At 44.7% G+C, this 105,960-nt stretch overlaps 3 protein-coding genes across 5 annotated transcripts; 2 read left to right on the top strand and 1 right to left on the bottom strand.

The window, feature by feature from the left end:
• The first annotated feature begins 38,944 nt into the window (after positions 1-38,944).
• Skil (SKI like proto-oncogene) lies at positions 38,945-67,923 on the top strand. Of its 3 annotated transcripts, none has more exons than XM_021631984.2 (7): positions 38,957-39,168; positions 40,751-42,522; positions 55,589-55,686; positions 57,099-57,331; positions 60,576-60,805; positions 61,180-61,404; positions 62,370-67,923. In XM_021631984.2, exons 2-7 carry the CDS (start codon positions 41,440-41,442, stop codon positions 62,526-62,528), a joined length of 2,028 nt encoding a protein of 675 aa, XP_021487659.1. In that variant the 5' UTR covers positions 38,957-39,168; positions 40,751-41,439; the 3' UTR covers positions 62,529-67,923. The 3 variants fall into 3 exon arrangements, with proteins under 3 accessions (XP_021487661.1, XP_021487659.1, XP_021487660.1); XM_021631985.2 differs by having other exon boundaries at positions 38,959-39,168; positions 57,099-57,193; XM_021631986.2 differs by lacking the exon at positions 61,180-61,404 and having other exon boundaries at positions 38,945-39,168.
• On the bottom strand, positions 65,037-92,931 carry LOC110545694 (syntaxin-12-like). Its single transcript, XM_021631997.2, has 3 exons — positions 92,804-92,931; positions 92,588-92,710; positions 65,037-65,571 (listed from the first exon to the last, which is right to left on the bottom strand). The coding sequence occupies exons 1-3, from the start codon at positions 92,929-92,931 to the stop codon at positions 65,037-65,039; spliced, it is 786 nt and encodes a 261-aa protein (XP_021487672.1).
• Cldn11 (claudin 11) lies at positions 92,720-105,722 on the top strand. The gene is made up of 3 exons (XM_021632000.2): positions 92,720-93,155; positions 96,618-96,782; positions 104,477-105,722. Exons 1-3 carry the CDS (start codon positions 92,930-92,932, stop codon positions 104,707-104,709), a joined length of 624 nt encoding a protein of 207 aa, XP_021487675.1. The 5' UTR covers positions 92,720-92,929; the 3' UTR covers positions 104,710-105,722.
• Positions 105,723-105,960: the final 238 nt, after the last annotated feature.

The following is a 105,960-nucleotide window of genomic DNA, read 5'->3' as shown; positions in this document are numbered from 1 at the left end:
GTACCTGTACTGACAGAAAGCAGAGAACCATGCATGGAAATGCCTTCCCGTGTCTACCCTGATTGCAGCCTTTGTTAGAATAGTTACGGGCAGCACCAGTGAGCTGCCATCCAGGCACTTCCCTCTATCTCTTCATCAGTTTAGCTCTCTGAGCATTAGTGAGATTTCCAGTCAGTCTGAGAGGACCTTGGAGTTCTAGGGGGAATTTAACATAAAACATTGAATCTCTGGACAGCCAGCTTCCCCCTGAAAGGTGAAACAGGTATCCAGCCCTTGAAACATTGACAGCTTGTTTCTGAACAACTCCAAGTGTGAGGCATGTGGTAGAGCTGGGATCTTCCCTAGACTTAACCTAGGAAAGAGGGGAATCTAAGTCCTGTGGAACCGGGTAGTCCCAGTAGGCATAGTCACGGATCTCCTGCGGTGTGCTGTGTGCCGTGTAACTAAGGCTAATGAAGCTGGACCGCCACCATTGGCAGTTGGACTAGAGAGACAAACTTGCAGCGTTCTGTTTCTAGCCCAGTGAGAAAGGCCAAGGAAATGCAGTCAATGCCCATGGTGTGGCCGTGATTACCATGATGTGACCTATTGAAGCTGGTGAGTTTTTATTTCTAGATGATCCATGGCGCACTCTCAGTCTCCACAGAGCTCCCCAGGCTTTGGATGCCCACACAAAGAAACTCAGGGCGTGGGTGCTCTCTCCCACACTAAGATGGGTTTTGCCTTTGCATTCTAAGAAATGGCAACTGGCTTTCCCCAGTGGGATGGGAGAGCAAGCTGCCATATGCTTCTGCTCGGGTCGGGATCTTTTTGCAGCTCAGAAGGAGAGATGTGGGTATATGAAGTGTGACAGAGGGGCATCCTCACCTGGCAACTCGGGTCCTGCTAACACCAGCATATATTTACTCCAATTGCGATGTGTAGTATTGGAGAAACTGAGTTTATACTTATCCTAGGGATGTTTGGTATGATGTTTTCTACAGTATAGGAAATTAAAAACTACCAGATGCATCTACTGAACCTGAGAGTTTGCTAGCTCATTTACACACACCATTTAGCTGATCAGTAGAAATGTGAGTGCAAGAAGGAGCCTATAGAAGGTTTTCATTTAGCAACATCCTTGAAAAAAATGGATGCCATGTTTTTTGTTTTCCCTGTGAAAAGAGAATAAAGTTGCCAATCAATAAATGGGCTAATGAGCTGACTAGGTAGTCTTTCAAAAAAGAAACAAATGCCGATAACTATTTTAAGAAGGGTTCACTATCCCTAGCTCTCAGGAAAAATTGCAAATTAAAAACTACTTTGATATACCACCTGAACCCAGTCAGAATGGCTGTTCTGTCTGACAACAAATGTTGGAGAGGAAGTTGAGAAAAAGGAATCCTTATTCACTGTTGATGGGGATGCAAAGTGATACAGCCATTATGAACATCAGTTTTGAGATTCCCGAAATAATTAAAAAGAATTACTGTAGGACCCCACTGTTTCACTTCTGGGCATATACCAGCGAACACATACCTAACTGCAGAGATAATTGCACCCCCGTGTTTACTGTTGCTTTATTCACTGTAGGAAAGAATTGGAATCAACCTATTTGTCCATCAAGAGGCGAATGGATAATGAAAATTTGGGGTGGTGAATTCTGATCAGCTCTAAAGAAAAATGCAAGAAGCTAGGGCTAGTAGCGCATGTCTTTAATCCCAGTGCTCTGAAAAACTAAAAAGGAAAAAAATGCAATCACAAAATTTATAGGAGAATGGATACACTAATTAGATTGAAATCTCAGAAAACAACTCCATCTTCTTTCTCATAGGTGGAATCCAGCCAGTATGACATAATATATATATTTTTAAATCTAATGTTTAGCATTATAGAGTATAGCATGTAGCAAAAATGAGAGGCTAAATATTAGGGGTTGAAGGAGGTAATGAAGATGAGTATGTAAGGATATAAGTCTTGTTTTTCTAGTTCTTACTCTTTGGTTTTTCAAGATAGGGTTCCTCTGTGTAGCCTTGGGTGCACTGTAGACCAGGCTGGCCTAGATCTCAGAGATCACCTGCTTAATCCCCAAGCTCTGGGATTAAAAGTGTGCGCCACCACCGCCCAGCTTCAAGTTCTTTCTCTTGTCATAGGTTGTTTTGTTTGTTTGTTTGTTTTTGGTGGTAGATAAGTGCATAAAAACATACTTGGTAGTGAAACAAAATTCAGCTTGAAGCACCACTGTTTCTATTCCAAATGGCTATTCTAAATATAGAAGCTTATTTGAGTTGCATGGTCTGGGTCTGGTTAATTTGGGTATGTAATATATTTCATTTACAGTGTTTTCTATAATATAGTTGGGGGGGAGGGAAGTTCTATGCTGGGTGGTGGTGGTGCACACCTTTAATCCCAGCACCTGGGAGGCAGAGGCAGGTGGATCTCAGAGATCCACAAAGCCAGATTTAAAACGTAACAAAAGCTGGGCATGGTGGCAAACACCTGTAATCCCAGTGCTGGGGAGTTGGGGGTAAGAGGGTCAAGAGTTCAAGATCCTCCTTGGCTGTATTGAGAGTGCCGGGTCTACCTATGATAGAAGACTTGTTGGGTGAAAAGTTCAGTAGTGCAGGCCCTTGCCAACAAGCCTGACAGTGGGTCAGTAAGTGGGTCCCGGGGATCCACAGGATGAAAGTAGAGAACACATTCATGACCATTGTCCTTTGACCTCCATACAAGTGCTGGGCATCCTCGTCCCCTCCTGATAAATAGAAATGTAAAAATATTTTGTAAGAACATTTTGCTTGCTAGTAGTTTTGTGACTTTGTATTAACATTTAGGAATAAAATGTGTATCACAGAAATCAGACTTTGAAATACTGGGTGTGATTGTAGGTACACAGGCTGTCAGACAGCCTCAAGTGGTCCTCAGCTCCATCTTTTGTTTGTGTTTGTTTTTTGAGACAGGGTTTCTCTCTGTAGCCCTGACCTAGAACTCACTCTGTAGACCAGGCTGGCCTCCAAGTCACAACCATCTGCCTGCTTCTGCCTCTGCCTTCCAGAGTGCTGGCTTTAAAGGCCCAGCTCAGGGTTATCTTTTTGTTTGTTGGTTTTTGTTGTTATGCTAGAGTTTCTCATTGGCCTGCAGCTTGCCTCTGTGGGCTGGTCTAGATGGCCAGTGGTCCCCATGGATTCTCCATCTCCCTGGGCTGGGATTACCAACACCACCTCGCTTGTATTTTTATGTGGTTCCGGGTGTCACACTCAGGAATTCCTGTTTATAGGCAATCACTTTGTGGCCATTTCCCCAGCTCCCTAACCTACCTGATTTACATTTTTATGGTTGTGCTGGGGGCTCAAACCCAGGACTTTGACCATGTTAGACAAGCACTCTGAACTCAGAGGTGGTATCCTAGCCTGAAGAAAATTTAAACGGTTTTCTTTCTCGTCAACTGGAGTTTTGCTTAAAAGACGTGTCAGTGTATAGAAGGATGTGTATTTGTGAGTAATTTGACTCAGTTTTACTGTTTTTGATTTTTTATTATATTGTTGAGGATTGGACCCTCAGCTCCATAGATGCAAGGCAAGCGCTGAACTAACTCACTGAAATTGGAGTGAGCCTTGAAGTTTTTCTAAACTTTCCTTATTTTAAGATTAGAGTATTATGTGTGCATTGGTGGGGAGATTTTTTAATATATTTTTATTTGAGACTTTCATGCCTGTATACACGTATTTTGATCACCCGCGCCCTGCACTCGCCATTCCAACTCTGCCTAGACCCCTTCCCCGCAGCAGGCCCAGCTCCCGGCTGCTTTCTTCCTTCACAACCCACAGCGCAGCTCGTGCAGTCCGCAGGCCTGTGGAGCAGCGGGAGCACAGAGCAACCTCCCAGAAGCCACAGCCCGACGAAACCCGGCCCCCTTTCCTCAGCCGGCCACCAACAGCTCCTCAGCTCGGGGTGGGACCTTGTGAGCGCCCCTCCCCCCTTCAGTTTGGAATGTGATTGGCTTGGTCGCGTGCAAGTCTTAACAGGCAGGTGACCACCACAGCGGATTCCTGAGTACGATTGCCACGTCCTGTTCAAAAGAGCATTTCTCAGCTCTCCTCCGCATCCTCTGTCTACCGTCTAAGGTGTCTGCTCATCCTTGGGATAGGGTATTGACTTACGATGTCCAGTTTTTATGGCTAAGCACCCCAAAGTTGATTCTAGCACGCTGAATTTTGAGTTCACATTCACTGCTGCCGATTGCAAAAAAAAAAAAAAAAAAAAGCTTCTCAGTCAAGGTGGAGAGCATAAATGTATGGAGAATTGCCTGCACGGTTGCACAGGGTTGAAAGGTGAAAACTACCTCTCCCCCTCCCTCCACTCCCAGCGCGCAGCCGCAGGGTTCCTGAGGTCCTGGTGGGGGCGGGGTAATCTTTACCTGGAAGTTTCCTCCTGTCTGGCATTCCTCTATGGTCCTCCAAGTCTGGTTGGAGGCACCTAACAGGAGTTGGAAAAGTGCTGTCTTAAGGAATTTATTAGTATTATTATAAACAGCTGTGTTGCAGAAAAGTTGGCTTAAAGCGGTTGTGTGTGTGTGTGTGTGTGTGTGTGTGTGTGTGTTTTAAGCATACGTATGTGTTTATGTAGGAGGGTTTTCCTGGATTAAAATGGTCTTTAGCAGTGTGGTTTGGCCTGCGGGAGCTCGGAACTGAGGGCTGACAGCACCGGGCCTGTTTAGCCGAATGACGCTGCTCCGATTCACCACTAGGGGTCAGTCTCTTGCTTAGTGATGGTCAGAGTTATCCTGCGGAAGCGTTCCTGTACCGAGAAGTTGAGGATTTTATTGGCGTTCATCTGTGTCTCGATTTTATTGAAAGTCAATATACTATTCAAATTGCTCTTGAGAGTGAAGTCTGCGTTATTTTGAGTTTGTTTTAAATAGGATTCTTGGCTCTCTTTAATCTAGATTTTGTAACTTCTATGTTATTGACTGTGAATGAGAACCTTGTATGTGTCAGGCAATGAGGAAATATACATGAGGGTTTAATTAGGCCGTTTTCTCCAATGAAGAATACTTCTAGTTGACAATAAAACCAGGGTGGGCTGAGGGAGCCATGGCAGACGCCTGTAATTCCAGTCTAGGTCACACGAGATCCTATATCAAATGAAAATTAATTGATTTTTAAAAATACAAATAAAGTTAGAACTGACTTTGGTTATTGGTGTGCACAGGAATTTAGTTAAAACAGTTCAAGAAATTATATTGTGACGTTTCCTGTCATGTTACGTGACATTAAAGTGCTGTCTTTTGCTGAGTTAGCCCATAAAACTCAGACACGCAGATTATCAGTTATAAACATGATTTTAGCTGGAAATATAGCTTGCATGAGGCGCTAGCTTTAATCCCTGGGCTGATGGGAAAACAAACAAGCAAATGAAAACAACGAGTTGGCGAGATGACAGTGGTTAAGAGCACCCACTGCCCTTATGGAGGACTTGGGTTCAGTTTCCAGGACCTACCTGGGGAGGCAGAGGCAGGTGGATGGCTGTGAGTTCCAGGCAGGTCTCCAGAGAAACCCTGTCCAAGAAACAAAAACAAACAAACGAACGAAAAATCTTACCAAAAATGCCCACCTGATTTCAGAATCGCCGACTGGGGTTTTACGACTTTATTTTATCGTTATAACGTGTGGGCGTGAGCCGGCGGCAGCAGAGAGCAGCCTCCAGGAGACAGTTCTGTTTCAGGGCTGGAACTCCTGGCTGCCAGGCACGCGTGGCGGGTGACCTGCTGACCGGGCTGCCGTGCTGGTGAGGGCCCGTGTTAACAGTCTGTAAGTGTTAGGTGCCCGTATGTTGGGTGGAAGCGCATCATCGCATGGTTGGAAACAGCTGCCAAGAAGTGACAGTTCTCTTTCTAGCCCGGCTCTCGCTCCTTCCTGCTGCTCCTCCGTTCAAAGCAGTTATTGACTTCACTGCCCGAAACAACTGATTATAAGTGTGTGCCGTTGCTTTCAACAGCTTCACACCTCCTTCATGGGTTTTTCATCAACAAATTTTTAGGTTTGTTGTGTTGCTGGCACCCCTTTAAGATCTGCACTTTGTGAAAAGAGAGAGTGGGAAATATGATGTATGACCACTCACAGAGGGTTCTTGAAAGTAAAAAGAAAAAAATAGGTTTGTCTTCCAACAGAGAGTAGCACCTGTATTTTATTAACGAGGCCTGCTGTTTTTTTGACTTGTCTTTGATTTTCAGAGATGCTAAAGGTGCATGACCTTCCCAAAGGACGTCGACATCATTCCTTACGCTGGGGCCACCCAAGTAGAAACAGTACTGTAGATGGTTGCAACTGACCTGGGTCCCCCAGGTGTTAAATATTTGTAAACATTCTACAGAACTGTTCAAACCCAGTGTGAGCCAGGCGCAGGAAAAAACGGCCTCGTGTAACCCAGTATAATGAGAATTTTTATCCCACTCCCACCTAAACATCCCTCCCCATTATCCCGTTTCCCTTTGTATCCCCTGTGTTCTGCTACTACCCTGACCCGGTGGTTTTCCTTCTCCCCCATCACCAACAGTCCCTTTCTGGACTCTACGACTACTCTGAGTTAAAGACACAGATCTGAAGATTCGACACTAAGATTCCCACAGGAGCGATGACAGGTGGGTAGAAGAAAAGGCAGGGGAGGGTAACTGGAAGGGTAGAGTCACATGAGGGAGCTGAACTAGAGTTACCTTACATGGGATTATGTTCAATCCAGAAGTCACCGGTTGCCAAACGAAAAGCCAGGTGTGGAAAAACCTCTCCTTGAGTTTTTTGGTTCCCAGTGTCCTGGACACCCCCAAAATAATACAAACTTTTGCCACTGGTACTGGTTGTTCACCAGAACGTAAGACCCTGTTGCTGAAGACACCGTCCTTGGGTCACAGGACATGAAAAAAATCAACTTGGTGCTGATCAGGAAGCTCCCTTCCTGGGGCTAGCCCTCACAGTAACGGACGGTGTTTTGTAGGCTGCTGGGGTGGGGGGGGGGAGGGCATCAGCAGTCTTACTCAGCTGTGAACCCTGTGAGCTACAGTAATGACAAGGATGATGAATCTAATGATTCATATTTTAAAATGAATATTTTAGGTCAAGATGCCATTTGAAATGCTCTTCTGAAGGAAATCTTTTATCTTTGGGGAGGGCGGAGGGTTAGAGATGCTTTTTCTGTGTCTCTTTGACTGTCCTGGATTAACTTTGTATACCAGGCTGGCCTCAAACTCACAGTGACCTGCCTGCCTCTGTCTCCTAGAGTGCTGGGGTTCCAGGCTTGCACCATCATGCCTGGCCTTTTCTCCACCTTGTCAGGAAGTCTGCTTTCAATAGAATCACTTTGCCCTCATCGCTACAACACTGTAGTTAGTTACATTCCATTCTATTGCATTCTGTGTAAGTTCTCCCTCCCATCCAGGTACTAACCAGGCCACACCCTGCTTACCTTCTGAGAGCAGACTAGACCAGGCAGGTTAGCCGTGCCGCGTGACTTCTTAAACATCATCTTAAACACACATCTCCTTTATTTTATTTTTAAAGATTTAGTTGTTAGTTATACAGCATTCTGCCTACACACCAGAAGAGGGCACCAGATCTCACTGTAGATGGTTGATGAACCACCATGTGGCTGCTGGCAGGTGAACTCAGGACCTTTGGAGGAACAGCCAGTGTTCTTAACCTCTAAGCCATCTCTCCAGCCCGCACACTGCACACTTCCCATTTAATTGCAAAGATCTGACAAGTATCTTTCACCCCAGGACTGCTGGATCTGTGGGTGGGCACTGGGCCCGGCATCGCAGGCATTTGGATAGATGCTGTTATCCCCCTTATACACTGGAGCCGCAGAGAGCTGTGACTGTCTCAGGGCCAATGTGGCTCCAGTTAAGCTCATTAACTATCAACGGGGAATCTAAAACGTGCTCTACGCTTTTGTCTTTCTCTTCGAGAGTGCAGCACGCAGCTGGTCCGCAGTCTAAAACCCTACCCCGTTTACTCCTTGATGCCCCATTCCCATGGGTCCGCTCAAACCACCCTCACTCTGCCCTCTGGAGCTGCCTTGCCTCAGTCCTGCCACTTTTGTCCCATACTAGATCTTGAAGTAGTCTGAGCCTGCTGTGTCCTATTTCCACAAAATACATCTTGGATAGCCCATGGCTTTCATGTCCCACACCAGCCATGAGCAAAACCAACAAAACAGCGCTGTTTTTGGCTGCCTCACCTGACGCTGACTTCCTCGGCTGGAGGAATTGAGATGGCTGCTGGCCTCTGAGAAATCGGGGTGCTAGCTTCTCTGAGAGAGCACGTAAAAGTCATGCTCCCATTGCAGATAATCTGTGTTGACCATCCGTCCATTCGAGGTGTTTCCGTATCGGCCTACCCTCCCTGAGGCCTCACTTTCCTGCCCCCAGCCTTCCCAAGCTTAAGCCTCCTCTATCTAGCAGGTCCCTCTTTTGGGGCAAATGGAGGCCTGTACTCCCAGCTTACCTATTGCCTTTTCCTGGTCTCTGACGTTGTTCTGAGAAGGCCCTTTTCTTGTCACCCTCTCCCTGGGAGAGGCTATGTATCTTTAGAATGTTCCTAGGGTTCAACCCGCTTCCCACAGCATACTCTTACCCGTGTGGGAGAGCTGTCCCTCAACTCTTGCTACCTGGTTCTGCTCTTTCCTTAGCCCCTTTCCTGCCTGTTTCGTCTCATTTGAGGAAGAGTTGGTACCTAATTCGCACTGCTCTTCCCCAAGGCCTACGGCCTCTGAAAACATCAGTGCCTGCACAGGACAAACACAAACCCTCTAAACACCAAACTGCATCCCTTCTGACCACATTAATATACACCCAAGAATCTTAACCCATGCTGTCCCCATGCTTGTCGCCATTCCCTCTTTGCCCTTCCTCAGGAACACATCTTCTAGCCTTCAAGGGAGTCACATCCCGGCCATATTCCTTAGAGGTTCCTCCATTATTCTCCATCATTGCACTGTCAGCATCTTTCCTTCATGGTGCCTCTTGAAGTGTATTTCTGTCCTGTCTGGGTTGTTCCTTAGCTGTCACCTTACCACAGGCCAGCAGCTGTGCCATCTTCTTCACTCTTTGAAAATTACACTTAAAAACATTGTGTGTGTGTGTGTGTGTGTGTGTGTGTAGTCTGAGGACAATTGTGTTTGTTTTTTTTTTTATTTCCTTCTACCCTGTGGGATTCCAGGGATCAAATTCAGGTCATCAGGCTTGGCTGCAAGCACCTTGAGCTGCTGAACCATCTCACTGGCCCTATCTATCTTATTTTCTGTTGCCATCCCAGAACCTAGAATAGTGCTTGGCACAGAGACACTCCAGAAATACCTATACATGAATGAACAGATGAGCAGATGACAAATGTCTCTGCTGGGCTTGGAAAGAGATCCCACCGTCTCACACTTCAACCAGAGCATGGAGGGAGCCGTCCACTACTCCAGCTCGCTGAAGCTGAGGAAACAGCAGTGTGACAGACCACCCAGATGGCTTAGCTACTTTGATAATGATTGGGGGGGGAGTTGCACAAAGGAAAGGCCTTCACCCACTCATTAAACGCTGACCTGGGCTAGCCCTGCCTCTGCCAGGAAAATGAGTCATTGTGGGTTTCTGTGGCATTCCACAGTGCTAGGGGAAAGGCATGCCTCAGCCACGACCCTGGTGTCCCCGGTGAAATCATGGAAACCAGAGGGAGAACTTGCAGCCTGATTTCCAATCACTGTCAGTTTCCTGTTTTGTGCTGTGACGTTAGGGGCTGTTAGTTTTTGTTTTACAGTATGAATCTTGGTGCCGAGCTATTTCAGGACCTAGATTACCTTTGGTGCATTTACCAGATAAGTGCCCTTGAAACCCCTCAGTGGCAGAGGTTTCCTCTGTCAGTCAGAGATGCGGTTCTCAGGATGCTGCAAGGCCACTTGACTGGAAGCTGACGTTGGCAGAACATCTCGGGAACACTGGCCGTTGGGATTTTTCACATCAGTCCTCCTTCCTCCGGGCACACCCTCCTGTGTGGCTTCTTTTGAAGATACATCTTTATTATTTTTTTTAATTTTTAAATCTTGTTTTACTTTATGGGAGTTTGCCTGCGTGTCTTTCTGTGTACACATTGTGTGCAGGGCCTGTAGATGGCAGAAAAGCGTGCTGGACCCTCCTGGGACTGGAGTTACAGACAAGGGTGATTGAGCCAGGTCCGTTAGGAGAGCAGCCAGTGCGCTTAACCACCGAGCTCTGTCTCCAGCCTCTACCCACCAGTGATTTCTTAGGATGACTTCTGGAGGCAAACAAGATCTCATGCGCTTTGGCTTTGGCCCTTGGACTTCTTTTCGGCGCAGAGAGATGTTGGCCCAGAAGACAGTTGCTCTGGAAAGCCGTGCGGTTGTCTCTACCATCAGCCCACTGGAGAGACCTTGACTGAGGAGGGAGGGAGGGAGGGGTCTAGTTCTTCCAGGCCAGTACTCATGGAGCCCAGAAAAGTATCCACCTGATCTCTCCTCCAGAGTCAGGGTCATGGTGTTGGAAATGGAAGCTTTGCACCTTGGTTTCTAAAATTAAAGTGAACAGCAGGGTTTCCTTCCAGGCCTTAGTGGTCTCACATGGATGCTAAGATAGCCTAGACCAGCGGGTCTGTCTCAACCTGTGGGTTGTAATCCCTTTTGGCGGGTGGTGTTGGGCGACCCTTTCACAAGGGTCACCTAAGACTATCAAAAAAAAAAAACAAACCACTGATATTTACACTATGATTCATAACAGCAAAATTACAGCTATGGAGTAACAACAGAAATAGATTTCTGGCTGGAGTTTACCATCACATGGGGAACTGTGTTAAAGGGTCATGTTAGGAAGGTTGAGACCACTGGCCTAGACCATCCAACCCAGGGCCTGCCCCCTCCACACCCTGCCTCCTTACTCATTGCCTGCCTTTATTGTTCTTTCTCTACACATGCTCTTCTTTGTTTTCAGGGTCTCCCTAGAATCCCAGTCTGGCACTGAGTTTGTGATTACCCTACCTCAGTCTATTAGAGTTCTGGCATTACAGACATGTCCAAACCATATCTTTGCTTCCAGGACAAGTAGGGTGAACTGTCAGGTTGAGAAGGGGACTCGGGTGGGGGACAGAGGTTAGGGGCAGGGTCGAAGGAGCCTCTTCAAGGGCACACTCCCAAGTCTGGACCTTGGGAACCGTTAGGAACAAGTTTCTGTTCATTGTGGATGACCCCTTCTGCAACATGTCATTGCACAGACCACTGGATGGTTGGTCTTGCCCTCAGCCTTGATTTGATCACCAGTGTCCAAGAGGAAATCAGTCCTGCTTAAGAAAATGAAGCCTCCAAGGAAACCCAATGGTTCAAAGAGTGTCTAAGGAGCTGGCTGTGGGAGGTTCCTGGGAGGTTATCAGCAACGTGCCCCTTAGCTTACAAGAGAGGCCCCAGGCACCAACTCTCACCTGGCTATTTATGTGCTGTCCTTGTAGTAGGTATTCTTTTTATTTATTTACTTGTTTTTCGATGTAATTATTGAGTTGAGACATGGTTTCATATATCCCAAGCCTGCTTCATTCTTGTACGTAGCCATAAAGAACTTTGGACTTCCTATCTTCCTGCCTCTGCTCCTGGTGTGCCAAGATTACTGTCCAGCTTTGCCAGGTTTTATGAAGTGCTGGGCATGAAACAGCTAAGCAGGCATTCTACCAATCACGCCACAGCCACATCCGTGGCACCTACAATGTCCCTTCTGATAAATAAGGAAGCACAAGTGTTAGCCTGAGTTTTGAATGATAACGTATGATTAATCCTAGCAAATTACTGGGAACGCCCAGTTTATATCCAGTCTATCGGAGGCCTGGGCCACAACCTGGGGTTTGCTACTGGAGTCTGAAGTGGGAGCAGACTTAGTAGACTGAGCCCTAATCCTGTGGGACCTGACACCCCCAGGAGACAGATCAGGGTTGAGATAAAGTGCAGGGTGGCCGGTAGCTGTGCGGAGCATGGGCTGGTTACTCCCCGGCAGGGAACACGCTGCTGCCGCCCAGAGGGGGCCTGTCTGTGTTGAGTACTGTATTAACTGTGTGTAAGAACACAGCAAACATTTTGCGTTTTTTTCTTCTTTTTCTTTCTTTTAATTTATTTGTTTATCTTGAAAAGGGGTCTCACAGTGTATGTACCCTGGGCTGCCCTGGACCTTACAATGTAAACCAGGCTGACCTTGAACTCACAAAGACCTTTCTGCCTCTACCTCCTGTGTGCTGGGATCGAAGGCCTGCATCATCAAGGCTGAGTTGGTTTTTCTTCTTTTAAATATGACATCAAATACTTTAAGACAATGTAAGCACTAGGCGTAGAAGAAAAGAGAAAGCTAACTCTACTATCCTGCTCCGAAGATCCTTCAGGCTGGTTGTGGAACTCAGGACCTTACGTGTGTGAGGTAAGCTCTCACTGCCAGCTCCAGCCCTTACTGTACTGATGATTTTGCTGTGTTTTTAGCAGCATTATAACTACATTTTGTTGTAGGGCCTTAACTATATTATAAAATGAGACTCTGTCTGGCTTAAAACACAGGCCTTGAAGGCAACATGTCAAACACACATCCTACCTACATAAACACATGCTAAACATTGGTCTGAAGAAATTCTTCAAAGCCTTATTTTGCCTTATGTTGTCTGGAAAAAGGGACCTGGAGAAGAAATTCTAAGTTAGTAAGGAGAGTGAAAACTTGGGGGAAAAAAATCTGTTAAGAAAGAAAAAAAAAATTCTTCTTCACCGAACCTGACTCATTTGAAATGAGAGGAAAAACTGATAGAATGTTTTAAAAGGAAATGTTTGACTGGAGCTTGCCTGCTGTACCCATAGCTACCTGCCCACAAGACTGTGGCTCCCTGGTGACAGCTGTACTAATTATAGAAAAGCAAGTGGAAGATGAATTATGTAAATTTACGGTGACTGAGGAGCCTGCTGGAACGCTCAAGAATCATGATTATCAAAATAAAATGAGAATTTTTCTTACACTAAAAAGCAGTTAAAAGATGAAGTATAATTTGCGATATGGTCTTAGAATGAGATCTGGATCCATCAAAGTAACACTGGCACCATAAATTATTTGCAGGTAACAGCCGTTTTGTAAAAATTTACAGAAAATATCAAATGGATTTTTGGCCTCAATTTAACAGACTTTCACTTGTAAAAAAACAAATGTACAACAAATTCACATTTTTCATCAATCCTCATTGGTAAGGAAAATAAAAATCTGCATGTTTTCTGCTTCATTTCAACCAGTTTTCTCATTTTTTTACATGTCAACCTAGTTTAGAAATTTTATTAGAAAACAGGAAAATAAGAAAGAATAAAAAGCCAGGCTTAATGAGTACGTTTATAAAGGTAGGCTACTGAAATCAGATCCCTTATTAAGGGTACGTAACACAATTTTTCACACATTAAAGAATGTAATAAGCCTGGTTTTGGTGAGCATGCTAGCAGAAGCAAATGAAACTGGTATTTAAAACGTTTCTTGGTGAAACATTATTCAACAGCTAATCGAGCATGCTATAATTTAAAAGAAATCTTTTTGTTTCCTTCTCAGACGAATTGGAAATGTAGCCACACTGTACCCACCCTCCATTCGCTATACAGAAACACAAACTGTAACATTTAGACCAGCTAGATGCTATTTGCTGTGTCTCGGGAAGGCTGAGGACCAGCCTTGGAAGCAGCATCCTCCCAGGGGATGCCCCCTTCTCTCTCCTGGCCTCATCTGACTTAGAAAACCAGGGTAACTCTGCTCTCAATCCTCGCTGAGGACGAATGTGTCTGCAGCCTACAGCCCAGTGGGGGAACGCCAAAGCCTTTTTCCAAATCCGAATCTCTAAGGACCTGTGTAGTACCGGTGCAGACAGAGACAGTGTGAGGATTCCCACTTGATCACACTTACCCCTGACACAGTGCCCTGATCTACGTGGTGCCTTAGAGACATGAACTAACAGGAACAATACCGCTTCAAGGTATTGAGCAGGTTGCAAAAACGAAAATCTACAAGCAAGACAGCCACGGAGCATAAACAGTGCATTGTTAAAGCAACACGACCGAAGGCCGGAGGGCTCCCTTTTCTCTTCTTACGCTGAGGTCTTTGGGGAAAGTCAGGAAGTTATAGTTTATGTCAAGGTGTGTCTGTGTGTCCGATGGCGGGGGGTTGTGGCCTACGTGGAGATCACCTGAGAGAACTGTGATGATTCCGGGTATCACATTGGCAAGGGGGAAATGTGCTAGCTCACAATTAGAGGCCTCCAGGATACAGCCCTCTTAGAGGTGCCCCAGAGGATGCAAAATCAATACATGCTTTAATTAATCGACTACAGATGGACTTCGCACAGACAAGGCCAAGAAGGGAAGTGTCATGCTGGGAAACAGACAGGTGGGAAGTATGAGAAAGCTAAGGAGTGTGGGATCGTATTTGTTTGTTTGGTTAGTTAGTTAGTTAGTTAGTTAGTTAGTTAGTTCTCGTAAGAGGCCAGGAGACAGAGGAGGACACCGTGACCCCCCACCTCCCATATCTGACTGCACAGACTTCTTTGGCCTTTTCTTTAAAAGTGTTCTTAATGGGAGCAGCACAACACAGTAGTCGGTGAACTGAGTGTTCACTTTTAGAGGAGGCAGTAGAATGTCGCTCAGAAGACTCTGCCCTGAGGGGCGTGGCCAGCCAGTGAGCACAATGTTCATATTTTCATATTGCAAGTTCAGCGATGTTTAGGATGTTCTGTTAGCAAAGAAAGCACTGGCCATGCTTGTCTGATGCTGGTTTTCATGGGGAATCAAACCACAGTTGCTAAGAGGAAACAGAAGAGGAGGGCAAGGGGATAGTTTCCTCAGTAAAGTGCTTCCATGCAAGCTCAAAAAACAGTTCAATCCCCAGGGCATTGTCACCTATATTTGTAAAAACCAGCACTGGGGAGACAGAGACAGGCAAGTCCCTGGGGCTAGCCAGCCAGGTTAGCCCAACAGGCAGGCTCCAGGACAAGCAGAGATCCTATCTCAGAGCCCAAGGTGGATTTCTGCTCGGGGATGACAACTGAGGTTGCCTCCTGGCCGCAACCAGCATCGCACACATGCGCAGGTACACACAAGTGCACACACATCAAAACAAAAGTAAGCAAGCGAAAAGGATTATGGCTGGAATCAGTAAGGGGCTTGCTTGGCATGCACAGCACCATGCATGCGTGTCAGTGGAAGGCTTAAATTCACGTACGAAACCTAGTTGATAGCTCATGTTTTTGTTGTCAAGCATTGTCCTCGAATATCTCTGATTGTTACTTTAAAACGTCTGAAAACACCCCCCCAAATATATACTTTTATGCTTGCTTCCTTAGAAGTGACTCTTGAGGAGGCCAAGGCCCTATTTGTCACACTCTGCTGGGGAGAAGCGTTTACAATACAAACTGTAACTGACTGGTGAGTTCCATGATGGGCAGCCCCCTAGTGAAAGGAGAGAACTGGACGCCTGCGAGCTGTCCTCCGACTACCATTTGTGTGCATGCCATGCTCCCAACACATAAATAAATGCTAAAAAAATAAACTGTAGTGAGAATTGTTGGTTTCTTTAAAAACAGGAATGCTATGGGAATATGTTTTTGTTTTAATCCCAGATGTGGGATCTGGGGCTGCTTCAGATTGTCCACAGCAGTTAACTATGATTTGTCTCGTGCTCTGGCAGAGGAGTGATTTTGCCAACTGTAGCTAGTTTCTGTAAGAGTGAGACCTTTGCAATTCTGGGACTCTTGTGAGGCTATGAATGCTAGAGCCTAGCAAGGGGCTGCAGCTGCTGCTGGTTGCTGGTTGTTACAGTTTGTCAAGTGGTCTTTCGAAAAGAGATGAAAGGAAATTGAATATCCTGATGGAGAAGATCGAACTTGCCCCAAGGAACTCCATGCCTCTAATCATCGGGAAGTAGTCTAACATTAATGACACTCTCTTTCCCCTCTATCCTCCTTTCTCTTCTACCTTGTGTTGGGAGGTTGGAAGGGTGGAATAAGGGTGGAAGAGAGTAAGAACTCCACAAAGGGGGGCTGGAGAGATGGCTCAGAGGTTGAGAGCACTGTCTGCTTTCCCAGAGGTCCTGAGTTCAATTCCCAGCAACCACATGGTGACTCACAACCATCTATGATGAGATCTGGTGCCCTCTTCTAATGTGAAGGCATACATGCAGATATTGTATACATAATAAATAAATTTCAAAAAAAAAAGAAAGAAATCCACAAAGTAGCAAAAGCCGGCCACAGTAACAGTAACAGCATATAGATCAGTCAAGTACAACCAAGATAAATCATTCAGATGTAACAAGATAAGAGAGCTGGATTCCCCAGTTCCCTCTGCGGCACTTTGCTGTCACTGTGAGCAAGAACCACACAGGCAGGTTGCTCTGACGCAGAGGCTCTCTGCAAATACAGCCCTGCAAAGAATCAGGAATTGCCATATGGGGCGAGGACAATGATAGGCTCATGGTACTCTTCCTGCCTTCTTCTTTCCCCATTCTCTTGTAGTGAAAAGATGTGAGCTCGGAGTCTCTCCAGGGTGGAGATGGCCGAGGGGTTGCAAGATGGAGGAGGTGCTGGGGAGAAAGTGCCTGGAGCCTGGGGAGAAAAGCATGCACATGTTCTCAGGTCTGGAGAGTCCCACAGTGACAAGACTCCCTTCCTGCTTCCTTCCTTTCATGTTTCTTCCTCCCTTCTTTCCTTCCTCCCATCTCTCACACCCTTCCTCATCCCCCTACCTCCATCCCTCTCTCTCTCTCCCCTTCCCTCTGTGGACAGGGTCTCATTATGTAAGCCAGACAGACTGGCCTTGAGCTCAGGATCTGCTTGCCTTGAGTTCTGGAGCATCTGGGATCACCAGTGTGGACCACCAAACCCAGCAACACACAGAAAGCCTTCTGATGAGACATGTCAGGAGATGCTAGGATCTGAGCATGGATGTGACGGTTAGCGTTGACTGTCAATTTGACAGGACTAGAATTCCATAGGACACAAACTTCTGGGCGTGTAGGGGATGTTTCCAGAGGAGTTTAGCTGAGGAGCAAAGGCCACCCTGAATGTGGGTGCTGAGGTCCCAGCTAAAGTGGGATCTCTGAGATTGATACCCCAGAACTCATGTGATAGAAGTGCAAAACTAAGATGTTGGCACACACACACAACACACATGCACACACACTTAAAATAAAAACAAGAGCACAAAGCCAAACCAAAACAACAACAAAAACCTACATTTAAAAAATACTTTTGTCATTTTTGGAAACTTAGAGACTTCAAAAACCCCTTAAACAAACAAACAAAATAGTCAAAAGTTTGCCTTTCCTGAAATAAGAACAACAATTATATTTTATGGCAATCAATAGATGATAAGAAAGCATACTTGGAAAAAATTATTTCTAGCTAATCAGTAGAAACAAATAATCTAGCTAATCAGAAGAAACAAATGATGTTGCTGTACTAGGGAAATACTGAATCCAGGTTGCTCATCAGTGACTATTGAATCTGCAGTTTAAAACTGATAGGGGATTTTGTTGTTGTTGTTGTTTTGCTTTGTCTTTTGAGAGGGGTTTCTCTGTGTATCCCTAGCTGTCCTGGAACTTGCTCTTCAGACCAGGCTGCCCTCAGACTCACAGAGATCCTCTTGCCTCTGCCTTCTGAGTGCTGGGATGAAAAGCAGGCACCACCACCCAGCTCCAAAGGAGAATTTTACAATGGATTCAGCCTGACTACACCTGAGCACAGTGATCAATCTTAACAGAACAAAACAGAGCACAGGAGCCACTGTGTGTCTTTTGTAGCTATGGGAAGGTAAAAGTACTGAATTTAAATATTCCTGCTCCTCAAATTGCATGCAATCTAACAAAGTCTCTAATCTTTTCTGAAAACAGGGTCTTGTATATCCCAGGCTGGCACCAAAAATATATAGCCGAGGACGACCTTGCACTTCTGATCCCCCCTGCCTCCACGGTCCATTTGCTGGGATTGTTTGCATGTACCACCAAGGCCAGGATCTGCAGTGCTGGGGGTTGAACACAGAGCTCACGAATGTTAGGCAAGCACTTGGTCAGCTGACCTGAGTCCACAAGTGCAAGCCTCTCAGCTTTTATCGTCTCTGTCCCGGAAACAGAGGGAGCAGGACACTGTACCTGATACCACAGGATGCAGCTTATACAGCCATCCAGGCTCAGAGTGCAGGGGCTTCTGCATAGCACAGACAACTCCTTCAGACAGTGAAGTGTAAGGAAAAGAAGGGAGGCAGCCAGAGAAGGAGCCTCAAGAAACGAGTGCTTGAGTCAGACACACAGACCACACAAACAAGTCAGCAAATCTTCAGGAGACAGCTGGAACACTGGACACTGACAGGAAACACAAAGCTATCACTGAGTCCTCGTTAACCACTGACACTGGCAATGTGCGCATGTACGGAGATGCCTCTCTAGCTAGATACAGCAGAGTACGGAGAAGCTGCTGCGGCCTGGCACTCTGGCTCTACCAGGTGCTAGCACAGGGTGTTTTCACAACAAAACCGGAAAGCTGTGCTGGGTGCCCAGGTCCCTCTGACCTTTCAGGGAGTTTGTTCTGTCGGCCTGCAGAGTCAGAGGCTCAGCCTAGGTCTGTGGAGCCAAGAAGATCCAGGGTGGCTGTCTGCTATGGTTGCTACTAATTGCTGGCTATCAAAATGTCTGCCTGGGCCAGGGCCAGGGATCAGTGGGGCCAGGGCAAATCAAAGAACAACGCCCTGTGAACGCATTCAGGTTTAACAGAAGAAAGAGGAGGGAGGGAATGAAGACAAAGAGGTGAAAAGGAGGAGGAAGGAGACAGAGAGACAGAACTAGGCTGGAGAGAGCACAGCCCCAGGCTCTCTCTTCTAGCCAAATTCATGATCCCTACTTAGACATAAAGTTATACTCGAATTAAATCCATATTTTTTTTCTTGGAAGTATGGCTGTTGAGTGCATTCATCTCTTTGATAGTCACTGGAAAAGTCCAGTGCCTAGTCAAGGCGGCATAAAAAAAAAGAGGGGGGGGGCTGGAGAGATGGCTCAGCAGTTAGGAGCACTGACTCTTCTTCCAAGTTCAATTGAAACTCGAGTTCAATTCCCAGCACCCACATGACAGCTCACAACTGTCTGTAACTCCTGTTCCAGGGGACCTGACACCCTCACATGCAGGCAAACACCAATGTGCATAAAATAAAACTAAATAATTAAAAAAAATTAGCACACTTATCAAAAGGAATGGGTAGGAAATGCTTCTACTAGGAAAAAAGCTGTCCCTTGGGGAGCCTGACTATGTTGGTTTAATGATAAGAATCTGTACACTAAGGTTGTCAGCCAGCACAGGAAATTTCTCCTGGTGGAGGACAGGGCTTCCTAGGCGGGACTCATGGCCTCCGGCCACATCGATTGGCTCCAGAGGGCATCTCTTAGACACAGGCAAAGGGCAGCCTATCTAGATTTCTGGGTCACAGAAGGCATTCCTAGCTTCTGAACGGGAGCAAAGGGCAAAAGTGGAAGAAAGAGGCTGGAACCCTGCTTCTCCATGCCTGTGAGTGGTTAGTTTTCATTTCACTCAAAGACACTTCTGGGCCTGCAAGATGGCTCAGCTGAAGGTGCTTTCTGTCAAGCTTGACTAACCAAATTCGATCTCTCAAATCAACATGATGGAAGGAGGGAACTGATGGCAGCAAGTAAAAAGAAAAGAAAAAAAAAAAGCGCAAAACCAGAAAGCATTCTCAAGAGTCTTTAAAACTCATAGACAAATATCAGAATGTAGGCTGAGACCATTGCAAACAAATTAGGATTTTTGCTGTGTTACGGGATAGGAATTGTTATTTATGTTTTGGATTTGCAGAGAGACTTGCTGTATTAAATTTTCCATTTACGTTCTTGAGAGTAGCCTGTAAGGGAACAAGGTCATGTCCATGGAGGGCATGGTTGTGGAGGAGATGCAGTCTTTGCTCTGGAAGACTTTTATACCACAGAAGCCTGTAGAATTACATAAAATAATTTCAAATATCCCAACACACAAACTTTAACCCCGGTCTTGAGATGCTCAAGGTGAGCTAGGTGAGGTGGCACACACATGTAATCCCAGCACTTGGGGAGGCAGAGGCAGGCAGATCTTTGTGAGTTTGAGGCCAGCCTGGTCTAGAAAGTGAGTTCAGGACAGCCAAGACTACACAAAGAAACTGTCTCAAAAAAACAAACGGGGGAGAGAGAGAGAGAGAGAGAATGAGAGAGAGATGCTCATGGTGATCAGGTTGAGATTGAGAAGATCTGAGAAGGAATACTAGCCTTGCAAGTAGCCTGAAAGTTTAAACTGGGGAATCACTTGTTTCCTTCACAGTAACCTGATGTGTCCAGGGTCCTACTCACCTGCATTTCTTCCAGAGAAACTCCTTTAAAAACTGTTTTCTTGCCATGTTGGGGGTCAAACCCAGGACTTTTCACAAGCTCAGCAAACTGCTCTTCCTTGCTTTTCCTGCCCACACCCTAGTATTTCACTAGGTTGGGCAAGAGGCGACCCAGACGGGTAGACACCCGTCTCTGACATAGCAATGGTCTGACAGAGGAAGTTAGATTTGGATCCAATCAGAGTCTCTTTGACAGTTTGAATGTAGGGACACAGACAGAATTCAGGTCCAAAGAGAGCACATATAAACGAAGAACAGAAGGTTGTGCTCGGCCACTGAGAGCCTGCAGACTTTCTGGTTCCAGCTACAAGTCTCTTTATGATCCTCCTCCCTGAAGTGACTTTGACCAGATTATCTCATGACGTTATATGGAGATCATGAGTGGGAAAAGTAATACATGTTTTGTTTGTTTCTGAGACCCTTCTGCCACAAGAGTTCCTTCGGCGTTCTCAAGAGATATTCCTGCTCTGCAAATAGTTTAGCGTTTACAAAGTGGACATTGTCCTTCATTTACACCCAAGAGGGTCAAACAAATAATACATTAACGAGCATTTCCAGTCTTCCTTTCTTCTACTTTGGACTTTCCTCTTCTCCCCCACCCCCTTTACTCTTTGTGGATAAAATGAGCAATGGGAATTTAATTTGTAGGAAATACAGCCATCCCTGGGTAGAGCAAACACTTAAGTTTTTGTTGGTGAGAGATGGTCCATGAAGGGAACCATATAGCAAAGGAACTTGGGAGAAACACGCTTAGTCTCCATCCTTTGAGTCCAACAAATTATAGGCATCTTCTCCTTAGAGAGCCCCCTCTCTGAAAAGGGAATACAAAACTCAGATTCTCCTCAGGCAGAGAACTCACTCTGCTCTTGGATGTTCTGAGAAAAGACTCCAGCCAGGAAACTCTTATGCCTGGAGGAGTGGCTGGCCTTTCTTCAGGACATTCTTGATGAGTCAAACAGCGCTCTCCACAGATGTGTGTGGTAAGGTCTCACAAAAGCAAGGGCTGGGAAGATGCTTCAGCAGGTAAAGCTCTTGGCACAAAAGCCTGAGTTCCCCAAAGCAGAACCCTAGAGCACAGGTTAAAAAACTGGGTACCAAAGTGAGTGCCTGTAATCCCAATCCTGAGGAGACGAAGACAGGGGGATTCCTGGGACTTACTGGCCAGCCGTCAAACTGATGAGTGAGCTCCAGGCTCAGTGAAAAACTCAGTTTCTAAAGTAAGGTGGGATTCACGTGGTGGTCTAGGAGCGTATGTGTAACAACTTGGAGGGCAAAGTTTCCCCCAATACAAGTGTTACAGCTCTGAAGGAAAACCCCCAAGTACACAGTCCAGCTCTGAGGGGAAGGCTTCCCCTACGGAGGTGTCACAGTTCTTGAGTGGAGAGGTTTCTCCTGTGCACAACTCAGCGTTACAACTCCTATCAGCTGAGAGCCAAGGAATACCACGAAGTCACACTGCACGACAAATCTCACACAGGAGAGTGGCTGCCTGTCCTCGGGCAAGACGTGGCAGGGATCTGAGCAGGAGTCTTCCAGGGTGAGTGACGGGATTTCAAGCCAAGTCTAGGGACTGATGGGTTTTTCATGCTCAGGGACTGGTGAGTTTTAGGGCTCAGGGATTTGTGGCTTTTTGGAAGTGGGCTTAGGCCTTTTATCCTACAAGAAGGCAGAGGCAAGGGGATTTCCATGCATTGGAGGCTGGCCTGGTTGACACTAAGAGTTCTACCAGCAAACGCTACGTAATAAGACTGTGTCTGAGAAGCAAGAAAACAAAGTGACTTGTTTGTTGGAGAAGTGATTGAGGAAAATAATATTGATTTTGCCTCCTCACTGCCCCCAACACTTGCCTTAACACAACACACACACACATGTGCGCACACACACACACACACACACGACAATTCTGAAAGGACAGAAATTTGCCACAGCTGATGAGCAGGAGCTGCCTGTTTCTGGTCATTTGATATTTAGACACCCAGTGGCAGCAGGAGTTATGGCTGCTATTTTCTGGAAGAGAAAAAGGCAAATTTGGAGAGCTGACAGCAGAGGAGCTTCATGTTAGGGAAAAGATATCAATGGACACCGAGCTGGTGAGGTCACAGAGGCCTGCGGGGGACCGGACACTTTTATTTACTTTGGCTGGGTGTGATGTCTGCTGTGTGTATTTTACGGATGGGCCTGGGAGTGTTCTTCAGAGCAGACAACTGTTTACAGCAAATGTTGACATCTATTAGCAAGCGCTCCATGTTCTTAAAACTATGGCAGTGCAGTGTTTATTCTGCCTATTTTTGAACACGTTAGATATTTAAATATTGAATACTGAATGCCTGTGCCTTGTTCCTCCAAAAGAGGGTGGCCGAAACACAGGAGGAAAACATTATATAGAGCTTTATTTGACAGACTGATTTATTTTAAAACCAACAAAGTGGCTGAGGGAACTTCAGTATATTAATTTCCCATTTTTTATTAACTTTTAATAAGCCCATGTGGTTTCTTTAAAATCTCTATTACCTATGTAAAGAAGCCTATTCATTAGAAATTGAGTTCCTGATTTGAGTACTGAATCAACAGTCATTTTCTACAGAGGCCAGTTAGAGTGAGTGTAAAAATCCAGGACCTTTATGAGAAGAAGACCTCATTGTCCCACACATATTTCCCATACTCTCCATGAAAAACATATGCTGAGCACTCACCATTGCTAGTAAGGGATGGAGAGGGTGCTAAGCAAAACAATAGTGCTCTTAATATCTTCCTCAGTAAATTTTACACATATATTAGGCATATTTACAAATAGCTATTTTACCACCTAGGTAACTTTGTTTTTGTACATTAATAAACATGCAAGTTATTTATTTAAAAAGTCTACTTCAGGATGGGGAGAGAGCTCCGTGGGAGTCAGTGGGTCCTTTTGGGCTCCCTGGGCAGCCAGACCAGTCTAGTCCAGGGTCCAGTGAAAGATCTGGTGGACCTCTGGCCTTAACGTGCTCACACGTGTAACTGCAAAAGTACAGACTCATGTGAACACACACGCAGAGAGAGAGTGAGAGAGGGAGGGAGGGAGAGGTCAGTTCCCATTGACTAGGTCATGAAGAGAAAGTGTTGTTGGCTGACGGACCCAGTATCAACCCTTTAGTAGGCTTTCTGGGTCAGGCTAAGTCCAGGTTGTTGGCCAGCCTAGAGTTCAGTTCCCTTTTCCTGAGCCTTTCAGTGCCTATTCTTTACCCAGCAAGGGACTGTGGCCAGGCTTGTTCCTGCCAGAGGAGGAGTTGGCACACTCAGAGTGGCGTGTTCCGTGTAAGCAGGTCTCTGATTTTCTCAGTGGGACACAACAGCAGTGTTTCTGCTCACTCGAGAACTTTTTTATGATGAATGCTTAAAAGAGCAGCTACTGAATCAAAGGGTGTGGAAAAATGCTTACCATGATACCTATCCCGACAGAATTTTACCATTATGTTTTTCTTTCTTAATTGATTTCTGTGAGTGTGTGTGTGCCTCTGTGTGTGTCGTGTATACACACATATGTGTAGATATAGAAGTCATAGGAGGGTGCTGGTGTTCTGCTTGATCACTCTGCATTTTATTCCTTTGAGACAGGGTCTCTCACTGAATCTGGAGGGGGCCAACGAGCCCCATTGATCCTCCACTGCCCATCCCCCAGCACCAGGTTTGTCAGGATTTGAGTGGTCACATGTGACTTTGAGATGGTGCTGGCATCAGAATCCAGATCTTTGTGGGTACAGAAAGCCACGGTAGCCCCTGAACTGTCTGTCCAGCCCTATATTTTCTTGATTTTCTATTCACATCCCACTTAACAAATACCATGAATATGATTTTTCTTTCCTTTTATTTCCCCTGTGAGAAAACATGTAGGAAATGAAAGTTTTTCCTTTTCCTTTCCTCCTCCTCTTGCACTCCCCTTTTTCCTATGCTGGAAATCAACCCCAGGCTGTCTCAAATGCTAGACACTCTATGACTGCAATAACAGTCACAAAGCTTCACTTTGGAGATCAGCTTGCATATGTAGTTGAACCTTACAATCTTGTTCTGTTTTTGTTTGTTTTTGTTTTTTTGTTTTGTTTTGTTTTTTGAGTCAGATTTTCTCTGTGTAGCCTTGACTATTCTGGAACTCCATCTGTAGAACAGGCTGGCCTTGAACTCAGAGATTTGCCTGCCTCTCCTCTGCCTCTGCCTCCTGAGGGCTGGGATTAAAGGTACCACCCAGCTTGTTTTTCTATGGACTTGTTTAGGAAAGAATTTCAAATAAAACTTGGGGAAATATGATAGGAACTATCCTCAGAATGCTTTCACTCCAAGAAAAGCAGCTTGACAGCTGTGAGGGAGCTAAGAATCCGGGGCGACGGGAGAGAATGAATATCCCAGGTGTTCTTTTTATTTAACTTTCCAGTTCTGTGAACAAGTGTAGCAGACTGCTGTTGAGGCAACTTAACTTCAGACAAATGTGGGGAGAACGGAGCCCACTCCTTTCCCTCAGGTAAGCCTGTCTCTATACTACAGTTCTGCCAATCTGGGAGGCCTGTCTGAGGTAGATCCTGAGCTACAACATCTCTGTCAGACTTCAGGAAGAGAGCTTTCTCTGCTTTTTCTTTACTGTATATTTTCTATTATATTCTTGAGTCTCTATTTCTTCCCTTGGGGCTGTGTCTCTCAAGCTTAGAGGGCAGAAAATTAGCTAGAGCTAACAGAATATGCAGACTCCTGCATCCTAACTCCTGGAGGTTCTAATCTGAAAGTTCTACTGTCCTAGCAATTCCTATTTTTAAAGAGTTCCTTGGAGGATTCTATGGGAGTTCTTGGAAAAATCTCATTTTGAGAAACGTTGCTTTGAAAACTCTATAGGTGCTTTTTTAGGGGGTGGGGATGGGGGAGGGGCCATCCAGATGAAACTATCTGAAAACCTCGGTTTGTAGCTGGGTGTGGTGGTGCAACCTGTGCTCTCTGCTGCTCAGGAAGCTGAGGTCTGGGAGACTTGAGCTCAGGAGTTTGTGGGTTGCCTGGGGAACATGGTGAGACTTCATCTCAAAATATTTAAAATATTTAAAACAGTTTGTTCCGTCAGTAAATTCCTTGCAAGCATGAAGACTTGAGTTTTATCTCCAGACTCCAGGTTTAAAAAATAAATAACAAAGTAGGGCGTGGCAGCTGGAAATCCTGGCTGTGGGGAGGCTCAGGTGGTCCTTGCCTCTCACTGACATCACTGAGATCCATCTCAGCAATCCAAGGTGGATGGCTCCCGAGGCTGTCCTTCAGTTTCCACAAGTGCACACAAGTGCAAACGCACATAAATTTAAAAACACTGGCTGTAAGGCTTTATCAGTAAGTCAGCTCAGCAAACCCCTGCCTTACAAAGGTTGAATTCAGAGCCTTGTTTCCCCAACACTTTCCAGGAAGTTTCCTTCCTTCCTTGCTTGCTTGCTTCTTCCCTTCCTCTCTTCCTTCTTCTCTCCCTCCCTCCCTCTCTCTCGTTCTTTCTTCTCTTTTCCTCCTCTTCTTCCTCCTCCTCCACCTCTTCTAGCTCTGTTATCCCCAATTTCTGTGTTCAGCAACACGCCCCCCACCCCCCCACCTCCTCCTCCCTCCCCACCCCCCCATCCCCCCACCCCCTCCTACCCCCACCCCACCCCCCACCTTAGCCTTCTGAGTGGCTGGGATAACAGGCGCATGCACACTCTGCCTCCATTTTAATTAACTCTTGGATCTGGTAGTTTTCCACTTCTAGCCCCTCCCTCTCATGTCCTTATTAGGACCTTCCAGAATACACCCAGAATCTCCGGTTTCACCTTCTGCAACACTAGGAAGCACTGATTTGATGGTATGTCCCTGAGACAGGTCAGGGAGTTGGTGGGGAGGTCTTTGGCCATCTGCCAGCGGTTGACAAAGCCAGCGTTTTATGAGTTAATTAGAACCTGGCTCCTCGCCTCGTAGGTTCAGACACCTGATTTTGTCAACAAACAGGATTGGATCTAGTCTGTGACCAGGTTCACATTAACCAAACTCATAGCACCATGAACACACAAGCCTCACACCACAGGCTTGTTACGGAGAAGAAACTAGAACATTTCATTAATGTGGACTCTTCCCACACACAAGCGGTTTGGGAAGCCCCATTATACTCAGAAGGCTGCTTTGTGGGCAAGAAGGTAGAAAAGGGAAGTTAAAACACATAACTCACTCTCTGCAGAGACTGGGCCTAGTTCGTGAATTTCCACAGCTGAGATGCCATTCCTGATCTTGTGGACTGACTTAAGCCTTCTGAGTGGTACACTCATTTTGTGAATTTGTTAAAGTACTTGAGTTAAATTTCACTCAGAAGAAAATTAATTTTTTTTCATTAAAGTGATTTTGCAGGGCCCAGGAGAGAGCACCTGCTATGTAAGTATGAGGACCAGAGTTCAAACCCTAGAACTCATATAAGAAAGATGGTAACTCAAGTGACAACACATGCTGGAGAGGATGTGGAGAAAGGGGAACCCTCCTCCACTGCTGGTGGGAATGTAAACTTGTACAATCACTTTGGAAATCAATCTGGCGCCTTCTCAGACAATTAGGAATAGTGCTACCTCAAGAGCCAGCTATACCACTCCTAGGCATGTATCCAAAAGATGCTCAAGTATACAATAAGGACATTTGCTCAACCATGGTCATAGCAGCTTTATTTGTAATAGCCAGAACCTGGAAACAACCAGATGTCCCTCAGTTGAGAAATGGATACAGAAATTGTGATACTTCTACACAATGGAATACTACTCAGCAATTAAAAACAAGGAAATCATGAATTTTGCAGGCAAATGGTGGGAACTAGAAAATATCATCCTGAGTGAGGTATCCCAGAAGCAGAAAGACACATAGGGTATACACTCACTCATAAGTGGGTATTAGACATGTCATACTGGATAAACATACTAAAATCTGTACACCTAAAGAAGCTAATCAAGAGCAAGATGCTCAATCCTCATTCAGAAGCACAAAGAGGATGGACATCAGAAGAGGGGGAAACAGGGAACAGGACAGGAGCCTACCACAGAGGGCCTTTGAAAGACTCTACCCTGCAGGTTATCAAAGCAGATGCTGAGACTCAGAGCCAAACTTTGGGTAGAGTGCAAAGAAGGGGGAGATAGAAAGACTTGGAGAGGACAGGAGCTCTACAAGGAAAGCAACAGAACCAAATAATCTGGACACAGGGGTCTTTTCTGAGACTGATACTCCAACCAAGGACCATTTGTGGAGATAACCTAGAACTTCTGCATAGATGTAGCTCATGGCAGTTCAGTGTCCAAGTGTTCAGTTCCCTAGTAATGGGAACAGGGACTGTCCCTGTCCTCTGACCTGAACTGATTGGCCTGATCTTTGATCACCTCCCCCTCAGTGGGGTGCAGCCTTACCAGTCCACAGAGGAAGACAATGCCGCCAGTCCTGATAAGACATGATAGACTAGGGTCAGATGGAAGGGGAGGAGGACCTCCCTTATCAGTGGACTGGGGGAGGGGCATGTGGGGAGAAGAGGGAGGGAGGGAGAGATTGGGAGGGGAAGAAGGAGGGGACTATAGCTGGGATACAAAGTGAATAAACTGTAATTAATAAAAATAAAAATAAAAAAGAAAGATGGTAGTGCTTACTTGTAATTTCAGTGCTGGGAGAGGGAGAGGGGCAATCACTGGCCGGCCAGCCTAGCCTACTCAGCAAGTTTCAGATACGAATGGGCCCCTGTGTCAAAAAGCAAGATGCATGGCACTTGAGAAACCACGAACAAGGTTGCTCTCTGGCCTCCACACCTGTTCACGCTGGCACACACATAAGCAAAAATGTGACTTCCCCCCCCCGCCCCCGTGCCTTGCTTCTCTCTCTTCCCTGCCCTCTCCTTTTCCTTCTCCAGCTTTTTCTCCCTTTTTGTGAGAGAGCCATCTCTATTACTTCATTCCCTGTTACTAATAACACAACACCACAGGCTGGATACATCATAAGGAAAAGGGTTTTCCGCTGATCTTGATGGTGCACACCTAAATCCAGCACTCTGGAGCAAGAGATAGGACTACTGTAGTAGGTCTGAGACCAGCCTGGTCCCCAGAGCAAATTCTAGGCCAGGAAGAGAGGAAGTATGGGGGTAGTTTTATCTATTTTGGCTCATAGTTCCAGTCAAGGGCATCTGGTTGAGGAGATAGCCTTCTTAGGCAATTCGGAATACTACATGGGAAGAGACAAGAGGACACAATTTGTGTCCCCTAGTTTCTCACTCTCTTCTTATGAAGCCATCAGTATTCACACACAGGAGCCCACATCCCTCAAGACTTACATAAGCCTAATTAGCCCTCCAAAGGCCCCATAAACACTGTAGTGTTTTTAATGCCTTACAATGGGTGTAAAAACTCCACCATAGGTCTTACAGGGCATCATAAATAATATTCATTTTTTTTTCTAAGCTACTACATCATGAAGTAATAGCAAGTAATATAGTTTATAGTACTGGGGCAGTTAAAGGCACAGTTATCCATAATGTTTCTCCAATACCCACTTTTCAAAGAAGACCAAAAGGAGAGCAAGTAAAACAAAGCATCCCATTTCTTTTTTGCCTTTGATATAGAATATAAAATATCTTAGGATATTCATGTGTTTTTTTTTAATTTTTAAAAGGGTTTTGTGTGTGTGTGTGTGTGTGTGTGTGTGTGTGTGTGTATCTGTGTTTGTATGTGTGTGCACATGCATGCAGGTGACTGTGGCCACTGGAAATGCCGTCAGAGCTAGAGTTGGAGTTGCAGGCAGTTGTGGGCCACCCATCTTGGGTACGGGGAACAAAACTTAATCCTCTGCAAGAGCAGCAAGTGCCTTCAGCTGCAAGCTCTCTCTTCAACCCTCATGCTTCTTAGGGGAGGAATCTGAAGACCAAGGCTACCCAATGGAACTTCTGACCTAATGGTGTGTCCTGTGTCCTGTTCAGTGGAGCCACTTGCCCATGTGTGCTGTTGGATACTTGAAGTGTGTGGTGAAGAAACTGAATGTTTTTACTTTAGTTCATTTACATTAAGCACCTCGACGTGGGCAGCACATCTCTCTTGTTTACAGGTTTCTTCTGTGACAAGAAGCAAAGGGCACTGTTGAGGAGTAGCCGCGTGGTAGGCTTGCTTGTTGAACACACTGGAGACCATGAACTTGGTCCCAGTGCCCATTGGGGAAAGGAACAAACGTAGGCAGAGTTCTTTTGCAGAGTCATTACCCTGCCTTCTGGGTTCTTCTCGGATCCCGGATCCGGGCCTGTTCGTTAGTCAGGACTCTGCAGACTGCAGATAGCAGAAAGTCACTTCGGTTCAGTAAGAGGCAGAAGGAGCAGAATCCGAGGGCACAAGATCAGCTCCAGCTCTGGGGTAAACGATATTTTACACACTATGGGCACTGATTTTTACCTGTTTCTCCACTGAATCCACCTCATTTGGTCACATGCGGCAATAGCTTACTACTTTTCTACCTCATAGCAGCAGATACGATCACCTGAAGCTCCTGAGGTTTTATTTCCTCCATTCAGCACAGCAGCTAGACTGAGGCTCCATCTCTGTGTTCATTCCACACACTTCTGATGAGGAACCCATTGGCCTGGGGTGGCGGTGGCTTAAATGTACAGTCTGGCTCTGATTCCCTGTAATGGAGGACAAGGCCAACCTTAGCAGAATGAAGCTCTGTTGTTTATGGCTGTGTGGCTCAAGAGGGTGGGGAAAAGGACCAGATATAGGAGAAATAGGAGCTGGGGGTATGGTGGCACAAGCCTTTAATCCCAGCGCTGGGGAGGCAGAAGCAGGTGGATCTCTGAGAGTCTGAGGCCAGCCTAGTCTACAAAGGGGGTTCCAGAATAGCCAGGGCTGTTACGCAGAGAAACTCTGTCTTGAGAAACAAAAAACAGCCAAAAAACAAACAAAAATGGGGCCTGGGTAGGGAACCTCATGAGGGGAAACCACTGGTCTTACTCTGCCACTTTGTTACCTGGTTCTTCTCTGATTTGCATAGTCTGTCTCTAGAGCCTCCTTTGATGGAAGCTTCCTTATCTTGTGTTTCATTACAGCAGGGTTCTGCTGCTAGGTAACTAATTGGTCTGATACAGGCAACAAACTACATCGCAGAAGTTAGTTCAGGAGGAGAGAATATCAATTTCCTCACTGAACCAGAGAAGATAAAGTGGCCTACCTTGAAGTGAGGGGTTAGAGACTAGTAATAGAAATTAATACCGATAACACTTATTTCATTCTAATAAAACACATTTCAGTTTAATCTGTGTATCAACGAAACTGTCATCTGGGGATTATAAGCACGGCAAAATGCAGTGTGAGACAGGTTCTAATGATCCACTCATAGAATAGAGTTCCATACCCTTTAAAATGTTAATGTATTGCTGTGTGAATGTATACTGTGTGTGTGCGTGTATGTGTGCCATCAGGACATCAAGAGGAGAGACTTCTGGAGCTGTTCCTCCTTTGAGCTTCACATGGGTTTCAAGAGTAGAACTCAGGTCAGTGGGCCTGTATGGCAAGTGCTTTTATCCCCCAAGTCATCTCACCAGCCCTGTATCATTTCTTAAAAATATAAGCAAATTTGTCCTGCCTATAAGTCAGATCTGAAAAGCAAGGGTAAATCTTTCTCATGTTTCAAGGGTAAGAATGTATCAAACTGTGTGGTTTTTGAGTAACAACTCTGTGCCAATTTCCTGATCTGTAAAATGGGATAATAATAGCTTCTACTTCATAGGATCGTCATGGCAACTAAGGTTGTTACTCTATGTAAAGTGCTTGGGACAGAGCCTAGCAAAAGTAAACACCATATAAATGTTAACAATTAATTTTTTAAATTTATGGTTTCTTTAACTTTAAGTTGTAATATGTCAGTAATGGATGGAAATGCAAAGATGCAGAATGAAACAACAACAACAAAACTGCAAAGAATTTAATAAGACAGGCAGGGTGGCTTATACTTGTAATTCCAGTTCCTGGGAGTCAGAGGCAGGAGGATTATTGCCAAGTTCCAGGCCAGCCTGTTCTACATAGCAAGTTGCCTTCCAGCTGGGGCACCACGGTGAGACACTGTCTTCCATTTTAATATTTTAATACAAATCACTTCATTGTAAAAAAACAAAACAAAAAACAAAAACCTCCTGAATAAAATATCACAAAACTAGATTAACCTAGTCCTATACATAGCAGTGACCATCTACACAGGTAGAAAAAAAATGCAAAAAGAAACACAAACAAACAAGTACATTGTACGTGATAAGGGTACGTGTCGCTGCGGGCTACAAAACAGGAGCCCAACCCATGAGTTTCAATAGTTGTCTTTTTGCCTAATATGAATTGGTTTTTCTCATTTGAATACTCACCAAGAAGTTAGAGAATGAAAACCAGAAGCTGCGTGGGTGTTGGTCAAATGTATACGGTTCTAACTCCTGTTTGGCCACCAGTGAGTGAGGAGGTTCAACAGATGACCTCAACTCTCCCTCCACGGCCTCCTAGTCTGAGGGGTAAACTCCTAGCACCCATCTTAGAAGAGCGTGTGAAGCATTTTGAGCTGCTTATGGAGTTCAGTTCCATTAACTAGAAGACATTTCTCAGCCTGCTGGAGGCACATTATAATGTGGCCCTAACACAGGGCCAGTTATGACCTCCTTCTCTCCCAGATTTAAAGAAAGAAATAATCAAGGATAAATGTTTGTTTTATGGGGCTGGGAGACACTTAGGTTGGTAAAGTGTTTTCCTTACCATCGTGAGTGAGAGCTCAGAGCCCACCTAAAGACTAAAACATACAACAACAACAAAATGCTGATGCAGTGATGTGTGGGCCCCGGGACAATGAAGAGAACCTATTTGGAAAAACAAGGTGAATGGTGTCTGATGAACACCTGAGGTTGCTCTACACACGAACACATGCATGCACACAGGCAGGCACACAGGCACACACACTTTGCCAAGTTTCTTAATCACGGTTGCAGTCCCTGGAACTGACATATTTTTGTTGTTGTTTGTTTTGGTTTTTTTTTGAGAAAGAATTTCTCTGTGTAGCCTTGGCTGTCCTATACTCACTTTGTAGACCAGACTTGCCTTGGACTCCCAGCGATCTGCTTGCCTCTGCCTCCCAGAGTACTGAGATTAAAAGTATGTGCCACCACACCCAGCTTGACATATACTTAATGCAACTGTTACACACTAATTTTAGACTTTTTCTTTTTAATTTAAACATTGAGAAGTTGGACTAGAGGAACGGCTCAGTAGTCAAGAGCACTGCTGCTTTTTCTAGAGGACTTGGGTTTGATTACTAGTGCCAACGAAGCTGCTTACAACCAATTTTAAAATCAGTTCTAGGACACTGACGTTCTCTTCTTGCTATATATGTGATGCACAGATATACATTCAGGCAAAACACTTATAGACATAAAATAATAAAAATTTTAAAAAGTTGGAGAGTCTAACATCTAATGACTTTTTTTCTCTTTTTGGCTATTCCTTTTCTGTTTTCTCCTCCTTTCGTTCCAGTTTTATTAGGTTTAGTTAAAACCTGGAAAAAAAAAAAAGCATGTTGGGGCAGTATTCAGGGGAGGAGGTTAACTTTTCAATCATTTGCTTGTCTTTAAGGCATGAAAGTAAGAACTGGGACCTTGTTACTCTAGCACTGACTTGGCAGATAAGAGGGAGAGGCCATGCAGGGAAGGAAGCCTAGGCAGGCATGGGAAGGAATTTCTCACTGCTGACGACTGCAGCACTGAACAAATATGGGAGAGACAATTGTGCAAGGAAAAGGATGGGAAGGGGAGGGCTGCGAGGGAGGCAAAGCACATCATCCTTGTCCTAACGAAGCGATAAACGAGAAGCTACAGGAAAAATCAAGGAGATGGAAAAGGCCATGGCGGAGGACCGCCCAGGTCTGTCCTGTTGCTAACAAGTCTTCGAATGGATTATGCTATCCTTGGAGGGCAAAGAAGAAGGGAGCAGAGGAAGAGGCCGTGAGGCTACAACCAACTTCTTTTTGGAAAAGAGCAGGTTTATTTTTCACTATACGTTTGTCACTGGTTACTGTTGTTAACATTTACTTCTCTTCCCCCACCATTATAAAAAGAAAGATAATTTAAGTCACACTTTTGCTATTCTTTCTCACCTTCATATTCCTTGTAACTAATATTACTAGGTCATTATCAAGGCAGTGGGGGAATGGGGGGAGGAGACAGGCATGAAGAATTAGGATGATATGACAGAGGACTGGGAACCACAGACCTCTACTTACATGTCACAGGGTATTCAGGACCCTTGGCATCTAGAGAGGCAGGTGCTATGTAAATGACCTAAAAAGACCTTTCCTTCCTCTCCAGCCCACTTCAATTTTGGGGGGTGCTTTTCTCTCATTTAAAAATGTCTACCAATACCCTTGAGTGTCTCTGGCCCAAATTTTTGTTCTTGGACACCAGACCCAGGAAGTTTCAGTTGGTGTCCCTTCGGACTCAGATCCTCCTCTATTGCATCATTAGAGCGGCATGGTGGCTCTTAGCTAAATGGCCAAAGAAAGTGATAACAGATCAGTTAATGGGGTCAAAAGGGAAGCATTTGCCCCAAACCATCAGGACATAATGAACCAGGGAGAAGGTCTGTCCTTGTGTCATGGAGACTTTCCTACCTCAGGTGTGTATCCCACAGAACTTCCTTTGAGTCAGTGGCTTGAGTCCTTGTCTCCCGAGGTCAAAGAATGCAATCCACAGGCTAAGAGAAGGGAGTTTTGAAAAGCAGTCTTTATTAGAGAGAGAAGCTTAAAGAAGAAAGATTACAGAAAGAGCAGAGCTCTGGGTAGCAAGAACAGCTGGACAGGGGACACAGGAAAGGTTAGATTAGCTCTAGAGGGGGTTCACGGGAGGGAAAGCCCCCTGGGATCTTTATTTAAGGTTTTTCCCCCTCTCTTTAAAAGACTCATGGCAGAAAGTAATCAAAGGCTATTTCTATTCTGACTGGTTAAATCCTCTGAGCGCAGTGCACACTGAGGCAGCGGAGGGCTCCTACCCAACTCAACTGGGCGGTGGTCATGCAGTGTTCACTCCGTGTTCAGTTAGGGGAAGGGTCACAATCGGAAGCCGTCTTCTGTCCATCTCCGACTTGCTTTGTTAGCTGTTCCTGTGACTACTGGTCATTAGTTATGACTAATTGCTAGGCTGACAGCACAGGTATTGCCAGTCTTGGACCATCATGGGGTCTGTGAGCTGCTTGTTAGACTGTTCTGTCTCCTCTCTCACGGCCAGCTTGGCGTTGATCATGGGCCTTTCCCCACTACTGTCTATGCACAGTTAACACTTAACACAGTCACCAAGATGTGGCTGCAGTTTTCACTGGTCACCTCACACCAACGCCTTTGTCTATCCTGATGGCCTCTTCTGGTATGGGTGGCAGCTCCTTGTTAGAAGCCATCCTTCTTACAGTTGCGTCTGTACCATTGGTTGCAGTGGAAGCAAGAATATGTGAAAGGAGGACAGGGTCTTGTATATGTTCCTCAGGCAGACTTCAGCCAGGGGTGGCAAGAGCCAGCCAGCCAGCCAACACTGGCTCACAGCCCTGTCCTTCCTCTTATCTGTCCACTTGGTTATCTCCTCTCCAGCAGTAAATCTCTTGTTTACCTTCCTCAGTGTTTCCAACCTCACCCTTTTAACTCTAACCTTTGTTTTTGCCATGAGAACAGGACAGGATTTGCTTTTACATTTGCAGCTTCTGGATCCTTGGTTTCTGCTATTACCAGAGAGCTACAGCTACTAATGAAGGGACTCTAAGGTATCTAGTCCCAAGCCTTACTATCTAAGCAAACACTGGGCAAGGGCACACTCCACCACTTGGAATTCTTAGACCACTGGCATGCTCTCACAGTGGTCTTGCTTAATTCCAGCTGGTGGCCAAGAAGGTAAGTGTAATCCATCTGATGGTTATTTACTGACCAGTACTTAACTTTTCAACACTGATTAAGACTACTAATACATGTAATCATAACGTTTGTTACTTCATGGTGCTTATTTTTTTTCCTTTTGTGTGTGGACATGTTCCCATGTGTACATGTGTACAACTGCATATGCAGGCCAGAGACTGATAATGGGTGTCTTCTTCTGTAGTGGTTTGAATAAGAATGACCCTCATGGTCTCCTATATTTGAATGCTTAGTCATCAGAAACTGGAACTGTTTGAAAGGATTAGGAGGATTAGGAGGTGTGGCCTCGTTGGAGTAGGTGTAGCCTTCTTGGAGGAAGGGTACTGGGTGTGGGCTTTGATGTTTCAGAAACTCAAGCCAAACCTAGTATTTTTCTCTCTGCCTGCAGATCAGGATGTAGCCCTCAACTGCTTCTTCAGTGCCAGGCCTGGCATCATGCTTCCTGTTGTGATGATGATGGTCTAAGCCCCTAAAACTGTAAGCAAGCCCCCAATTAAATGCTTTTGAAGAGTTGACCTGGTCATGAGGTCTTTTCACTGCAGTAGAATAGGGCTTCAGACATCTTCCTGGATTATTTTCCACCTTATTTTAGGAGAGTTTTGCCTGCATGCAAATACGTGTATCCCATGTGTGCTAGGTGTTCCAGGAGGTCAGAAGAGGACATTTGATGCCTTGGTCCAGGAGTTACAGACCATTTTGAGCCACTGTGTGGTGCTAGGAACTATACTCAGGTCCCTTATAAGAACAAGGTGGCTCTGATGAGCCATGTCCTCAGCCCCTCCACCTTGCTTTTAACAGGATCTCCTATTAAGTATGGAGCTTGTGGATCCAGTCAGGCCAGATGGCCACTGAGCATCAGGAATCTTCCTTTCTCTGCTCTCCCTCAGCGCTGGCTCACAGATGAGCACCACTGTGTCTGGGTTTTATGTAGGCCGTGGGGAAAGCACACGCAGGACCTCACACTGTATAGTGGACACTTTACAAGTGAGCTATCTCCTCCACCCCCGTGAGTTTTCCCAAGGCCTGTATTTCTTGTGTCTGTTTAGATCTGCTTCTGGAATAAAGAACCATCGTCATTTGCTTTCAGTATCTTTAATTAAAAAAATTTTTTTTCCTTGAGATTGCATTTCTCGTAGTCCAGGCTAGCTTCTTATTATGTAGCAGAGGATGACTTTGAACTTCTGATCCTCTTGCCTCTACCTTCCAAATGCTAAGATTGCATGTTTATGCAGTTCTAGGGTTCAACCGAAGGCTTGATGTGTGCCAGGCAAGCCCTCTACTAACTAGCCTACATCCAAAGCCCTAATTTTACAGTACAGTTTACTGATAATTCTGAAAACCCTTAAGTAGTCTTCAGAGGTGTGGTTCAGAAAAAGCCCACCCATCTGCAGCAGAGCTATGCAGCCGGACCTTGCTTAGTTTCACTCGCAGTTCAACCTTTACTTTTAGGCTAAGACCTCGGGATTTCAAGGGCAAGGTGAGTTATTTTGTATTTAAAGAATAATGGTGAAAATGGGCCCCCACAGCTTGGTTTTGATTGGTGCTAGCCTCATGGCTATGACCAGTTTGTCAACTGTTACACATAAAATCCCAGAAACAAAAGATCCTTTTCTCAAAAAGAGATTCCCGGAGAGGACAAAAGAACAAAAGGATAATATATGTAATTTTTCTAAGAAGTCGACATATTGTCCAATTAATTTTGTTTCCAAGGCCTTTGGCCATGCAATCAAGTAACTGCTTTGATGGTTGGTAAAATGCCTACTAAAAACTTAGCATTAATTGCAGTTTCAGAATCACCTAAAACACACACACACACACACGTTATCTTGGTTTCTAAATTTGTTTCTTCTGGCCAGAACGAGAGCCAGGTGCAAGCCGCCCAGGTGCTTAGTCTCAGGACAGCCCTGGCTTTCGCTTCAGCTCTCCAGTCAGGCCTCTAAATATTCTGGCGGTTAAAACATCTATTCCCCGAGACTCGCAGATGCTGCTCTCCCCCAACCGGCTCTGCACAGAACATCATTATCTTTGCTGAGCTTCTGTCTCTATGGCAATAACAGATGGGAAGTGCTGTGGAATTATTCATGTTCACACAGGCAAGCAGTCAAGGAGCGGAGGGTAGGAGGTGGGAGAGGGGCATGACCTGGGAGCACGGAGACGGGGGCCGACAGGAGCTGGGGCGGGGGCGGTGACGAGAGGTGAACATTTGTTCGACCTATTGTGGGGAGAAGGGAGAAAAATGTTCGCGCGCAGAACTACTCCCAATTGGAAAACCGCAGACGTGGACCCAAACATGAGTAACCCCGAAGCGGTAAAATAAACTGGGCGAAAAAAAAAAAAAAAAAGAAAAAGAAAAAAAGGAGGGGGGATGGGAGCGCCGTCGCCGCCAAAGCTTGAGTTCCCTAAGTCTGCGCAGTGCTACTCGCTGCGCTATTTCAGTTCCTGATCCTGCGGTGGGGTGGAGAAGAGGGGATTTCTTGAGGTTTCGAAATATGACGGACTAGCCTCCCAGACTCGAACGTTTGAGTTGACTCTCCCGGGGACGCTGGCTAGGAACTCCCCCCACCCACCCGCCCGCCCCCGCGGGCGGCCCGAGGTGGCAGCCGAAAGTGGTTATCTTTCCCCCACCCCTCACCGTGTCTGGGAAAAAGAAAAAAAAGGAGAACCCTGAAAACCCCAACCAAAGGGCCCAGGGAATGAGGACGGGTCGCCCGGGGGCCGAGCGCGGCCGGGGCAGCAGGGTCTGTCCCGGCGGTGCGGAGAGCGCGGCCTCCCCGACGATGGCGGCCGGGCAGGCAGCGGGCGAGGCCACCCCAGCGCGGCCAGGCGGGGCCCAGCGCCGGCAGCTGGCAGGGCGGCCGCGGCGGGAGGCCCCGCGGGGCGGGAGGCCCCGAGACGGCTGCGCGTCGGCCGGGGCGAGCGCCCGGGCGGAGGGGGGCGGAGGGAGGGCAGGGTGGCTCGGGGGTCGCCGCCTCCGGCCGGGGGCGTCTGCGCGGCGGGCTCGGCCCCCCGGGGGTCGCGGCGGGGAGCCGCCCGCGGGCCACCTCCGGGGCGGGGCCGGGCGGCCAGCTGCGGCCGCGGGGAGGGGGGCGGGGGCGGCGGTGGCCGAGCCTGACCCCGGGCGCGGCCAGCTGCCGGGGTCGCGCGCAGTGCAGCCCGCCGCGCCCTGCCCCCTCCCCCCGCCCTCCGCCTCGCCCCGCGGAGGCCCAGCGGCTAGGGCGCCCCCGGGTCTGGCCCGTCACCACAGGCCAGCGGGCGTGGCGGGGGCGGCCCCAGACAGCCGGCTGGGCGACTCGAGGAAGGAAGGAGGGCGGCGGGGGTGGGGCCGAGGGAACATCCTGTCTGCGCCGGGCACCGCAGACAGCGCCGTGCGCCAGCCGCCCAGACGGCGCGCCGGGCCAGCCGCGCGGGGCGCGCGCGCGGGAGGGAGGGGGCGGGGAGCGCGGGCGCGGCCCGGGCGGCGGGCGGGCGCGCGCGCCCCCGGCGGGGCTGGAGACGCGGGAGCGCGCGGCCCGCCGGCAGCCACAATAGGCCAGACGGCGCGCGCGCCCGCGGGGCCGGCCGGCGCGGGGCCGCGCGGCGCCGCTGGCTGCGTTCCCTCCCCTCCCCTCCCCCGCCCGCCGCCCTCGCTGTCCCCCGGGCGGCCGGAGACGGCGGCGGCGTCTGCGGGAAGCCTTGTCTCCGCAGTGACGTGGGCGGGCCGCGGGCCGGGTGACGTCAGAGGCCGTGTGTAGCGATGTGTGTGGGGTTCGGAGCGGCGCCGGCACAGCGAAGGCGGCGGGCGAGCGGCGGCGGCGGCGACGGCGGGCACAGGTGCGGCCGCAGGTCGCGAGGGGACGCGAGGGGCGGGCGGCCCCCGGGGGCGCTGAGGCGGCGGTGGGGGGTGACGGGGAGGCCACGGACCCCGAGGAGCTCCGCGGGCGCCGAGGGCCCGAGCGGGGCGTCCGGGATGAGAGGGGTCCCCGGGCGGGGTCGCGGGCACAGGGCGCGCGGCGGGGGTCCCACGGGGGAGGGACAGGCCTCGCGGACCCCGGGACGGGTCGGCTGGGAGGGGGATGGCGCTGCACTTGACCCGAGCCGCCGGGACCCGGGAGACCCGGGAGACCCGGGCGCCGGTCATCGCCGCCATCCCCCGGCCGTCTGCGCTCGGCGGGGATGCCCCGGGCTGGCCCCGGCTCCGAGTGTCGGGCGACGCGGGCTTCCGGGCTTGGCGCCCAACCTGCCCGCGCCCCTCTCGAGTGCCGCGGCTCGGGGCGGCCAGCGGGGGGAGGCGCAGCCCCGGGGGCGCCGAGGTAGCCCCGGAGAACTTCCCGCGGACCGGGCGCCCGGGGGGTTTCCACCGGCGGCCCCCGCGGAGGGACGGCAGGGGAGGGCACTTGGGGTGATCCTAGGGATGGGGGTGGGGAGGACTCCTCCTCCTTCCCCTGCCCCCTCACCTCTCCAGACGTCCGGAGTCCCCTGCTCCCTGCCCTCCCTCCCGCGGGCTGGTGGGTGGGTGTCCCTGCGTGGGCGCAGCGCCGTGGGGCGCCCCCGGTCTAGGTCGTGCCTCCTGCCCTTTCCCTTGGCTCGCCTCGCCCGAGGTGTCCCTGGAGTGGCGAAAGTCACAGTGCAGTGGCTGAGGTGGCTTTCGTCCGGAATCCTTTGGGTTTGCGTTAACGTGAATTGCTGAGAGTTCAGAAGCAAAGGTTTTTCGCTGTCGGCTTTCATTTGGTTTTCTCTCGGGAGGGAAGTGGAGGACTACTCTTTTTTTTCCCCCCACTCTGCCTCCATTTGCATTCTTTGTGAGGTCTGTCTGCCTTGTGCTTTTTTGTCCCGGATTAGTCTTGCTCAAGGATGGAGATTTCCAGGCTTGGAGTCTTACAGCTTTTGGCTTTCATTAAGCAAATTCGCTAACCTTTTAAAGGAAAAGTTTTTTTCCTCCCTTCATTTCAGGAAGATAGTATATATTGACTAAATGAATTAATCCACTTGAGACTAACTTAGTTACATATGGTAGGTATATTAATGTGTTAGCTAGTTTTTTTTTTTTTTTGTTTTGAGAGCTGAAACTACAGGGTTTTTTTTTTTTTTTTGAGATGAAAAAAAGAGTTCTTTTAAAATGGCATAGTTGAAATAGCCTCTAGTACTGAGTTTAGGGTACTATTCTAAATTTGTGTACTCTCCCCCTCTATTTGGGGAATATTATTTAATGCTCCTGTTACCCACCTTCTGACTGCTTCATGTTAAAGTGAATTTTTTTTTTAAGATAATTTGTGTTAGATTGAAAGAGATCACCCAAGTGTTACCTTTGGTAAAGTGAACTGAGTTTAAGATTAAGAAACTGGTTTTAAACTGACCCTTTGGCCTCTGGAGCAAATTCAAATGTAACTCTCCCCACCCCTTTCTCTTCTTCCAGATCAATTAAAAGAAGAATGAACTGTAATTCTTGAAGATAACTGGGCAGCTTTTTCATTTAGTATATATATATGTGTGTGTTTTTTAATTAAAGACGTTCAGGTGGAGTCAGGCTCTTCTTACTGGTATGGAGATTTAGACAAGACTCCAGTTTGTCAGCTCAGAGCAACTGACCGTTTTCAGTGAAGATATCTGCCTCCTTTTTGGTGTTCTTGGCAAAAATTAAACTCGTTGGTTGCATCATTGTAACAAATGTTTGGGTGTAGTTTTAGGATACAGCAGTAGCATAAACTTTCCACATGCTTTGCTTAAAAAACAAGACAAAACCAAACCACCAAACTCAACCATTACACCAAACCTTGGACATCTTGAATTGAGAAATGAGCTTCATTTTAATGCAAATACACGAAGTACTCAAGAAGACAAGATTTTCCTCAAAAGTGTGCTTATGATTATATTCTTTATCAGTAGAAGCAAACTGGGAAGTTTTGTAGTGTTTTCGATTATATCCTAAGGTATAACTAACCCAAAACAAAGTTGTACGAATCTATTCAGAAAATTCATCCCTGGAAACTAAAAATTTCTAAGTGAGTCATAAGTATTTGTATATATTACCCCTTTCTCTTCAAATTAGCAACTGAGTACAGCATGCTAATTGCAGACTTAATTATTTAAAACACCAGTGTAGCCATGGAAAACCTACAGGCCAATTTCTCCTTGGTTCAGGGTTCGAATAAAAAACTGAACGGGATGGAGGATGATGGCAGTCCTCCTGTGAAAAAACTGATGACAGAAATTCATGCCAGTGGAAAAACGCTAGCCAAGGTGAAGAAGGAGCATTTGGATGACTATGGAGATGCATCAGTGGAGGCGGATGGCGAGCATGCTGAGCGGAACTGTACTTCCCTACCCGAAACTTTAAACCCCAGCCTGAAACACACGCTGGCACAATTCCATTTAAGTAGTCAGAGCTCTTTGGGTGGACCAGCCGCATTCTCCGCTCGCTACTCCCAAGAGAGCATGTCACCAACTGTGTTCCTGCCACTTCCATCTCCCCAGGTCCTTCCTGGTCCTCTTCTCATTCCCTCTGATAGCTCCACAGAGCTCACTCAGACTGTTTTGGAAGGGGAGTCCATTTCTTGTTTTCAAGTTGGAGGAGAAAAGAGGCTCTGTTTGCCCCAAGTCTTAAATTCTGTTCTCCGAGAATTTTCACTCCAGCAAATCAACACAGTGTGTGATGAGCTCTACATCTATTGTTCAAGGTGTACTTCAGACCAGCTTCATATCTTAAAGGTCCTAGGGATACTTCCGTTCAATGCCCCGTCCTGTGGCCTGATTACGTTGACTGATGCACAAAGACTCTGTAATGCTTTACTGCGGCCACGGACTTTTCCTCAAAATGGTAGCGTGCTTCCTGCTAAGAGCTCTTTGGCCCAGTTAAAGGAAACTGGCAGTGCCTTTGAAGTGGAACATGAATGCTTGGGCAAATGTCAGGGTCTCTTTGCCCCTCAGTTTTATGTTCAGCCCGATGCTCCCTGTATCCAGTGTCTGGAGTGCTGTGGAATGTTTGCACCCCAGACATTCGTCATGCATTCTCACAGATCACCTGACAAGAGAACTTGCCACTGGGGCTTTGAGTCAGCCAAGTGGCACTGTTACCTTCACGTGAACCAAAAATACCTGGGGACACCTGAAGAAAAGAAACTGAAGATAATTTTAGAAGAAATGAAGGAGAAATTCAGCATGAGAAATGGAAAGCGAGCCCAGTCAAAGGCAAGTTTCTTTGAGTAGTGATAATGGTATCCTAATTATGTGTCTGTAGCTTTGTTTTATGAAGCCAGTGCTTTAACATGTTCATGTAGCAACAAAACCAGTGTCATGTTTGCCTGTTTTTGGTCTTAATGCTTTATCCTGAATATATTTTCATCTGAGAGAAGTGGGAGCATTCCCATTTTACAGGTAAGAATGAGCCTCTGAGTCTCGAATGACTTTTCTAAAATTGGAGGCATTGTGGCTTCTTTTGGCCAATCTCTTACACATCCTGCTTCTTGACTGAATCGCTTTCCTAGGATTCAAGGTAGTTTACATTTTGTGTTGTGTTATCTCCATTTGTAAAGGATACAGTGACCAGCTAAAACTGGTCTGATGGTAGGCTCAGAACTGCTTTTTGAAGTTATACCAGTGGTCTTTGATGTTTTTGTGCTTGAAGATTGCAGATTGATCAGTATTCAAATCAACTTAAGACATTTTTTCTGAGTAGTTTGGTACTAGTAACCAAGATTTTGTTTTTAATACAAAAAGAAAGGAATGCTTTTGAAAAACTGTGATACAAAAGCAGAATAAAGGATATTTCAGATTAATGAAATATTTCTATAACAAGCTATCAGCAAAGAGATCTTAAACATTACTTTTCCCACAGCATTATCTGGTAGGCTAAGATAATGTCTTTATTCTAATTAAGATTTTGAATGGCTGGATGAAAGACAAAGTTGAAGTTTTAAACCTTGATGTGGTTATTTTATATCTTTTTTACTTGGTTTAAAATTAGTATGTAATATACCCAGCACAGTTTAAAATGTATTGAGTGTTACCCTGGAGCTGTTCTTCATGTATAATTTTACTTAATTAACTTTTATAACAGAAGATTGGCCACATTTTGACAACTTTTAAGTTTTCCATTATTAATTATTTTCCCCTTTGAAATACCATTTTCTGTTTCCTGGGAGAAGGTTTATTAAGGGTTGTTCACGGAGGGTTAGGTAGGTTTAACTTACAGTTTAATATTGGGTGTTCTGTGCTTACCATTGAAGGAACTTCAGTGTCTTCTAAGGCTGTGATTTGTGGCTGAAGCTCAACATGGAGAGAACTAGACTTTTCCTTAGGGTAGCTTGCTGCTTTCCCAAAAGTATCACTGAAATTCTTCGCCGGTGGCTACTAGATAAGGTTTATTCTTCAGGTGCAGCATTAACTGGTTTTAAAGCAGGCTTGGCTTGATGCCGTGACTTTCAAAGTGGGAAACTTGCCTATACCTCTATTTGTGGTTCTGGACTTCCTGCTCAGACATGGTCTATATTTGAAAATGAAGGCTGCCTCAGCTGATTAGGGCCCCTACCCTTAGGTGTCTGAGGTGGCCTTATTATTTGCCAGAGACTCTTGTTTTGGTCTTTTCTGTTGACAAGCATTCTTAGAACCACCTGTTCTGTGCTTGGCTGAAACCATTTACTGAAAAGGAATTGAAACTGTCCTTCACACTTGGGATACAATAGTACAGATACATTTTTTTATTCGATTTTGGGTAGGTATGAGAGCCTCCCTCCTTTAGTTTTTTGTTTTGCTTTCCTCAGAGATTGTTAGAGGTTTTGTGCCATGTTGTTTCCAATTTTATGTGAATTGAAGGAAGTTAAGAAAGTTTAAAGAAAATTTTAGTCAAACCTTTTAGGAAAAAAAATTGGAGTTTATATTTAACACATACTTAATCAATTTTAAAATGCTGCTCCTGCACATTTTAAAATTTCTTCCTCTAAACATGGAGAGGTAGTTTTTCAGGATCCATGAGGGAAATGATTTAGACTATTTCCTCCCGTCAGGTGTGCCTGGCGGGTAACTGGTAGGATGACCTGAAGGTGGGTTTTCTGACTTAGAGGCTAGACATTTTCCCTGAAGCGGCAGAAGCTGCATCTGAGGAGTAGTATTAGCACGTAGGTTAGCACAGTGACTCTTAAATTCTTTGCTGATGGCACAAAGCCGAAGTGCAAGGGAAAGCAGTCTTAGGTTGCAAAAGGTGTTTTCAGGGCATTCAGAGAGTAAGGAAATTTTAGCTGTTGGTTGTCAGACAAATCAAATTGACGGGGAAACTCATTTTAAAAAATCAGATCAGACTTTTGTATAATTCAAAGACTGTGCTGGATATTTTAACCTTCTAAATGAAGGAGTATATTTAGTGTGGCCAGTGTAATTTGATATGCTTTATGTAGTCAAAGTACTGGTTTTGGATTAAAATACGAAGAAACCTGAAGATATAGGCAAATGTGGCAGCTTATTTTTATTTATTAATGGTTTAGTCATATTTCATATGCATTGAGACTTTGCCTGCATGTGCGCCTGTGTGAGGGTGTTGGAGCTCTGGAACTGCAGTTACAGACAGTTGTGAGCTGCCATGTGGGTGCTAAGGAATTGAACTCGGGTCCTTTTGAAGAGCAGCCAGTGCTCTTAACAGTTGAGCCATCTCACCCGCCCCTGTAACAGCTTGTTTTAAAGAACAGAAGTTATATTAGTAATAATCAACAAGCTACTTATTTGCATAGCTAATATATTTAATTAGCATAGTCTGATATATTTAGATTCTAGGAATAAGTGTGGTAAGGTAAAATGTTCTTAGTGGGAAACTGAATTTGTTTGTAGAAACTGAAATATTTTGGACCCTTCCGTAGGTCATCAGAAGTATTCATGATGGGTTTGGGAATGTAGCTCAGTTAGTAGACCTTCCCTAGTGTGCACAAAGCCCGGATTTGATCCCTCACACTGGTAAGCCATAGGTGGTGTTGTGTATCTGCCATCCTGTGTTTAAGAAGTGGAAGTGGGAGGGTCATCCTTGGCTACATACAGAGATTGAGGGCAGCCTGGGCTATTTGAGACCTTATCTCGAAAAACTAACAAACCAAAACACCAAAACAACACAACCCCCATAATTTTAGGTATGCTAGGGTTGCTAGGCCCTTTGATAGGTTTCTTCCTTTTTTCTTCCCCCTTTTCTTTTTGCTATGCTTTTTATTTAGAAAAAATGGTTGTTGTGCTTTAGAATGCTTAAATAATATGCAAATATATTGTTTTCCTAATTTTTCACCTTACTAGTAGTATTTTTCACCTTACTTACTAGTAGTATTTTTCACCTTACTTACTAGTATTGGGCCAGATAAGAATCAGACCAACTGAACTTGTGCCTGTAGAAGTTCATCATTGGTAGATAAGCGTGAAGGGTGATGCTTAAGATCATTTTCAAGCATATTGGAAAAGGTCGTTTATAGTTAGCTGACAACAGAATCGTGGGCCATTCTTCACTGGAACACAGGACTGGTAATTTCTAATTCGTTAACTTAAGAATGGTGAATGCCAGGCTAGAGAGATGGCGCAGCACGTAAAACCACTGGCTGCTGGTTCAGAGGACCTGAGTTCAATCTTCAGCATCCATGTGGCAGTCCACAACCAGCTGCATCTCCAGTTCCAGGGGACCCAAAGCCCTCTTCTTCTGGTCTCTGAAGGCAACAGGCACATCAATATATTCAAATGAACACTTATACACATAAAATTCTTTTAAAAAAATTGGGTGGATTTCTAACATTCAGACTGTCTACTCAGTACAGTAATAATAGTTTTATGGTAAACAGCTAAGGGAATATTGTTTTTTAGGTGACTGATGCAGATGTCCTTAAGATAAACAACTTAGGAATACTTTGTCCTAGTTGATAGAGAACTTGGCTTAGTTTGGGTTAGCCCTGGTTTGGGCTTCAGTTCACATATGTGTGTCTGCCCCCTCCCAAACTAACTGTTTCACTCCCTTCAGTTTTGCCTTTTTGTTTTTGCAGTGGTCTCTGGAACAGTGGTGCACACATCTCTTTTCTCTGGCAAGGTGCTGTGTGTTTAGCACTGCTTTTAATCCTAATGATGAAGCAACTACTTTTAAAATATTTGATATTTATTAAAATCTTTTGTAGTTCTGAGGTCAAATCCAAAGCCTTGCCTTTGCTAGGCATGTGTTCTCTCCTTTGCCCAACGCTTTTTTTCCTTCGAGGCAGGATTTCTCAATGTAGCCCTGGCTGTCCTGGAACTCATTTTGTAGACCAGGCTGGCTTCAGAGATTTACTTGCCTCAGCAGTTTTTTTTTTTTTTAATTTAAATTAATTTTTTTTATAAATAATGGCTTAACTTTTTAAAATGTATGTAGTTTATAAATATAACTTAGTGTACTCATTAAATGAGAGAGTGTATGTGAGAGCATTTTGGAAGTTAAGCCTTTTGTATAGAAATGTCAGATGGTAATTAATGATCACTGAAATACTACTCTGTACATGGGAATTCCTCCCCACTTACATATGGAAGAACTTTGTCGTAAGAAACAAACATTTTAAAATTGTTTATACTATTAGACTGAGCTCAAATGATATGTGAATTGGATATGTGAGGTGTTTTCCAATTCCCACCCTGGTTGACATCACCTTGAGGAAACCACAGTGGAGCCCAGCACAAACCTGCTTGGATTGGGTTGCAGTTTGTTTGGTACACCGTTTTCTCTGAAGGTGGGTCTTGGTGGGGAGTGGATAGTGATTGAGTGTTTAGAGTATTTTTTTAATAGTAGAAGTTCCTTGATTTTATTGTAAATTTTTAGATTGCTTTAGGAATAACGTATTTTAATAAATATAGGACATATTACTCTTTTAATCTAAAATGGAATTGTTAGATATTGATTCTTTTTATTTGGAGTTCCTGTCAAACTACAACTTTTCATCTGTGTACTCCTTCTTCATGTGGGCTCCATGAGAGAAGCAAGCCCTACAGAAAATGCTTGGGGAGATGGCTTTGCTAGTTCCCCCAGGAACAGTGCAGAGCACACACGCTGAGTGTCTTGGCATTTTTAACTCTCTTCATAACCAGGATGAGAAAGGTCAGAAGGAACATGAAATCATTTTAGTGGGTCATTAGCATTTAAATAAAAGCCAACACAAAGTAGAATAAAGTAGAAAATTGAGGATAATATACACAGTAAGACCAATTTTCTTTCTTTCTTTTTTTTTTTTTTTTAATTGATAATGCACATTATTTGAAGGCCCAAATCAGGCCATGTTTTTAAAATGCATTTGTTTCCAGTAAGATAGAAAAATAAAGCTTTACATTTATTTTTAACTTGAAAAGAACAAGGGGACAAATAGAGTACTAATAAGAGGGTAGATGGAACATGATACTAATAACAGCAAATGTAAGTGGTCTAAACACCCCCAGTTAATGGCCAGATTTCTAGATTGGCCAAAAATAGCACAATTATATCCTGTCTAAAGAAAACCATTCCAGATAGAGTCGGTAAAGTTAAAAGTTGGAGCATGAAAAAAAGGTAGCACCTCTGAAATCTTAAACTACATATATTCTGGGTTGGAGAGCTGGCTCAGTGGTTAAGAGTATTTACTGCTCTTGCAGAGGACCCAGGTTTGGTTCCCTGCAGATGGTGATTTACAGCTAGTTCTAGGGGACCCATTACCCTTTGCCCCTCTGGTGCACATCTATACATGCAGAAAGTGTTAGATTTATACACATTAAACATTTTGACAGATATTTCAGTGAAAATACGCGTATGGCATTGAGATTGCTGGTTTTTCTAGTTGGCTTCAGCTGGCAGGGTTATCTAAAGGAGTCTGAATTGAGGGATTACCTCAATTAGATTGTCCTGTGGCTAGTCTTTGGGACATTTTCTTTATTGCTAATTGATGTGGGGGGGCCCCCGGGCAGATGTTCCTGATTTGTAGGCGCAGGCAAGCTAAGCAAACCAGCAGTCAGCTTTCTTCCATGGTGTCTGCTTCAGTTCCTGCTTGTGTTGCTCTCCTAACTCTAACTTCTTTTAGTGATGGGCTGTGACTGGGAAGTGAAAGTCACATAAACCTTTTTATTTCCTTTCCAAGCTGGTTTGGGTCAGTGTTCTGTCAATTGTCTGAGGATGTAGCTCAATGGTTGGCTGCTTGACTGGCAGGTACTAGGCTCTGGGCTTTGATCCCAAGCACCTGAGGGAAGCTGATGTGTGTAGTTTATTATGTAAAGTTCATACAGCAATTACAGTATAAAATGTATTAATTTTGTTGTTACTTTCTCATCGAGAGTTTATCAGTTCTTCAAGTTGCAGAGGAAGAGCTATACTACTTGAAGTTCACAAGAAGTTTAAGACAATGGCTAGGTATTTACTATAAGAAGAGCAGCCCTTGCTTTCCACTTAGGCCTTCTGAGCTATGTGGAGAGTTTGGTCTTCCAGTGTGAGCAGCAGGCACTGATGTCACGCTCAGTGATCCATGGGATCAGCCCTTGATATGTTAGTACAGGTGCTTAGATCATAGTTTTGTCTCAGTTTTGCATTAGGTTAATTAACTCTCAGTAAGTGCGGCATAACCCTAAGCCTGAAAAGCTCCTAAGTAGCTTTTTGCTCCTTGTAAGACTATTTCATTTCAGTTGTTGACACACTCATTCAGGACATACTGGGCACTCCAAGGAAATGGGATACCATCTGAGGGATTGGGTTTCTTTTAGTGAAAGTTGCTGGCAGCTACTGGGTGAGAAGTACTTGGTATACTTTTGCAGTCATTTATTGACCACTCGAATGTCTTAGTGTTATGTATGGTAGAAAGACCCAGAGCCCAGAGTATCTCTGAAGACTGAAAGGTATTTCTTAAGCAGTAACGACCAGGTTATCTAGTAGTGTCCTTGGTAAGGCTGCTGCTGATTTGTGTTGAACCTATTACATAATAATGTGTGTTATATTTCAGTTCTTCCGTAAGCATTCCATTAAGATTGTTAGACTTACCAACTGGTGTGCTGTACTGTCTTTAAACACAAGAATTTTAAAATGATTATTATTTCTAGAACTTTTAACCTTTGTTGTATGTGTGCGGGTTTTGTGTGAATGAATGTCTGTTTATCACTTGTGTGCCTGGTGCCTGCAGAGAGAACAGCAGAGGCCATGAGGGCCACGGAACCTGGAGTTTCAGATACTTGTGGGTTACCCTGTGGGTTTGGGAATCGAGCCTGGTTCCTCTACAAGAGAAGCCCGTTCTCTTACCCACTAAACCATCTTTCTACCCTCTCTTAGTAAAATTTCTGGTTTTAAAAGGTTCTTTTGTTGGGGGGGAATGTCAGTGAGATGACAGTGGGTAAGGGCATTTGCTATCAAACCTAAGTTCAGTCCCCAGGTTACTTAACACATGGTGGAAGAGGAGAACTCTCTCAGGAAAATTGTCTTTTTGAAAACACACACACACACACACACACACACACACACACACACAAACACACAAACTCATGTGAACCATACTCTTACACTCATCTTAAATACATTAAAAAAAAAAACTTTTAAAATGTCTTTATTTTTATTTTTATTGGGAATTTGGCAGTCCCGCCAGCGTTTTAAAACATTTAACTACAAATTAAAAAAACATTGTAACTACAAAATAAAGAACATAATGTTAATCTGAAATAATAATTCAAAACAAGCATACCACTTAAAAGCCAAGTTTATTCTTGAATGTAAGTCAGAGCTCATAAGGGCTTCGGTGTGGTTTGGAGTGTTTGAATACAAGTAGCTTTGAGCAGGTGGACATGCTTTTGTATTTAACGTAGTACCAAAAATCTTCTTAAAAAGTGATGTCAAGTTCCCTAAACTATGTCACTGTGAAACTGATAAGCATGGATCACCAAACCCAATAGTTACTTGCTAGGATATCTGATTCTGCTAGGCAGTGTGTATGAAGTACACAGTGTTCAGATGTAGAAATTTAGGAAACTGACATTTTTTTCCTAAGCTTTATTTATTAAAAATGAACTTACTGTACACTTTGGGACCCTTTAAATTTGGTGTTCATAGATGTTGTTTTGGTGTTAAGTAGAAAAAGTCTTTGAAGTAATGAATCTGAAACTTTGCTTGTGTGTGTGAAAGGGTGCCATCTATTCATTTGAGGTAGATGGTGGGGCAGTTGAGCAGTAGGAACATTTAAAAGAGTAAGACTCTGCCTTAAATGATGTCCTCCACTTGCCAAGTGACGGAATGCATATTGTTTTAATGTTTGAGTACACAAAGGAGTAAATTGTCCCACATTGAGTGGTAAAATAAAAGGCAGAAGATGCTCCCATTTTGATATTTATTTGTATTTCTGATCAGGAGCATTACTGCTGTACCATTTAATTATATTCTTTTTCTAAAAACCCAATTTGTATGTTGACACAAATGCAGGCGTAGAGAAAATCTGGCATGTCTGAATGTTTCGTTTTGTAATATGTGCTTAATTGTTTTGAAGATGTACTTAGGATAATTTGTTAGAAGTGTGTTTACGGCTTACTACAGCGTTTTAGGCCAAGTGAACTTGCAGTACTTCCCTGTTGGCATTGTACTTAGGATTTGTGTTATTTAATTTGTGCATCTGAGGAAATGTAGCCAAACAGTTCAGTTTCCCTTGTGCTGCACAGGCGAGAAAGATGCCTAATGTGGCAGTGTCTTGAGTTTCATGGTAGCTGGTAACCTTGTACTACTCTCCCTCCCTTCTTTGTCCTTTCCTCCTCTCTCTTTGCTGGGACTGATGATCGAATCCACAGTCTCACATATGCTAGGCAAATGCTCTGTCGTGGAACCATTGCCACTCTTTACCACCACAGTGACCTTATAGAGTGCTGTCCCGTGGATTACTTAGGTACCACATCATTCAAAATCACTCAACAAATGCTGCATGGTAGGCATGATGCTAGGTACCGAAAAGACACAATGAACATGTTCTCGACTTCAAGTTACTGTTCAGAGGCTGGATAGCCGCTTACTAGGACTGAATAGGGAATTTTGACACTGGCTAGAGACAGTAGTAGATACTTGTTAAAGGGGGCATTCTAGTTTGCTTCGGTTGTCTGCTTGACACAGTCCACAGTTATCTGAGGGAACCTCAGTTGGGTTGTTGCCCAGATTGAATTGGCCTGTGTGTTACTTATCTGTAGGGCATTTTCTTGATGGCTAGTTGATGTAGAAGGACTTACCCCATTATAGGCGGAATCAGCCATAGGCATGTTGGTCTGTATAAGCTAGCTGAGCAGACACTGGAGAAATGCACTAAGCAGTCTTACTCCATGGGTGGCCTCTTGGTTCCTGCCTCAAGTTCTTTACCTGACTTCCCATGGTGATGGAGTGCTACCTGGAAGTGTGAGCCAAATAAACTCTTTCCCCAAGTTGCTTTTGGTCATGGTATTTATCATAGCAACAGACAACAAACTAGAACATAAGGTTTGCTCAGAATCTGTGGTCTGTGACCCTGTTAGTTGACTGATGGGAAAATAGGAAATAAAAAATAGAAATTGAGAAGTATGAATACTTAAAAAAAATGAACAAATGCAGTTATTTAAGATGATGTTTAAAAGTTAGAGAAATTGCTGAAGTAGAGGTATAACCAGGTGTGGTGGCTGCAGCCTTTAATCCTAGTACTTGGGGGTGAAAGGCAAGTAGATCTCTGCATTCAAGGCCAGCCTGGACTATATAATGAGACACTTACGACACTGTTTCAGAAAAAAAAAAGGTGTACTGGACTTGAATTGTGAATAAAAGTCAAAGTAGTGTTTTGAGATGAATTTAGTAACTAAAGTTATATTCCAAGTCAAAGTTTTGAATAATTCTTGCAAGCTATTCTGAAGATTTCAGATTCCAATATCCATAGTAGGAAAACCTTTTAAATGTGTGGCTCATTTTAGTGAGTTTAAATTTAAAAAGTCTGAAAATGATTTATTGGGTAATATATCTAGAATTGTTTAAGATATGAGACCAATTCAAGAGTTGTTTTAAGTGAGTTTAACCAAAATATTTCACTATTTCACTTAACTCAGGGTAATCTTAGATTTTTCTTGGATTGTTAAAATAATTTACTGATGCTTATCAACATGCCCTCTAATCAATTGGAATTGGAGTACAAAGTATTTTTAAAGATTTATTTATATAATATTCTGCCTGCATTTGTGCATGTAGGCTAGAAGAGGGCACCATATTTCATTATAGATGGTTATGAGCCGCTATGTGGCTGCTGGGACTTGAACTCAGGACTTTTGGAAGAACAGCCAGTGTTCTTAACCTGAGCCATCTCTCCAGCCCCGTATTCTGCTTATTAATCCACTCTTTTGAGCATCACAATTTTAAAGTACGATTTTTTTTTGTGTGTGTGTCATTTGTGTCTTTTTAATTTTTAAGGTTTCTTTTCTGTGTATGAGTGCTTTGCTGGCTTGTATATATGTGTATATACTACATACGTGTTTTGTACCCTTGGAGATCAGAAGAGTGTGTTGGATCCCTTAGAACTGGAGTTAGACTGTTGTGAGCTTGCATATGGGTCCTGGGAATTAAACCTGGGTCCTCTTCAAGAGCAGCCAGTACTCCTAACCACTGAGCCACCCTTCAGATTTCTAAAAATGTAAACATTTATAATGAATTTGTTTCAAGTAAGTTTAGATCTAAGTAGTATACAGAATATAATTTGATGATGGATTTAAAACTTAAGTTACCATAGTAACTCAAAGTACTGTGTTAGTCATACAGAATTGAAATGTAGTAAATGACTTGCCCAAGTCAGTTCTCTCTAATCTGCTGTGGGCTGCCAGACTGTAAACAACTGATTGGTTTACTTGTACGTGGTTGAGCTTGCCCAGATTATGAGTAATACATCAGAATCGTGGTGCTTATTCAGTCTCACGAATATTTTATCAGCTTTGTGACGTTTTCGGAAAAAAAATTACTTACATAGAAGTCTTCAATGGATAACTTTTTTTTTTTTTGAGACAGGGTTTCTCTATATACCAGCCCTGGTTGTCCTGGAGCATTCTCTGTAGACTAGTAGACTAGGCTGGCTTTTGCCTTCCAGGTACTGGTACTAAACTCATGTACCACCACCTGGCTGCTTCTGCTGCTTCTTTCTTCTTTTTTCTTTTCTTTCTTCTTCTATTTTTCTTCTCTTCTCCTCCTCTTCTTCTTCTCCTCCTCCTCTTCTCTTCTTCTCCTTCTCCTCCTCTTTTCTTCTTCCTTTTGTTAACTAACTCTTAAACTGTTTTTTTTTTTTTTTTTTTTTTTTTTGTGGTGGCTCAGCAGTTAACTGGTTGCTCTTCTAGAAGACCTGGGTTTGATTCCCACCACCCAAAAGGTGGCTTACACCCATCTGTAACTCCAGCACCAGGGGGTCTTATGCCTTCTTCTGGCTTCCACTGTATGCACATGGTTCACAGATGTATATACCCGTAAAATAAAAATGAAGATTCATTTATAAAAAGATTTTTCTTCTATCATCTTGAAGTTTTATTTGTATTTCAAATTCCTCACTCCATAATTCTTAAAAAACATGCATGTCTCTCAGCAATACAAATAACCTTTTTATTTATTTATTTATTTATTTTTTTACTTTTCTAAATTTTAACAATAAACATTTTTTTGTTTGGAGGAGAGCATGTGTCACAACATATGTGTGGAGGTCAGAGGATAACGTACAGGCTCAGTTCTCTTCTTCCGTTGTGTGGCTCCAGAGACTGAACTCAGGACATCAAGCTTAGTGGCAAGTGGCTTTAACGTACTGAGCCATCCCACCCAGCCTTGCTTTTTGATTCTTTCTTTTTCTTTTTAAAATCTTTACTGGCGTTAAAGTCATTTTTGGATTGTAAAGTTGTGTAATGTTTATTTATTCTAGGAGTTGTTTCCTCTGTTTTGGGCTTTCTTTTTTGTTTGTTTTGTTTTGTTTTAGGCACTGGGCTGCTTGTCTGTTCTATCTAAGGCTTCTTCATTTACATTGTTGTCTCCATTAGCAACATGTCTCCCAGGCCATTGGGAATTGATTTTGGTTTTAATAAGGACTGCATGTCATCCTTTCCTTTATGTTCTTTCCCGACCTGAAATACTGGGACGTGTAAACCAGTTTCCCCAATTCTTAGTGTTTGGTGAGCATCCCTTGTGTGTGAGGAGCTCTTTAATGTGTGGTACTGGAAATTGAACTCAGGACTCTGCATATGCTAGGCAAGTACTTTACACTGAGCTACACCCACAGAACTGTATTTTCTTGATGAGGTTGTCATTCTCCCTGTACGTCCTAATTGCAGAGGGGATTGGAGCCTCAGAGGCAAGAGTTGAGAAGAATATCCCTCTATCTTTTTAGGTGATCCTTCCTTTAACTCACTCTCTTGGATCTGTCAACATCCTTTCTCTGCTGTTTGTCTTAATCAGCACCATTCAGCTCTTCTTTCATTTTTCTATCAGGGACCCTTGCTCCCTATTTTTCCATAAGATCAGGGTGGTGACAGTGATGGAAATATGTGGGAAGGACAAATATAAAGCAAGCCAAAATAAGGAAGATGTAAGAATCATAGATAATTCATTCTTTTTACATAATTTTTAAAATATAAGCAGAGGTAATGATCACTGCTTAATGGAGGGGAGCATTTATTAGAATTAATCAGTGTGTAAAATTCTCAGCCAGTAATACTTATCGAGTCACCAGTTATCATTCTCCTGTTGCTTTATTTATAGGTGCTTTAAAAAACGCTTTTAATATGAGGAATATGGTTTACTGAGTTTTCTCAGTAAGCACAGTAGTTTCCGATTTAGTTGGCTGCTATAGAATGGTGTCTCTTGAAGTTCTAGCAAGTGCTGTCTGTGGCTTTGGCTGCCGGCTAGGGGCAGGGTGATTGTATAGCAAGAGTAAGAGTCAGCTTCTCAATGCTATGTATTTTTAGGGTTCTTCTGTTAAAATTGATTCCGAAAGTATGCAATTGTTTCTGGTAAGCCGTGCCATTTGATTGTGTATTTTGAAACTTGAGACCAGATGGTGGCAGTCTCTAAGTTTGAAGGAATGAGACATAGCACTGAGGGAAGGTGCTTAGTAGAAGATGGGCCTTAAAAATGTGACGCTTCTGCAGCCCTGTCAAGTAGACATAGATTTGCCATCAGGGGCTGGCTGTGGAGCCCAGTGGTCCAAGTTTCTGCATAACAAAGGCAAGGCCCTGTGTTTACTACTTGGGTTCTGCCCTGTGGACCATACTAAGAAAGACTTCTGAAGTTCCCCTCAGTAATGTTCCTTTCCACATACTCCTACAGACAGACCCGCCGTCAGGAATGGAACTGCCTTCCTGGTATCCTGTTATCAAACAGGAAGGTGACCGTGTTTCTCAGCCACATTCATTCTTCCACCCCAGGTAAGTGCGCTGTCATTTGTTTGCTTGTCCAGTGGTGGTTTGCTTGTTTTTTTTCCTTGCTTGGTTGGTTTGCTCATTTACTAACAACTATCTTCTAGGCAGAGTTCTGGGAATTGAAATGTAAATTACTTACCTTTAGGTTTTCCTTTCAATTAATTACCTTTGAAGATTGAGAATTGTTTTAGATAATTTTTAGGCAGAATACCAAGTATTAAGAACTCTAGATAAAGAATGGTAACATAGGTATCCTGCAAGGAAAGTGAATGTCTGACTTTTTATCCCGCACGTGGGAACCTTCTCCTCCTCCTGGGTCGCCTGTCTAGCCTGGATGACAGTTTGTGGCTGTCCACGTTCAGTTGGTATCCCTGGGAGGCCTGCTGGGGTTTTGGTTTTTTCAATGGAGGAGGAGTATATCTGGGGGAAGAGAAGTGGGGAAGGGAGGGGTGGGGGAAGGGAGACTGGGAGGAATAGAGGAGAAACTGCAGTTGGGGCGGAGTGTATGAGAGAAGAATTAAAGAAATGGAGACATTAAAGGAGACTAAAGTGTGGGCAGTGTTAGATAAATGGCGTATCTTTTCATGGAAGGGTGCTTAGATTATATATTAAACTATGTTAAATAGCTCAAATTTGTTATGTAAGGCTTGTAAATAGCCTACTAAGCATTTTTATGTGAACTTTGAGAAAAATGAGTTGTCCTTTTAGTTTTAATTTTGTACAGTTTATTATTGCTGCTTTATTAAGAAATTTAAGAGATTGTGCTATGGGATTGGATGTATGCATTGTCTGGTAGCTGGGCAGTATTCCCAGAACCTGTTGTCTCTCTGAAGTGTATAAGGAGGTCCCTGGGAGCTCATCATTGACTCACCTCACTGTCTTACCTGTGGGTAAGAAAACAGTGGTGCAGAGTAGCCTACACCCTGCTTTCTCCCTGCAGCAAGCCTTGCCAGCAGAGCTCCTGAGAAGCACCAGAACTTCATGCCTGTAGCTACTTGTATTTTGAGACAGGGTCTCACTAGCTAGTCCAGGGAAACAGGCCTGGAAGTCACGATGTTGCCTAGGCTAACTTTAACCTGTGGCAGCATCCTAGGTCCTGGGATTGTAAGTGTGAAGTACCACACCTGCTGACCCATGCTTTTAGTTCTCCGGTGGCTTTGAGGGAAGAGGAAGACACTTTTGTTTTCCAGTGTCTTTTCAGTGTTTTGAAATTACTCTCAAGTAATGAAAATCCCTTAGTTTTGCTGTCCGTAAGCGCTGACTTTTTTTCTAAGAAATCTTTTCTGTAGCCTGTATTCTTTGTGTTTTTACATCAATTGTTCTAGTGGCTGAGAATTAAGTTTTTAGCAAGGTGCCACATTGTAATTTATACTTGAGCAGGCTATTTAATGCGTGTTTTGTTTCACCCCTGTTTCCAGCTACTACTTGTACATGTGTGATAAAGTGGTTGCACCGAATGTGTCACTCACATCTGCTGTCTGCCAGTCTAAAGAGACCACCAAGACAGAGACAAGTAAGTCCATCTCCAGACAGTCAGGACAGCCTCATGGTATTAGTAAAGATCAAAGCACAGTGTCTTACCCAGACGTCTCACTTGAGGAACAGGAGAGAATGGATTTAAAAACAAGTAGAGAACTATACAGTTGTGTAGGTAAGTATTCACAAGTTGTATTTTTAAAATCAGCTAGTTAAGAAACACATTTACTCAGTATTTTAAAAGCCTTTTCTATTTAAGGTGATTTTTCTCCCATATACCCACAGCTTCATGCAGATGCTGTCACTTGACTTCCCCCTTCCTCTTCCTTTTGGTAGAATTCCTCAGTGGTTCCTCATCATCTCTGGTTTTTGTTTTGTTTTGTTTTTAATGTAAACTGAGATGCTGTTTACCTGATGTTAAGTATATTTAAAATTAGGCTCAGAAGGTAGAGAATGGGTCCTCTTAAGCAGTAAACAAGGTTGAAACAGTCAGGTGGTATTAGTGCAGGTGCTGGCTGTATCTCAGAGAAACCCTACAAGTTTCCTGTGCCTTTAAAAATGCCATGGACCACAGGAGAGGGGTGCATATAGATGCCCCATTTTACTGTGCATTGCAGCTCAGCTTTGCTCAGTGCCATGCAGGTGAAGTCATTTAGCATTTTCGGAGTTGTCAGGCACTCCTGCTGCTTTGCTACTATCTTCATACAGTGTGACAGCTTCCTATATTTGAGTTATTGCTGTGGTTCAGGTTCCTGTGAATTGAACTGATAGTAATAACTCATACATCATCATAACATACTTGCTTTCTGTTTAACTGCCCAATTAATTCTAGTGATTTAAAAAAAAAAGTAAGCTGAAGAAATGGCTCAGCGGTTAAGAGCACTCGTTGCTCTTTGTGAGGACCTGGGTTTCATTCCTAGCATCCATATAGTGGCTCACAACCTTACCTGTAACTCTGTGCCCAAAGAATCTGATTTTTTCTTCTGATCACTGCAGACTCCATACATACATAACACATGACACACAAACATGTGTATGCAAAACACAGCTAACAAACTAAATCTAAACAACTAAGTGAGGAACATTTGACGTACCATATAACTTAAAAGTGCCCTACTTACCGTCTTTAATGTAATCACCGCGTTGTGAAGAGCCACAGCTGTTCACCCGGAGCATGTGCGTGGCTCCCTTCCGAATCCCTGCCACCCTCCAGCAGCCACCCCCATTCTCCCCTTAGCTCCCTCATGATGGTCTTGATGGAGGTGCCTATTCTAGACAATTCAGATAAAAGAAGGACAATACAGAGTTTTGTGTTCTGGCTCCTGTTGTAGGCATGTTTTTCTCAACTGTGTTTCTGGTAGGAACAGTTTCTTTTACGAAAAGAACTTAGTGTTTTACTGTGGATATGCCCTTTTCTGTTCCTCCCCTCTTCAGCTGGTAGATGCTTTGCATTGTGTTTTTTACGTAGTTGTGAAGAATACTGCCAACTTGTATTATGTTTTAGTGTGGACGTCGATTTTCAGTTCTTGTTAGTATATATTTAGTAGTAGAGTGTGTTGGTTCATATAACTGCCAGTGTTTTGAGAGACTGGTAGACTTTTCCGTAGTAGCTGCACTGTTCTGAATGTCTCAGCAGTCGATGAAAGTTTGTGTCTGCACATCTCTGTCAACACTTGTTACTGTCTGTTCTGAATACAGTCATTGCAGTGGTTATGGTACAGTGTCTTAAGTGATTTGGACTGTAACTTCCTGATGATTGAGGAAATTGAGTATCTTTTTATGCTTTTCTGGACATTGGATACTTTATTTGAAGAAAGAATCCAATTCAGAACCTTTACTTGTTTTTAACTTGGATCACCTCTTTCCTATTCCTATTGAGCTCTCTCTTTGTATTTTGGTCCTTATTAGATGTATGATTTGCCATTCTGACAATTCCCTTTATATTTTTAGTGAGGTTGTAATTTTTATGCAGTTTAGTTTGTTTAATTTGCTTTCTTACCTTAGATGTCATACCTAAGAAAGCCTTGTCTAGTCCAAGGCCAGGAAGATTTATACTTAATACTTTTAGCTTTTACAGTTTATTCTTTGATCTCCTATTTAAATCATTTTGAATTAATATTTATATATGTGGAGGAGCATGCCAATTATTTGGCTTGTTTGTTTGCATGTTATCATTGCTGCTCATTTGCTGAAAAGATTATTCTTTCCTGATTGGATTGCCTTGGTACCATAATAATAACAGCAGTTGATGAAAGTTTTGAGACATGATCCTTGCTGGTAGCCCAGGCTGGCCTTGTGCTTTGACCTACATCAGCTTCCTGTGTGTTAGGATCACAGGTGTATGTCACTATGTCACCTACCACTCCTGGCTTGGATTCTAAAAAAAAAAATTGTTACCTTTTTAAGTTAACATACAAAGGAGTGGTGTTATTATATTTTCTTTCTTTGTCCTTTTTTTTTTTTTTTTTTGAGACAGGGTTTCTCTGGGTAGCCTTGGCTCTCCTGGACTCGCTTTGGAGATCAGGCTGGCCTCGAGCTCACAGAGATCTGCCTGCCTCTGCCTCTGAGAACGCTGGGATTACAGGTGTGCACCACTGTGCCCAGCTAGTTTGAATGTCGTCCTTCCTCAGAGGCCATGTCTAATTTGAGTCATTCCACTTTTGGCATATGTGCTATTGAAGTGAGCACTTGGACTCTGAGTTCTTTTTTTGCTTGGTAAAATGTCTAGTCGGATGTCAGTACCACAGTTTGATTGTGTGTTTATGTGGGTATGATGTGTGTTGGTGTGTGTATTGTGTGAGTGCGTATGTTGGTTAGAGGATAACCTTGAGTGTTGCTCACCTCCCACCTGAGTCTTCCTGTCATTTGGCTCTTCAGCTTCTGGGGTCAGCTGTGCCACTTCCCCCAGCCCTCGGAAGGCTGGGCTACAAACGTGTGGGATGGCACACAGGCTTACAAGTGTTTCGGGGGCTCAGACGCAGGTGTTCATTCACACTGGCGTGGCACACACTACCGCCCCACACTGTGACTCCTCTAGCTTGTAAGAATATTTGAAGCTGATGGTGTCGAGTCCTCTTAAGTTTATGACTCTTTCTAGGTTTTCAGGGGTACTTTGAATTTCTCACATTTCAGTGTGAACCTTAGAGTGACCTAATGAGTTTCTACAGAAGGAGTTGGGGTTTTAATGTGGATTACATCGAGTAGGTTAAGTCTTTAGCCCATAGCATGGAATGCCATCATTTATCTTCGTGTTGTAGTTTATTTTGCAGGTGTCCCTCTACACATCTGGCACTACTTCTGTTAATTTTCCTCTCTAAGGATTTTATTACTTTTGATTGGATTTATAAATGGAATTGCTTTCTAAATTTCACTTGTAAATTGTTCCAGTGACTTTTTACCACTTTTTTTTTCCCCTAAAGATCCATCGATCTCAAATAGTTCTACGAGTAAAACGAAATCTGAGTCTGCTGTTTGCAGCTTAGTAAGAGACGTAAGCAAGCGGGATGCTGAAGCTGCTTCTCCACTTCTGGTCACAGATGTTAATTGTGAAGATGATAAGGGAAAAATTATGGAAGAAGTGATGAGAACCTACGTAAAAAAGCAGGAGAAGCTGAATTCAATTCTGCAAAAGAAGCAACAGCTTCAGATGGTAAATTGTTTTAACAAATAGTCATTGCCGTGCTTTTGTTTTCCGAGGCACGGTTTCCCTGTGTAGCTCTGGCTGTCCTAGAACTCACAGAGATCAACCTGCCTTTGCCTCCCAAGTGCTGGGAGTAAAAGTGTGCAGCATCACTGCTGGGCTAGAAATAGTCACTGTTTAGACACCTTTTCATAGTAAGAAAGTTAGAATGAGACACTGCAAATGGACTCAGAGCTGCTCAGTTTTACACTAAGAAGCTGTTGCTCATGACAGTCACTTCTGTATAGACCATATATAGATATATAGATACCATAGCTTAGATACCTTGTGACTTATTTTTTCCTAAGGGTATGGAAATAAAGAATTGTCACTTTCTGTTACAGGAAGTGGAGATGCTGAGCAGCTCAAAGGCGATGAAGGAGCTCACTGAAGAGCAGCAGAATCTGCAGAAAGAGCTTGAGTCTTTGCAGAGTGAGCATGCTCAGAGGATGGAGGAGTTTTATATCGAGCAGAGAGACTTAGAGAGAAAGTTGGAGCAGGTGATGCAGCAGCAGTGCACCTGTGACTCGAACATAGAGAAAGACAAAGAGGCTGAGTATGCTGCACAGGTGAGATGCGTCAGGCTTCCAGCGTGGCGTGGGCGCTTACTTCCAAGGAGTTAGTTACCTTTGTCAAGTTGTAAGTCAGGCTAGCTTTCGGAATGGGAAGTTGTTAAGCACAGTTTTTATTCACCAAGATAAGTGTTTTCTCTCTCTCCTCCCTCTTTCCCCCTCGATATTCCTCCCTCTCCCTTTCTCTCTTCCTACCTCTTTCCCCTCTTTCCCATTCTTCTTCCTTCTCTCCCTCCTTCCCTCCCTCTCCTTTTTATTTTTTATGGTTGGGGTGTGGGAGAGGGTGTCACTGCTTAGTCCTGGCTTGGCTTGAACTCCGAGATCTGCCCGCCTCCCAAGTGCTGGGAGTAAAGGTGTGTGCCACCACACCTGGCTCCAGTAAGATTTTTTTTTAACCTTTATTATTTTCTATTTTAATTGAGATTCTAGTACTCTTTATGTATAGAACTTTGTATCTTTTCAGGCTAGGGAAAATAGCTAAATAGCTAAAATAGCTAAACCTGCTTATTATGCATAGGACCCTGTGCTCAAACTCTAGCACCATATAAATGAATAAACAAGTAGACAGAACATAGTTTTTCATTACTTTGATATAGTAGGATGAGCTTTTGTTCCAAATTAGCAAGCATGAACTACTGCCTGCTATATTTGGAAGTCTGGAGGCAAACATAAGTAGTCCTGTGTTACTGTTACCACAAATACAGGAAGGTGAACACATTAAATATCAGGTGTGGAGTCAGAGTGCCGCCGTAGGCCTCAGTGAGAGTGCACTGCACACTCATTTCTCTTGCTCCAGTTCACTGCCATGTCAGTTGTCAGAACTAGGTGTTCTGAGAGATGCATGAAAATAGTTGATTGTGTAAAAAGCAAATGGCAGTTTGTTTTGTAACCATGGTAGGATGATTAAATGGGAAAGGAAATCAAAGTGGTGGAAAACTAACAAAGTCTATTCAATCACACAGTTGGCAGAGCTGAGACAAAGACTAGACCATGCTGAGGCAGACCGGCAAGAACTCCAAGATGAACTCAGACAGGAGCGGGAGGCAAGACAGAAGCTAGAGATGATGATAAAGGAGCTGAAATTGCAGATTGGGAAGTCATCAAAGACCAACAAGGAGTAGGAGCCGAAGAAGAGGTGCACCTGTATTTGGTTGACAGGCTTTATGTTCGTTGCTTGCTTTGAAAATTGAATTCTACCATCTTATCTGCATGAAGATTACTAGGCATTCTGTTCATTTCTAGGGCAGCAAAGTGAAGATGATGTATAGTACATAAAATTTTCCAAATGAATGAAAGTATATGCTTCTTTGTATTATTTTTTTCCAATCAGCTGGATAATAATAACCTATGTAATTTCGACCTGTAGACAGTCTACCTGTGTTTCTAAGACAAACCTAACAGTTACATACTTTCCAAAGCTGTATTATGTGGTGGAAAATAGCTGTGTCAATTTTGTTGTGCGTATTTCAGGCTTGATTTTAGATACAGAGGTGATGTTTATGATACAGAGCTACTCACCTTCCTTCTCATTACAGAATATGCCATTCTTCTCATTACACAGTCTCCTCATTTTTATGCACCCATCTCTATGTTGTTCGGGTTGTGGAAGGAGTTTCTTCTGGTTTCCTCCTAGAAGAATTTACTGATGAAATGATGATAGTACCGCCACCCCAACATAAAGTGGGGAGGGGGGAGAGCACGCTCTGCTGTGCCCTGATGCTGCCTGCACATTAGGAGCAGTTTGCAACTTGTTCTTTTTAGAGTGGGTTTATCTAAATATATGTGTGATTTCAGAAAATTCAATGATTTCTGAACTCTTATTGTTAATAGTGGTGTGAAAATACTCATGTTCACGAGGAAAATGGATTCCACTGATGTACATTGGTTCTTATGTAACTCACAATCCTCTTGTACAGTTTTTATATGTAGTATTATAAAGGTCTTACTAAAATTTATATAATTTTTTTCTTTTAAATTATAAAATATTAAATATCTTGAAGGTTATTTTGGACTTTTGTATGTTTAAATGTTATCTTAAATCTTGCACGAATGGACCATTATGATTAATCTTAAAATCAGGAATTTACAGTCAGTGAATAGTATCTGATAGACTAATAATCCACAGCTGAAGTATCTGCTACCAGCAGGAATTTTAGATGACAGATGAATTCCATGGTTTGGGAAGGGCAGCCTCTGCACTTTTCTTTTTTGTTTTTTGCACATAAAGTCTGACATTTTTACCAGCAAATTTCACATTAGTTGATGCTTGGCTTGATGTTTACTAGGGAAACATCTCAGTGAGCATTGTATGTTCTTTTTGTTGTGTTTGGCCCCCAGCTTGCAGGGATCCTCCTGCCTCTGCCTTCCAGGTGGCAGGATTACAGGCGTGAGCCCTCCACACCTGGCTATGGGTGGTTTCTTAGGGAGGTTCCTGAAAGCAGCACTGGCATCATCCAGTTTCATGTTTCTAGTGCTGTCTTGAGGCACTGAATGCAGTGATTTGAGACCTGTGCTTAGGAGTGACTCAGAGTTGACTGCCACGGTACTCCAGTGGTGCGGAACACAGGACCCTGGGTCATCACTTACCTTCTTATGGTCACATTTTGTTTCATGATACTCATATTTAAAAGCAACTTTTCCACTTTCCAAAAGTGAGTTTGTTTTCTAACTATATTGTGACCTAGGTGTGAATTTCCTCTACTATGTTAGCGCTACATTTAATGTGTTGGCTTTCATAACCTCCTTGAGGAAAAACAGATCTTAAATGGCACAGGGACCACATATGTCATTTTATTTAGATCTGGAGAGAAAAAAAACCGCACAGGCATTTGTAAAATAGCCTTAGCTTAGTTGTCCATTGATTGTATCACAGCTGGGTATGTGAGAGGCAAAATCAAGGATTTACATCATTTACTTTTCTGACTTACCCAAAACTGTTCTGCTTATGTGCTACTTAGTACATGTAATTCTTCAAGTCTTGATGAAATTTGCCTCATGATCGTTTAGTATAGTATTCACTATCCGGAAGATGAAAGAATGTGCCATATTTTTTGTCTGAACTTCCTTAAAAATAATTTTTAATCAACTGTAAATATATCTACTACTGTTAAAAGTAACTTTAATTTACATTACACCATATAGCTTGAAAACAAAATTGAAATTCTGTAGTACTCCAAAAGTGACCTCTGCTAAAATATCCACATGAAACTTATTTTATGCATGCTCATTTTGTGTGCTGGTTGCTATCCTAGAGTTTGTTTTGGTGTTAAGTCTCGTATGTTGTGCTAAATTCGCTAAGCAAGCGGATTTTTCCTCCGACTCCACATTCTGTTTAGCAAAAAATGAGACTGTTCACTCTGAACAGCTGTGTTGGGAGTGGCTGTGGAGTTGAGGAGAGTGGGGGAAAGATGGTGTCCGCTTTCAGGCTGGGCGATGAGCGATGCTTGCTGTGCGTGGTTTCCCTCTTTGGCCAAAGTCTGAGTGTCACTATATTTCGGCCCTCAACACCCTCTGGCACCCCGAATGCTTTGTGTGCAGGGAATGCTTCACACCGTTCGTCAATGGCAACTCCATCAAGCACTTGCCCTCGAAAACAACTCAGCAGGAGAAGGCTCTGAGGCAGCCACACTTCATTTAGAAGCAACCCAGATAACAACTACCAAGACTGTAATAATCACTGACAGGACAAGCACAAGGATACACATCTTCTTGCGAGATTTTTTCTGATAGTAAGCAGCTCTTTGTAGCTGATCAGTGGCTCTCTCCACATGCACCTCTGAGCTTTCCACATTGGCTTCTATGCTATCAATCAGATCACCTTGGTCATGGATCATCATAGCTAAATCTTTAAATATTTGATTGACATCCAATATGTCAGCCTCCAGCTGCCGAATCGCCGTTTCCCTCTCTTTAATAAGTTCCAGGTCTTGCTCAGTGATGGGCGCCTCATCCTCCTGTCTCTGCATCTGGTTCCATTCCTCATGGCTGTCAAATGAGACGAGCTGCTCTTCTCTTTGCCTGTCTTCTGCAGAAAGACGAGATCCAGCCCTTGCTCTGGCGATACTTTCTTTTTCCTTTTCAGATACCCTTCTCTGCACAACCTGGAAATTGTTTAAGGCTGACGAGAAGTCATTCATGAGGCGTTCCTTCTGAAGTTTCTGTGTCCTGGGGCATCAATGATAGTATTTGCTGGTACTCTGGCTCTTCTCCTCAAGCAGAGGCGCTGTCCTCATCTAATTCTGCTTGTTCATCAGGATCAAGCCCTGTTTCCTCCTCAGAGTCAGATGACTCTTGCTGATCCTCTCCTTCGGAGGACGTCTCCTCCTCGGAAGAGGACGATATTGTATAATTTTTAAACTCAGTGAGGAGAGGATACAATTTAGGGTCCTCCTCACCTTTACTTACCCCTTTCTCAGAGGCAGGCAACAGCTTTAAGTTTTTTGCTCGCTGTTCGAGCTCTTCTTCCTTCTTTGCAAGTTGCTTTGCCCTTTTTTCAAGTTCAGCTAGCTTATCTTTACCTTTTACTTTCTTTTTTATTGGCTTTCTTTCCTGCCTAGCCTTTTTTCCCTTCTCAGCTTCTGATAGACTATCCTGATGGTCTGACAATGCCCGTTGGCCTTCCTTGATTTTTTCCTTACATCTTTCATCCTTAATGCAAGATTTTAACAGTTTGTATAGTGGCCACACCCCTGGTTTCAGGGTCCCCTGTTCTTTCTCTCGTGTCAAATCTCCTCCTAACTTATCCTTTTGCCTAAGCAGCGCCTGCGCTGCTTCCAAGATCGGTTTAGTTAACCAGGAAACAGGAAGCCAGCGCCATCTTGTAATGGCGAATGCGGCTCCCGACATCTGAGGAACTCGCATCGTGTGTATACAGGTACTCAGTGTGGAAGCTCCTGCGGCCATCAGGGATGCTTTAAACCACCTGCTAATCAAAACCGAGGCTTTGAACATCACAAGGTTCAACCAGCAATTAGGTTTGGCTTGGGCTTTCTTGAAGTATATTCTTTTGCTTGAATTTCTTGTGTTTTTTGAGGATAAGGATGTTTTAGGCTTCTTGAGCTGATTTTATAACATATTTAATATATAACCTGTTTATATGTAAAATCTTTTGTACAGTGGTGGGAAGGAGTAATGAATAAACTCATTGTACATAGTGAAAAGCAGACAGAAGTAGGTGAAACAGAATGAGTGCCACAATGTTCACAGGCTCCCTGCATCCTTCCAAAGTCACATCAGAACAACCAGTTTCTTTGTGTCTATGGCTTCTGTTTGCAGAAAAGCAAAATGAAAAGGAAGCAGAAGTAATAAGAAATGTGCCCGAGGTATTTCCCTAGCAAGAGCTGCACGCTGGTCCTGAAGGGCTTTACCGGCTTCTGGAAGGTCTCCTCAACATGTTATGCTTTGAGTGAGTAAGGAAGAATGAGCTTTTATTTGTCCGCTATGCATTTACTCTTTAGGGCAGGACATTACAAACTGATGACAAACGGTGTTCACGCTGTACATCTGCTCCTGCACTTGGATCTACTTGCTAATGGTTTCATGGAAGCAATCAGCAATATGTGCTGTGAACTGCATTATATATTATACTTGTGGGACTGAGATATTTAAACAGAGCTTAATTTTTTTTCTAGTGTAAAATACTTAAGCATTTCCTCTATTGGAAGAAAAACATATATGGGTATTTTGTATTGTATCTTGTTTAAAAGGGCAGTCTTTTTTAATCTTCCCACTTAAATGGCTTTTAAAATACATAATACAATTTGAAGCTTGTTTAGAAATAGAATTAAATGTCTTATATAGTGCTACTGTTTTGGAATTAGAAAGTGATCAAATATAAAACATTTTAAAATTAAGCCCAGAAAACAAAGTAGTGTTTAAAGTTAGTTTAGTATCAAAGAAATTTATAAGCTTTTTTCTTCAATAGAGATACCTCACTTGAAAATAAAGAAAGCACAGCACATTTAAAGTAATTCTCATGAAAACACCCCACTAAAATAATTCCCGAGTCTAGGACATCTTTTGAGTTGTTACGGTTTGTGATGAATGTAGTCGCCATTAGCTTTTCTGCTGGAAGTACTCACCTTGGTAATCTTAAAGCATTGCAATAGTTTTCATTGTCCCTCAGCTTCTAACCTGTGAAGGCAGTGAGTGAGCAGCCCCTCTGCAACTGCTGAAATAAATTGACTAGATTGAGCAGAACTCAACTGATAATTTTGCCAATGTGTATAGTTTTATGATTAAAATTGCTGTGGTTGGTTGCATTACATGACACACAAAACTGTCCTCTACCTCACGTGAAATAAATATTTTATATTGTTTTACTAAAAAAAAAAAAAGACTCATCTATCTGGTTACTTAGTTTACAAATTTTGGATTATATTTATTGAAACATGACATACTGTGCTCTTAGCTTATACCTCAATTGTATTTTGTGCTGTTTTCCATTTTCATGCCTTGTACATAACTTGTATAGATTGTGGATGATATTCCCAATAAAAACTTTTAATGCCAATGAAATTTGGTTCAAGTCATCTTGGTATCAACTGCTGTCTCTCTTGTCCCCCAAAGGTGGACATTTTCCTTTAGTATTAAATAGATTTATTTGTTTCTATGTGTGTGGGTGTCTGCATATATGTATGTCCACTATGTGAATGACTAGTGCCCATGGTGGCCAGAAGAGATGGTTGTGAGGTGCCATGTAGGTGCTACGAACTGAACTGGGGTCCTCTGCAAGAGCACCTAACTACTCAACTATCCCTCCAGCCCACCCCATTTTTCTTTTTCTGTCCCTTACTTGTTATATACAGATTAAATTATGAACTTCCATGTAATGCTTCAGGTGTTGAAAATGCCAGCATTTTGCGCTCATTTGTTGGGCTACTGAGACTCTTTAACATTCTCCCCAGTCCCTGGCATAAGTTCATCACCACCTATTTAGTATGTTAGGTTCTATGCCAGTATCTGAGGTCAAATACAGGGCCAGGTTGGCTGGGTGTTTGGGCTTGGGATCCAGAAGGATGATGTCATTAGTGAGCTCGTGGGTGGCTGTGGCTGTGCTGTGTTGTGGCTGTTGATGGCATGGCATTCTAGAACCTGACTTACCCAAATAGTGACCCAGAAGAAAGCAATGCTACTGTTTCCTTATGACCAAATTCTTAGTCATTTGTCTTGCCTTGTGTGTTAGAAATATGTCATTACTCAGGTGTAGTGGCCCACACCTTTGGTTCCAGCCCTCAGGAGGCAGAATCAGTCAGATCTCTTGAGCTTGAAGTCAACCTAGTCTGCAGAGTGAGTTCCAAGACAGCCAGGGCTACACAGGGAAATGCTGGCTCCAGCACTAACCTGCCCCCCCCCCGCCCCCAAAGGAAAAAATGGGTCACTGAGTACAGCTCATACTCAACCAAAGGGTTTTTCATAAGGGCACAAATATCAAGAGACAACAGTCACTGGGGTAGAGTGTAGTTATACTACTCTGACAGTTTATTTTCTGTGACATACTTAGACACACATTACAGCCATTTTAGGTTGTGATTCAGTGCCACTGGGCACAGTCATTATTTCCAGACTATCAGTGTGACTGAACTGTAGCTTCCTCTGCTTTATTTTGTGTCTAATTTGCTTCTTCTAATTTGGTACTTACATGGTGTGATTTCAGGATCTCTTCCATGTCACAAGCATCCAAATTTTATTCCCTTTACCATTGAATAATACTCCTTTATGTTTATGGCAAAGTTTAGTTATCCCATTGTCTGCTGATGGCTATTGGGTTGTTTCTGCTTTGTAGTTCTTGTGATTTACAAGTCTATATGGCATTTTTAAGTTCATTTTCAACTTTTAATTTTATAACTGTTCTAGGAGCCTCCAAATACCCAGAGAGCTGTACTTTATATGCCCACTGGAAAGACAGTAGCCCTATCAGCGTCTCTACATCCCTTTGAATGTGGAACTTTTCATCTTATCAATAATAGTTACCCACATGCTTATGAAATGTGCTTTCATTATGGTTTGACCTCCGTTTCTATAGAGACTCCTTTCATGTGCTTGTTAGACATTTTTGTATTTTTGGAGACATCTTTAATCCATTTATTTGTTTTAAAAATTGGCTTCTGTTGTGCTTCGTTGAATTGTATGAGTCCTTAGTCTAGGCTTCTTTACTGCGCTGAATATTCAACCCTGGCTCTCTTGCCCGCTGAGCATCCGTTATTTAATTCTTTGTCAGACTATGACTCATCTGTGTTTTCTATTATTCTGGATTGTCTTTTTCATTGGAGTCTGACTTTGCTTGTGGCCATGACAAAATAGTAGACAAAAGGAATTTAAGAAAGGGTTTATTTTGGCTCAGGGTTTGAGGGGATACAGTCCCAAGTGAAGAAAGCACAGAGCTTGAGGCAGCTGTCACATGGCATCTACTATGAAGCTCAGCTTGCTTGATCTTTTTTATTCCTCAGCTCTTGGGCCGATGTTGCCTTTATTCAGTTTCCTTCCTCTTCAGTCAAACCTCTCCAGAAATACCCTCTCAGACATGTTTAGAGGTGTGTCTCCAGGGTCATCTTCCATCTCAGGTTGACCTGAAGAATCCCTTTGGTGAACAAGTTTTGAAATTTAATAGCCCAGTTTGTTTCTTCTTTCTTTTGTTATTTGTGTTTTTGATGTCATAACAATTGTTACTAAATTCAGTGTCACTAATCTTGGTCTTTGATCAGTTTTCACGTAACTTTTGTATCTGGTGCAATACAGCCTCCTCCTTTTTCTCCTCTTAAATGCAGATATCCAGTTTTTCTAGCCCTCTAGTTGGAAAAAACAAGTCACAAAACCCAATCTCTGTTTTTCTCAACAAATGGTCTTAGTACCTTTACTGGGAGAAAAACAAACAAAAAACCTCACTTAATCATACCACTTAAGCAATTATTTCTGGGCTCTTTTGTATCTGTCTTCACTCCCAAAATACCCTGTTTTGACGTGGAACTTTGAAGTAACTTTTAAAATGAGGACTTGTAAATTTCTTTTTTTTAATTTTTTATATTAATCACAGGTTATTTACTTTGTATCCCAGCCGTAGGCCCCTCCCTCATTCTCTCCCAATCTCATCCTCCCTCCCTTGTCTTCTCCCTGCCCCTTTCCAAGTCCACTAACGGGAGGACCTCCTCCCCCTCCATCTGACACTAGCTTATCAGACTGGCTGCAATGTAATTTCTTTTCTTTTTAAAACAGAGCCTCAGAACTCAGAAATATGCCTACCCCTGCCTCCCTGGTGCTGGGATCATGTGTGCCACCATGCCTGGCCCCAGATTTTTTATTCTTACTGCTTTGATAATTTGATGTCCTTTGCATTCATACCAATTTTATAATGATAATTTTGCTATGATTTGCACTAACTATGGAATGCCTTGGGTTTATTGCTAATCTAACAAAGTTAAACCTTGTGGAGTTTGAACTTGCGATGTTTCTTCACTTGGGTCTTTAATTTTACCCAGCATTTTTTGTAGTTTTCACTCCACAAGTCACTTTCTTTCTTTCTTTCTTAAATTTATCCCTAAATAGTTTTTGATGCATAGAATAAATTAATTTCCATTTAGGATTTTGTTTTTAGGGTGTAGGAATGCAACTGAGCTTTACATGTTTATTTTGTATCCTGGCACTTTGCTGAGTGGATTTATCAGCACTCTCACTCTGTGTGTGTGTGTATGTGTGTGTGAGTGAGCGGTCCTTGATCATTCTTGAAGATGGAATTTAATGATTCAGTCTTGTCACTGTTCAAGTTTTTCTATTCAGTATTTCATCTTGGTGGATTAAATGTGCCCAATAACATACAAGTTGCTCTTGGTTATCTAATTTATTATTATTATTATTTTGGTTTTTTTGAGACAGAGTTTCTCTGTGCAGCCTTGGCTGTCCTGGACTCACTTTGTAGACCAGGCTGGCCTTGAACTCACAGAGATCCGGCTGCCTCTGCCTTCCTGAACACTAGGATCAAAGGTGTGCATCACCACATGCTGGTCTGGCTATCCAGTTTATTCCCATGTAATTATTACTCTTAGTCTCATGGTCCCATGCATTCTGTTGTGTTGGTTAGAATGAATGCATTTTTATTTTGATTCCTCTCCTTAGCCAAGCTAAGTTTTGTTGATTTTTTTTTTTTCTTGCTCTAACAAGGAACAATTGCTTTTGAGGATATCCAGACTTTTTAATGTTTCTTTTGTGGTGTCTCAGTTAATCTCTCTCATCTTTATTACTCCGTTCTTTCCTTCTAGGCTTCTCTTGGCCATCTTCCTGTAGATAGGAGAATATTGAGAATATTTATTAATGTGTGTGCGTGCATGTTGTAGTGGTCATTTGAGGGCAGAAGACAAGTTTGTAGAGTTTCTCTCCTTCCATGTTTTGTTTTTTTTTTTGTTTTTTCCTGGCATCCGAGGATCAAACACAGGTTGCCTGGCTTAAGACAAGTGCTCTTATTGTTTTGTTTTGTTTAAATGTTGGTACTTTCTGCCATAAAATCTTCTTAGCATCACTTTGGCTGTGTACAATGAGCTTCAGCATACTGTGTATCTGTTTTCATTTGTCTCAAATGAAATTTTTAAAATTTTCCTTTTAGGTGTTTTTTGTTATTTTTACTCATTCGACTTTTGTTTGTTTAGTTTTTATTTTAGGAGCTATTATTTGGTTCCCACAAATTGGAAAATTTTTGAAATTTCTTCTGTTACTGAGTTAGAGTCTCACACTATTGTGGTCAGAAAAGATTGTTTTCACATTTTCGTTTTCATTTATTCGCACAGGACTTTTTAAATCCCTCCCCCATTTCCTTCCTTCCTTGTGTACATATCTGTCTGTGTGCCTTCATGTTATGCACATACTCTGTCTACTGTGGAGCAATGCCCTTAGTCATCCTTAAATTTTTTCCCCTGTGTCTGCAAAGGCAAAATGAGTAAGCACCATCCATTGAGATTCCCTGTCTTTAAAAAATATTTATTCATCTTATTTAAAAATGTCTGTGTGTGAGATGTGTGAAGGGACCTCAGAGTTGGCACAGAACACACCCAGACACCAAATTGTCAGCACAAAGGAGATTTATTACCCTGGAGGGACCTAGCAGGTTGGCGGTGGGGGAGGGGCTGTCTGGCTCAGACAAGGACAGCAGCAGGTGTCTCTGCAGGAGTGGGTTTTAAGGAGAAAAGGAGAAACCTGTGCTAGGATGAGTGGGTGAGTCCTGATTGGACCTGTTAGCCAGTGCAGCCAAATAGTTTTTTGATTGCCAAACCGTGGCATTTTGATAATTGGTTGGACCTTGGAGTTTTAGACAGACATAAGGAAGTGGCCAAATAAGGGAATGGCCCTTGGGGGCTAGCTTTAGGAATGTAATGGTTTAGCAAGAGGGAGGGAAGCGGGAAGGGGGAGGAAAGGGGCTCCTGGCAAACATGTTTGCCAAGCTTGGCCCTGTTAGCCCTTCAGTTTGTATTCATAATTGAAGTGCAGGTACCAGAGGGGTCGGATCTTCTGGGAACTAGAATTACAGGAAGTTTTAGTCACCCAGTCAGTGTGTGTGCTGGCTACTGAACTCTGGTCACTAAGGGAAGAGCAGCAAGTGTTCATGGGGGCTGGAGAGGTGAGTCTGCATCTTACCAGAGCACTTGCTGCTCTTGTAGAGGACCAGGATTCAATTCCCAGCACCTACATAGCATCTCACAAACATCTCTAAGGAGTTCCCAGAATTCTTACATAGGAATTCTTACGTAGGAAGAACACTCATACACATAAACTTTTTTTTTTTTTAAGTGCAGCAGCATATCTTAACCAGAATCTGTTTTCCAGCCCTGTCTGTATCTTCTTACAGGAGAACTAAACTAATTTACATTCAAGCTATATTGGTGGGTAGGGCTTTACCACTGCCATTTGGTTGTTTTGTGGTTATTTTATAACCCTTGGTTCCTTTTTGTTGTATTCCTTTGTAATTAGATAATTCTTTCAAAGAGTAACTTTTGATTTCTTTTTAAGAATTATTTATTTTTGAGACAGGATCTCCCTGTGTCACTCAGAACAGCCTCATACTTGGGGTCCTCTAGTTTCTGTCTGCCAAATGCTGACATCACAGGCATGTGTCACCTGATTCCTTTCTAAATTGTGTGGCTTAATGGTAGAGGGTTTTGTTGTCATTGTTGCTGTTGTTTTTCCAATCTCACACTGCTGTGCACGATTGTTAAAATTTTTGGTTTGTGGTTATATATGCCTTACACAAAACACCAGTAGTTAACAATAGGCAATTTTGGGCTAATAACTAACTCCCAATTCGCTTTCTGTTGCTATGATAAAATGCCAACCAAGATCAACTCAGGGAGGAAAGAAATTATTTCAGATCTTGCAACTCCCAGTCCATTTCTGAAGGGATTTAGGGCAGCCCCTCCAGGCAGGACCCTAGAAGCACAAACTGAAGCAGAGACCACAGAGGAATGATGCTTAATGGCTTGCTCCCTCTGGCTTTGCTCTGATAACTTTCTTACATTGCTCAGGTCCACCTGCCCAGTGGTGGCCCCACCCACAGAGGGCTGGATGGACCTCACATCAATCACTAATCAAGATTTCCCACAGACATGTCCACAGGCTAATCTGGTGGAGGCGGTTCTCAACTGAGGGTCTGGTCTCTCTTTCCAGGTGGCCCTGGTTTGCGTCAAGTTGACAAAAACTAACCAGAACAGCTATTTAACTGAGCAAAGAAAAAAAAAAAAACTTTAGATTTTCACTCCCCTCTCCATTTCTAAATGTTTTTAGTAGCATATATTAATTACACAAAATAATGGGTTTCATTATGGCATATCTGTAATCATCTAATTAGAAAGGAATACAGCCAAAACACACGTTCTTTCTTCATCTATAAAATAACCAGAAAACAAACAAATGGCAGTGTTAAGTCCTACCTACCAATATAGTTTGATTGTGAATAACTTTGGTTCATTAATAAAAATAAACATGAGTTTCATATGTGTACAGGATGTGTTCAGTCATATCAACCCCAAGGGCACTCTCATGTTCCTTTCCTGCTCCCATCCATCCCATTTCTTTCCCAAGTAGCCCTCCTTAGACGTGTGTGTGTGTGTCCATGTTCCAATGAGTTGCACTAGGGTTGTTCCCAGGAGTATGGGTAATGCTTTGGAGAAGCATGGATGCTTTAACAGTGTCTACACCACTGAAGAAAATCTCTCTCCTGTCAGCCATTAACTGTGTGTAAATCCTGGGGCTAAGGAGATGGCTCAGTCATTTAAGAGCCTTGCAGAGGGCCTGGGTTCAACTCCCAGAACTCACATGGTGGTCCACAACCATCCGTAACCCCAGTTCTAGGGCATTGAACACCCTCTTCTTACATCCTCAGGCACCAGGAGCCCATGTAGTGCACATACAGAGAGGCAGGCAAAACACCCAAACACATACAAATTAATAAATCTTAAAACAAACAAACAAGCAGACCTGAGAGCCTTGTGTAAGTAAACACAGCTGCTATAAATTCAAGAGCACAACAGCCAAGTCTCATCTGAAAGTCAGAATTCTACACCACTGCCCACCCCTCCCTCCCTTCTCCCTTCTTCCCTCCCTCCCTCCTCTCTTTCTCCCTTCCTTCCTTCTTCCTTCCCTTCCTTCTTCTCTTCTCCCTTTCTTCCTCCCTCCCCCCTTTCTTTCTATTTCTTCTCTGATCATGCTCTGAGCCTTAGAGGGGGTAATAATCAATATGGATGACCCATTATGACTGGGAGTTCAACAGTTGCTTATTATCAATACTTCGACCACTCATGAGTCTCTTCAGTCACCATTCTGAAAAGAAAAAAAAAAATTTCTCTGACCAAAGCCAAAAAACAATCTATGCACACAAACATAACTATTGAGAAGGCAATTTGGCAGGCACACCTGTGTCCAATTAGCAAAACATCAGTAGTAGCTTCCTCACTAGGCCATATTCCCTCCCCAGCCAAAACTGAGTTTTGGCTAGCTTAGAGTACCAGATAGGAATTTCCCACCTGTGCAGTGGGGGGGGGGGGGGGGGAATCCAGTCACAAACAGATTGGTTACCTCTATGACAACCTTGCCACTTATGCACCAGTGGGTTCATCTTCTATAGTTGGTCAGAATTGTTGCACCCAGGGTCTATGGTAAAATAAGACTTTGATGACAATTCTCTTCCAGTAGTCTGCATAGCATATGCTGGCACTATGAAAACTAACCAGCAGAGAGGAAATTTTCAGACCAATTCTAGCTTGATTTCTCTATGACCTGAAGCAAAAGTATGTGGTGTTGTTGTGGTTTGTTTGTTTTAGCAATAGAGTCTTACTATCAAGTTCTGGCCGGCAACCAGGAGCACTGGCAATTGCCTGCATTATTATTTTGGGAGCCTCTGGGTCTCCATAGCCAACAATTTACAGGGAGGTTGCCCACTCCTGGCTCTGGGTTTTTATTTAATAACCTATGACTTTTGGGTGCTGCTTAATCCACCCACATAAGACTTCTTTGTCAAACTTTTTTTTTAATTTTAATTTTTTTCTTCACAATTTATTCATTATATATCCCAATTGAAGCCCCCTCCCTCAACTCCCCCAGTCCCAATCTTCCTACCTCTTCCCCCATCCCCTTCCCCTAGTCCACTGAAAGGGGAAGTTCTCCACTGTTGCCATCTGCCCAAAGCTTGTTAAATCTCATCAGGACTGCCTGGACCCTCTTTCTCCGTGACCTGGGAAAGCCGCATCACCAGGAGCAAGTGATCAAAGTGCAGTCAACTGAGTTCATGAGAGAGGCAGCCCCTGCATCCTTCACTCAGAGGTACACATGGAGACCGAGCTGCTATTCGGCCACATCTGAGCCAGGGGGTCTAGATTCTCTCCATGTATAGTCCTCCATTGGTGCATCAGTCTCTGAATCCCTGGGCTCAGATCTTTTAGCTTTGTTGCTCTCTTTGTGAGGCTTCTCTCCCCTCCATATCCCTCTATCCCTACCATTCTCTTCTTTTATAAGATTCCCTGTGCTCTGCTCAAAGTTTGACCCTGAGTCTCAGCATCTGCTTCGATCTCCTGTTGGGTGGATACTTTTGCAGGACTGTCTTTAGCAGGCTCTCATCCTGTTTTCCTCTCTTCCACCACTTCTGGTGTCTATCGTGTTTGCCATTCTGAATGAGACAGACAAACCTTTAGCCAAACTAACTAAAAGGCAGAGAGACACTATCCAAATCAACAAAATCAGAAATGAAAAGAGGGACATAAGAGCAGACATTGAGGAAATCCAAACAATCATTAGGTCTTACTTCAAAAGCCTATACGATGCAAAATTTGAAAATCTAAATAAAATGGACAATTTTCTTGAGAGATTCCACTTACCAAAGCTGAATCAAGGTCAGGTAAATAAATTTGTTATGCCTAGGTCATGAGACCCCCAAGAGACCATCAGGAACACAAGTCTGATGCAAAACACACAAGAGTCTTTATTCAACCTCAAGCTTGGATCTCAATCCCTTCTGACATAGCAGGTTGGGAGAGTTACAGCCAGCTTCAAGGGAAGAGGGTTTTTAAAGGGAAAAACCACAACCAGGGGCTTCCAAGCCTTAGCATTACATGATTGGACAAAAGGTAAAGGAATGAAATGCACTTTGACCTAGTTGGTTAACAGCCCCTGGCCAAACCACAGAGGCCAAGAGGAGCACCGCGACTCTGGGAACAACTTATGTTTTCTTAACTGACCCCGTCTTTATTGGTTTGCCTCAATTGCTGTGTGTCTAGCTGCAAGCTGCTGTGAACATTCTGTGTTTTTTGTTTTTTTCAGAACTCAAGGGTGGGAACCAAGGTACTCCAGGGACAAGCTGACCTTGGATGATGTCTGAGAAACAACACAGAGTTAGTTCTGCTAATTTAACCCTTTCACATTAAATAGTCCTATATCCTCGAAGGAAATAGAAGCAATCAACAAAACTCTCCCATCCAACAACAACAACAAAAAACACCCAGGGCCAGATGGTTTCAGCAAAGAATTTTACCAGACCTTCAAAGAATAGGTAACACCAATACTCTTCAAACTATTCCACAAAATAGAAGCAGAAGGAACATTATCAAACTCTTAAAAATTAATTTTTGAGTAAGTTATAGACTCTCAAACATTTTGATTTTGATAACACACTTTGGCTTTTTTTATACTGTATATTTCTCAACAAACCATTGCAGCTTTTATTAGTTTTCATAGTTTTGTGCTTTGAGCTTCTTATAAATGATACATGAATGATTTATTTGCATTCCACCATTGTAGTACTTGAATATACTGAATTTGAGCGTCTTTAATTTTTCTAGTGAGTTTTATATCTTCATACGTATAAAACACCCTCTTTTTTTCATTTAAAGAAATTCCTTTAGCATTTCTTTAGTCAGGCCTGGTGGTGATAAAGGCTATTTAGGCTTCTGTTTGGGCAGGTTTTCTTTCCTCCTTCATTTCTAGGAGACAGCTTTGCTGTTGGCACTTCATCTACTCTGGACTTTAAGTGTACTGATCCCACTCTAGCCTGGCCTGAAAGGTTAAATGCTCATAGGCCTGTGCTAACTGTATTGGAACTCAGATGTGCAATTTGCTTCTCTTCTATGTGTGACATAGAAGTGCTATTTGGTCAGAAAATTTGATCATCTTGTACCTAGATATTTGTATCTTTTAGATTTGAAAAGTTTACTGCCATTATTTCTCTAAGTAAGCATCCCATTCCTTTCTTCTCTCCTGAAATGAATGACTCTTGCATTTGGTGTTTGACACTGTCCCTAAGTCATATAAATTATCTTGTTTTGAGATAGCATCTTAGGTGGGCTTGAACTTGCTATATATCTGAAGACATTCTTGAACTCATGATCAGCAGGCTCAATGTCCTACATGTGTGTGGGCCCAGGATAGTGGCAGAGCCAGTGTTGGGCACACCCAGGAAGCAAGCATGAGCCACATGAACCTCAGGGCTGGGCATGCATGCATTCAGTAGAGGTAACCCCCACCCCCCTCCTTCCCTTCTTCCATGTTCTTTCCTTTACAGTTACTAGCATCTCTTCTTTTTATCTTCTGGTCATTTCAGCCACCACAGCTACAAGTTTAGTTTCTTTCGAATGTGCAAGTCAGTGCTTCAACCTCATTGTGCTGTGACTATGTGATGTCTCTGTGGACTCACTTGGCCCCTCTTTGGTGGCTGTTTTGGAAGGTTGCGGAATCTTTAGGATGTGGAGCTTTAATGGAAGAGGCGGGTCTCTAGGGAGGGGCCTTCATAAGCCAGCCCCACTTGTCTGCTTTCTGACTGCAGTCGTGGAGTTGTAGACACCGCCCAGCCAACTCAGGCTTCCGGTGCCATTACTTCTCTATGTGATAAACTCTCTTCCCTTGACCTTTAAGCCCAAATAAAGCCCTCTCTGAAGTAGTTTCTGTCAAGTACTTTGGTCCCAGGAATGAAGAATTAAATAATAACATGAACTTATCACCCAGAAGCCTGTGATTCTGATATCTGTTTCACCAGAAGCGTTCCTATCGATCTTTTTGGTGACCACTTCTTTTTAAGAGACAGGGTCCCACTGTGCAGACCAGGCTGGCCTAGAGAGCTCTGCCTTCTTCTGCTTCCTGAGTGCCAGGATTGAAGGCATGCACCATTATGCCTGGCAGAAGGTTGCTCTTTTGAACCGGTACTATTTCTCTGTTTCTTTCCATGTCTTTTTAAAAAATTTAATCAATTTACTTTTTTATTAATTACAGTTTATTCACTTTGTATCCCAGCTGTAGCCCCTCCCTCGCCCCCTCCCAACCCCACCCTTTTCTATGTTTTAATGAGTTTTGTTTTTAGCTGAGTATGTGAGAAATTATAATTTAGTAACTCCAAAAAATAGATACTTTTTTTGTTCAGGATTAACTACCTTCATTTTTTTTTTTTTAAATTGTTAAGTAAGAACTACACTGGCCGGTTTGTTCTGAGACTCCCCTAGACTATTTTTGTAAAGATTATTTATTGTGGGGTCACTTAAGTTTCTATTTTGCCCATGTTTACTTAATGCTTTGATGGCTTTTCTTAAAGAGTAGGAGCTAAACCTAGAAAGAAGAAAACAATCAAGCAAACAAACAAAATTCCAAAAACCAAAAAAGAAAATCAGAAAACCGAAACAGATTAAGAAATGCCCAACTATTACGCCCAGCGTTTGCAGCTGAACCGTCTGGGCGCTCCTTCAGCGCTGAGCTAGGCTTGCTAGGATCCTGAAGTTTGCTTTAGCTTTGGGGTCAATCCAAGATCAACGCTCAAGGCTTTCTCAAGTTTTTTTCTGGGCATGTGTCTTGCCTGGGCATGTGTCTTGCTTTCCCAACTCCTTTACAAACACAACTCCTTTGAATGTCCTGTTTGCCAAGAAAATTTTGTTCCAACCTCTCTAGTCCTTAAGTAGCCTTGAAAAAAAAATACAAAAAACAAAACAACAGAGTCTCAAGACCTCCAGACTGACCTTAAACTTGCTCTGTAGCAGAGGATGACCTTGAATGTGTGATCCTTCTGCCTCTACCTCCCCGGGGCTGTAACTGTGTCACCGTGCCCAGTTTATGTAGGGCTGGGGATTGAACCCAGGGCTTTGTGTGCGCTAGGTGAACACCCTTCTAGGCAGGCTGCTCCTCTAGCCCCTCGGCAGTCTGGAAGTGTTTTGTTTTTTTTTTTTAAAAACAGCTTTCCATCTTTTTTTTTTTTCCAAGATTGATTTATTTATTATGTATACAGAGTTCCGCCTGCATGTACACCTGCATGACAGAAGAGGACACCAGATCTCATTATGGATGGTTGTGAGCCACCATGTGGTTGCTGGGAATTGAACTCAGGACCTTTGGAAGAGCAGTCAGTGCTCTTAACCTCTGAGCCATCTCTCCAGCCCCAGTCTGGGGGTGTTTTGACCACCACTATTTTTGTTGCGGCATCTACGAGCAGGTAGTCTACCTTGTGTCTTTTGTATGCGGTATCCATCAAACATCCACACCAGAGACATCTTACTGCAGAATTACAGCAAAACCCCAGCTCTGGGAGTCCCAACAGATGAGGTTCAGACACTTAGGCAAACACACCGATTAAAAAGGTGTGTGTGTGTGTGTGTGTACCTGTTTATGGGTGTGTGCTTGGGTCCGTGAAGGCCACAAGTCAAGGTTGGGTATCTTCTTCAGTCACTCTTCACCTTATTTGGAGACACTGACCCTGAAGCTCACTAAAGTTGGCTGCTGGCCGGCCACTGAGGCCCACAGACCCTCCTGTCTCCTCCATCCCCACAGTGCTGAGGTTACAGACAGAAACTGTCCTGCCTGGCTTTTTGCATGGGTGCTAGAGACGGACCTCACGTCCTCCGACGTTTACAGCAAGCATTGTACTGACTGAGCCATCTCCCCAGCTGCTGCAGAAAGGAGATTTAATGGCTATTGCCTACTGGGAAGTACAGATAAAGAGGTCAGCAACCTCTCCAGTCCAGCCTTGGGACACCCTTGAGAGTGTTAGGCTTATATAGGGAAGAATCAGGGCTGGGGCAAGAGGCTGCATAGCCTAGTGGCCTTGGCCAAGGTGTGGTCGCTTTGATCAGTATCTCAGCTCTAGTTTCCCAGTGTGCTTTGCAGGAAGAAGCCCTCACCGCCTGAGGGATGAGCCAGTTCCCAGGAGACTACGGCTTCGGTAGAGGGTGATGTCATGATAAGGTGATAAGGTGATCTGTCCACAGCTGCAGACTCCGCTGTTCCTGGAATGTCAGGTGAGTGCCAGCTCAGGACAGTGACTGGGCAGCTCCAGGCATCCTTTAGGGGTCTGGAACAGTAGTACATTGTAAAAGGTGCTGATTCAATTACTCTTATCTTTTCTTGCACCACGGTAAGAAGTGTTGGGTAACTCCGGCTTTCAGACAGACACACCTTAGTGATTAACATGCCTACAAAGAGTCAAGCAGGTGACTGTCCCAGAGGAACAAGAAGAACTAAGGCGGAGATGCCAGGCTTTTAAACACTTTTAGTTACTCTTGGGCCTGTATGAGGAGTCCATGTCTCTTACCAGAAGCACTTTCTAATTGTCTGGTCTGCGATCATAACAGTTGTACCCAATACAGTTCAAATAAGGTCTGACCCTGCTCTGGTTTGAGAGAGGAAACTGGACTGGGGCTGCCTCGCTGGACAGGGCTTGGGCCCGACGTATGAAAATCCTTCACGGCTTCCTTGTCATTTTGAAGGTGGCATTTCCCACTCCAGGTGCGCAACTGTGTTTGTCCAGCTGCTTTCACCGTTTCACAGAGCACCGAAAATGCTGGTCCTGACAAGTTTTTATTTGTTTGTTTGTTTCCTCGTTCCTGTGGGGAAACAGTGGCTGCAGCTTCCTACTCGGCCATTTTGACCACTGCCGTCCTGCTCAGCCATAGCCTCAGTAACCTTGTCTCTCAAGTGATAAACGGCCATCTTGTCACATGCTGTTGGCAGCACCAAGGCTGGAAGAATGGGAGAAAGCGTCACCCAGGACTGAATGCCAGGAGATGGGGCCACTGGGAGACATCTCAGAGGCTGCTTACTCCAGGAGAAAACTAGAAAATCCACCCCCAACAGACCGTGGTTGATAGCAGGAGATTGCACACACTAAAGCTGGAGACTTCTGTTGGAGAGATGTAAAGGCCCGGATTTAACTCAGACAGTAACGATTGCTGAGCTCTGGCCTGACGTCCATACCGTCACTTGCAGAAATGAGTCTGACAGGCCTTCTGCCCTTGAGGAACTCCCAGACAGTTGAACAAAGCCCCATGGGTGGGCTCAACAGCGCAGGTCTTCACAGGGCACTGCACTGAGGAGGCTCAGCACAGAGGCTGGGTGGCGCCTCCTCCAAGAGGATACCTGAGGCGAGGTTTCAAAGATGGGAGAGTCAGTGAGAGTCAATAAATGTGGTCTCTTCACCCCTACCCCCAAGGTGGGGCAGTCAAGGGAAAGGAGGACTGACATGTCCTAGGGAGAAGTTGCTGCATGAGGATAGGCTAGGGGCTGTGGGCAACATGCAGCATTACACTTACAATGAAAACATCTCATGATGCCCAACATAGAACTAAGACTGTGTGTGTGTGTCCGTCCGTACCTGCATGGGTTGAGGCCAAAGGAAGACGCTGGGTGCCTTTATCTTTCTCTACCTCATGTTTGAGATAAGGTCTGTTTCTCACCGCGCCTGGAGCTCTCTCTTTAGGCTAGACCGGCTGGTCTGCAATTCCCTGGAATCTCTCAGCCTTTTGCACGGGTGCTAGGATACGAACACAGGTCCTCCCCCTGCTAGCACAGCAAGCACGTCGCCCACCGAGCCATCCCCAGCCTGGAGGACATTCTGGTAGGAGAATTCACAAGGGTTCTATGGGACCCTTTAGGACTCACCAGGGAGAAGTAGGAAGGTCATCTTGTAGGAGAGTCTTGGGCTTTAAATGGTGGGAAGTAACAGTGAAAAGAGCCGGTTTTGGCCCAGCGGGGAGCCAGCAATGCAGAGCAGGGGCCGGAAAGCTCGGCCTTTCACGAGGGGTGAGCAGAAGCTCCGCTGAATGGTGGCTGGGAGAGCAGTCTGCACACACCGGTTGTTTGCAGCGTTGTATCATGAAGGGCTTGTGGGAATTTCGTATCCTTAGTCTTCTGTTTTGCTTTGTCTTGCTGTTGTTGTTTTTTGAGACAAGATCTTATCGTGTAGCTCTGGCCGGCCTCAAACTTACCCCATCTCTGGAGTGCTAGTCTTAAAGGTGTGAGCCGCCGTGCTCTGCATACCCTTAGTATTATTATTATTATTTTTAAGGTCTGTTTTACTTCTAATCATGCATCTGTGTATGTGTGTGGGGGGTGTCTGTGCATGTGATTTCAGGTGTTCGTGGTGTGGGATTTCCTGGAGCTGGAGCTGCAGGCAGTTGTGAGCGGCTGGCCTAGGGTCCTGGGAACTGAACTCAGGTTCCCTGCAGGAACAGCAAGTGCTCTTGACTGCTGAGTCATCTGTCCAGCCCCACCCTGAGGTTTTGAACCTTGTCCTTCCTGTTGTGGACGCAGACTGTAACCCAGTCATGCTGACTGCTGGGCTGGAAATGTAGCTCAGTGGTAGAGCACTTGCTTAGTGTGTTTCACGCTCTAGGTTTGACCCTTAGCTAAGGAGGGGGAAAGAGAGGGCTGCTCGCTGTCCGGAGATAAGGGTGTCTCCAATAAAACCTAGTTCTTGGTTGATTTAGGGTATGTGTGTGAGATGACCTCCTTGGAGGCCAAGGAGCAGTCTGTGAGAATCAGTTCCTCCTTTCAGCACTAGGTGTCCAGGAATGGAACTCAAGCCATTAATTAGGCTTGGTGATAAGCGTCTTTACCCATGGAGACATCTCACCAGCCACAGAGATTTATACATGCTTAAGATACTTTACACTTAAAAATTAAAACCGTTTCCTAGTTATCAAGACAGCTCATGTTTCTTGTGGGAAAATGTCTGAAAATCAAGAGAGAGAACCTGGCAGTAGTGGCACTCTGCATCCCAGGGAGGCAGAGGCAGCCAGGGCTACACAGAGAAACCCTACCTCAAAAAACAAAGGAGAGAGAGAGAGAGAAAGAGAGAGAGAGAGAGCAAGGGAGCAAAACGCCTTAATCTCACTTCTCAAAGGGATCATTTGTTAAATTTTAGTGTATATTTTTCAAATACATGTGAGCGCTGGGATTAAAGGCGTGCCCCACCATGCTTGGCTCATATCTGGTTCTTACTTGACACTTTATTGAAATGTAAATTGCAAAAAATTTAGGTTAATATTTTAACAAATTTCTTAGATAAACTTACAGAAGCTGGGTCAAAGAATATGTGTATCTTAAATCTTTTTGTTCTATCTTGCCAGATTCTCTGAGAAGGGTGTGCCAATGAGGCTGGTGGTATTTTGTTAACATTTTTTTTTTTTGCATAAATTATTTTAAAGTCAGCTTTAAATAGAAGCAATGGGAGTCTGTGAGAGCCCTCTAGTGGCCAATCACTATTTGAGTTTTGCAGAGATTATTTTCTGTGGCATTAAATGTTTGTGTAAAATCTTAGCAGAGAGTTTATCTTGGCTGTTTAAAAGTCCTTTTCTCAGCCAGGTGGTAGTGGCTCATGCCTTTAATCCCAGCACTCAGGAGGCAGAGGCAGATGAATCTCTGAGTTCCAAGCCAGCCTGGTCTACAGAATGAATTCCAGGACAGTCAAAGCCTGGCCTTCTTAATTAGAATATAAACTGCACCTTCAATTTTCACAGCTACAATGAAAACAGTTACTGTCAATAATACTCTTTTGTTGGTGGGAAATACAATACGAGTCACAAAACAAAAAGGCTAAACGTGCTATTTGAGTGATGGAGGTAGGGTTCCAACCCAGTGTGCAAAGCCATCTGCCGTAATGGCTCCCTGGGTCTTGGTGCTCACGCATGTCCCGTTCAGGCTAACCTAGGAAAGTAGAATACCTTTTTATTCAAGAAACAGAAAGAAAGAGACACAGACCTGGTGGGACGGGCCTGTCATCCTAGCAGAGAGAGTCTGAGAAAGTGGATTATCAGTTAGAAGCCGGCCTGGCTTACGGAATGAGACTCAATCTTGAAAAAAAGAAAAGAAGATGCAGAGAAAAAAAAAAATCAAAAAGCCTTTTTTTTCCTTTATGTTCTTTAGAAAATGGAATAGCTACATAGTGTTAAGAACAATTTTTCTTTTTCAAAGAATTATTTTTATTATTTTAAATAATTGTGTGTGTGTGTGTGTGTGTGTGTGTGCGCACACACACATGTGGGCAGTTGCCTAAGGAGGCCAGAAGCACTAGCTCTCCCTGGAGCTGGGCCAGCTTCCTGACATGGGTGCTGGGGACTGAACTCAGGTCCTCTGCAAGAGCAGAAAGTGCTTTCACACCCAAGCCAGCTCTCAGAACCTATCCTTTCTAAATCATGCATTGAATGAAGGCCAGGGGCACATGTGATGATTTGGTCATGTTGTAATTCATATGTTTTTGGTAGAAGGTCTAAAACTTGACAAATTTGTCATTATCCTGATGTCCTATGTAGTCAATTGTCAATACTTTTTCTGTCTTTGCTGTAGGACCCTGGTGGGGCTTTTTAGATTGTTTTCTCAGTTTTTCCATCCAGTACACCCATATTTTATTATTATCATGTTTTTAGGAAAGGTGATCTCCAGTGCAGGGCTTTTTACTAACAAACCAGTAAGTATGATCTTATGGCTGAAACACAGGCCGTCACCCTGCGTCTTCTTAGGTTTCTGAAAGAAGGAGAATGGGCTGTCTGAGGACAGAAGAAAAGACTCAGCCCCAAACTCCAGCTATTTTTCAAGTTCATTGTTTTCTTCCCGGAAGGAAGGCAACTTTGGGATAAAAATGGCTTCTGGGCCAGAAATTGCACCTGTGGCTCTTCCTTCCTTCCTTCCTTCCTTCCTTCCTTCCTTCCTTCCTTCCTTCCTTCCTTCCTTCCTTCTTTCCCTTCCTTCCTCCCGTCATCCCTCCCTCCTTCCTTTTTTCCTTCCTTTTTTTCATTCATTTTTTCAAGGCATAGTTTCTCTGTGTAGCCTTGGCTGTCCTGGATACTCACTCTGTAGACCAGGCTGGCCTCCAACTCACAGAGATCCACCTGCTCTGCCTCCCAGATGGCTGGGATCACAGGCGTGCAGCACTGTGCCTGGATCCTGTGGGCTTTCTTGATGAGCACAGTTCTCACTCCTCAGCAAAGAAGCCGCTCTCTGCAGCAGACAGAGGCTGTTACAGAGAATCGCAGCTGGTGAATAAATAGAGCATAAGTGACTGTGAAGTGCCCATCCCAAGTAGGACATTTTTAAGGCAATGCCTGCACTCGGGGCTCAGAGAACACCGTAAAAGGCCAGCTGGAAAAGCTAAAGGGATCGGGACGATTGCCATGATAGTGTCTTCTGGTCAGGACAGGGTGTTGCAGCGGTGACCTCTCAATAGCTGTGGTTGTCTGCACCAGGCCTGTGTGAGCCCACACCAGCCAACAGTCCAGCAGTAAGGAGGAAGGGCTCACAAGCCCCACTCCTAGCTGTGAAGCTGCAGGCGGCCCACTGAGGGAGTGAGAGTCAGTTTCCTCTAGGGACAAGTCTCCTGATGAGTGGCCCATGCCCAGTAGTTAGCCCTGATGTGCATACAGGCATATGTAAAAGATGGCATGAATTTGAGAGAAAGACCCTGGGGGGAGCTTGGGCAGAATTGGAGGAAGGAGGGGTAGAGAGGATAAAAATGCACTGTACTTGTGCGTGAAAAAATTAAAAGGAGAAAAACAAAGGCTTTTGAAGAAAATGGTTTAATTGAAGCTGGAGGCCCACAAATGAGGCTCTGCACGTTCTAGCAGCTGAATAGCTGACTTTTAAAATTTCTATTTATTTATTTTTTGGGACTGCATCTTGCTGTATTGCCAGGACTAGTTGCAAGTTCCTGAGCTTAAGCTCTTCGGGTGGATTTTCAGGTTGGCCTCAGTAGCCTAGGCTGTGGGGGCACCACGGGGCCGCGTGCGCAGCTCACTCTGGGGATAGATTTGCAGAAGAGGCTGTTGGCACCCCAGAGAGGCAAGGAGGGTTTGACTAAATGCTGAGCAGGAAGAGCATCTATTCTGTTGGAAAAGCTCTCTCTGTGTAAGGGCAGCAGGAGCCGGACTACAGAGGCTGGGCTCTGCCTGTGGCCCACTCCCTGACCAGTGCCGATTCCATACGACATTGTCTGCACACGGCGTCTTCAGATTCCCTTCCTAGTGAGACTAGGAACTGTGGAGTTTTGGCACTCTCTCTCTTTCTGATTTTGTGCTATTGGATCATAATGTATTGAGTGTCCTCATGGGTGCCATCTTAAGTTTCAGGGACAAACAACGATAGATCAAATCCTCAAAGCACGGGGCATTTAACTTATTTTAAGTCTTTTTTGTTCTGTTTTTGAGACAGGGTTACTCTGTGTAGCCTGGAATTTGCTTGGTAGACCAGGCTGGCCTCAAACTCGTGGAGATCTGCCTGCTTCTGCCTCCCAAGTGCTAGGATTAAAGGCGTGCACCACCACAGCACAGCATTATTTCAAGTCTTTTTTCTGAGACACTTGCTTACACCATGAAGTTGTACTTCAGTAATTCTAAAAATATGTGTATATGAACTTTTTGTATTATCAAATGTTTTAAGTCCACTAGAGAAATTTGTGGTTTGAAAATAGATCTTATTAAAGGAACTCGAGGGGCTATGGAACTGGCCCAGTGAGTAGCGTACTTACAAGCAAGAGGACCTGAGTTTGAGTCTCAAGACCTGTGTAAGAAACGGTTGACTTGGGCTAGGGAGATGGCTCAGTGGTTAAGATACACACAGTGATAGTTTTCTGAGACTGATTCTCCAACCAAGGACCATGCATGGATATAACCTAGACCTCTGCTCGGACGTAGCCCATGGCAACTCAATATCCAAGTGGATTCCCTAGTAAGGGGAACAGGGACTGTCTCTGACATGAACTCAGTGGTTGGCTCTTTGACCTCCCCACCCCCAAGGGAGGAGCATCCTTGCTAGGCCACAGAGGAGGACATTGCAGCCAGTCCTGAAGAGACCTGATAAGCTAGGGTCAGATGGAAGGGGAGGAGGACCTCCCCTATCAGTGGACTTAGAGAGGGGTAGGGAGGAAATGAGGGTGGGAGGGAATGAAGGAGGGGGATACAGCTGGAATACAAATTAAATAAACTGTAATTAATATAAAAAATAAAAATTTAATAAAAAAAAAAGACACACAGCAACATATCAGGTGGTGCCCGTAATTCTAGCTCTAGGAGATCCGACCTCTTCAGGCATCTGCACTCATACACACTTACCACACACATGCACACGTAATTAAAAACAAAATGTGGTAAAAAATGAGAGAAAAAAGGTGCACCGGGTTGTGTGCAGTGGTAATTCCGTATCTGGGAAGGTGGAGACGGACAGTCTCCAAAGCCAACTGGTCAGCCAGGCTAGCTTACTTGTTGAGTTTCCAGGCCAGTGAAAACAGAAAAACAAAACACCAGGTGGAGAATGGTGCCTAGAAAGCCGCACTCGATGCTGTCCTCTGGCCTCTGCATGTGCACACCCACACATATGTGATCCCACTCTCACACACACACTCAAAAGATAGTTGATTTGTAATCTTAGAGAAGTGCATAGACATCTTGTGCTATCATATATTTGGTTTCCTAAAGAGACAAATATTTCTAGCATATTAAAGAAACTGTCACAGAACAGTGTACATTTTAGTTGAGCCTGTCACCTATTTTGCATGTGTGAAGTAGAGGTTAATCTGTCACAGGGTTCCTTCATAACTCATTTCCTTCAGTGCTTTTTAAAACACTTTTTTTTTAAAACCACTTATGAAATGACATGATCACTAGTGGGCGCTAAGAGCACACTTATTTGGCCCAAAGTTCCTAACTTGAGCTTTTTGATGTTTGCTAGCAAGCATTGGCTCTGAGTTGACGCGCTCTAGCAGGATGGCCTTCATTTTCGCCAGCCGATTTCAAGTGTAACGGTTAGGATAACATTTAACACAACTGTTTCCTTTTCCACACACATCTGTGGTTTAGTACACTCATCCATCCTCAATACACTCCCTCTCAAATGCCTCCCAGTAAGAATAAAACATTTCATACTGAATATAACATTGGGCTTACAGTCAGAAAGCAGAAGCTCAGGTCTCCTCTGGAACTTTCTAGTTCTGTGTTATACTGTGGGGAGGAGGAGAGGTGACAGGTCAGAGTTCCTAAGAGAAAGCGACCTGAGGTGGGATAGTGGGAACCCACTGGTGACACTGTCTGGGTGTGGTTGGGCTCTGAGCCTCACCGTCACACCCAAGGGTGCCTGAGATGGTGCGGGGCTCAGAACATTGGCTTATTGAGCTGTGTTATGTGGGAAGTCTACTTCTGATGGCAGGGGAGATTTGAGATGCAGTCACAGCAAATACTGTGGGAGCGACCCCATGACAAATAAAATACAGCGGAGAAAAGAAAACAGTACACAAGAGAGCCGGCGGGCCCCCAGGACCCCAGAGCCTTGCTGCGGAACTGCATCCTTGGTGCCTGTGGCCCATGCCGCCGTGTCCCACGGATAGTGAAGGGTTCTCTGGTCTCTGTGCTTCAGTGGCTGCGTGGCTTCCTTGGGAGGAGATAATCTTTTTGCTCAGGGCTAATTTATTCAGCGAGGTTTTATCTCTGCCGGACTCCCTCAGATAGTGTCCGTGTGTATATGTCATAGAACATAATGGAGAATTTAGTGTCTTGTCTCTTAAATGCAGCTCACTTTTTCTATTGACGTGAAGTCCCTTAAACATAATACCCCTACTGGGAAATCCACTCTTCCCATTCCTGAGAGAAGGTCATGAGAGTCACAGCGCTGAAGGAGTGGGTGTAGAAGGAATGAGTACCCTGGGTGTAGCCCTCCAAGACAGAAATTCTGACAGTTTAGCAAGTCATTTTACTACTTTGTGCTTGAGTTCTCAAATTAGGCTTTGCAAACACGTGTGTGTGTATGTGTGTGTGTGTGTCTGTGTCTATGTGGGTGTGTGTGTCTGCCTGTGTGAATATGTGTGTGTTTGATTGTGTAAATATGTGTGTGTGGGGGTGTGAGCATGTGTGTGTGTGTGTCTGCATGTGAGTGTGTGTATGTATGTGTGTAAGTGTGTAACCCGTGCTCAGTTCCGATTGGCTGGAGTGTCATGTGTAGAACATTAATTCTAATGGAGTCCCCAAAATGTAAATTTCTTAACTAGTTTTACAATGGATTGATGGTGCTTGGGGTTTTTATATTTTATATTGTACTTAGCACAGAGCTAGTTTTGGATGTTAAAGAAAATACTTGACAACATCCAGATTGATAGAACTTATGAGGAAATACTCTATGGAGTTGATGATTCATTCAAAAAGGGGGTTTATTCCTACAAAACTGTTTGAACAAATGCTCACCTTACATGAGTGCAAGAAGAATGCAAAAGCAGGAGTTCTGAGCTCCAGACCACAACGTAGTAGTCAGGTTTACTGAGTCCTTGTACCACATATTTTAGCTCTGCGCATGGAGTGACTTACATAGAAGTAAAGAGCACTCTGACGTAGATCCCACGTTCACCCCCACTTTACAGACGGGAGGAGGGACATTGAGCAGGGCTGGTGAGATGGCTCAGCGGGCAAAGGTACCTGTCTTCAAGCCTGACGACCTCACTTTGCTTCTCGGGGAACACATGGTAGAAGGAGTGCACGGACTCCTGCAGGTTGTCCTCTGAGCTCTGCACATGTGCTACACACACACACACCACACACACACACACACACACACACACACACACACAAAATCATGCACACACAAAATAAATAAATCAAGGTGTAATAAAAAATGCATGAAATTCTCAAGGAATGAATGAACATATTATTATTATTATTATTATTATTATTATTATTATTATTTTGGGACAGAGTTTTTTCCTTGTAACAGGTCTGGCTGTCCTGGAACGCACACTGTAGTCCAGGCTGGCTTTGAACTCACAGAGATCCGCCTGCCTCTGCCTCCTGAGTGCTGGCATTAAAGGTATGTTCGACCACTTCCCCGCTAACTCTTATGTTCTTTAAAAAAAAGAAAAAGCAACGTGAAATGTTTTGATCCGTAGCCAGGAGCAGAGCCAGGACTCGAACGGTGCAGCCTGGTCTGGGCAGCACCAGTGACTGGCGCCATCAGCAGGACCAGCTCTGTGTCACGTGTGCTGTGTGAGTTATTAGCTCACAACAACACCGATGAACTGTTTGCCATTCTTGCTACAAAGTGCAGAACCCTTGGGTCACACAGGCTAACCGACAGCCCGCTTGTGTTCTTGATCAAAGGCAGCCTTCCCCAGAAGCCTAGGTGACTTGCAGTGACTGTAGCATGGCAATGGCCGTGGGAAGCTCAACACCAATGGTGCGCTATTGGTGTCCGAGGCTTCAGAATGCTGTGTTTGCCGAAATCCTTCACCATTTTAAATTGAATAAATGACGAGCGGGAAGTGGCCCAGGTGACTACATCAAGAGTACGTTCAAGGCTGGATAGATCAAGATACATAGTAAGATAATCAGATACTTTCAAGGCTTAACACTGCGATAGCCTGAAGTTGTAGCTCAGTGGTAGGGCCCCAGCCCAGCATGCTCAGGTCCTTGGGTTCATTCCCAGTACCTTCATCTACCCAAGGCCACATAACGGGCCTTATCTGAATGCTTGGAGGGGAGAGGGCGGCCAGGTTGCTGTTGCCCATAGCTTCTGCTTCCCACTCAGCCCCGGCTGGCTGTTTTCTCAGTGGAGAACAGAGGCTATCTCATTCACAGTGATCTGGACGCAGTGCCTCCCTCCTAATGTATCACAAGTGGAACACCAGGCCCTTTAGGAACATTCGGAAAGTGATAACCAGGCTGGGTTCCCAGGAACGGTCAGGGACAGGGATGAGATGAGGCCGGTGGATTCTAGTTTCCCTCTTAGCTGTGTGGACTTGAGGAGCTCGTCCTTTTGGGGGCTGTTTCTTCTGTGTAAAATCGACAGTTGTTCCCACTACCGAGCGTGGAGAATTCAATAAGCTATACTATAAAAACACACGTACATAGTTAAATACTGATAACAATACCACAAGTAGCTACTGTCACCATTATTGTGACCACAGCTAACTCTGCTGGTTTGCCACCAGGGCAAAGTATCTTCGTTATGTTATTTGTTTCTTGTGGAGTGCCTGTGTGCGCGCCCGCGTGTGTGTATACACAGTGTGCACTAGAAGGATGTTCCGTGTCCTTTGTCACCATCCACCTTTTTCTCTTGAGACAGAGAACAGCACTGAACCTGGAGTAGGGTAGCAGCCAGCAAAAACAGAGATCCTTCTGTCTTAGTCAACAGCACTGGGGGGACAGACATGCTGGGCCACGCCAGGCCTTTTATTGGGTGCTGCGGATGGGGATTCAGGTTCTCCCTTTCTCCTTAGGGTCATAGGAAACTCTGCCGGGTGCCCTTGGAAGTTTTAACAGCTGAGAAGGGGAGTGAGCGGGTAAAAGTTGAGACAGGAGACCCAGACGCGGAGACAAGAGAGAGGTCTTAAGAAGAGAGACTGCGTTTTGCAAATCCATCAGGAGCCCGACGCACCCCGCGCACCCCGCAGGTCTCCATCGGGATGGGGTTAATTAACTTTCCTGCGCGGTCCCGGCGTCACCGACCCCCTGCTGCCGGCTCCTGGTCCTCTGCTTCCTTCCACACCCCTGCTCCGGAGCCCGGCCGGCGATTGGCTGGCTTGGCCCGGGGCTGTCGCGGATTGGCGCTTGCTGGCCCGGGCCACCTAGTTTAAAGAGGGGGCGGGGGCGCGCTGCCCAGCTGCGCTGCTGTCCCCTCCAGGCGCACCTGTCCCCGCTGCACGCTCGCAGCCTCTCACCCTCCGCGGAGGAGTTTCCCCGGAGCCAGGGCCGCGGAGAGCAAGCCCAGGGCGGGCTCTGTCGAGGCGGGCGCAGGGGGGCACAGTCCGCGAGGGTCCAGCCGCGCGGACGTCGCTGTGGGCACCATGGTAGCCACTTGCCTGCAGGTGGTGGGCTTCGTCACGAGCTTCGTGGGCTGGATTGGCATCATCGTCACCACGTCTACCAACGACTGGGTGGTGACCTGCAGCTACACCATCCCCACCTGCCGAAAGATGGACGAGCTGGGATCCAAGGGTCTGTGGGCCGACTGTGTCATGGCCACCGGCCTCTACCACTGCAAGCCTCTGGTGGACATCCTCATCCTCCCGGGTAAGAACGCCGAGCTTGCAAGCAGTTCCCAGAGGCAGGACGGGCCAGAAATGGGGGTTTTAGACGGGGTTCTCACAAGTCTGGGCACTCAGAGGCTTCTTGGGTACATTTTTGGCATCTCAAATCCCTGCCTAAAGAACCACCTGCCAGCTCCAGTTTCTTCATCTGGAACATGACATGATTACGGCAATTTGGCCACCGGTAACACTGACCAATGGCTTTGATAATTTCACCAATCGAATCCTACACGCATGGTAGAAACTTATTAACTCCCATCGCTTCATCATCCCAGGTTCCCAAGCCAATGGACCAAAATTGCTGCAGTCCTGGCCCCTGCCTTCTCCGATGGGCTTCTGATTAGGGCTCTCTGTAGAAGTGAGGAGGAAAGAGCAAAGTAGGAACGATCTGGTGTCTCAAGTGGGTGTAGGTTGAGCTTCTAGACTGTGGTGCCCCAGAGGTGTTCAGGTGAGGCTAGGCTGATGTTCAAGGACTCTCTGGACTGCCCAGATTAGTGACTCCAAGTTGGTTCTCTCGGCCACCCCTATCTTTTGCCCAGAGATCCCTTAACAGCAGGCTGCAGTGACACCCCTTCCCTGCTAGGGTGACATGCTTCCCCAGTTCCACCCAGCAGGCTACTGGGTTTTGGGAAAACCCAGTACCCTGAGAAGGAAAGGCTGCCAGGGAGACACAGGTCAGTTCGAGGCTCCTTGCGTGTGTGTTGGAGGGTGCCTGGGGTGGGGGTGGCGTGGGGGTGGTGGCGAGCCTCTGAAACCCTGGGTGAGGGAGTTTGGGAAGGAGCATCTTTCTATGGGAAAGTCTGTGGAAGCAGTTTTAACAGTTAGGCGACTTGGGCTGCTGTGAGCACCGCTTGTATATTTCTGCTAGAACTCTGTCATGCCCTGCGGCTTCACTGTCACCTGGGTCAGGTTGTCTAAGTCCCTCTGGCCTTGGGTCATGTATGTCTTCAAGGGCATAGTCAGGCCCTTACATGAGGAGAAATCAGCCCTAAAGCTGCTGGTCTGACAACAGCCAAATTTGTACATTCTCCAGGGAGAATATTTGGCTTTCTAGAGACCTGTGAAGAGCCTCAAGCGCCCCCTACTTTCCAGACAGGGCATTTGGAATTCACCTCCCTCCATCCAGCTCACTTACTGCTTGCTGACTTCTTTATCCCAGGATGCGGTATTGGGAATTGAACCCAGGGCTCTGTTCATGCTAGGTGAGCTCTCTACAGACTGAGCCACATTCCCACCCACACAACATTTTAAGTTCTCTTTGCGTTCTCTCTTGGTCCATACCTTGCCTCTACCATATAGTAGGAGGGCACAGTGCATGTCAGACCTGCCGTTCACTACCCCTTCCTTTCTCCATTTGGACATTCAGAAGGCCAGGCATTAGGGAACCCCGGTGTGGACTCAGCATCAGTTAACGCTGGCTTTGGTAGACCTGAGTCAGACTCTGGGACCTAGCCACTCACCATCTGGGATGTCTGGGGCGAGTTGCTCACCTCAGTAAGCCCTAGCAGCTTTCTGTAAAGAATGTAAACCAGGTATCTTCCGGGATTGCTTGTGGGAGCCAGTGAGACAAGAAACAAAGTCCCGCTTTGAAGTAGAGATATTCTAGAAAGGGCAGATGCCATTTTCTAGTAACAGCTGGGCTTGGCTGTAGTGATTTCTCACTGATGTATAAAATCCTTTTGTTTCCTTCCCCTGAAACTACATTTCCTGAGTGCTCCATGCCAAATGATTTGTTTTCAGAACACACAGGCCATGCTGGGGGGCAGGGAGTATATTTTGTGGAGAAGCTTATTGTTCCGCATCCCCAACCTCACCCAGCGGGTGGGGGAGGGGCACCCCTCTGTCCCCGTCTTCCGATTTCTAGACAGGGTGTTGGTGTGGCAGCTCGTGGACGGCCTCGTGCCATAAATTTCAGAGCATCAGTTTGAGTTGACTGCTGCCTTTGTGTGGGCCCTGGATGCAAGGGGGGCGCTGGGCTCAGGCTCTGGGGCTCCTCCCAGGGGTCCACAAGTCTATGGTAACTGATAAATTATCTCATTCTTATGATGAGATGGGCAGCGGTTGGAAGAGAGCCCATGTGGCCTGCCCTGCTAAGGGGCAGTGTTTATGCTGCGTGTTGGCATACAGGGAGGTTGGCTGTGTCTGACATGGGGGTTCTGGTACGTGGGAAAGAGTTAGGGTCAGTTCTTGGCCTCGACGGGGCCTCTAGCTTCACTTCTGCCTACGAAAACGAAACAGACAACCGTCATTCGTAAATGGGACTCTTTAAAAAAAAAAAAAAAAGGAGAGTGGTTTTAATGAGAAGCAATAAATAACGTGAAGGTGAAACAGTGAACTTAAATCTGTGAAATTCCCCTGGAATCTGTACAGATTTATCTTACACGAAATTGTGCATATTATAATCTGAATCTTCATAATGTTCTCACTTAGCTTTTTTATTTGGCAGTATAGAGTCGATACCTTTGCTCTACATCTCTCTTTCAACTCACATTTTCCTCCATTGATAGATATGTCAGCTGTTGTGGGGGCATGAAGACCAAGACAGGAGTCTACTCAAAGGAATCCCCAGGCTAGAGATATACCTTTCAAACATTGACAGACCAGGGGGAGAAACATGCCCAAGCACCATTCATGAAGCAGGAAGTAGAAGCTGACCATCTGAGGGGATAGGAGACCAGAGGACAGCAGCCTCTTGGGAGGCAGGAGAGAGAGAGAGGGAACCATAGTCTTAGCTTACACTGTAATTCAGGGCTACAGATAGTCACACCCAGCATGAACTGAGGATAAAATCAGTACTCTGGAGATAGCAGTACCACGCCAGGCTCAGTGTGGTGCCTCATGCCTATAATCCCAGCACCGGGGAGGCTGAGGCAGGAGGATCATAAGCCTGAGAATTGCCTGGACAGGGCAATATTGCCAGTACTATTTGCTACTATTTTTTTTCACTCCTTAGCACAGAACATTTTCTAAAGACTCTCTGACTTGTGAACTTGATGGCCGGTAGAATTCTACTTGGAAGGTGGAGACGATCTAGTCTTATCACTCTGCAGGTGAGGAAAGTGATGCAGTCAGTAACTGACTTGCTGGAGTTGCACAGGCCAGTCACGTCGCAGCAGACTGGAATCAACAACCCAACGTCACAGCTGACCTTTCCGAACACTTGGGTTTCTAGGTGAATCTTTACCAAGGTGTTATAGTAATGCAGGTCAGTGCCTGGTGGCTCTGCTGTGAGCATGTGGTTTGATCTTCACCTTGGGTCTGTCTCTCTAGCACTCTCCCTGAGTTGAAGGTGTGATCTTGGATATTTATCATGTTTGAAGTCGTACAGGGGACAACAAGAAGGAGGACGGTGGTGTTGAATTCTTGAGAGGGGGGACTCAGGAGCAAGAGGACCCCCACCCTCTAATCCAAGTCTAACCCTGCCTCTCTGCTCTCTTGTCCCCAGGCTACGTTCAGGCTTGTAGAGCCCTCATGATTGCTGCTTCAGTTCTGGGTCTGCCGGCCATCTTGCTGTTACTGACAGTTCTCCCCTGCATCCGAATGGGCCATGAACCTGGAGTGGCCAAGTACAGGCGAGCGCAGCTGGCCGGGGTGCTTCTTATTCTGCTGGGTAAGCTTTCTCTTTGGCACCCCAACTCCACTGAGGGTGAAGAACCTCCGCTCTTGCAGTTGCTACTTCAAGAGAAATGTGAAAAGGAGTCAAGCGAATCCAGCGGGCAGCAGCAACTCACAATCTAGATGCCTTTAGATCGTATTCCAGAGGAAGCTGTGACAGGATTCCAAGTTAGATCTGTGCGAGGAGCCGATAGGTTAACAAGAAAATGACTACCCGAGGAAGACCTGAAGGAAGTGGGTCATGGGGCTGCTCTTTAGGCAGGCTTCACAGTAGAATCAGTTTAGTATGGCTTCTACTCAGACTTCACAGCAGATCAATTGAACTGGAGTTTTCCAAAGATCAGGTCAGAAAAAAATATTTTTAGGAGGCTCCCAGGGAGATTCTCATTGCAGTAGGAAATGAGAGCCTCATTAATAAGTAATGGAAGGTCAGGAAGAGAGGAGCACAGAGGGAAGGCATGGAGGGAGGGAGACCAGCAGGTGATGGATCAATGGTTTTGTTCAGTAAGCGTTCATTGATCGGGTATAGCAGTTTCTGTGGTAGTAACGGGGACCCCGACGGTGAAAAGGGGTCTATACCTTGAGTGCGTATAGACACTCCAAGATATGGCCTGGGGTCACCTTAAAAGGCCCGTGTGCAGTAAACAGGAGGAAAGGCAGCTAAGTCACAGTGAAGGGGTTTCCCAGAGCACAGGAATCCAGGGACCAGAGAGCAGAAGGGAAGGTGACCGGTCAGTGACTGGAGGGAGGAGCAATCTAGGCTGAGGAAGTGGTGCGTGTTCATTCAGTTTCGCTGAACCTACGTGAACACGGCAGCTTGAATTAACTTCCTGCTGAGGGTCTTGTCTCCTGTACCGCAAAAATAAACGCTGGCAAAGTGAAGCAACTGTGTGATCTTAGCCCTTACAAAGTGAAGGCAGCAGGATCAGAAGTTCAAGGTCATACTCTTGGCTACGAGGATAGCCTGGGGTACATAAGACCTTGTCTTTCCTGACCTTTCACATAACTGTTCCAGAACACCTCTAAGTGAGAAAGCACGTTAAAATAGCTGCAAACAAGCCTGTGGGAAGGAGAGAGACGAGTGGCCTCTATTAATGCACACCGTGGTTTCTGCTTTTTGGGGGTGGCGCTGACACAGTGTGTGGTTTGAAACTTCCCAGATGAATTGACTTTTCTTTCTCTTTATTATTATTATTATTATTATTATTATTATTATTTTAAACAGAGTTTCTCTGTGTGGTTCTGGCTGTCCCAAAACTTGCTCTGTCGATCAGGCTGGCCTTGAACTCAGAGATTCACCTGCCTCTGCTTCCAGAGTGCTGGAATTAAAGGCTTTCGTCGCCACGCCTGGCTGGTTTTTTCTTTATCTTATTACTATGTTTTGTTTTTTTTTTAAACATATGTCTATGTGTGTGTGCACATGCACGGAGGACAGTGGGTTCTCACCTTCCACGGAGTGTGACCTGGAGAACAAACTCAGGCTCCCGGCCTTGACAGCAAGCACCTTTACCCACCGAGCTCTCTTACTGGCCCAAGTTTTTCTTTATCTTTTTAAGGTGGCTTGCTTGTATAGGCAGACTGTTTGACAGCTGAGCAAAGTGAGGCGGGGCTGGGCATCGCTCAGTCCCTGTTTGTCTGTCTCCACCCAATCTGTGGAGAAGAAGAAATCTGAGCCTGAGGGAGCTCTGGCATCAGCTCGGTACCAGAGCAGGGGCCTGCGGCAGTTCCAGATTCACATTTTCTCTGCTGCCCTCCTCTTTTGATTGCTGTCAGATTTCTCTCTCGGCAGGTCTCTGCTTGCCCCTGGGTTTCATGCTGTTTTGACAGGATGGAGCTGGCTCTGTAGAGCTCCTTGTCTCAGGAGTATCACCTGCTGATTTCCTTGGAGTCTTCTTGGCCCCTGCCATAGGGTCAGGGATGGCTGGGGGAAGCCGGAGTGTGAAGGCTCCCTTTGTGTGCGGCTCTGGGTTGTTTTCTGCCACTCTCCCCTCTCTGGGGAGATGTTGATGATGGACCCATGCCCAGTGCTGAGGGGTCACGGGGGATGTTCCAGCTCAAGTGTGGCTGTGGAGAAAAGGGCAGGGGGTAGTACAGGAGCTGGGGGGCCTGGGAGTGGGCACTGTCACAGCTGGTTCTGATGTGGAAACCAAACGTGAATGAACCTCTGACTGTTTCTTCTGAAGGCTTGAAAGGAAGCCTGCATGCTGGCCAGCTCCACCTTATTGGGAAGAAGTAGGGGCATGGTTCTGCAGTGCTCAAGGGGCAACAGATGCTTCCGAGCTGGGGGAGAGAATGAGGGGAATCTCATCTGTTAATTTTCAAGGCACAAGGCTCTGGGCCCTAACATTTTGTTGGTTGGCGTCAAACCAACCGGACTGAATCAGGATCCCACTGACTCCCCAGTTGTGTCAGCTGAGCAGTTACTGTCGCTAGCAACCATGCGTCCTTCCCAGCTTAGTAGGAACGGCACAGTGAAGTATGGGAAATCTTCAGCATGGCATCAGGCACATAGTAAGCCATGCTTGCCACGACTGCAGTTGTTGTTGGCTAGGGGAAATAAAGAGCCAACACAGTCACGTTTGAGTTCTAGGAGGGTCTTGTCCACGGCACGACTGTGCATCCTGCATCCTGGCTTAATGGAAATCAGGATGTGGGGACCTGATTCATGTCCTCCATCGTGAAGGAACCCTGATTCCTAGCTCTGATGCAGCCTGTTGTTGCCTTGCTGCACAGTGGAAAGCACTTCTTCCGAATGTCTCTCGGGAGTGGCAGGGAGGAAGCTGTACTTGGCCTCCTCAGGGAACTCCTTTCAGTTTTTCTTCTTCCCTTTAAACATCTGGGCCTGGTGGCTTTATTTATACTTGAGAAAGTTGTTACTGTTATAAACTTTTGGGCTTATGGTGGATTGTGCTAGAATTAAGGGTGAGGGCAAATGTGAGGTGAACTTCTCTACAGGGAAAGGGAATCCTTGTGTGTGGGAAGAGGATGTGGCATTTCAGTATGGCAGTGACCGTGCCCGTCAGCAGATAGCCTAACTAACTGCTGTGTGAACCCTTCCTGTCTCTGAATTCTTTTTTTTTCTTGACAAAATACTAACAAGTACCTGGATATGCAATATTGTGTAGAGCAACAACTAGCTTCAATCCCTAGCCACACACACCTAAGCAACAAATAAGAATGCAGTTAAATTCAGCAGACCCCCACGAGGCTTGTTTTAGATTGCTGTAGGAGAAGGGAGGTGATGTGGGGAGGAAAAACAACAGGAAAAATGTCGGTGTGGAAAGCTGGCCAGGAAAAAACGTACTCGAATATTCCATTTGACTTGATGGCAGTGGCAAACTTGGGTTTTCCTGCCGATTACCGGTGTGAGAGGACCATGTCGCCTGATGGCTGCTTTCTTATGTCCGTGCTTTAGAAGATGACAGGCGAGAAAAGAACAACTCAAGCTCTTCTAGCTTTGAATGGGGAAGGACAGCTGATAAGTATGACTCAGTGAGGACTATTGCTTGCTCCTTTTCCCCTCCCTGATCCCATACATAGGCCTCTAACTTACCATCCCGGTACAGTTCAAAAAACTCAAGTAATTCAACGGTGCTTTAAAAAAGTCCCTTCCTTGCCTAGTACAGGAAGCAGCAAAGCCTGAAAACGAGCACATCACAAAAGCACATCACAAAAGAAGAAAGGCTAGTGTCTGTGGACTTCCTGCATTGCCTTTTTCTTCCTTTGTTTTTCTCTCATTTGTTACCTAAAATGTCAGGCACACCTGCATCATTTTACTTAACATCACTGTATCTTTTTTTTTATTTGCGTGTGTGTGTGTGTGTGTGTGCGCGCGCGCGCGTGCGTGCGTGTGTGCGTGTGTGTGCATGTGTGTGGTGTGTACCTGATAGGTATGAGGAGGGGTGCCTCAGTTATCCTGCTCTGTCACTTTTTGCCTTACTCCCCTGAGACAGGCTTCACTCAACCTGGAGCTAGGCTGGCAGTCAGCAGGCTTCAGTGAGCCTCCTCTTCTGCTCCCTGCCATTCTGGGGTTACAGGGGCAAGTGGCTATGCCCAGATTTTTATGTGAGTGCTGGGGATTTGAACTGAAGTCCTTATGCTGTGCATTACATGCTTTTACCCACTGAACATGTCCTTAGCCCACACTTATTTTTCTTTTGCTAATTTGTTTTTTAGCTGACACCTAATAAGTGTACATATTTAAGAGGTTGTGTGTATCTCATTCATTTAATTTTTTTTTCATATTACCATGTATTCTTTAACATCTATAAAGATAGAAAGATACACTTAAGTTCTGCTTTGGTAAACTGTCTTCCCAAATAATTTGTTTAGTTAAGATAGATCATGAACTTTTAGCAAAGACATGTCCTGTCAACTAAGGAACACATCATATTGCATTATTTGAAAATTGTCCACAATACAGGCAAATTTTGTTTTTGATTTTTGAGACAGGGTTTCTCTGTGTAACAGTCCTGGCTGCCTTGGATTTCTCTGTATATCAGGCTGGCCTGGAACTCACAGAGACCTGCCTGCCTCTGCCTTCTGAGTGCTGGGATTAAAGGTGTGAGCCACCACTGCCTGGCCTCAGGCAATCATTTTTAATCTTTAACTAGGAGGGGTTCTACTCTGGAGAAGGCTGAATCCTGTGTGCATAGCTTTCTCCCCTCTTTCCTCTTTTGCCTCCTTTAGTTGTTACTGCTTGTCCCTAAACAGACTGCAGAGTCCTGCCCTTGCCTGTGCAGTTAAGGAGGGTGACTACTGAAGGAGCAAGAACAAGCCTGGTCTACAAAGTGAGTTCCGGGACAGTCAGGGCTGTTACACAGAGAAATCCTGTCTCGACAATGCCCCCCCCTCAAAAAAACAAAAACAAAACAAAACAAAAAAACAACAAAGCAAAACAAAGTTCTTTACCTTATGGGTACGTATGACTTTTTATAAGACCTTTTTACTTTTCCCAGAGAGCAAAAAAACCTCTCTTTTTGGAGTATATGTAGGTAGGTACACAGATAGGAACCAATCTAGAGGAAGTCCTTGAGAAAGCCAAGAGTGCATGCAGTTTTATCCCTGGCCCTGTTTTCAGTGAGGTGGTGATCTGGGCTGAATTTTCTAGCTGCACTGCTTGGTCAGCATATCTAGTCCCCACAAAAGGTACTGCTGGAAAGGAGCGTATCCTCCTTTCTTTGTGTCTAAACCTTTTTCCTTTGGTTCAGTCTGAGGTCACTGCAAGCCGGCCTCTAGGTCCCTTTCATGTTGTGTGTGGCCTGTCTGTTCCTCCGCGGTTTTGATGTAGTTCAGTTTTGAGTGCCACAGGAATTCTACCCCGAGTTCATTCATCTACTGGTGCCTTGTTTTGCATGGAGTATGAAAGAGGGGAGATTTTAATTAAGTAAACGGTGAGTTTGTGACTCTCAGTGTGTTAAAGTCACGTTAAAATTTGTGATTGGGGTGTAGGTAGGGGAAAGTAGAGCCAAAATTAGACTACTTTTCATTCATCTGTCTGTCCATTCATGCATCCATCCATCCATCCATGTATCCATCCATCCATCCATCTATCCGTCTGCCTGTCTTTTATTTGTCTACCCACTCAGGTGATCATTATATGATTGTATAGACGTTCCCTCTTTAGTGAATTGCATACAGTAAACTAACACCATCGCTGACACATGTAAAATCAGCGGAGCCATCACTCTTGGAACACAGAGCCTAACTCTGTGTTTCAGAGTGGGCTAGGAGTGTCTGCTGTATTGCTTCTTGCCATGAGAAGCTCATGGCAATTTTCTCGGGCTGAAACACTCTAGAACAGAATTTCTGCACCCTGTCTCCACAGAGGAAAAGCTTTCCTTTCATAGGACAAACTTCAGGCCAGCCTGGGACACACAAGGCCTTTTTTTTTTCAAAACAATGTAAACAAAAAGAAAATCAAACCCTTCCAATCCCAATCTCTTGCCTCTGTCCTCTGCTTTGGGGGTGTGTCTGTACTCTTTAAGACCGGAAATGACCTCTTTTTATTGTGTCTCTGTACATCTTGCTCACCGGTGTACACTTAGTCTACTGTTAATAAGAAGTGTTGTAAGCTACAAGGCAAATTAGTTTACATAAAGAAAGACTATTTCTTCTCCTTGGGCAGATATCATAAGTTAGAAACCTTGGCAGAAACCTGAAAAGTCACTTGCTGCATTGAAGTTGACAGGGGCACCCCAGGTAGCAAATGTTGGGCTGGCTGAGCAGTGCTCTGCCTTGAATCTGTCTGTATGTTTTTGGACACCAGCTGGAAATCCTACCTTTCTGATTAGCTTCATGTCTGGCAATTCTAACGGTCTAGCTCAAGTTAAAGTTCTTCCTAAAATTTCTGTCCTGCTGTGTTTGAGAGAAATTAGAGGATACTAATTGTTTTGAGCTGTGTCACCCTGTAAGATAGTCATTAGACACATGTGGCCATTTTAATGAAAATCATTAAAACTAAAAAAAGTCAGGTTTTCAATCTCAGTAGCCCCATGGCCTAAGTGAAAAAATGGCCCCATGTAGCTTGTTGCTGCCCTGTTCAAGAGCCAGTTTATATGCTCAAATTTCCTTAAAACAAAACCTGGACTAGCATGCAAGTGCAGGAGATAGAGACACATGCCTCCAAGCCTGACGATTTGAGTTCCCCATCCTTGGAACCCACATGGTGGACTCATGGAAGTTGTCCTCTGAGCTCCACACAATGCCCTGTGGGGTGTGTGCCCCCAGTACACATGCTCACACACAATAAATCCGTTAAAATGTAACAACAGTTAGAAGCCTTGGGTAGGTTTTTTTTTTTTTTTTTTTTTTACCTCTGGAACTGTCCATTTGTGTGTTGGTGGTTTGTGGCCAGGAATGGCCCCACACAAACTCAGACCTTTTGCATGGTCCTCCGTCAGTGTTTGCTCTAGTAAGAGAAAAGGGGCAGCTGGCGCAGGTCTTTTACTGTGGGTTGACTAACTCAAGACGGGATGGAAAACAGTTTTCCATTTCTGCAGAGCCTGGTTATTCAGCCATCCAGCCAGGAAACACTGAGCTGTGCTGAGCTTGGAGTTTATAGACATAAATAAGGCAAGGCCCCCGCCTTCACAGAGCGTGGGGAACGGATGCACAAATCCAAAAGCCTAATATGATTAGGTAAGTATATAATAATAGAATTGTAACAGTACAGAGCTAAGAACAAGGCTCAGTCAATAAAGTGTGCCTAGAAAACCGTGGGGTTCCATCCCTGGTACCCCATAAACTGGTTGTACCAGCCCATGCCTGAAATCCCAGAACTCAGGAATGAGGTTCAAGGTTATCCGTGGCTACACAGCATGGCTGCCCTAGGCTATATGAGGCCTTGATCTGGCAACAACACACACACAAAACCTGGACCCAAACGAAAAAAATAACATGATGTACAAGTGAAAACAAATACGTGGGGTTTGGACTTAAACTGTTTGTATTAAGTCTGGATAAGGGGGTTTCTGCTAGCTGGTCCTTGAGAAAACCAAGGACCGGACACTGGACACAAGCTTATGTAAGCCAGCTTGTTCTATGGAGCAGAGATTGCCGAAGCTGCAGTGCTTTGTTTTTGGTGGTTTGGTAGCTGACAGAACGGACGTGTGTGGAGTGAACCTGCTTGCCCAGCGCACTTGGAGTGTGATGCGTGAGTCCAGTCACCCTCTCTCCCTGTCTCCCCAGCTCTCTGCGCCATTGTCGCCACCATCTGGTTCCCTGTGTGTGCCCACCGTGAGATCACCATCGTGAGCTTCGGCTACTCGCTGTATGCGGGCTGGATCGGTGCTGTGCTGTGCCTGGTGGGTGGCTGTGTCATCGTCTGCTGCTCTGGGGACGCACAGTCATTTGGAGAAAACCGTTTCTACTACTCTTCTGGCTCCAGCTCGCCAACACATGCCAAGAGTGCCCACGTCTAAGAGGGCGGCTCCACTGCCCACCGAGGTGCTGTAGATGCTGGGCCTGGGGCCCCGGGTTTGCTCGCCACAGTGGGGAGAAGCCCACTCTCCTGCCAGGCACTAAAACCAAAGGTCTAGAACGTACCCTGCCTATCCTGCCTGGCACTCCGCAGTCGTAACCCCGCCCACCCCACCACTTCTTGGCTGCCTTAAGAAATCTCCAGCTCAGATAATGCCCACCTAGTTTTCTCATGGTGTCGCTGGCCGTTAGCTCTTTCTTCGGGCATTCCATTGTTGTTGATTAAAAAAAAAAGATATTTTGTTTCTCTCTTAAATTCAGATGTCTTGGGAGCCTTGCTGACGTGGGTGTGGACTGGGAGAGAAATAAAAGACACTTTTCAAACGGTTACCAACGACAATGGAAGCTTCCTAGAGATACCGCTCTGTTTTTCTCTCGCCTCTTAGTTTCAAGGTCACTTACATATAAGAGATAGAAAAGGATAGACTCGGGAACACGGGTGGGAGGGGAACCTCGGGACTTTCTCTCTGTGGGAAAGCTTCCCTTTTATAAGTTGAGGGGTTGGGACTCTTTTTTAGTTTGTGATTTTACATTTTTCTGTACATACTTCTTCAAGATTGATCATTTTTTATAACCATGGGTTTCCTGAAATTCTCAGTTCACCAGTATGAAGGAAATGAACCAAACAGACTTTAGTTATGCAATAAGTAACAGTACAAAGATTATAACTTTAACTGACCGTCCATGCGTTCCAGGTTTGTATGCTGTAGTTTTTAATTCTACAGTTGCGTATACTTCAGATTAACACATTTTAAAACGTTTTCTCCCCTCTATCCCCGTCTCCTTTCTGTTAGCGATCTTGAGGCAATGTTGTTTAACATAAGTTGTACTGTTGAATTTGGCTCCCTGGGTGTAAACACTGATGCTCTGTCAGTGTCTGACTGGACACTGCAAGCACAGTCGGTGCATTTGTTCAGGTAAAATCTGTGCAATAAAATAACAAACTGTCTCCAAAGCTGCTCTTTAGTCTTCTGTTGAATTCAGAGTATTGTCTGATTGAAAAAAAAAAAAAAAACACCAAAAAACTCCACAAGTTAATTTCTGATCACTGAGCTAAGAACAGATCATCTGGGGTCGGGGAGGTGGCACAGTCCATAAAATGTTTAAGGTTAAGGTAAATGGTTAAGGATGAGGATCTGAGTTCAATTCTCACCAGCTAAGGAAAAGCTGGTAATCCTAGTGTGCTCTCTCTC

The sequence above is a fragment of the Meriones unguiculatus genome, chromosome 2 (genome assembly GCF_030254825.1).
Source record: "Meriones unguiculatus strain TT.TT164.6M chromosome 2, Bangor_MerUng_6.1, whole genome shotgun sequence".
Lineage (NCBI taxonomy): Eukaryota > Metazoa > Chordata > Mammalia > Rodentia > Muridae > Meriones > Meriones unguiculatus.
This window is presented reverse-complemented; position numbering and strand designations above follow the sequence as displayed.

Excerpts from the sequence above, each read along its gene's own strand:
- Cldn11 (XM_021632000.2), top strand. The coding sequence starts at position 92,930 with ATGGTAGCCACTTGCCTGCAGGTGGTGGGCTTCGTCACGAGCTTCGTG. Across the intron at positions 93,156-96,617 it reads GGACATCCTCATCCTCCCGG|GCTACGTTCAGGCTTGTAGA; the intron begins GTAAGAACGCCG and ends TCTTGTCCCCAG. Across the intron at positions 96,783-104,476 it reads GGTGCTTCTTATTCTGCTGG|CTCTCTGCGCCATTGTCGCC; the intron begins GTAAGCTTTCTC and ends CTGTCTCCCCAG.
- LOC110545694 (XM_021631997.2), bottom strand. The coding sequence starts at position 92,931 with ATGGTGCCCACAGCGACGTCCGCGCGGCTGGACCCTCGCGGACTGTGC. Across the intron at positions 92,711-92,803 it reads GGGAAACTCCTCCGCGGAGG|GTGGCCCGGGCCAGCAAGCG; the intron begins GTGAGAGGCTGC and ends TCTTTAAACTAG. Across the intron at positions 65,572-92,587 it reads GAGCCGGCAGCAGGGGGTCG|GACACAGAAACTTCAGAAGG; the intron begins GTGACGCCGGGA and ends TTGATGCCCCAG.
- Skil (XM_021631984.2), top strand. The coding sequence starts at position 41,440 with ATGGAAAACCTACAGGCCAATTTCTCCTTGGTTCAGGGTTCGAATAAA. Across the intron at positions 55,687-57,098 it reads CATTCATTCTTCCACCCCAG|CTACTACTTGTACATGTGTG; the intron begins GTAAGTGCGCTG and ends CCCTGTTTCCAG. Across the intron at positions 57,332-60,575 it reads AGAACTATACAGTTGTGTAG|ATCCATCGATCTCAAATAGT; the intron begins GTAAGTATTCAC and ends TTTCCCCTAAAG.